At 42.7% G+C, this 121,896-nt stretch overlaps 4 protein-coding genes and 3 long non-coding RNA genes across 16 annotated transcripts; 1 reads left to right on the forward strand and 6 right to left on the reverse strand.

The window, feature by feature from the left end:
• Positions 1-3,601: 3,601 nt before the first annotated feature.
• ywhag1 (3-monooxygenase/tryptophan 5-monooxygenase activation protein, gamma polypeptide 1) lies at positions 3,602-19,142 on the reverse strand. The gene is made up of 2 exons (XM_015961778.3): positions 18,881-19,142; positions 3,602-5,594 (listed from the first exon to the last, which is right to left on the reverse strand). The coding sequence occupies exons 1-2, from the start codon at positions 18,965-18,967 to the stop codon at positions 4,938-4,940; spliced, it is 744 nt and encodes a 247-aa protein (XP_015817264.1). The 5' UTR covers positions 18,968-19,142; the 3' UTR covers positions 3,602-4,937.
• A 4,852-nt stretch (positions 19,143-23,994) lies between these two features.
• Positions 23,995-43,061, reverse strand: LOC107387035 (scavenger receptor cysteine-rich domain-containing group B protein). Its single transcript, XM_070555414.1, has 13 exons — positions 42,658-43,061; positions 40,807-40,946; positions 39,399-39,431; positions 38,626-38,673; positions 37,923-38,225; positions 37,762-37,830; positions 36,537-36,851; positions 36,302-36,370; positions 35,509-35,637; positions 33,598-33,912; positions 28,287-28,455; positions 25,439-25,570; positions 23,995-24,992 (listed from the first exon to the last, which is right to left on the reverse strand). The coding sequence occupies exons 2-13, from the start codon at positions 40,922-40,924 to the stop codon at positions 24,647-24,649; spliced, it is 2,046 nt and encodes a 681-aa protein (XP_070411515.1). The 5' UTR covers positions 40,925-40,946; positions 42,658-43,061; the 3' UTR covers positions 23,995-24,646.
• LOC139072126 (uncharacterized) lies at positions 31,803-32,885 on the reverse strand. Its single transcript, XR_011521735.1, has 3 exons — positions 32,604-32,885; positions 32,168-32,250; positions 31,803-32,083 (listed from the first exon to the last, which is right to left on the reverse strand). It is a non-coding gene; the product is annotated as an uncharacterized lncRNA (long non-coding RNA).
• A 5,307-nt stretch (positions 43,062-48,368) lies between the features above and the next one.
• Positions 48,369-51,647, reverse strand: LOC139072145 (keratin, type I cytoskeletal 9-like). The gene is made up of 5 exons (XM_070555415.1): positions 51,598-51,647; positions 48,919-50,037; positions 48,647-48,721; positions 48,507-48,514; positions 48,369-48,427 (listed from the first exon to the last, which is right to left on the reverse strand). The coding sequence occupies exons 1-5, from the start codon at positions 51,645-51,647 to the stop codon at positions 48,369-48,371; spliced, it is 1,311 nt and encodes a 436-aa protein (XP_070411516.1).
• Positions 51,648-54,039: 2,392 nt separating this feature from the next.
• LOC107387037 (RIMS-binding protein 2) lies at positions 54,040-117,415 on the forward strand. 10 transcript variants are annotated; one of them, XM_015961782.3, is made up of 33 exons: positions 54,040-54,469; positions 55,394-56,351; positions 75,754-75,861; positions 76,148-76,276; positions 78,643-78,819; positions 79,349-79,531; positions 86,467-86,634; positions 92,547-92,630; positions 92,738-92,827; positions 92,913-93,035; positions 93,113-93,217; positions 93,411-93,461; positions 94,340-94,372; positions 95,745-95,925; positions 97,541-97,630; positions 98,073-98,275; positions 99,843-99,949; positions 100,027-100,136; positions 100,208-101,065; positions 103,049-103,200; positions 103,300-103,776; positions 104,451-104,807; positions 105,432-105,590; positions 105,782-106,573; positions 106,737-106,836; positions 107,925-108,061; positions 109,404-109,572; positions 110,212-110,280; positions 111,006-111,053; positions 112,845-112,948; positions 113,023-113,094; positions 113,223-113,342; positions 114,261-117,415. In XM_015961782.3, the coding sequence occupies exons 2-33, from the start codon at positions 55,512-55,514 to the stop codon at positions 114,540-114,542; spliced, it is 6,678 nt and encodes a 2,225-aa protein (XP_015817268.3). In that variant the 5' UTR covers positions 54,040-54,469; positions 55,394-55,511; the 3' UTR covers positions 114,543-117,415. The 10 variants fall into 10 exon arrangements, with proteins under 10 accessions (XP_015817268.3, XP_070411492.1, XP_054586884.2 ...); XM_070555391.1 differs by having other exon boundaries at positions 56,111-56,351; XM_054730909.2 differs by lacking the exon at positions 110,212-110,280.
• On the reverse strand, positions 57,388-95,564 carry LOC107387039 (uncharacterized). Its single transcript, XR_001573152.3, has 3 exons — positions 95,262-95,564; positions 58,466-58,602; positions 57,388-57,524 (listed from the first exon to the last, which is right to left on the reverse strand). It is a non-coding gene; the product is annotated as an uncharacterized lncRNA (long non-coding RNA).
• On the reverse strand, positions 117,005-119,063 carry LOC129152462 (uncharacterized). The gene is made up of 2 exons (XR_008559080.2): positions 118,485-119,063; positions 117,005-118,197 (listed from the first exon to the last, which is right to left on the reverse strand). It is a non-coding gene; the product is annotated as an uncharacterized lncRNA (long non-coding RNA).
• Positions 119,064-121,896: the final 2,833 nt, after the last annotated feature.

Raw genomic sequence — 121,896 nt, forward strand, 5'->3', positions numbered from 1 at the left:
AGGTAGTAATAGCACCTGTTGGAGTTTTGTGGATGAATCTGGGAATCTAAAAAGCAGCAGAAGATCCATTTCCCACCAGTGTCACGCACAAAAATTGTGGATTAGGAAATGTTTAAAACACACCTTTGTGCATGTTTTACAGACCTACTGGTAACTAAACTGGTTTCAGTCCTTCCTGGAGACCTCACATGCAGCAGCTGAGGGCCCCAGTGCATTCTGGGACATGTGGTTTCAGTGTCACTGCTAAATGAGTTCTCAACTATTATGTATTTATCCAGATCAGGGCTATCCAATTTGGGGCTTGAGGGCCGGTTTCCAGCACGTTTTGGTTTTAATTCTGCTTTAACACACCTGATTTTAATAAGTGATTAACAGGCTTCTGCAGAGCCTGATGAGCGGCTGCACAGGTGATTCAACCACTGAATCAAGTCTGTTGGACCAGAGAAACCACTCAAACATGCTGGATACCAGCCCTCGAAGCTCGGAATTGAATAGGCCTTGTCTAGATTGATCAGATGTAAAGGCACACTTGTCAGTTTTGGCTTGCCTTTAGCACCCCCTAGTGTCCATTATTCATTATCTGTGGTCAAATCGAAAGCAAAACCTCTCCTCGTTGTAGTTGTCTTTTTAACACCTTTATTTAACAGCTGAAACGTCTCACCTGCCTTTATTAGTGTCTACAGGAGCGGTTCATCACTAAATTAAACAAATCAGCTGTGCTCATGATCTAAAACATGCTGTTAGCAGACCGCAGCACCAGGCGTGTCAGCTAAATTTTTCTGCCAGTCTGAAGTTGCAAGTGCGATATTCTTGGGGGTCTGAGTGACATTTCATTAACTCTGTGAAGGGTCATTTTAGCAGTTGTCATTTACAAATATGAAAATGTATCCCTTTAATGTTTAATAATCTGCTTAGAAAAAAAAGTAGACCAAAGGGTCTCTGATTGTTTCAAGATGTCAGAAATCCTTTACAAATGAGCTGAAATCAGTTTTTATCCAAAAGGACCCACATGTCAGATTTTACCCTTGGATGCACTACAAGTGCAACCTTTTTACATCTAGGTCCTCAGAGATGTAGAAAGCGTTCGTCTCCTCCGCTGCAGCTCATTGCAAATTGCCCTTTCCCTGATTAGTGCTCACTTGCTGCTCCCAATTAGTGCCTCCCTTCTCTGGGGGCGGGGTTATTTACTGATATGTCTGATGTCCCCAGCAGCATTATTAGATTAATGTGGTAGGGTTCAGAGGGATAAACTGTTCCACATAAACCTTGATTAAACAGATATATTAAAGACTCAAAAGTCTTTTTTAATGTGATTTTTTGTTTAACTGAAGAAAAAGCTGCACACTGTTAATGTTTCACACACTGTCGGCCTTCGTTTTCAGCCTGTTTGCCACAAACCTTCGCTGAATTCCTCAGAGGGTTTTCCTCCACAGGCTCCATGATCTTCCAGCCTGCTGCTGTGTTCTCCGTCTCCATGGCAACAGCAGTTCCCTCCTCTTCACCAAGTCCTTCCATTAAGATGCAGTAAAACCACATCTCTACCAGTGTGCTAACGCTGGAATGAAACGCTACAATTTGCTTACCAGGTTGATCAAGTTGTTGCATTTTTATTTCAAACTCATATCCTGATACTTTATTTTATAAACCGGAGGATTGTTTTATTCCTAAATTCTACAAATCGTGTAACCGTTCTCTTTCATCTGCTGGTTTTATGGTCCGTCTGAAGGAAACGACACCTGAGATTAGAGCAGTAGAGGGATTTGGGTTTTCCTTCCTTGGAGGAAAGGGAGAGCAGCAAAAACCGCCAACCAGGAACCTGAAGCTAAAAATTCCCACAGGATCACCAGAGTGGGACTAATGAGTCTGGATTTCAGCAGGTTGGGTCAGAATTTAGTGTCTTTAACATTAAGCATATCCTGCCTGTGTGGTGACTTATGGTGGGAAGATGTTCTTGTCCCTTTTTGGACCCATTAGTCCCACCTGAGCCTGGTTTTAACTCTACAGCCTGCCTGAGTATTGTTGCTGACCAAGTCCATCCCTTTATGACCACATGGACCCATCTTCTGATAGTTACTTCCAGCAGGATAACACAGCATGTCACAAAGCTCAGATCATCTCTAAAGGGTTTGTAGAAGATGACCGTGAGTTCACTGGACTCTAGCGGCCTCCATGTATCTCAGTCCAGTCCAGAACCTTTAGGATGTGGTGGGACAGGAGGTTCTGATCTGGTGCTGTCATGTCAGTTTGTACCAGAACCTCTGAGAGATGTTTCCAACACCTTGATTTAATGTGGTTCTGAAGACAAAAGAAGTCTAGTAAGGTGTAGAAGCTGGTGAGTGTTTTTGGATGTACAATTTGTTGATTTGTAGTAAATAAACGAGGACTGCCTGGCTGCAAATCCATTTACTTCTGGGATAAATTAAGCTAAACTATTTTTTTAACGTGTGCCTAAAAAAATCTTGGCAACAAAGATTAGAGACTAGAAACAACCGTTTTCTGGTCGAGAATAAGTGATTCCCTTCTCTTGAACAGAATCATGCATGTTCGACGTTAACATTTAATTCTGCTGAAATTGAAATCTGACTAAATCCAATTAGTTGTAATAATCTGCCAGTCAGGTATTCATTGCAAAGTAATTTTCCAAACCTAAGTGAGATTTAGTCTGTGGTAAAAAGCTTTTTGTGACCAGCAGTCACTCTCCTAATCTGGCAGTATTCCATTTGCTTTAGCTTAGCATAAACAATGTAAGTGAATGGTAACAGTTAGCATTTTGTGAGAAAAAGGCTTTAAAATTACTCAATAATCCCAATTCTTCTTTGTGACACCATTAATCATATTTAAATAATATCGAAAGAAAATAAGCAACGCAAAGGAATTACAGCCGATTTAGAGTAGGGACTACATTAGAACGAAGTACCGGTGTAAGCCACCACTTCAAGGCACAACACGATGCAGCGACCCCAAAATACACCTCGGCTACTTTTAGTGCAATTTGCTATGCTGTTCCTTCAAAACACTGTACCTAGAAGCCTAGTAGCTAAAGATTAGGGACAGCAGTAGCTCAGGAGGTAGAGCGGGTTGTCCAGTTATCGGAAGGTTGCAGGTTCGATCCTGGCACTGGCCAAAGAATGCTGCTGTTGTGTCCTTGGGCACTAAACCCACCTTGCCTGCTGGTGGTGATCAGAGGGACAACGCCAGTGCTCGGCAGCCTCGCCTCCATCAGTGCGCCCCAGGGCAGCTGTGGCTACATCGTAGCTCATCACCACCAGCGTGAGAATGTGTGAAGGCGTTATACAAATACAGGCCGTTTACCAGTATAGTGTTTAAAAAGTAGGTGCCATTTTGAATTTGAATGATTGAAATGCTAGTAGTTACCACTCACTTACACTGTTTATGCTAAGCTAACGCTAATGGAATACTGCCAGATTAGAAGGATGACTGGGCGGGTTACAGGATGTTTTCAGCCACTGATCTAACTCTGGGGAATACGGCAACAGAGCAGACTATTTTTCACTTATTAAATAATCCCAAGTAAAATCATTAAAAGCCAGATCTCACGTTTAGTCCCCCTCACCAAGAAATGCATGTCACCATAGCGATGTCCATAACAGATCGATTTATTGTTGACAATCACTGTTTTGGTATAGCGTACTTTAGCCAATGAGTAAAGAAAACACAGATTAAAAGAAGAGCTAGCTAACAATAGCAACAAAATAAATAGAAATAATCTGATTAAGGTCATGTTCATATGAATACATAACATCTACTGTATAAGTTAATAAATCGAAGCTACGGTATAAATACATCACCAGCATGCACAATATTGTATTTCTGGAGAATATTGGAGCATCATCGGACACCGAGAAGAGACGGTTTAGTAGGCGAGTGCGTTCCAAACAAATCCACAAACCTTAGATCTGCTCGTACAGCTCCTGCTTTAACACTGCATGTGCTCACTTCACAAACTGGGTTCGTTCTTCTGGTTTGTGGTGGTTTCACACCTGTCGGCTGGAGCTGCGTGACCTGGACCTCGACCGGGTTCCCCTCCAACACAAGAGGAGCCAATAGAAGGTGTCACAGTGAAGACAACATCGACAATAGGAATTAGGCGTCCAAAAACAGTTAATTTATTCAAGAAAGCACATCAGCACATGAGAGGGACAAGCTGCACTAAGTTTACTGTGTGTTTGCATTTTTAGTTACAGTATGACTGACCGTGTGACGAACACACACCTGACACAGAGCAAACAAAAACCTGTTCGCCTTCTCCTCGACCACAGATGGAACCTGCTCTCCGCTCAACGACCGTACAGGCTGCCGCGCAACTAAAGATGTCGGTACGTTTAGTTAACTCGACGAGTCTGGCACCTACGAAACCCGCCGCCGTCGTCTCTGGGACCAGTCTGCACTCCCTCTAAGCAAGGCCGTGACATTCAGCGTTAGGCTAATTTTCTCGCTGCTCAAGCACCAAAACGGACTTTCCGAACGCTCCTCCACCTTAAGTGGGTAAAGACAGCTCTGCTTCATTTGCGCTGCGAGGCCAGTCTCGCTGTAAAGGAGTCACGACCCTAAAATCCAGACTGGAACCAACAACGTTCGCCTTGCTGCTAAAGCTGTGGCAAATGCCGCAGAGGCCATCAAAGAGAGGGTTTCATTCTTGAATGCTGTTTTTTTTTAAATCGTAGCTTGTTTCTCAAACTAAACGCGTCTTCCCTCTTAGGTTTCTCACTTTTTTTTTTACTTTTAATTTGTGGAAAAATAAAGAACAGCAGCTGCATCGGAATCGTCGGCTAAACTTAAGAGCCAACGTTCCATCGCCCCCACCCAACCCCTCCCCATTTAATTTGTTTTTAAATTAAGAATTTTAAACAATTATTGTTTTCGTCATCGTTTGTGAGCGCGCGTGTTGCGTTTTGGCAGAATGAGGTGTCAGACTCTTAGTTGTTGCCCTCGCCTCCCTCATCGTCCTGCTGGTCGCTCGTCCACAGCGTCAAGTTGTCTCGTAGCAGCTGCATGATGAGAGTGGAGTCTTTGTAGGAGTCCTCGTTGAGGGTGTCCAGCTCAGCGATGGCGTCATCGAAGGCGGTCTTTGCCAGGTGGCACGCCTGCTCGGGGGCGTTCTGGATTTCATAGTAGAAGACGGAGTAGTTGAGGGCCAGGCCCAGGCGGATGGGGTGGGTGGGCTGCATGTGCTCCTTGCTGATCTCGTGGGCCTCACTGTACGACTTCTCGGAGGACTCCACCACAGAGGCCCTCTTCTCCCCTGTGGCCACCTCAGCCAGGTAGCGGTAGTAGTCGCCCTTCATCTTCAGGTAGAACACCTTGCTCTCGTGCTGCGTCTCGTTGCAGTTCTTGATCAGGAAGTTGTCCAGGAGGTTGAGCACGTCCTGGCACACAGACTCCAGCTCCTTCTCGATCTTTTCCCGGTAGGCCCGTACCATCTCGATCTTCTTCTCGTTGCCATCGGCCGATGTCTTCTGCTCAATGCTGGAGATCACCCGCCAGGAGGAACGCCTCGCCCCGACCACATTCTTATAGGCCACAGAGAGGAGGTTCCTCTCCTCGTTGGAGAGCGCTTCATTCAGCTCTGTGACCTGAAAAGGGGAAGACGAGGAGATGGGCATTAAACTTTGTCTCGCTTACGAGAAAACTAGTCTCAAGTCACATTTCAAAACATTGGCAATTCTGAAGTGTGAAAATGGGTCTTCAGGTCTCCCCAATTACCCATCAGTCCCATTTGTCTGAACTTAGGTCCATCAGGAAGCTGGCTACAGCAGATAAAATTGTAGTTTTTTATTATATTTTCACCAGAACATGATTCAGTACAGTTTCACTTTGCAATATCCGCTTTTTAAAATATCAAAACTTAGGTTAAAATATCAAATTATTGCTAATAAAGTTCTGGAAAACTTCAGTAAGACGGATCAAATAGGACTCTGCACCCAAGACAACAGCTCCTACATTTAGAGAAGAAACTCCTGCCTCGGGCACGATGACATCATCCTCTGAGGCAAATTCTGATTGGCTGTCAGCAGCTCTAAAAGCTGGTTTTGTTTTGTCTGGCTTTTGTCTGGCTGGAGGACCTAACCCCCTATCCCCCAATGGGGCAATGCAGCAGAGGTATCTTCACAGACCATTTCTGAGTCTAAAGCCTAGTGTCATCCTTTTTAGCTCGCAATTTAGCTTTACACACAGCAGAGCGGGCGGCTCCAGCTGGTCACGTGAAATGGTGCAGAATTAACCAAAGTTACGAAGCTTTTTTTCTTCAATTATCTGTGTTTGACAGAGAAAACTGAAGCATTTATTCTTTTAACATAAACATTTGAGAAAACATCTGAAATCTGACTTATTTTGGAGAAAGAGAACCAGTTAGGGCTCATTAGGCTCAGTTCTGTGTGAACAGTTTTAAAGTTACAGGAAAAACTTCCCTCAGTCATTAGAGGAAACATTTAGAGAATTGATCAAGCTAATCGAATAATTTACCGAAAACAGCAGCTGCTGTTACCATTGGTCGCACAGACTGTTGCTGCAAACGTGCGACTAAGCACGCTGTCACCAGACGAACACGTACGTCTACAACCATCCGTGATTCTGTGCACTTTGTGATACATAAAGCAGCAGCAGTAGCGCTGAATACTGAAGCTGTAAAAGGAAGGGAGCGGGAGGGCAAAGAGCATGCTGTGATGCAATCTCCAGTTTCCATAGCAACAGTATAATCTGCTTTTGTCTATCTCCGTTGGACACGCTGGCAGAAAGCTGCCCATGGAACATGGCTGATGATGAGCGGTTTGAAGACGAAACCATCGTCAGCATTTTCCCTCCTCCTTGCTGCCTCCTAGTGGCATGGAGGATGTGTGAAGATGGTCACCCAAAAGTCCAGATGATGGTGTCAAAAAGTGGGTTAAAAATTATCTAATAGCAGGATAAATGTTCATTTTCTCAGAATAAAAGTATTCCTTGCAACTCTAAACTTAAACGTAAAAATTTAGGCAGGAAAAAAATATAAATGTACAGAAACAGGACCAGAAGAAAAGTGCTAGTTGCTGCCAAAAAAACAAATAAATGTGGAAATTAATGAGGACTAAAATGTAACAAATAAATGTGCAAATATGTGAGGAAATAAAGAAAATTAAAAGGCTTATATTTTTGGAAATGAATATATGACATTGTGTATTTGTCTTTAATGAAATATACAATTTTCCAGCGTAAATAAAGTAGAAGGAAAAAGCCATTTTTTCTTCATTTCCACATTTATTCTCAACATTTTGGTTTATTATTTATTCTTTTTTTATTCATCGATTTTGGCAGAAAGAGTACTCCATAACTGTGCAACTGCAAAATTATTATAAATGTTTTGCTTTTAAATACATGTTCATGCCACAAAGGTAAGAGGAAACCTTCCAAACATTAGCTTTGGATACTAACGTGCCAATCAGAAACTGTGCTCCATCGTGTGTTTAGGTTACCCATAAATTATCCAGGTGCCTGATTGATGCTTTTCCTGGTTGTAGTTCATAAACATGACATCACCAGTTACCAGGTTGTGGTTTAATTATAACTGTATAATCATTTAGACCCACTCACAAAACTCAAGGGCCCAGAATTACTTGTAAGGTTATAAAAAGGTGAAAATTAAACATTTTCTTTCATGCCATGGTTTAACAATTAGGAAGAAAAATCTGCATTTGTTTTAGCCATTTAAAAAAATATATATACATACAGTGAGGCAAAAAAGTATTTAGTCAGCCACCGATTGTGCAAGTTCTCCCACTTAAAATGATGACAGAGGTCAGTAATTTACATCATAGGTACACTTCAACTGTGAGAGACAGAATGTGAAAAAAAATCCATGAATTCACATGGCAGGATTTTTAAAGAATTTATTTGTAAATCAGGGTGGAAAATAAGTATTTGGGCAATAACAAAAATTCAACTCAATACTTTGTAACATAACCTTTGTTGGCAATTACAGAGGTCAAACGATTACTATAGGTCTTCACCAGGTTTGCACACACAGTAGCTGGTATTTTGGCCCATTCCTCCATGCAGATCTTCTCGAGAGCAGTGATGTTTTGGGGCTGTCGCCGAGCAACACGGACTTTCAACTCCCTCCACAGATTTTCTATGGGGTTGAGGTCTGGAGACTGGCTAGGCCACTCCAGGACTTTCAAATGCTTCTTACGGAGTCACTCCTTTGTTGCCCGGGCGGTGTGTTTGGGATCATTGTCGTGTTGGAAGACCCAGCCACGTTTCATCTTCAAAGCTCTCACTGACGGAAGGAGGTTTTGGCTCAGAATCTCACGATACATGGCCCCATTCATTCTTTCCTTAACACGGATCAGTCGTCCTGTCCCCTTAGCAGAAAAACAGCCCCAAAGCATGATGTTCCCACCCCCATGCTTCACAGTAGGTATGGCGTTCTTGGGATGCACCTCGGTATTCTTCTTCCTCCAAACACGACGAGTTGAGTTTATACCAAAAAGTTCTACTTTGGTTTCATCTGACCAAATGACATTCTCCCAATCCTCTGCTGTATCATCCATGTGCTCTCTGGCAAACTTCAGACGGGCCTGGACATGCACTGGCTTCAGCAGCGGAACACGTCTGGCACTGCAGGATTTGATTCCCTGCCGTTGTAGTGTGTTACTGATGGTGACCTTTGTTACTGTGGTCCCAGCTCTCTGCAGGTCATTCACCAGGTCCCCCCGTGTGGTTCTGGGATTCTTGCTCACCGTTCTCATGATCATTTTGACCCCACGGGATGAGATCTTGCGTGGAGCCCCAGATCGAGGGAGATTATCAGTGGTCTTGTATGTCTTCCATTTTCTGATAATTGCTCCCACAGTTGATTTTTTCACAACAAGCTACTTGCCTATTGTAGATTCCCTCTTCCCAGTCTGGTGCAGGTCTACAATTCTTTTCCTGGTGTCCTTCGAAAGCTCTTTGGTCTTGGCCATGGTGGAGTTTGGAGTCTGACTGTTTGAGGCTGTGGACAGGTGTCTTTTATACAGATAATGAGTTCAAACAGGTGCTATTAATACAGGTAACGAGTGGAGGACAGAAAAGCTTCTTAAAGAAGACGTTACAGGTCTGTGAGAACCAGAGATTTTCCTTGTCTGAAGTGACCAAATACTTATTTTCCACCCTGATTTACAAATAAATTCTTTAAAAATCCTGCCATGTGAATTCATGGACTTTTTTTCACATTCTGTCTCTCACAGTTGAAGTGTACCTATGATGTAAATTACTGACCTCTGTCATCATTTTAAGTGGGAGAACTTGCACAATCGGTGGCTGACTAAATACTTTTTTGCCCCACTGTATTAAAAATACTCTTGATTCTTATATTTTCCTGAAGGCTACAAATATTTACATTGGTCATCCTGATTTATTCCACCAGCTAAACAATTTCTACTTTCCTCAAGTAGAATAAACAATCCAGACATGACATGATAGAGATCTGGAGGTTTGTGCTCGTTCAGCTAAGGCGGCTTCTTTTCAGGACGTTGTAATAAAATAAAAAAAGTCATAAATGAGATGACCTCTGAACTGTGAGTATGGAGTAATAAAGAGACACTAGTCGTACAACAATCCCTCTAAGGAGAGAGGCCTGTCCACCCCTTCCTATTAGATACTCCTGTAGCTCAGCCTCGACACTCTCCACCTCTGACCATTAGAGTAAATTAAGATGTGACCAACAGCGAATGCAGCCAGCTAGAGACGGTCAGAGCCAGAGGAACAGAGGTAAAAAAACAAGATCCAAACAAATCCTCTGAACAAACATGGCTGTCTTTGTTTCAGGATACTGAGCAGAGGGCCCCGACGGAAGCTGGGGGGGGGGGGGGGGGGGGGGAACGGACAATAGAGCTCTGTCTGCTTGTGAAACTCATCAATCGTGCCTGCTCTGTGGTGACTCATCCTTGCACTAGGCGGTCAAACTTCCAAACATCTCCATGATAAAACAAGAACAGGACTACCAGGGTGATCAATAACAAATCTCATCATGGGGGTTCCCATCAGAGTCCTGTAGGGTCAAAAAAGGGAGACCGCCTAATATTTCACCTAAATACTTCAGTATCTACATACTAAAAGGTTTGCCACAGTCCCACACCTCCTTGTTCTCTCTCCCTCTCCTTGTTCATTTGCTCTGGCACCCTCTTCTTTACTAACCTGATGTGACAACACCCCCTTTCAACTATGAGCACAAAGGCGCCATGGACGATCTGACGTCACTCGTGGCGTGAATAGGGTTAGCCAGATCAGCCACAAAGAGCTTGGCGGTGAGAAGAGGGTCTCCCAGCTCTTTGTTGCTATGATACCACCATGCAGCAGCAACTTCTCCTATGATTAGGTTGGTGTCAAACTGTAGGATTGTTACTGGATTAGTGTGGAGGAAGGTCGGCCATTTTGTTTTTACATTAAGCTGTGAGATGCCATCAAGCTAGAGAGCAGGAGGCTGCAATGAAATTAAAGGTGAATTAACTGTCACTATTTTATTAAGAGGAAAACCATCGAACATTAGTAGAAAGGGCCGTTCCAATCTGCTGAAATGTTTAACGCCCAAAGGCTAATGCGTAAACGTGGACTGTGCTGCTTCTGCACAAGTAAAAGTCAACATGGAGGGGAAAAGCCACTGTTGAACTGCTGTGGATCTGAATACGGTCAACAGACGCTATGAAATGAACTTGATGATGCTGCATGTAGGTGGGAATAGTGGGTGGTTTTTGTAGTACTTTTGTGACTCACCACCGAGTCAAAACTCATTTCAAGCAGTCGTGAAAAATTCCTGGGATGAAGCTGGTCGTTTGAAGTTTAGGACTCTTCTATTTCTCAATAAGAGAAAGAAGTCTGGCACGTTTCATGCCTTCATAAATGTTTAGTTTATGAAGGCATGAAAAATGTTTATTTTGTTTATTAAATCAGTAAAAACTAGGGCTGCAGCTATAGAATATATTAGTATTTGAATATTCTACAAATACTCTGTCAATTAATAGAATATTCTGTTTGAAGTGAAACAACATAGTGGTCTGCTTCAAAACCATAAAAATAAAACAATTATAAAAGGTGCAATACCTCTTTCTTATCTGATAATTCTAGTTAATAAATATTACAGGCGGACTGGTGCTGCGTCTGCAGCGCTGCAGGCGTTGTGAAGAGAAAGCTGAGCTGGAAGTCGAAGCTCTCCATTTACCGGTCAATCTGCTATCCAACCCTCATCTATGGTCACGAGCTGTGGGTAGTCTAAATTATATTCAGTGTTTGTGAATTATATGCTACAATGGCTTGCCACATACCTGCTGCAGTGTGAGGAACAGACTCGAAACAACAACCAGACTCCAAGTAGCTTCTACAGTTCTGCTCCATTTTGCTGCAGGCTGCAGACATCCACAAACGAATGGGATGGTGGGGAATTTCTGGGATTTTTTGTAGAGTTTAGTCATTCATGGCCACCGTGTTTTTTGCTGAATCCAGCTTGATCGTGAGCGTGCTAGCATTAGTCAATCTGCCCAGAGTTCCACCTTGATCTCAAACTTTGGAACATTTCTGCCTTTTACAATAGTTTGTGTCTATGCTGGTTTCTCCATTTTCCTCCACGGCACCTAGAGTACCACGTTGTGTGCCAATAAGATGTGTTCAGACTGTCGCGTACACATTTAACTAAACTTCAAATCCGTAAAAAGTCATTCAAAGAATTTAATTGATTGAACCATTCGAAGATTCATTTCATCCCTTATTAAAACACTTGCAAAAAAAGGTGAAACCAAATTGTGAAAAACTGCAAACACAAAAAAGTTTTAAACTAAAAAAAAATTAAATAAAATAGTGTCCATTAAAGGCTGAATTACAAATCAATTTTTGTTTGTTACAAATAGTTTTGCCTTCTAACCAAATATTTTGTTTGCACATCTACATTTGTTGCTCTGAAAAGACTTTTTGTTTGAAATTAAATGAAAAAACAAAAAGATGTAGACAAACCGCTGCAATGCAAGTAAAAACGAACAAGTACATTTACGGCGTTACATCTTCCATCTTTGTCTTCTGTCCTGCGCTGCCTGGCTCTGTTGCTACTGGGCTTGTAATTAATTATATTTGTCTAACGGTGCGGACCATAGAACTTTCTGGTTTATTTGAATATCAGTTAGCTTGTGTTAGCATTAGTATGTTGTTAGCACAAGCTACAGCAGACAGTGGCAGGGTTGTTCATGACAGTTTTAATCTCACTTAACCAGTACGAAGCAGTAGCCGAAAACTTTAGTGTGGTGACTGGAATCGGCTTGGGGCTTGTGAACACATCATTAGCAAGCTGCAATAACACTGAAAGCATAAAACAACAGATCTTCGTGCATAAGTCTTTTTTAAAGATGAATTGGAAATGGCAAGAAATTATGTTCAGGAAATCAGTAGAATGTGTGTATTTCTAATTCATATTGTGGAAATACAAATATTAGTCATCTAATAATGATGCATCTAATAATTTCATCTTTCTTTCTCAAAACATCAACAAATCCTGATTTTTTACAGGATTTTACCTCATCCGTCAGGGGCGGCGTTAGGCCCGGCTACTTGGGCTGAAGCCCCAGATGTTTCATAGAAAGCCCCGGATCTAAATCGCGGAAGTAACATGCAGTACCAAAGTCCAACAGAGAGGGAGCAGCTGGCAGTAGTTTGTATACAGCCTGCCTGAGCCTCCACCACTGAAGAAGCCCTTCAGCAGCCGGCTTCTTCTACACTCTCTGCCTAATACGCAAATGTAAAGATGGACATAAGGGCGTTTTTTAGACCAAAAGTACTGTGACAGAACCCCAGCTTTGATGAGACTGGTGTTGACTCAGGTTTGTGAGTCTTATTTGAAAATATTTGTTGTGCTGCTGGTTTGCCTAAAGTTAGCTTATTATCAGGTAAAGTTGTTGGAGAAAGAAAGGGAATATTTACTATCATCTCACACTAAACACTAACAGGAACAATACTCTGCCCTGAAAATGCTTCATATGTAGCTTCAGATTCAAAATTTTGTGGTACAAGACAAATATATATGTTGACTAGTGCGTGTCACGTGTGTGTGTGTGTGTGTGTGTGCGTGTGTGTGTGTGTGTGCGTGTGTTAAGCCCCGGATGTTCTTCAGTCATTAATCCGCCTCTGTCCTCCATCATCTAAACCTTGGTGGAACATATTTTAGCCAAAAACAGACACAACAATATCTATACTGGGCAGAAAAAATACGTATAACTAATTAAACAATGATTTACATGATAAACGCAAAAAAAAAAAAAAAAAAAAAAAAAAAAACCTCCAGATAGATAATGTCTGTAATTTCATTGGAGTATCTGACTCGGTCTCGGTGTAGACAGTGGAAGCTGTGAATGTTGCTTCCATCATAAATGCACTAGTCTACTGTTGGCAGTAGGGATGTAAGAAAAAATATATATGGCAATAAATTGTGATATATATCCTGTGATATTATGTCAATATTCTAACGCCGTGCATCAAATTTTTGAAAGAATTTACATGCAAACATTCGTGTATTTTATTTTAGTGCAATTCAAACGCTGACCGCTAATTGGCATCAGGGTGCAGAGCAGGGTTTTGTTTCCACCATAGAACATATCCTCTGTTATGGTTCAGATACCTCATGTTAAACATATCACGTATCAGTTTGGACTGCTAATTGAATTTTCCTATAATAAATTCAGTCTGAAAAAAAAAATTGCCAATATCGACTGACTGAATGTATCACAATAGATTGTGATACATTGTATTGTCTCCCCCATATCGTGATATGTATCGTATCACCAGAATTTCACCAATGCACATCCTTAGTTGGCAGCATGCTAATCTGGTGAGCTAAGTGCTACAGATGCATCGTGGAGTATTTTGACTTGTACCAAATACAAACCTCTGGTCATTTATCCTCACAGATACCAATTTACAAATCCTTGATCAGCTCCGATCTGCTGAACGATAACTGAAGAAATCAAAAGTTTTCCCCCTTTCATGAATTATTATTTTAGATATCTGTAAAAGAGATAGTCTGACCCTGTTCTTTTGAGATAATGTGAACAATCGGTCCGTTTTCATGTCTAAGCTCACACTTTGTCCCATAGATCCCCATGCAATTTTACTTTAGCACTGCTCAGCATTAGCTTATAGTGTTAGACATCCATTCACACACACACAAGTCAAACAGAGTGCATGCACAATTCAGGAAGAACCAGGACTGAGTGGCGTTTTCATTTCCCCCCACTGCCTGCTTCTACTTGAAGACAGATAAGTTAGGAAAAGCAGACGGGACTAAACTTGCCGAAAAGTTCCTCAAAGACCGGCAAACAATTTACCTCGGACTTGCCACGTGTGTGAGCCATCGTGGGTTCAAGGACCAAGAAATGTTGGGTCCTATTCTTTTCCACGCAGTTTGTGTTACTGAACAAAAGTGAGACTTTGAGAAAGACTAATTCTCACATCAGAGCTGCTGCACGGAGTGTATGATATATATCTTCATTAGATATGAGAACAGCGAGAGCTTTCCACATGAACGTGCACCATTCAGAGACAGAAGGTACTGCAGAGATGATTTTGTTGAACTGAGGTGGAGCAGGGGAGGATTACCAGTTAGTCAATTCAATTCAAGTTTATTTATACAGCGCCAAATCACGACAAGAGTCGTCTCAAGGCACCTCACATAACATTCCAATACAGGTCAGTTCATTAAGCCAATCAGAAAAAAGTTTCCTGTATAAGGAACCCAGCAAGTTGCATCGAGTCACTGACTAGTGTCAGTGACTTTACAGCAATCCTCATTCTAAGCAAGCATTTAGCGACTGTGGAGAGGAAAACTCCCTTCTAACAGGAAGAAACCTCCAGAAGATCCTGCCTCAGTATTTATCCTTTGCACGTGACGTCACACCACTCATGTGACCGCCCCCTTCGCCATGATGGATGGCAAAAAGACCATTTACACCCGTAGAAACTCTAGTGAAGCTAGTCAAAACAAGCCAGTTTGTAGCCTTTTATGGCTTTTATTTAGTTGATTTGACAGTAAAATGGTTTTAGCTTGCTGCGTGGTCGGCTGCACTAACAGACAAGGATGTAAACTCAACTAGTTTTTTTTTTTAATAACTGATGGAGACTGAGGACGGAGATGAACTGCAGCAATCAAGCGGACTAGCAGGCCTCAGATTTGCAGCGAACATGTTTTTAACGGGTACGATTAACGTTAATTTATTTCACGAGGAAGACAGAGACAGGGATAAATGTGATGTGTTTATACAAGTTATTGATAATCCTGATGGATGGGTATTTCACCACGGAGGCTGTGCTCCGTCCACTGTAGTGTAAAGCAAGACAATTATTAACAATATTAAAGCTCCGATGTATGATTACGTGTGTTAAAATTACGTTATTTATTTATGTGAGCGTCGGCGTTCAGAGATCTTCTCATTCTGGTGTGAGAGCAGCAGCTGAACCCGGTAACACCACCAGCAACAGAAGCTGGTAGAGATCCAGACTTTTTAACAATCAGCTTTGGTGTGAAGTGAAACGCTGTTTACAACATAAAGTTATAAATCCAGAGGGGTGAATTTAGGCAAAGTCAGCAACATGTTTACATCGGTGAACAGCTGCAGAGAGAACGTAAGCTAATGTTGGTAAGCTAGTTAGCATACCGCTCTCTATGAGCCCCCGCTAAATGCGCTACTTCTACTGATAACTGAACTGGGCATGAGCTAGTTGAAGGAATGCTGGAGGAGTTTTGTTTTTGTTTTGATCGCAAAAACAATTTCAGGCTCTACTTTTCCCTTTGTTTAGTACTCGTGTTGCTCACTGTTTACATGCTTTTGCCGTCCACCATGGTGGACCCACGTGATCAGGTGACGTCGTTGCAAAGGGTCAATAAGCAGCCATCCGCCACGACTCACTGGGGATCAAGAAGACAGAGCGTGCGCGCGCACGCACACACCCCAATTAATATTTCTATGGTTACATTGTGATTTCTTAGTAAATATTCTATGTGGTGAGAGATAAACTTTATTGTATTTATCCTAGTGAATCTATAATTAAACGGGTAAACTAGTAGTAGCACATTCAATGTCAAGGAAAGTAAAGTGTTATTGTCAGGAGAGGGCTAATGATTAAATAGTTAGCAACAGTGTTCAAGACGATGGCCCCCACCACGAGGCTACCACAGCTCAGCAGAACATTATTGTGGCTTCTTCTGGGGAGAAAAACACTTAGAGAAAAAATAAAGTTAACAGCTGAGTTGCAAATGAAGCGCTCCTCCCACAGTGTTGCCAACTTGGCGACTTTGACGCCATTTCCAACAGCTTTTCAGACCCCCTTCTTGACGTTTTAAATTTTAAAGTACCTAGCGAACACCTCAGAAACATCTCTGGTAACCCTTAGCTACTTTCTGGATAACGGTCGTTGACATTTCCTGCAGGTTAGCTAAACACTCCGCCTGCGCTCCGGACCGTTCTTCAGGACACTAGGAAAGGGAATGATGTAGTGATGTGTTGGTCGCTAAAGAAACGGCTCTCAGAGTCGGCTCCTTGTTGGACTAACCAGAGTGAGTGACACACACACACCACACCTGCGGACTCCTGAGCCAATAAAAATGGCTAAATGTGTGCGTGCGGCGTGCTAAACACACGTGCAGCTTGCCCCCGATTGCTGTGAGAGCAGGTTGGGGGGTGCAGCTGTGGTTGGGACAATTATTACATTAATTGATGGACTTGTAAATAAATAGTTTATAAATAAGGTAGAAATAAGTTCCTCACGCTGATAACTAATAACTAATCTCTCTGAGGACACGGTGCTAGTGCACGCTCCTACAGCACCTTGACACGACTCAATAAATGTTATGCAACATTTTGTGAACATCAATTTATTTGCATTTATTTGTTATAAATGCCACTGTATAATTCTTGCTGTCAGTATTTGCAAGATATTGGTATTTGGGTCTGTACTGGTTAGACTTAAATGAGTTAAACCAAGGTCTATAGCCCTAGGGTCGTAAACTATGAGCTATAAGTATATTGGTCTTTTTATACTGGGAATCAGGAGTTATTTTAGTGATCATCTTGTTTCTTTATTTTTGTCCTGATTGTGCCCTGAGCAATTTTATGACTGAATAAAAACAAATAAAATCAACATAAATTGAAAAATCGTCTTAAATAATCGAGATCTCAATTTCAGTCATAATAATCTTGATTATTGTTTTTTGCCATAATCGAGCAGCCCTACCCTCAGCTAAATCCCATGCACCTAACACTCTGAGTAACCGGGACCCGGTTCTCTCCGAAGGATGTGTGCTGTTTGGTTCCTTTGCCAACAGGGCGACTGCCATGTCTGCAGTGGCAAGGGATTCGCCTGGGATGATGGGCGAGGCAGCAGACACACCCCGCTGCCCGGTGCTGCAGAGACGCTGGCTGGGTGAGGGGCAGCTCTGTCTCTCTGACTCGGCATAAATGGGAAGAGGGAGGCGCTGGGCCCTTCTGGCATTACTGCCACAGCCATTATGGACTTGAAACCCTCTGACAGCTCGACTCCCAGGAGCTAGTGCCAGTAGCTCCAGTTAATTGTGTTGCATCTGTTGTCACACAACCAGGTATGAGGCTAAAATCTGGTACAAATATACAGAAAAAGACTAAAACCCATCTGATCAATCTTCTTATGAGAGAAGAAGTCTGTTTTAAAACAAAGAAGCAGCAGAATTTGTCCACTGCTGCATGAACCGACTGCCTTGTGAAGGCTTTGTGGAGCTGTGATGTGAAATGGTGCACTACAGGCGGGCCTATGCTGCATCCTGGCAAATGCTGCGGCACGCCTCTGTGTGGGAACTTGCTGTAGAAGAGGTCGAGGACGCAGGGAGGGATGCGGCTGCGCGCAGCATCCCTCCACCCTCACGGAGGGAGAACTGATGCTGCTGCAGCAGGGCTTCACAAAGAGGGTTTTTAAATCTACAACACAAAAACGTCAGCGAGGTTTGCATATTGTGCGCTGCTTCTGCGTAAATCGATTGCGATCAACCTTCAGCCAACGTTGCTCCTTTCCTATGCGCCAAATGCGCATTGGGCAGCTGCTCCCTCCCTCCTTCTTGCTCATCCCTGCAAAAGGAGAAGTGGCGTTTCTCCCTAAATGATGGCTCATTATGTCGCGTAAAACCGGAACACGACCTGGATCAGCACATCCTGCCATGTCACACCACCATAGAGCCACCCATCCACTCAGTTTGCGCATCTTTCAACTTGACTATGTATCCCCTAAATACTAAATTTACATTTCACATCTTTTCTAATTAGCGTTTTTTATTCTCGGTTCTGTTAAATCGAAGCTGGCTGTGAGCGTGTGGAGGATTCTGGTGAAAGGCACCGCCCCAAGATCAAACAGCCCGCATTCAGACAGCCACTAACTCGCAGCGGCACCGGTTCCCCTGTAAATCACCGGTTCCGACCCAGACTCGTGGAATCAGCGATTTCTCGTGAGTGGTTCTCGTGTGAATCAGAAACTGGGCTGCACGTGAGCAGCGACGGGCCTTTCGCACTGGTTCCGTTCTGGAGATGCAGCCCAAACGTTAATAGCGCAGCGCTCCACCAGAATCGCTGTCGGAGCTTTCTCACACACGTCGTCTTTAATCCTAACTTTCATACACCACTTTTCTGTGGTTTGACCGATTTGGTCGGAACGAGTCCGAAAGCCAGGGCGCAGCCCCAAGCGCCCCCCCCCCCCCCCCCCCCCCTTCTCAGACGCTCCAAAGCTGCCTTTAAAAATAAAATAAAAGACACGTCATGCTAGCAAACCGCACACAGGCCGGTTATTCACCGCAGACAAATAAAAAAATTATAAAAACGAAACAGGAGAAAGGTCATTTCTGAGGGAGGCTACTTACCGACTTCATGGCAGCGGCCATGTCATCGTACCTCTCCGCCTGCTCGGCCAGCCTGGCTTTCTGCACCAGTTGCTCGCGGTCTACCATCTTTAGGTGGCGGGGTGTGTGTTGCTGTTTCGGGTGTTTTCGGGGCTGAGAGCCGTAATGTGAAGATTTTTATTTCTAATGTGGAGTAACGGTGCCGGGTCCTGCCTCCGCAGCTGCTGTCTGCCTGTCTGCCGTGCCGACGGGACACCCCTCCCCCTCTACAAGCACTTTCCCCGGGTTGTGTCGCCGCCCCAAAAGGCGTGTCCTTCCGCAGTGATGTAACAGCCAGGCAGCGGAAAGTGGGCTGCAGTGGCGGACCTAGACCACTTTTTTAGGTGCCCTGAGAATAAAATAAAATAAAATAAAATAAAATAAAATAAAATAAATAAAATATATTCTGCTCTGCATGTGTGGGTATACATGTTCTTATGTGTTTTTAGGCATTTTTATTCTCATTTATTATGGTTGTTGTATGTTTTAGAGAGCGAACATCTACCGAAGACAAATTCCTTGTAAATGTAATTTTACTTGGCCAATAAATCTGAAATCTGAATCTGAAATCTGAATCTCTTTTTACCAATTCCACCTTTGTCGGGATCCACTGATTTCCCTCTTCCTTATTCATTTTCTCTCTCCCTTTCCTTTCCTTTTTAATCACATATTTTTCTCATTTTTACATTTTTTATCCTTTTTTGTTCTTGTGAAGCACTTTGTAATTTTACCTTGAGAGGTGCTATAGAAAGATTGTTTTCTTTCTTTCCTACCAGTGGTGTTCTGTTGCTAAATACGAGAGTGCATTATGAGTGGAGTATGCAGGAAAGCGTAGAAGTGCTGAGTTCAGCCAGACCAACTACCGGATGGTCCAATAACTTTCAGTCGGAAACATATCATTGGCAAAGGTTTGTAAACAAACATGAGAGCCTTTTTATTAATTTGTGTTTATCTCAACAGTATATTTATAGTTATGTTAGAACAAAGTTAAGAGGCATGAAAAATGTTTTTAGCAATTATTTTCCAAATTTTCCATTGTAACTTAAACCAACTCGACTTACACATGTTACAAACTCGTTCTCCTTGAAGCCAACGATAAATTACATGGTGCAAAGAATGGGGTGACTGTATAGAAATATAGTACACAGAGTAGGGTGACTTAACGATCCTCAGACATGTCCTTTTTTCATGCTCTGCACTGGAGCATCCAGGGTCCAGGGTGAATTCTTAGATTGATGAAAATGTTTGAGTTTTCATTGTATTTCAGGGTACCACATGTTTAAACAGACTGATGCGATTGGCTATGTAAGGTATGTTGGCACATTGCTGTTGAAGATTTAATTGGTTAGGACAAATTGGTGAAAGAGCTACAGTACATGCAGGTGGAAGCGAATCTGCGGCGGTGGCATCGGTCCCTCCAACCACCACTACCAGGCAGTGTGGGTTAAGTATCTTTCCCAAGGACTGCAACAGACGTAGCAGGGCTCAAACCTGCAACCCTCCAGTTAAAGGGCGGGCACTTAACTCTGCCATCATTATCCCTAAGTACCTCCATCTTCTCGTGTCTGAAAGAAAAGCCCAATTTGAAGTAATTCAAATATGACTTCAAAGCCATTTCAAATGAGCGCCGTTCCTGAGTCTAAGCCATCTTATTGTTTTTCTTCATCGCAGCTTTGGTGTTAAGTCCTCCCAATATCTCACTACAACACAAATGAAATGGAAAATTAAAAACAGACTGACGGGGGCAAAACTGTTTTCTTGTGATTGTTTTTGTAAGATAAAGCTATCTAAATTCTATAAACGTACCATGCTGTAAACATATTTTGATGCAAGGTAAAGTTCTGCAGTGAAAGTAATATCACATAAATGTGTTGAAGATGTTAAAAGTTATAGTAAGTTATTAAAAACAGCCTTTTATGACAATGACTAATATTATAGACCAGGAGTTTGTTTTTAAGTGGTTTATGAAGCTTTGAGCTACTTTATAGGACTGTTTTCTCCGTAGAGAAGACTTCTGAGTACCTTCTCCAAAAATTCAACTCTTACTCAGCCTCCTGTTCTCTTATTTTGCTGTACTCACCAACTCTGCTGCTTTTGTCATCTCTGTGGCTTTTTTTAGCCTGTCGTTCAATATTTAGAAGCTCCAAGAGATTCAACTCTTTACAAGCATCATTGTGTCAATGAAAGTAATTAACATACATGCATGGGTATATTTCTGATAAATACAAGTTAGCCTGTGTAACTGAAAACACACCAGCTGATGTGCATGAATGCTTACAATTTTGGATGTCACTTGTGTAGGCAGTTGTGTTGGCTTTGCTGGGATTCAGTAGAAAAGAAGCATTTTAGAAGCACTTACACTCCTGTGTGTATTTCATATTACATGGGCTGTTGTTTGTATATTTATATAATCACTGGCCATTTTATCAGGTATACCAATTCAATTGCTTGTTGACAGAAATCAGCCAATCACGTGGATTTAAGTCATCTAGACATGGTGAAGATGACACATCCAAGTCCAAACCGAGCGTCAGAAGAAAAAAATGAAATGACCAAAAATAACATTTATTTTGTTACATATAAAGTGATTGATAAATACGTATGTGGGTTAATGGAAAACAAACCACATTATGCATATTTCATTTATTCATGGATGTTTGCATTTCCTTGCACTTGCAGAACTTTTAGAATACATGAGCATTTGTCCCCCAACTGGAGTCATTTTAGATTAAAATTTTGTATTTTGTTGAAACTTCTGGGCCACCGTATAACACTGATATACAAAAAATATCTCAATCTGGACCTTGATCTGGAACTTTGAATTGGGACTGTAAACCACTAGCCTGGCCTGCCAGACTCGTCCTCTGTTTAATTCTGCACAGAGAAAGAGTTTGGTAACTCACAGGCAGAGAGGCACATGAGGGGCTGGACTAGCCAGCTCAATAACAACCAATCAGAAAAAATACGGAAATGCCAACTGTACCGCGCGACGCTTTCGTTTTTTAGTTGTAGTAAAAAAAAGGCATCTGGCAATAGCGCGAACATCTTTTAATTTTTTAGAAGAAAGGCTTTTAGCGCTTCTACTTGTGGTTTTAAAGACATTCAAGTCATTTAGAACAGAGGAGAGAGCCACAGAGCGAACTCCACTGCTGTCTTCGTTGTTTACGAGAAACTGAGCGTCGCTGTGTGTGACGTCCACAACGCTGTAGATTTTTAGCTGTAGTCAAAAATGGGTCTGGCGAGAGCGCAAACATCTGTCTTTAGAAGAAAGGCTTAGCACTTCTACTTGTTGTGGTTTTAAAGACTTGTCCAAGTCATTTAGAACAAAGGAAAGAGCCGCAGCGAACTCCGCTTCAGTCGCCATGTTTATGACAAACTCGGCGTTGTGGTGTGTGACGTATGCTACTCAGCGCTGATTGGCTCAGTTAGAATTCTCGGGGGGTGGGGTTATTTGAATAGGAGAGTTCCCAGACCATTTTTCTGTGCAGAATTAAACAGAAGAGGAGTCTGGCAGGCCAGGCTAGTAAACCATATGCTTTCAAAATTATTCATACAAATGACAAGAACATCAGACTGCACTTAATCACAGGCAATGAGGGAAGAGGTAAATATGTAAAACAACAACTTTTATGAATATCAAAAGTTTTGTAAACGCTTGTCACAAATCAGCAAATGCATTTTGTCATCACAGCGTCACGTAGAAGGAAATATGACATTTAATATGGCGTCACCCAGACACTTAAGCCAGGGGCACATCGGAGACAGACGCGGTTTTGAGAAGTAAAGTGATCACACAGGAAGCGGCCCGCCATTGAGCGCTTCTTGGAAAGTCGCGCAATAGTCACAACATCACGCGGGACTTGAGAACAGGAAGCAGGAAGTGACTCTATTGTTTATACGTGAACAGACTTGCCGTCGGGTTTTGTGAGACTCTAATTCATTAAAAATGGGTAAGTATGCTATTTATTAGAATATTTTAGGATCAATAGTACTTTAAAGAGTGACTGCACACCATCAGAAAATGTAACTCCACCCCTAGTCAAGATTTGAAAAATGCTATGAAAGTGGCCGTTGCCAGAAGGCACAGAGTGGCATGGCCAAGTGAGGGGAATTTCCATCCTGGGAGGGGGAGTGGGAGGAGACTGTACCGATGACCCAGCCCCAGTCAATCACAAGCTTAAAATGCAGTAGCCGCTGTTCTGCCACAGGGGGCAGCACTGAGACATTTTTAGACCTAGATTCTAGATTTAATCAAGTTTACACAAACATGTCAAAAAATGCACGGAAACAGAAATATTGCATTTGTAAAGACCCAATTATATAATTATTTAGCAAAAAAAGTTTTGTTACTCTTTAAAGTTATCAAAACTGTGGCTGGGTTTGTGCCGTAAAGCCGTTCCACGTCGTAATGTCGTAATACTCCACAATGTTGTAAACAGCCGCAGCGCTTGAGATAGAACTGAGATAAATAGCCTTGGCGCTGCGCTCCTCGTGTAGCCACTCTCATTAACTATAATTGCTGCTGTTTTAAAGGACGGTGTGGTGTGGCGTGGTGCGGCGCAGTGTGGCGTGGTGTGGTGCGGCGCAGCACGTCTGTCTCCGTTGTGCCCTAGGCTTTAGGGTGTTTCTCGATGTCAAGGAACCTCGCCTTGATGTCTTGGTCCCACCCCGGTTTCCTAGGAGATACGTCATCAGGAAGCGCCAAGACGTGTGCCAGTGTTTAAGTGCTGCAGAGGCGTCTGTTCTCCATTTATTGGCCTATAGGCCAGGCACCTTGACATTGAGAAACACCCTCAGACCCGCTCCCGTGTAATTTAGATCAAACTTTTTACGGTTACATGTTACAAAGTCACCAATATTTTTCAAACACTGGGCATTGTTTAATGAATTTTCAACAACATTTCGATGGATATTTTTAGAGATTAAAGGTGAAAACTACACTTAGTCACTTTAAAGCTGTAATCTGGAGTTTTTCCCCTTTTCAGGGATTATATATGATTTTTTTTGGGGGGGGGGGGGGGGGGGGGGATGGGTAAAACTGATAGTTTAACCCTGTACTGTGACAAGCAGTCAACGCATCATTTTTTTTTGCTAAGTCACTCTGTTCCATAAAGCCCCATGCAATTTGGATTGAGCGCCACTCAGCATTAGCCAATGACATTAGACATCCGCTTACATACAGATGTCAATCACAGAGCATTTTACGCACCCAGACAGATGCAGAGTTGATGACATTTCTCAATGTAACGTGAGACTAATACCTGTAAAACTGTGTGTTTTAGCTCTAGTGTGTTTTGTCTAAAGGTGCACATTCACATATGAGAGGTTTTGTTACAGTGATAATGACTGAAGCAGCGAGAGGGGCTTAAGGTGCAATACAATTTTCAGCCTCTATATGGTGCCGTCAGATAAAAAAAGTCCAGATGTCTACTTTAAATTCACGGACCTCTTTGGAAACATCTTTACTTGATGATGAAATTATGGCATACAGTAAATACTAAAAAGAAAAACTTTTTTTTCTCAATTAACAAAAAATGCATACTTAAAATTTTATCTTAAAATAATGTATAAAGTGCTTAATAGACAGATGGTTATTATATGAGTTATATCAAGTTGCATTAGTTGTTTTGTATTATGTCAACAGTGGGGTATTCCTGCGGCAATATAAAAAGCAATAATTTACATGATGTACACAATTCCTATGTTGTACTTAACCCAGTGTGGAGATGGAAGTGTGCTGCACTGAAATCACGACAGTGAGCACGTAACACCAGCGTCCTCAGAGTGGTTACAGTTGTGTACATTCCAAGATATATGGGAGCAACTCAGCAGGGACGTCTCAGAACCAGTGCACTTGAGATTGTCCATCTGGATTGTTCCTGTTCCAGGTCCGAAGTGAGCTTCTCCCCAAGCCTTTGTGGCCTCTCCACAGCCCACTAGGCGACACGCGACCTGGGCATCAGGAAGGTCCCAGGCATCGTCACACACTGTGCCCCATCCAGAGTTTAGGTACAGCTCCACACGTCCCTCACATCGGTGCTCACCACCCACCAGTCTCAGCCTCTCTGCATTAAAACAAAGATCAAAATTATAAAGTCAGAGTCATGAGTTATAAAGTCTTTTGTTACTGAGGTGGCTGAAGAGGTAGTTCTACCTTCAGAGGGCTGAAGGGTGGACAGAATTCCCTCTGTGAAATTCAAGTCACGTGCACTTGCAAGAAGGAATAACTCGGGGTCAAAAACTACAGGAATGAGAGGAAAGCAGAGATAACAGTATAATACTCGTTCCCAATGGACACGCACAGGAAATATCAGGTCACAAAGGCATTAACATGGCACTCTACTCTAATTACTCCACTGATCAATATATGGTCTCTTGGGTTCCTTGAAGCCTAAGTGCTAAGGCACATTTCTACAAAGTAATTCTTAGTAATTATAGATATGTGCTTTCTTAAAGAATTTTCTACACGTTCACATTTTCTTTTAAAGGTTTTGGTAACACTATAGTGGGGCGACGGTGACACAGGAGTTAAGTGCTCGCCTCGTAATCGGAAGGTTGCAGGTTCGAACCCCGCTCAGTCTGTTGCGGTGTCCTTGGACAGGACACCTGAACCACCTTGCCTGCTGGTGGTGTTCGGAGGGGCCAATGGCGCCTCTGTACGCAGGCTCGCCTCTGTCAGTGCACCCCAGGGCAGCTGTGGCTACAACGTAGCTCATTACCACCAGGGTGTGAATGTGTGTGTGAATGTGTGAATGACTGATTGTGATGTAGAGTGCCTTGGGGGTTCCAGGACTCTAGAAGGTGCTATATCAAACTCAGGCCATTTACCACTTTTACCATTTACTTTACAGTAAGGATCCCTTTATTAATGCTCCTGATGTTGTTAATTATTAAGTGTCCTTGAGGTTAGGACAAAGGGCCGACAGGGTTGGGGGGAGGGGGGCTTAGTAATGCTCCTTCACAGGAATCTCTTACCATCTTTATGCAGATGACATCCAACTGTACATCTCCTTTAAGCCCCATGAGATGTCTAAGCTGCAGCTGTTACACACCTGCTTAGACTCTATCAAAACCTGGATGTCTGGGAGCTTTCTTCAGCTGAATGAAGATAAGACTGAGATCCTCATCTGTGCCCCAGACAAGCTGGTTCCCAAAGTCAGAGACTCTCTTGGGCCCTGTCCACACGTAGCCGGGGATCTGCCAAAACGTAGGTATTTTTCTACGTTTTGGCCTGTCATCCACACGAACACGGAGTTTTTTAAAAACTCCGGCCAAAGTGAAGATCTGCGTTTTCTCCGTTTTGGGTGTCTGCGTGTGGACAGACAAAACCGGAGTTTTAAGGTCCGCAACGTCACTTTCCGCGACAAAAAATGCTGACATCACGTGTGCGACCTGTGTTTACACTAGCCAAGAGCATGGATGCCCTCAGAGCTGCGCTCGCTTTATCACTTGTCCAAGCGCTTTTTGCTTGTTTGATTTTGCAAGCGGAATTACTGCTCCTTGCGGAAGACCACAGACGAAAGACGAGGTTAAGAACGGGGGAAGTACTGCCGCCTACAGGTCTGGCATGTCCTTAACAACGTATTTATCCGGGTACGTGTGGACAGAGTTTGTTTTTAAAATGAGGTGGTGTGGATGCAAGTTTTTGGAGGGGCAGATATTCGTTTTTTTAAAAAAAAAACGGCTACGTGTGGACTAGGCCTTGATCAGCTTGCTTCTCACACCTAACCCTCTGTCAGGAATCTTGGTGTGACCTTTGACCCAGCTCTCACCCTGGATTCTCATGTCAGTTCTCTTGTTGGCTCTTCCTTCTTCCATCTCAGGAACATTGCAAAGCTGAGTCCCATTCTGTCCCGCTCTGAACTTGAGACAGTTCTCCACACCTTCATCTCCTCACGCGTAGACTACTGTAACTCTCTTTTCACGTGTCTGAGCAGAACCTCCCTGAACCGTCTACAGGTGGTTCAGAATGCCTGTGCTCGGCTTCTGACCAAGTCCTCCAAACACATCCACATCACCCTGCTTCTCCTCCAGCTTCACTGGCTGCCAGTCAACTTCAGGGTTCATTTCAAGATCCTGGTTCTGGTCTATAGGGCCTTACATGGACACGCACCATCTTACATTGGTGATCTTCTTAGTCCCTACACCCCCAGCAGGTCCCGGAGGTCCAGTGATCAAAGCCTACTGGTTGTAAAGCTCACCAGGCTAAAGACCAAAGGTGACAGATCATCTGCTGCTGTGGCCCCCAGACTCTGGAACTCTCTCCCCCTGAGCCTGAGATCAGTGGACTCAGTGGTCTCCTTTAAAAATCAACTGAAACCTGTTCAAGCTGGCTTTGGTGTGATCTTCGTCACCACCCTCTTCTTATTCTGCTCTTGTTCCTCCTTTCCCAGAATCCACTGATTTCCCTCTTTCCTGTTCATTTTCTCTCTCCCTTTCTTTACATTTTTTTCCTTTTCTTCTTTTAAACATATTTTCAATCATTTTTGAAATCTTTTTATACTTACTTTTTTTTGTGAAGCGCCTCATGATTTTTATCTTGACAGGCGCTATGTTAAAGATTGTCTTCTTCTTCTTCTAATGCCTTACTTAACATTTAAATTAATATTAAGCAGATGTTAACAATTTAATAGTAAATTAATGCTTAATGATGCTCTAAATTACGTTAACAAAGGGACTCTTTTGTAAAGTGTTACCAAGGTTTTCATTTTATATGCAAATTATTGACAAAAAGTTTAATTACTCAAGAAAATAGATGACAATTAAACCTCAAAAATGATGATAATTAACTTAAATCTAACATCTCTGTCTGTGTTTCTGGTTTAGCCCAAAATAATGGAGATATGCTGTGAAGTTGATTTGCCTTGAATCATCTCCTGTATTTTTTATGCTCTCTGGGCCTCCTGTATGGAGTGATAAAACTGCCAAAATTAGAATACATACGGGGAAAAAAAGAAATGGCTCAGTAAAAAATGTATGTGCCAAGAAATGCAACAATAATAATAAAACTAAGAGTTTTAAATGATTATCACTTAATATAACCAGGCATTTATTGTTAGTTTGGTTAACCGTAATAATTTGTTCACTTTAAAAAAAACATTTGGTCAGACATTTCAAGCTCCAATTTATGATAACATTTTACATGCAATTTTACCAGCCCAATGGACACACTTCACACAACCCAGTTACATATCCCAGAGTGCACTGGGGCAGACTTCACTCTCTCTTCACCTAATCCTCCCGTGCAGTTGCTGTTCCTGCTTTAGTTTCTGTGGAATTCTGTTTGATGCGAAACTGAAGGTTATGTAAAGGTATATATATTAAACCCCATTTATGTGAACTTCTTTTAAATTTTGAACATTTGAATTTTTGTCGCGGTAGAAAGCACAATGCCAAGTGTGAAGTGGCTGTGATGAGTATCAGCTTCTCAAAATCCGAGACCACGGTCTTGAGTTGGAAAAGATCGATAGGCGGATTAATGCTGCGTCTGCAGTGGCGTGGGCGTTGTACTGATCTGTCGTGGTGAAGGCCCAGGAAATTCCACCAAACTGATGAAGCTGCAGCCAAAAAAGAAAGGTGCTAAAATGGTCACTTTTAAATGGCCTGTGTTTGTATAGCACCTTCTTAGGGTCCTACAACCCCCCAAGGTGCTTCACAACACATCCAGTCATCCACCCATTCACACAATGATGGGGATGAGCTACGATGTAGCCCCAGCTGCCCTGGGGCGCACTGACGGAGGTGAGGCCTGACAAATACTGGCGCCACCGGTCTCTCCGTCCACCACCAGCAAGCAAGGTGGGCAAATTTCTTGCCCAAGGACACAACAGCAGCATTCGCTGGTCGGAGCCAGAATCGAACCGATTCGATTATCAACGTTCCAATTACTGGAAACCTGCTCTACTTCCCGAGCTACTGCTGTCCCAAGATGTTTGCTTCAATTTACTTTTGGTTGTTTTTTGTTTTGTTTTGTTTTCTCTGAAGCTGAAAGTAAAATCTTCAGTCATGTTTTAATAGCTGTTTTGATGTCTTGATGTAAAATGTTTTCATTAGAAATAACTGGGAAAAACTGCTAATAGATAAAGAAGATGTAAGAAATTTCCAATTTAAGCTTTTAAAATGCAGCTTTGACATCCTTACCAAAATGTTTTAAAGGAATCATAATTTAACTAAATAATGGTTGAAAGCTACAGCTTGTCTGCTTTTTGTCAGATAAATAATGGACTCATGCTGTACTTCTTCTGAATCTGTGTATATAAATGTCTTATTTTTGTCAAGATGACAACAATCAACATAAAAAAAACGTTCAAAGACACAAATTAGTGTTTTAATTTACAGTTGATGCAGATTAACTGTAATCCATCACACAGAGCAGACTGCATTTTTTGTTCATTCTAAACATCTGTTATTTATAACCTTTCACCTTGGCATCTTTACTCATACTTTATTGATTTACTTCACTTGGTGCATCAGATTATTTAAATATAGAGTTTTAATCTAGACATCCAAACAGAACTCGAGATAAAAATTAATCTATTGGCTGGTTAAAAAAGAACTTTGGTTTCAGGGCTCCATGTGGTTCTTGATCTATCTGCAGCCTTTGACACAATCGATCATAACACCCTGATCTCCAGACACCACACATGGGCTGGCATCACAGGTTTGGCCCTTGACTGGTCTTGTTTTTCTAACAGGACCCTTAGGGTCATGCTGGATAACTACTCATCCCAGTTGCTCTCCCTCCCCGGGGGAGGTTCCTCAATGTTCCTTCCTCGGCCCGTCACGTTTCTCCCTCTGTATTTAGCCTTTAGGAGCCATTCTCAGACAGCATGCTGTTTCATATCATTTATAAACACATGACTGCCAAATCTATTTTTCTCTTAAGCCCACCAGTAGCGGCACCAGGGGGCCGCTAGGGTGCGCTATAGCTACCCCTGGATTAGTCATTGCACCCCCATAACACCCCCAAGTAAATATTAGTTGTTTTTTTTTTTACAATTTAATTTTAATTTAACGTGTGGATGTGATAATATTTAATATACAAAACAAAAATAATCAGCAAATTATCATATAGATAGTAAAAACTTAAACCAAAACAGGAAATTGATGTTAACCTTTGACCTGATTTTCCACCTGCGAACGAGCGAAAGGTAAAATGGATCGGTGTTTGTTGCCCAAATTTGCACGGGTTCAGTCAGAAACGAATGAATCTTTGGAAGTGATCTCAGATCCACAAAACCCTACGGATCTGGAAGAAGAGAGTCCACCCTCAACCGCCGCAGCAGTCGAGGGTTTTGCCGCTGGAAATGCTAGCACTAACGTTAGCTAACCTTGCAACACTATAGATGGTTTTCTGTGTGGCTGTATGTGTTTATGATTTCATGGAAAAGTCAGTGATTGTTCATATGTTTATGATGTTTATTAATGATTGTTTCAGGTGTTGTTGAGGTGTTGTGCACACATGTGTATCTGCTAGTGTTGAAGGTGTTTTAGAGAACAGTAGGTACGCACGACCACTTCCTTCATAGCACCCTCAATAAAAAGACTAGCAGCTTCATAGCACCTGCAGAAAAATATTTCTGGAGCCGCCACTGAAGCCCACTGACTCCACTACACCTCTGTAGGATGGCTTCCATAATATCAAGGAGTGGCTGGCTGAAAATGTCCTCCATCTGAATAACTCTAAAACAGAGGTGATTGTTTTTAGTCCTGACGATGTTAGAGTGACCCAGTCACCTGACCTCCACTCTCTTTCTCCTCATCTAACCTCTACTGTTTCCATTATTGAAGTAAAAATAGAAGATGGACACTCAGGTCAGCACATTCAAGTAATACTTCTACAACCTTAGGCAAATTTGCAAATTAAAGCTTTTCCCGATTGTCTTCTAGAATCTGTGATTCATGCCTTTATTTCATCCCGGCTAGACTATTTCAACTCCTGCATTTATGGCATCAGAAAAGCTGCTCTGTCCAGACTTCAGCTTGTTCAGAATTCAGCAGCTAGGTTGCTGGCTGGAGCGAACAGGAGACAGCACATTACACCCATTCTTAAAACTCTCCACTGGTTGCCAAATCAGTCCAGTTACAGTATCAATTTCAAAATTCAGCTTCATGCATTCATGTCTTTGATCAGTCAGTCCCCCCGAACCAACATAATGTGGTTCCACCCAGTTTGGTTGGTTTTTACTTCCTGGTTCTTTTTATTGTTATGACATATGTGACTATTTCTGCCTGTTTTGTTTCATTAATGTGTGGCGCTTTGGTCAATCGTAATGCTGTGGTAGAAGTGCTCCACAAAATTGGTATGGTATGGTATGGTATGAAATAAATCCTGATCATTTTTCCAGGTGTCAAATTCTGTTGATTCATGTAGTTCTTACCTTGCTGCAGCATTTTATAATTCTAACATTCCTCATAGGTTTGGCTGTAATTAGTCATTTGATGCTCATAAAAACACCACAAGGGGGAAGATAGCTGGAATTCATTCTGACAGAGCTCTGATGAACCACGAGAGTCTGATAAAATCTGTGATACAAAATTATATAAAAGCACCTTGGTGATAATTTTAGGAATAAATATTCATTTTATTTAAATGCCAAAAAGATCTGAGCTTTTTTATTTGAAAGTTTATAAAAGAAAAAAATCAATCAACATGCTGGCTTGGGTGTTTCTTCCTTTCAATGTTTGACTTTTGGCAATAAAGAAAACTTTCCATCTATTAAAATCTGCTGTGTTATGGCAAAAACATCAGTATTATATTTATATTTAATGTCTTTCTATTTGTCTTTTTGTGCAGTTTCAGTATCTGAGCTACTGCAGCTCCTATTTATAAAGTTATGTGTTCAGCTCTTTTTTCACCAGCATGCAAACATAATAATACCTCATTAAAATAAGACACGGTCACAAAAGTTGAACATTTATTGAAACAATATATTGTGCGTTTGAAGATATGAAAGTACCAAAAACAATTTTATTCAAAGACATTTTCCCAACTTTCAATAAAAAACAAAAATACAGTCTTTCATTTCCATCTGTCCTCTTGCTGTAGATTCAGGGCAGAGGACGTCCATTCATGTTTAAAAGTTGTCCTCAGTTTAGGTGGGACAAAAATGAAACTGGTCACCAAAAAGTGGAGTAAGGACGACATCAGAGTTTCTTCTAGTTCTTCTGGCAACAAAGGGAAACCTGGAATTCAGGATAACTTTAGTTTCCTTAGCTTTCGTCAAAATATAACATTAGTTCTGAGAGAGTAACAGCTTTTACTTTTACCACTTTAACTTGGCGACAGCTAAGACAGAGGAATACTCTTCTTGAAGCTGGTTGAAGTCCAGCATCTTCCTTCATTAAGCGCCCTGTCCCAGAAGAAGAAGGATTATGGTCAGATGGTGAGTGAAACGTGAAAATGTGCATTTTACAAGCACACTAGCAGTACTCTGGACTAAGTTGTATGGACTCAAGAAAGAAACAGATCTGGTCAGCATGCAGGACTCAGCGTAAACCTCGACACCCAGAGAAACTGAAATTATTCAAATAATATTTAATAAATATTTAAAAATTTAAAGGTGAAAAGTAAGCAAAAGTATTTTGCTCCCCAAATTCTAAACACCCCTGATGGAAATACAAAACCACAGCCAGTCGAAAACACCACTCATCACCAAATCTAAGCTAATTAAAACCTAAAGAAATGAAATAAAACAGGACTCACCAAACAGCCAGAAGAGACACGAGGAGATGACTCTCCAGCGTAGTAGCGGTGGACACTCCGTGGGACTAGACTGGAGTTCACTTCAGCAGAAGTCTTATTTTCAGGTGAGATAGCAACATGCCCTGTTCGCTGTCTCATGTTGATCAGTCAGCAATCTGCTGGAGACGGCTGAAAACCGCTTGTTTTCAAATGGCACTAATACTTGGGCAGCAAGACATGCATAATCAATCTCAGAACAGTAACTTCATGATGACCAGTAGGAAAAGTTGTGAAAGACCTCCCCTCCCCTTTAGCATCATCCCCTATTTTACAATGATGTGGGTGCAAACACCTTGTAAATAAAAATAAAATAAAATAATAAAATAAAATAAAATAGAGAATTTTTAAAAAGGTACATGAAAAAATAGAACCAAGGTGTTAATATTAGAGAAGAAAATACATCTTAGTTTGAAAAAAATTAAAGAAAAAAAAATTAAGTAAAAAATACAGAACCAAATCATGTTAGAATTAAATAAATTAAAAACTAAAGGATTACAATACAGAAATAAAAATCTCTAACAATTCAAAAGATTAAAAATATTTTAAAAAGAAAATCAAAGAAAAAAGATGATTAAATTACTGGGGTGAATGAAAGATACTTTTTGCAATAAAAATTTAAATATTACATAAAAATATTACATTTAATATAGTAACAATTGTCTAACACCCTTATTTTTCTTGGGTTAATTACTTTGATTCATTGATTTTATGGCTGTATTAATTTTATTTTGGCAGTTTCTGTCCTCCATAGCATCCTTCTTGATGAACACAGTCACATAGTGAAAAATCACAGCTCAGCGGGGTGGGATTTGTGTGCTTCCTATTGAACTGCGTATTCTTGATAGATCATAATTTGACAATAAATACAAATATTTTCCATTTTAACTACAATGTATACACAATATAAATGGAGGTCTAATGTTGAGGTGCCAAATGATGCCCGATCAGGTCTTACTTGCACAGATTACTCCAGAATCCTCATTGTGGCCACAGTTGTGCTGACCCCAGCCTAGGTTGAAGCACTGGGCAAGCTCTGCTTCAGAGCCCTGACAGTCCACATTGTCCAGCAGGATGGGACCCGTTCCATAGCCGAAGTAGGCCTGGTTCTTGGCTGCAATAGCTGGGCCACAACCAACCTGGCTGCACACCACTCTGGCATTAATGATGTCCCAGGCGTCGTCACACACTGTCCCCCACACGTTGTTGAAGAGGATCTCCACACGACCCTCACAGTCGTTATTCCCATTCACCAAACGGAGGGGATACTGAGCTAAACGTGAACAAATAGACAATTGCAACTTACAGAGTTTTTGTGCCACACAATAAATTTCAGATCAGCAACAAGATTTAAAATTTCAAAGATGAACTGATTAAATACAAAATGGTTGTTTTCAAGTTATGATTTCCTTTGTTAGTGGGTTAATGTTACACAAACCAACCGGGTTCCACTTGTCCTTGTTAATTCAGGGAAAAAAACTGCAATTAACAACTAATAATTTGTGAAGTTCAGTTTCACCGCCTACACCCAGATCTGGAAATTGCCATATTTCAACAGAAATAGGTTAACAGATCTCAAAAAGCCCTGCAGGCCTCATTTAGTTGTTGAGATCAGAAGATCCGAAGTCATGATTAATAACGAGATGAGAAAAAAAATTCCTCCATGGTAAAGTTCCAAGATTTCTTACAGCTGTTATATTTCAGAATTTTTTTTAACTGTGATCTCCAGCTTTCGCTGGAGCAGTTCGCAGCAGAGTGTGAGGCAGCTGGGATGAGAATCAGCTCCTCTAAATCTGAGACCATGGTCTCGAGTCGAGAAAAGGGTAGAATGCCTTCTCCGGGTCAGGGAAGAGGTCCTGCCCCAAGTGGAGGAGTTTAAGCATCTCGCGGTCTTGTTCACAAGCAAGGGAACAATTGTGTGCAAGCTCGATAGACAGATTGGCACTACATATACAGGTGATGCAGGCGTTGTAATGGTCTGTCGTGGTGAAGAGAAAGCTGAGCTGGAAGGCGAAGCTCTTGATTTCCCAGTCGATCTGCATCTACATCTACAGCTTTGGTAGTGACCAAAATAATAAAATTGGGGATACAAGCGGTCAAAATGGGTTTTCTCTGCAGGGTGGCTGGGCTCTCCCTTATAGGGTGAGAAGCTCGGTCCTCCAGGAGGGGCTCGGAGTAGATCCGCTGCTCCTTCACATTGAGAGGAGCCTGTTGAGGTGGCTCGGGCATCTGATTCGGATGACGCCTCCCTGGTGAGGTTTCCCGTGCACATCCAACCAGGAGGAGACCCAGTCCCAGGACACACAGGAGGGAACCATGTTTCTCGGAGTGCCAGGGGACACCTTAGATTCCTCCTAAGGCGCTGGCCCAAGTGGCTGGGGAGAGGGGCGCCTGGACCCCCCTGCTTAGGCTGCTGCCCCCGTGACCCGAGTCCAGATAAGCAAATTAAAATGGATGCAAAAATTACGCTCCGCCATAATGGTGCTAAGTCTGTACAACATCTAAATAAAGAGCGCTGTGACTGGTTTTGTCTAAACTTAGCCAAGCCAGTGGTAGACCTACTGAGGCTACAGTGGAGCTTCACTGGACCAACCTGAAGAGCTAAATCTTTTGCTACTGCTACGGTTTGTTTAGATTTCTAGGCTGTGAAATCATCACTTCAATGCTGAATTTTCTACTTATTCATCTTATTTTCGTCAGAAACTGAAACTTATTTGCTGTTCATAACACACTTGAGTGTGACCAAAATAATACAAAAGACATTTATGACGGGGGAAAATTCTCTGTATCTGATTAGCTTACACAGAAATGATGAGCAAAAACTGTGGGTGTGGCTTTTTTAACACTGAGATCTGAACAAATGTATTACCTGTTTTCTTGTTAGTTGTGGCAACAGTCGTGGTTGTTGTTGCTTTTGTTGTTGTGGTGGTAGTGGTGGTGACCGTTGTTGTGGTCGTTGACGTAGATGTTGATGTAGAGACAGGATTGGCTTCTGTTCCTGGAAGAGAACATACAAAAAAAATGACTACATTATCTTGACATAGAATATCTTTGTCACAGAGATCTAATCACAGTTCAAAGTCACCAGTCAAGCTGAACATGTGTGTTTTTGGTCTGTGGGAGGAAACTGGAGCCCCCAGAGAAAATCCCCACATGCATCCTAACTCCACACAACCAACAGTGCTACTACATAGCCTGTTTAATAAATCATTACTGTTATAGGTTGAGTCCTGTCAGGTTGTTTAGCAGTTTTTTTAATTTTATTTTCTTCACTAAACATTCCACTCAATTTTTTAGGACGACAATGATAAAACTTCCAAATTTAGGCATTTTGAGTTAATTTCTATGATTTTGGGTGGCATTCATGAAAGTAAAGATTTGACAGTAACATGCATCACTTCTACTTTTCCTATTTTTAATGTTAAAAAAAAAACTATGTGAAAAAGTGAAACACATGAGAACCCAGCTACTGGCTTTGTGCTTTGGCTGTTATAACAACAAAATGGCTCTCTCTGCTGGTCATTTAGCAAATGTGTAAGCTTCAGTCACAGCGTGGGAGTCCAGCAGATTAGGTAAGCCGTTTAAAAACAAAGGCATTTGTCCACAGACACGTTGGCTCGGATTTAAACTCAGAATGGAGCTTTTGAGCTTTTTTTTGTTACCGTTGATGTTCAGTGATCTCCACAATACTGTTTGAGTGGCCGTGGATGGGGCTGCTGTGGTGGTGGTTCCTAAAAGAGGCGCACAACAGGAAAATATGCATTTTTTTACTTTTTGGCCATATCCAGTAGAAGCACCTCTTGTTAAAGGCGATCATAGGTGGAGATGGTTTTGACATTATTAATAGATAAAAGGAAACTGCCGTTGTTGCGTAACTCAGAACTAAGAGCAGCATACCGGCGCAGGTGACTCCAGCGTCCTCATGGTGTCCACAGTTGTGTTTGCCCCAGCCCAGGCTCTTACAGGACGCCAGGTTGAACTCAGTGCTGGTGCAGTTGACATTGTCCAGAAAGATGGGGCCGGTACCGTGGCCAAAGAAGGAGTTGGTGTGTGCAGCAATGGCGTTACCACAGCCTGTCTGAAGGCACACCACGGAGGCGTCGTTGAGGTCCCAGTCATCGTCACACACCGTCCCCCACTGTCCCTGGAAGTGAATCTCGACCCGTCCTTGGCAAGAGTGCTGCCCATTTACCAAACGGATCAGGCCATCTCCTAAACCAAGAATGATTGAGATATTTTCAGGGGTTCAGTACTAATGTGAGTTGGGGAAATGAGGGGATAGAGAGAAAAGTAGAAAACCCCTTAGAGTGATACAGAGAAGAATGGCAGCCTCTACTGTTGCATCGAGTGTTAATGTTGACACCTTATGCCCGGACTCAGACAAAACACAGAGACAAAAGATACTCTCATGTGTCCGTCAGGCAGGAGAATCATAAATCTGGAGGACCTCCTTCCTCGTACTATGGTGACCACCAGGGAGTTAGCTAAACACGTCACTTGGCTGCTTGTGCACTAAGCTTGATTCAGCCCGTTTTCATTATCTTCCTGAGAATCTATGTTAAAAAACAACACAGCTGCTGTGACAAAGGCAAACCCCAGGAGCAAAAAGGGTGGTCAGGAACTCTAGAGGCCTTCGGGACATTTGGTACGGTTGCTCAAAGGGATTTGTCCAGCTTATTTGATGTAGTCTGGACCTTTTAAAACAGAGACAACAAAATATTTCTAGAATTTCTGCCTCGGTTTTCAGAAGAATTTCCCTCTGGGATTAAAAAAGTATTGATTGATTGATTGATTGATTGATTGGTTGGTTTCATGGAGATTTCTACATTCTGAATACCAAACAGACATTAAATAAGTAATTGTTCACTAATAGACGAAACCTGATTTCATTAAAACATCTGGTGCACTCGTCTGCTAGATTTGTGAGGATTGGGGTTAGAGTTGTGGTGTTTGAGCGGAATGGACACGTTTCAGCCCAACATACAATGGACATTTTAGGAAATCCTCAGGTCTCACAAAAACATTGTCAGACATCAGATCAAACAGGCTCTGACAATGTTTTCATGAGACCTGATGATGTCCTAAAATGTCCACCGTACCAATGAAAGCAGAGGGCTCTCACCTAAACCAGAGTCTAGCAGGGTCGGTGTGGTGGGAACCTCCAAATCCCTTGCCCCAAACAAGAATGGCTCTGGAAGACAAACGAGAGAAAAGAAGAAGCAGTTTTAGTTTTTTCACCCTTTTTTCCATCTTTGTTACTGTCAAAGCACATCAATACCTCACCTCTGCAGACAATGCCCACATCCTCATAGTGGTAACAGTTGTTGACGCCCCAGCCCAGATTGAGACACTGGCTTAGGCCGGCTTCATTGCCCCCACAGTCTACGTTGTCCAAAGCGATCAACCCTTTCCCCCGTCCGAAGTGAGAGCTGCTGACTACGGCTGCAGCCACGCCACATCCCAACTGCCTGCACACCACGTTGGCATCCACCATGTCCCAGTCATCGTCACACACTGTGCCCCAGGTGTTGTTGAAGCCTACCTCCACTCTGCCCTCACACCCGGTGCGTCCGTTCACCAGCCTGACTTTAGAGAGACAAGCAGACCAGATCTGCTCTTTGTCAAAAGGGACACACGTGTTTCCACAGTTCTTAAACACTCTAAAAATTGTTTGTTTGTTGTGTAGCTTCTATAAGATAAACAAGAAGACGAGAAAACTCCAGATTCAGCCTCGTTTTACAGTTAAGAAACATAATAAGCTGCGTCACACTGAGGTGACTTTAGGAGGGTGGGAGGTAGTAAATAAGTAGGGATGAGGTAAACGGAGACATGGGAAAGAGATCCTGTTTGGGAAGCCCAAGGCTATTCTCTGCTTCCTGCTGTCTCTCTTTGGCACACAGTCCAACTCATCCAGAGTTCTCAAGGCACAACATGGATGAACAGCGTGTTCCAACTCCGGTGCATTTGAAAATGATCTCACGCTTACCTTGGTATAGCAATCCTGGTAGGCTTTGCATCGCACCGGCTGAAACAACTGGGAAGAGAGTGGAGAAAAGGCAATAAATGGCGAGTCTATTATATTTCGACAATCACCTTTTGGCCTCACATTGACAGACGTAATTACTCTCAGCTCGGAGCACTGACTTGCACACCCAAAGAGATGTGCTAACAGAAACTACACATGTGCATTCTCAACATGTGAGGATCTGATACAACACGAGCCTTAGAGTCATGATAAAGGACGAGGGACATGTTGATGCCTGAAGACTCGTGTCTCACATTTCGACAGACGTACAAAAGGGTGACCTTTTGTTAACAATTGCACCAAATGTAGGTCGACTCACTGTTCATGTTCATGTCACAGAAATATCAAATGATAAATGACCCCGCACTTGTAGCGCCTTTTAGAGTCAGAGGACTACAAACTGCTTTACACCACAGCGTAACACATGCACACTCTAACACACTCATATTCACACACCGGTGGTGATGAGCTACGATGTAGCCACAGCTGCCCAGGGGTGCACTGACAGAGGGCGAGGCTTACAAGCACAGGCGCCACCGGTCCCTCCGACCACCTCCAGCAGGCAAGGCGGGTTAAGTGTCTTGCCCAAGGACACAACAGCAGAATTCTCTGCTGGAAATCCTCAACTATGACCAAAGAAATTCAGGAGCCCGTACATTTGCCTTCTTTGGTCTAGTAGGTGAGATTTTATTCTTCAGAGGACCACAAAATAATAAAATAGTGATGTTACTCACTTGATGCATCTCGTTTGTTTATCTTTAAGTCTCCTGAAATTAGAACACACAAAAAAGATTCATTAGTTTTCCTGTTTGTTGACTGAAATAAGAGATAAACCAATAAGCAGCACGTTTGAATGATTTTTATCCTGTTTGATGTTCCAGAGGCTAGAACTGATTCTGTGTGGTTTTAAAACAACCACAAGGTATCGCAGGGCAGACAGGGCTAGCAGCGGTCACAAAGGCACTCATCTGCAGGGAATTTTTCCTGCAGGTCCACCTGGTCTTAAACCATTATTTGTAGCAGCAACGATAAACATGATTAATTATCTCATGTGTCCTTTTATGGTTTTAAAGTTAAAGTTAAAGTCCCATCAGTTGTCACACACACAGGTGTGTGTGCGAAATTTGTTCTCCGCATTTGACCCATCCCCTGGGGGAGCGGTGAGCTGCAGACAAGCCGCGCTCGGGAACTATGTGGTGGTTTAACTCCCCAATCCAACCCCTTAATGCTGAGTGTCAAGCAGGGAGGCATTGGGTCCCATTTTTTTCAAAGTCTTTGGTATGACCCGACCAGAAGTCGAACCCCTGATCTCCCAGTCTCAGGGCGGACACTCTACCACTAGGCCACTGAGAAAGGTTATATCCTCTACACTTGTGGGCAATGCAGAATTTTATCAGACAAGTCAGGGAAAGCTTGTTGCACAAGATTTTGACCAATAAATGTTAGATTTTTTTTACACGAAACTTAACAATTAGGTGAGTTTTAAATAATTTAAAAATTCTGAAATCCTGATTTTTTTTTGACTGAAGTTTTGTTGGGGCTTGATTGATGAATTACTGCATATACTGTACATAGTACCAGGGTAAAACATTAAACACAGTTACTTCTCAAATGATACACTGGTATTACTGTAATGTGTGTAGCTCTGTGATCAATTGAAACCAATCGTAATGATAAAACCTAGTTTTGATTTAGATGATCTCAGCACTTTTGGGTGGAAAAAATGTCTAAAGGCAACGTATCTGAGGTTTTGGCCCAGACTGGCAGGTGAATAAGTTTAAATAAAAGCAAAAACATTTAAATTAAATATTCAGGATTTCACTTTATACACTTAGATTAACAACACTGTATGACTGATATTGTTAATGTTACTAAAGATTGAAAAAAGTGCATTAGATTGTGTATAGATATAAAAGAAACTCAGGATGGGATGTCAGTATCAGGTCAGTGACTTTGATTATTTCTTGTTAGACAGTCTCAGCTCAGACTCTCTCTCACACACACACACACACACACACACACACACACACACACACACACACACACACACACACGCACGCACGCACGCACGCACGCACGCACACACACACGCACACACACACACACACACACACACACACACACACACACACACACACCTACCGAGTCGTTGCAGAACGCTCATGGCCCCTAAGATGAGGGAACCCAGCAAGGATGCCAGGAGCCAGACCGCTGGGTTCCAGTACCTGCACTCGGTCTCCACCACACGCTGGCCTCGCATGGCTGCCTGACTGACCGTCCACCTGTAACACACACATTCACATGCCCTTGGTCTTTCTCTACCAGCCTCTCACAGCCGTGTGTGTGTGTGTGTGTAAACTGGGGCTTTTTTTACTCACTGAAAAGAGTCAGTTCTTCTGTCCTGGCTTATCAAAGCCTAATAAGTCATTTTCTCGAACACAGCCCATAGCAAGAGCATTGATCAGTCTAAATTCAGGCTTTGGAAAACATCCAGCTCAAAGGCAATTGATGCACATCATGCCCAGTGAACATACCAGTGCAGTGAGGCTGTTCTTATTGCAGCAGTGAGCACAAGATGGCCGCTGTGCACAAACACGACAGCAGAATGAGAAAGTTTGTCTTTTGGGCGCAGCATCAGCAGCTGGAGTCGGCTTGGGTTGCAAGCAAAGTCCAGCGCCTGTGCAGCTGTTTTCAAGGGGACTTTCCTTCAGATGGAGATCACTCAGTAATCAGAGGTAGATACTAAATCCCCCACATTCTTCTGGAAATGCACCGACAGAGGGTGTTACCTCAGGATGAAGCATATTATGCCCCACTTCCCATCTCTGTCATTTTAGTGCAAACTTGTGCAAATTCATTCCTATAATTTTTGTGGAATTCTGAATTTCACTGATGCTCTCCTCGGAGAGTTGTCTGCAGCATCAGGAAACCTCAGCGTGTGGCTCAGCCTTGTGTTACTTGTCTCTTCATCCATGTAGAATCCCCCTGACCTTACACAGGAATGTGTATCAGAGAATGATGAGGGGAGAATTTGATATTAGCCCCTTGAGATAGTGGGACATTCCGAGCCCAGGGGGCACAAAAAGACATTTCTGCTTTCTGCGGTCCCCAATCGTCGGGCATAAACGCTGCTTCCTGCAATCTGTCACTAGAACCCTCCAAAACGCTTAGGCAACCGATGACACGGCAGAGGCACCTCTCATCTCCTTGGAGAGGAGGAGGCAAAGGGAGGTGGAGGTATACGTGCGGAGATCTTCAGCTTGGGGTGCACAGAACTGGGAGGACACAGCACAAGACACACAGAGATAACTCCAACCAATTTGTCTCAGAAGGTGGGCTGCAGCCATAACCCTAACCCTCAGAAGATGGGGTGCAGAGGGCACACAAGGAAAGTTGTTGAGCATCCATTTGGGAGGTGGGGATTTTAACACCAGCACAGTGCTCAGGACCATGGCAGCCTCCTTTGCAGACTGTAGCAACAAACCATTGGAAACCCTGGTACAAATAGCTCAGTTATGAGGATGAAAAACAATCTTGTCCCCAATGTTATGTTTTTCAATACTCCATTCATAGTAGGATGTAGCGCAGATCCGCTGGGGAATAATGTTGCCTTTTGTGTCAGCTCTGCTTCCCCTCCCTTCTCACTTCCCCGGGCTGAGAAATAGCTGAAAGATCTCGGCCCCACGAAAATACCCCTTAATGTCTGAGATAAACGCCAGAATTGCACTTCCAGGCCTTTTAATGGCCAGAAATCTCTAAATATCAGCCTGCAACATGAACGAATTCCTAATAGTCATCATAATTTCTTTTAGGACACAAAATGATAAAATAACAAGATTTTCACAGCACATGTTTGACAAACTAACCCAAAAGCTTTGTCACATTTTTAAAAATAAACACAAAATTTACCAGTTTGTCAAGAAATGATTTTGTTATTCACATTTTAAAAAGAAACAAAACTGAATCACATATTTCACAAAGCATGATACATACCTTTTAAGTGTAGTTACCTTGACCCTCAGCTCTAAATAAGTAAATAAAAATGAAAGAAATAAGCTTCCTTCCTCTGGAAAAAAAACAACCAAATCACAAAATAGAATAAATAGCAGGCAGCCTGAGTCCACGTCACTCAGAAAACACAGAATCTGTTTGCAGAAGCAGAGCCAGGGCTGCAGAGTATCCAGTGCTACGTCGTTTTAAGTCTTTCATCTCCTCAAACCTGCGTAACTATAAGTACCCGGCTTCCGGGGCAGATTACGTAAAACGGTAAATACACAGCATTGTATGGTAATATCCTGACACCTTGTACCGGTCTGAGCCTAAAAGAAGCAGGAGGGGCGTCAAAAACAAAGACAATGACAACTGAACCTTTACTGGTTCCCCTGCATCTCCAGTTTCAGGTGGCGCTCTCAGAAGGTGTGGTTCTACTCATCCCTGCACACACTCATGGAGGCTGTGGCTTAAGCTTTGTGTGTGTGTGTGTGTGTGTGTGTGTGTGTGTGTGTGTGTGTGTGTGTGTGTGTGTGTGTGTGTGCACAGGACTCTTCCACAGTAAGGTGTTAGAAATTAGATGATCAAAGGCACAAAGTCCCACAGAAATCTGGAGTCTGATATTTAAAAAGTAAAAGCTGCTGCTTGTTTACCAGCAATGCACGATGTGGAGCATGCAGGAGTTTCTGCAGAACTCCCGGAGTCTTCATGAGGCTGAATAAAGTTCACCAAGTTGGATGGAAAATGAGCAAAATCCCACAAAGAGGTATTTGACTCATTCCCCCTCTGAGCTGACTCTTGACATGGAAACATCCGTGTCCATCTGACTCCTGCAGCTGACTCTTTTGCTTCTAAAGACTAATCCTTCCTGAGCTGAGGAGAAACGTGCGGGCTGTCCGCAGCCTTTGCCGGGCTGAGTCCAAAAATAGTTTCTCTTACACGAAAGTCATTTGGTAAGTCTCCAGGACGGGAGTGAGCTGTGTGTTGAAAACACATTTAGTTTCATATGTTTGTTCTTGTTTCTCTGACAAAGAATGAGTTCACAATGTTAAACTTTAGTATTAAGAGATGAAAAAATAAGTACTCCCACTGTTATGAGCAGTAGTGGCATCATTTTCACGTAAAACGTGCCTTTAATAACCGTTTTTAGTCAAGTTTATTGATAAAAAATGCAAAATGAAAAGTTCACGTCATGTTGTTTTTCTGTGTGGCTTTTTATGCTTCTACACTTTATAGGTCTATATTTTTATTGCTTCTATGGTTGTGTCACGTTTCGGGGATGTTTAGGATCCAAATATGCAGAAACCCAGGATGGCACGAGGCAGGAGATGATGTAAAGTAAAATCCTTTATTTTCGAAGGATGAAACGAAGAATAAATCCAGGGCAGGGAGCCAAAGTGCAAAAACGTCCAAAATCCAAAATAAACTAGAGATCCAACTGAGACACGAGAGACACTAGAGACTAGGAACAAGAGACTGACAGAATTAACACAAACAGCAACAATGGACCGACAAGAGAGACAAGACAGGGCTTAAATACACTGGGGCATAATGGGAGGCAGATGAGCTGCAGGTGTGTGGAGTGTGGGGGGAGGACCAGGTGAAAGCAATGACTAATCAGGGAAGAAACTAACATGACCTAAGAGTGAACCTAAAAACAGAAAAGCAACCATATAACTAAAATTCTAAGGGGAAGGAACTACAAAGACCGGTGGGAAAAAACATACTAAAGAGACTAATAGAATGAACGGCCGAAACTATAAAAACTGCAGAGGGGTGACTGGGGAAGACTAAAGGGACACAGGACCTGAGAGAGATATCTAGAGAGCTGCAAAAAATGGAGACACATGAGGTTAGATGCGGACATGACACATGAGGGCGCTATGAGACACAAAAGGGGATCTAGAGAGGGATGGAGAACACCAGGAGGCACATGAAGGAAGACCATGCAGACCATGACAGGTTGGGTTTAGTGATATTACATCTATGAAGCTTTTTTTATGCTTTAACGCCTCTTAGGTTTGTGCTTATTTTATTTTACGGCAGCAACTCTCTATGGCATCGTTGGGATTGTTTTACCTCTTTGGTGTTGTGAAGCACTTTGGAATTCTTTCTGCAAACGGTGCGACAGAAATGAACTTTCTGTAACAAGAGTCCCTTTATTAACGTTACTTGCATTATTAAGCATTAATTCAATTCAATTCAATTCAAAAATACTTTATTAATCCCAGAGGGAAATTGATTGCTGTAGTAGCTCAGGATAATAATAATAATCAAGCCGTCAAAGAGTTATTGTATATTACAATGGCTGTTGGCAGGAAGGATCTCCAGTAGCGGTCAGTGTTGCAGCGAAACTGAAGAAGCCTCTGACTGAAGACACTGTTCCGTTGTCGGACAGTCTTGTGAAGAGAATGCTCAGGGTTGTCCATAATTTTCTTGATTCTCTGGAGAAGCAAAGGATCCTTTCATTAACATTATTGTTAATTATTAATTTTCCTTATGGTTAGGACAAAGGGCCGGGGGGAGGGGGGTTATGCTTAATAATGCACTACTTAATATTAGTAATGCATTACTTAATAATAACATTAATATTAAGCATTTGTTACTACTTTATTTAAAAGTTAAAAGTTTATTAATGCCTAGTAATGCACTAAGTAATGTTAATAAAGGGGCCTTTATTGTAGTATTTCCTTTGTTTCGTTCTTTCTTGTGCAACACTGGCAGCAGAATGAACATGAGTAAAACACAGCTGTCATTGTTTCCACACAGCTACTCAACATTCAACAGACATGACCCTAAAAGATGTGATCAGTCCAATTGTGGAGGATAAAAGTCAGTTGAGAGTTCTCAGGTGTCTCATGTGCGTCTGCATGGATGGAGAGCGCCAGATCACGATGACTCCATGTGAGATGTGGTGGAATGGAAGGAACAGGCATCACTGATACAGTTTTTCCCATTTTTTTACACACTTTTTCTGAAAGCATGCCCTACATTGTCAGATTTCTAAACACAAATTAAAAAAAACGCATGCACACAATGGGGCGAATCCCTTCAATTCTCCTGCACAATCAAACTCTACATTCAAAACAATATAATTTCTTCTCCAAATGTTGTTTTGTTTCCAAATGACTCACAAATTATCATGATAAGAACCAGCTGAACACGGATGTGTTTAATGTAAAACGCTATGAGCACTTCTTCTCCAGTCATCGTAATGACTTACTGCCTTGTTCAGTGTTAAACTTACTGTACTGCAGACCTACATGAGCCTACATACGTGCATTGTATGTAAAAGATTTCAAAATGTTTGTATACAAACACACAAATACAACCTAGCAAAAATATTTTACTGTATTTTCACACATACATAAAATATTTACACAGTGTTCATCCGAACCTATACAAGGTTGCAGTGGTCTACATATACAAACAGAGGAATGTATTGAATACAGTTTAGTCAAAATAAACAAACAAAAATAAACAACTATGCTGCATACTGTCACGCCCTGTCCTGTCTTCTCTTAGGTTTTCGTCAGTGTCTCCGTTAATTGCTCCCACCTGCCTCTTGTTTCCCAATCACCATAGCTCCCTCTCCTCGTGTATTTAAACCCCCTTCTGTTCTGTGTTCCATGTCGTGTCATTGTTTCAGTGTCCAGCATGTTTCTAATAAACCGATGTTAGAAGTCCTCACCTGTCTGCCTGGTTTCCTCCCCGCGTGTGGATCCTTGCCCCACCTGAGCTCACCTCGCCACACGCGCGTGACACATTCTCTCTTCTGTTTCTATCTGGCCACAGTGCCTCATCCACTTCACAAACAATGTCCTCCCTGGCCAAGCAGAATGGAATAGACAACTTTATTTATCTGACACCTAAACGGTTACAGAAATTCATCTTTCAACAGGGTTCAACATCATCATTCACACTAGCACAAAACAGTGGAAGAGTCGTAAATATACACAGTAAAAACACACCAACTGATGCTTACAGTAAAACACAATAAAATCAGTTATGGGTTGTTGAAGTCCCTGTACTTTTAAGAGCTGGGATTAATAGGGAAATATTGCTTAGCATGGCCAATCCAGCCATGACTAGCATCAACTGGTGTATCTCCACATGCTACTTCAGTAGCTTGGAGAAGGGGTAAATGTGTGCATGGATTTCGGCTTCCATCTCTACGCAGAAGAAAGTAGGAGAATATGGAGGAAGATAAACAACTAAAAAGTGTGGGGGGTCACAAACCAGAGCAGCTGGTGGAAACTGATGTTGCCCCAAACGACAACGATCCTGAGCTGATCTGGCCACCTATCTGATCTGGTGGAAGGAGTGTGTTCTGTAGGATGTCCAGGAATGTGATCAGATGGGCAGTGCTGTAGAGGCCAAGGGCAGCATGGTGACGGGTGACATCATGGTTGGAAGTTGCTGCTTTTCTTAATTGCAATTATGTGTGACAGGTGTTTACCCATTTAATGAGTTGGTATGCAAAGTTGGGCAACTGACTTTACAGTTTTGAATGACAGTGTGTTTGTTGTGAAAATACGAGATTTTCTTCAGGACATTTGTGACAAATGCAAAGGATCGTGTGTGTTTTGACAAAAGTGCATTTTAAAACTGCAAGTGTAAAGCAGAAATTCTGCTTGTAGTTTAGCAGAATTGGTTAAAGAGTTAGTCACCCCCAAATCAAAAATTTTTTTGCTGATAAACTAGACAAATGAGTTTCTAATCGTGCTGTAGACACGTGTAGTCTGTGGCTTTAGTGCACCTTAGTTAAAATTTAAATATTCTGCATAAAACTGTCAGTGCTGCGCCGTCGTCAGGTAAAAACTCTGCACTGCATTTGAATTTAAATATGCCATCGCTATTGGCTAAGAGGTACCTCATGAAATTAGCTGGTACCGTATGATGTCACAATGTCGTTGTGAGCCTGTGTGTGTGTATTTGTTAGTAGCTCCGCCCTCTTGGTCTGCCAGGCAACAGTATTTGTTGCATTTTTTAAACATGAAGTGGGAGTAAGGTACTATATCAAGTACAGGCCATTCACCCTTTTACCATATGGACTCATTCTGTTATGCCTCTCTGCATGTGACCATCCATGCAGTTGCCCTGTACTGTTGGTCTGATGATATCTTTACAAATGTGTTGAATTTTGAGTTGTTGTTTGTAAAAAATGGCAACTATGTTTTAATTGTGTTAACATTTTCTGCGGATGTGTGAGACGTATTTGGTGACTGACAATGTGTTTGAGGTTGTAAGGAAAAAAGTCAATGTGTTTTGCTAATTATGTCTAATTCATGTAACTGAACAGTGCTAAAGGTTTGGCCAAAACTGTGTTTGATCGGAAAATGAGTTTATGGTTCAGAGACTTTGGTTTCAGGAATGGAGTTCAGCGTTTTAGCAGTCCAGAAAAACCGTAATTCGAAATATTAGACATCTGCTCTTGATTATATAATTGCACACATTCGCAGTTGTACATCAGCAGGATTACACAAACTCTGAACCCAATTTGAATCAATTTTTTAATTAATCAATTTATTAAATCTTTATTTGCCGTCAAAGGAAGAATGCCCCACTAGTTTGTAGGGAAATCAAAACATGCAATATGATAGTAGTAAAAGGTTATATGCGTGAGTCCAGTTTAGAATAAAGAAAAAGAAGCCAGTTATTGTTGAAAACCCAAACAATGATAGAACTACATAATAAAGAGGAAGTGATTTTTTTTAGGCCAAAGGTTTTTCCACACCACGATGCCATCGTGTGAAGGTGCTTCCGATCTTCACTTTGTGAATATAAAGATGTTTTGACAGTAAAAACAGACACAATAGAACTTTCCCAGCACCCTTTCCCAGCTCATTTACCTGTCCAGCTGAAACACAAAGAAGCAAAATTGGTGGGCGGTAATAGAATGAGGAATGCTCCTGACCTGGTTGATCCACTAGTGACTGAGAAGTTAACAAGGACATAAAAGTCTCCTTTTTTCGTGTCTGAAAGAGTTTACCTTTGTGAGGTGACTGCTTCCTCCCAGGCTGTTGATGTGTCATTCTCAGTTAGGAATTTTGATTCCCAGATGATGCTTTGGAATTCAATTTTCAGTCTTGGTGTCAGTTTTAAATTATATTGTTGGTGCAAGATATGGTAATGACAATATTCCCAAAGTACTGTGCCAAAGGAGTATAGTCAATTGAAATGTCAAGATTCAAGTTACTTGTTTTTGTTTACGCTGTTTGCTCGGTTTCAACCAAACATTTAAATTATGACATTACTGTACACCTGCCACTGCCAGTGCAGCTGCTTCCACTGCTCCCACTGCTGCTGCCACTGCTACTGCTTTTGCTGCTACTGCTGCTGCTGCCACTGCTGCTGCCAGTGCCACTGCTACCACTGCTCCTTCCTCTGCAGCTCCTTCCACTTCTGCTGCCAGTGCCTCTGCCTCCACTGCTGCCACTGCTCCTTCCTCTGCTGCCGGTACTACTGCCGGTTCCACTGCTGCCACTGCTCCTTCCTCTGCTGCCGGTACTACTGCCGGTTCCACTGCTGCCACTGCTCCTTCCTCTGCTGCCAGTACTACTGCCGGTTCCACTGCTGCCACTGCTCCTTCCTCTGCTGCCAGTACTACTGCCGGTTCCACTGCTGCCACTAATCCTTCCTCTGCTGCCGGTACTACTGCCGTTTCTACTGCTGCCACTGCTCCTTCCTCTGCTGCCGGTACTACTGCCGGTTCCACTGCTGCCACTGCTCCTTCCTCTGCTGCCAGTACTACTGCCGGTTCCACTGCTGCCACTGCTCCTTCCTCTGCTGCCAGTACTACTGCCGGTTCCACTGCTGCCACTAATCCTTCCTCTGCTGCCGGTACTACTGCCGTTTCCACTGCTGCCACTGCTCCTTCCTCTGCTGCCGGTACTACTGCCGGTTCCACTGCTGCCACTGCTCCTTTCTCTGCTGCCGGTACTACTGCCGGTTCCACTGCTGCCACTGCTCCTTCCTCTGCTGCCGGTACTACTGCCGGTTCCACTGCTGCCACTGCTCCTTCCTCTGCTGCCGGTACTACTGCCGGTTCCACTGCTGCCACTGCTCCTTCCTCTGCTGCCGGTACTACTGCCGGTTCCACTGCTGCCACTGCTCCTTCCTCTGCTGCTCCTTCCACTTCTGCTGCCAGTGACTCTGCCTCCACTGCTGCCACTGCTCCTTCCTCTGCTGCCGGTACTACTGCCGGTTCCACTGCTGCCACTGCTCCTTCCTCTGCTGCCGATACTACTGCTGGTTCCACTGCTGCCACTGCTCCTGCCTCTGCTGCAGATGCGACTGCCAGTGCCACTGTTTCCAGTGCTCCTTCCTCTGCTCCTGCTGCTGCTACTGTTGTCACCCCTGCTGCCACCTCCGTTGCTGCTGCTAGATCACTCATCCAAAAGTTTAGGGGTTTGTAGAAATAGTTGTAACTGCGTTTGATTTATTTATTTCTTCTTCTTCTTTTTTTGCATGATTTGATTTATTTTTTGCATGATTTGTTTTGAATGCAAGACACCTTCCTTTTTATTTATTTTTCATTGCTGTGACACTATCATACCATCAGATAAAGTTTGAGTCATCGCTCACTTATTTATATTTTATTTCTAATGTTATTATTATTATTATTATTAGTAGTATTATTTTAAGTCCAAAGAAAACCTTGAAAGAGAAAGGAAAATAAGTACTTTTTCAATGCAAATTTTAAAAGAAACAGAATGGTCAAAATGTAGCCTATAGTACGTTTTCGAAAAACGGATTTGATCTAACAGCTTCCTTGATCCAGATGGGTTGAAGCTTGTAATTAAAACACACAACACCATTTTTACAGTTTAGTCTTGGATCTTTATTAGACTGTGGGTTATGCAATGTCCAACAGGTGAATAAAACTCAACAGATTTATGCAAAGAGTTGGATGTAGTTCAATGTCATGCCAAAGTAAATGAATGAGAACTGCACATGTTTAAAAGATTTTGGCAACAAAATTCTTCCGTCTTACATAACCACACGGATGCTATAACTATCGGAAAACACAACAAGGGGAATGCCAGCGGTTCCTTTGAAGACCTTTTACTGTAAATAATCCAGCACAATGACACAAACAGGAGAGGTCACAATAAAACTAAGAAGAATCAAGTGTCCCAGAAGTAAAAGGATGTGAGGCTGCTATATCCTCGCCCCTGGTCATTTGTGTGAATGATACTATTCAGAGACATGTACTCGATCTGTTGTTTCAGGACAAATCACCATGTTAACAAATGAGGCAGACTCTTAGACAAAGGGAGGAGAGTGATAGTGGTCAAAAAACCTAAAAAAAAACGTAAACCAGCTTTTATAGGCTTTCAAAGGATGTGTATCACCTGCTGCCTTTCATATTTTTAACTTTAATCATCCGATGTTGAGAAACAACAAAGTTATAGATGTTTTAGACAAATTTTGGCGATAACATTTTGAGCAATCTGTTTGCACTCCCAGCTACAAACATGTCAAATGTCTGCTCAGTATCTGCAAATCTAACTAGGTTAAAGCTATTTTTGTGTTTTAAGGTCAGTTGCCAACAGTAATTAGTTGTAAATGCACATTTTATAAGTATTTTCAAAGTGTTTCATTAAATTTTTTCCAGTTTTGCAGACAAATATGACTCAGGCACATACACTCAACAAAAATATAAACGCAACACCTTTGTTTCTGCTCCGATTTTTCATGAGATGGACTTAAAGATCTAAAATTCATTCCAGATACACAATATTACCATTTCTCTCAAACATTGTTCACAAATCAGTCTAAATGTGTGATAGTGAGCACTTCTGCTTTGCTGAGATAATCCATCTCACCTCACAGGTGTGCCACATCAAGATGCTGATCCAACATCATGAGTAGTGCACAGGTATACCTTATACTGCCCACAATAAAAGGCCACCCTGGAATGTGCAGTTTGTGTCTCACAGCAAAATGCCACAGATGCCACAAGCATTAAGGGAGTGTGCAATTGGCATGTTGACAGCAAGAATGTCAACCAGATCTGTTGCTCATGCATTGAATGTTCATTTCTCCACCATAAGCCATCTCCAAAGGCGTTTCAGAGAATATGGCAGTACATCCAACTGGCCTCACAACCGCAGACGATGTGTAACCACACCAGCCCAGGACCTCCACATCCAGCAGTTCACCTCCAAGATCATCTGAGACCAGCCACTCAGACAGCTGCTGAAACAATTGGTTTGCATAACCAAACAATTTCTGCAAAAACTGTCAGAAACCGTCTCAGGGAAGCTCAACTGCATGCTCGTCATCCTCATCGGGGTCTTGACCTGACTCCAGCTCGTCGCCGTAACAGACTTGAGTGGGCAAATGCTCACATTCGATGGCGTCTGGCATGTTGGAGAGGTGTTCTCTTGTGTGTGTGGCGTCTTGTGGGTGAGTGCTTTGCTGATGTCAATGTTGTGGATCGAGTGGCTCATGGTGGTGGTGGGGTTATGGTATGGGTAGGCATCTGTTGTGGACGAACACAGGTGCATTTTATTGATGGCATTTTGAATGCACAGAGATACCGTGATGAGATCCTGAGGCCCATTGTTGTGCCGTACATCCATGAACATCACCTCATGTTTCAGCAAGATAATGCACGGCCCCATGTTGCAAGGATCTGTACTCAATTCTTGGAAGCTGAAAATGTCCCAGTTCTTGCATGGCCAGCATACTCACCGGACATGTCACCCGTTGAGCATGTTTGGGATGTGCTTGACCGGCGTGTACGACAGCATGTACCAGTTCCCACTAATATCCAACAACTTCGCACAGCCATTGAAGAGGAGTGGACCAACATTCCACAGGCCACAATTGACAATCTGATCAACTTTATGCGAAGAAGATGTGTTGCACTGCATGAGGCAAATGGTGGTCACACCAGATACTGACCGGTTCTGAGGCCCCAGACCTCCAATAAAGCAAAAAACTGCACATTCCAGGGTGGCCTTTTATTGTGGGCAGTATAAGGTACACCTGTGCACTACTCATGATGTCAGATCAGCATCTTGACGTGGCACACCTGTGAGGTGGGATGGATTATCTCAGCAAAGCACAGGTGCTCACTATCACACATTTAGACTGATTTGTGAGCAATGTTTGAGAGGAATGGTAATATTGTGTATCTGGAATGAATTTTAGATCTTCAAGTCCATCTCATAAAAAATCGGAGCAGAAACAAAGGTGTTGCGTTTATATTTTGGTTGAATGTATATTACTGCTCTCAGTGAAGGGTGACGATAATATTTGCAAAACATTTAGAGCTGCAGTTTATTAATATTTAGTGTGCATGAAAAATGAACATGACAACTTCTTCTGGTTTTATGGATGTTTTGTTTTAGTCCAACACAGCAGATACGTTCCAAAAAGTGAGATCAGACTTGTGTGAATGTCTGTAGAACTATGAACTTAAAATGAATCTCTATAAAGAAAATTCCAGCAGGATGCTGCATTTGCTCAGTGGATTTGAAGTCAATCTATTATATGTGTCTCAATTACAGAGATAGAGGAAATGGTTTAATAATCCTGCATTGGCTGAATGATTTACTAACTGTCTACTCATTTTGTCGGGAGATTTTCTGCTTCAAATGCAAATGCTTATTATTTTATCCATGCATGCTCCCACTCAGTAATTTATTTTTAAATTAAGTTTGAAGAAGTTGCTATATGAAAACCAATGCAGACACGGTTTCGGGCAATAAGACAAGTCACAGGAAGACTGGATTCCACCCAATAGATAACTTTCACACAAGACAATGTGACTTTTTCCAATGTAAAAGACACAGGTGTTACTAAGAAAATGAACAATGGCTCCTGTCATCGGATACATGGATGCTGATGCTGAAAATGTGTAATTTGATGATGAATGATTGATATATTTACACTTGTCCTTACATATCATAATGCATTCTTTGTATTCATGTAACAATATATATGGGCATCTGATTGTAAAACCACATCCTTGGGCATCATTTAGAAATATTGTCATGTATCATATCAAAAACAATTCCTTACATTAATATCAAGTTTAATGATTAGAGGGTGTTGGATAATTGTTTTCTTTAAAACGTCTTTATTTATTTATTTATTTAGAATAATAATAAAAAAGATTATTTAACATTTGTAAATATCATAATTGCAGCGTTAGCATCATGCGACCACTAGGGGACAACCACGATCCACAATTTGAGCGGATTAGCTTAATCCGTGATTGTGTTAGTATCAGGGACTGTTGGAAACACTGTTTGTACTGTCAAACCTGAAGTACTCAAACACTTTATGCGGCCTAAAACAGTTTCATTCTTTGAAACCAATACATCAGAAAAATAACAGTAAAATCAATGCTTTAAAATGATATATAATGTATATATTACACTACTTATATGCAAATGAACAAAGACAGTTAGAAAAAAAGCATAATTTCTCATAGTTGCAATTATTCAAGACCGAATTTTGTTTTATCAGTCAATATTCATTTTTGAAATTCTTAATATACTTTCTTGTTTTCTAAAATAAGTTATTTAAACTGTTGTAAAATAGTTAAACAGGAGATGTGTCCAAAGGTCGAAGTATGCTTGAACGCAACACTGGTCCTGGCAGGGACAGCAGGATAACGCTGGACTCGACACTGACGTGTGTCGATAAACAAACCTGACTTTATGTCCCATCTTTAAGATATTGACAGTTTGACTTGTTCCACGCTTCCTATATTATTGTCCATATAAGTCCCATGGTTGGAATTAGATGTTCTCACCGTTGAAAAATGTAAAGTAACAGTAAAGTCCGCCAAGAGGTGAGTTTCATACAAGTTACAGCTATAAAACTTAACGGTAAACTAGCAATGGCTAGCATTAGCTGGCAGCCACAGCTTCTACCCGTTTTAATAAACAACATGTTTAAGGTTGTTTCATACCGCTACATTTTAGCTTAACCTATCTGACCATGCGGAACTGTTTGGTGTAGTTAAACTTCTTAATTAGCTCGTGTGTTAATACCATCATCTCTGGATTATATCTAATAAAGCATAGCTAAAATGAAACGTGTGTTTAACGTATTTAGCTGGACGCTTTGTTCTTCTGAATATAAATGCTGGGGAAGATTCCCAGTTAATCCTAATGGGGAAAACAAGATTTAAAATTTGTGAGATCATGTTGATACAAGCTAGTTTACATATCACCCTTCTGATTCTCCAGTCAGAATATCACAAAACTCTTTGTTGGTTTGGTCCACATTTCAAAATAAACTTCTTAAATATGTGGATTGGAGTAAAACTGTCTGGGAATTAAGTTCGGAGCTGCATTGTAGGTTCGTATGTTTCTTTTGATACAAAGCTGTCTAATTTATGGAAATTCAACCTTCAGATGTAAGTGAGCTGCAGAATCTTGACCTGAAGAAATTACTTACCTGTGCTGCACAGGTTGCTGTTTAGTTCCTCCTATTTAAAGGTCCCAATAATCCTCCCTGCACTTAACTGCACACGCATTCTTGTAGCACAGTTATCATTTATCAATGTTAAATAGATTAAATCTAAAAATATATTTTCTTGTAATCTTAAACTTTGATTTCTTACCAGAAGTAATTATTCTGAAGTTTACTAAACCATCTGTGCATTTATATTATTTCAGTATCAATGCATTAATACTATTTCATCTAATTCTTTTTTCCTGAAATAATTTAATTCCATAATCTCTCCCTTCCCCCTATTTAATCTTTCCAGATTAAAAACAGCATGCTGTCTTCTAGCCATCCAACCATCACACCTGTGGCTCCTGTCAGTCTTTGATGCATGCCCTCCTCTTTAACCACTTTGCATGTTGTGCTGTGAGTGATGCACTATGAGGGAAGACAGGTATAACCCTCTGGCACTGTCATACAAAAGTTCACACCAGGACCAGACGGACTACGGGAAAGAGCTAGGTTGGCTGCAGACCGATTTGGAAGCAAAGAAGATCCGAATGCTGTGGGGTTGTGGTCAGCTTGGCGTGGAGCTCAGGTGCCTACGAGAACAAGCAGAGCGGGAACATAGGAGGGCTTTGAGGGAGCTGGCAGCTAGACGAAGGTCCCACAAGGATCAAAATAAATGTCTCCCAGACAAAAAGGTGAAGATTAAAGACAGCAGGCAATACTGTAAGGTCGAGTCCACAGGGGAGGGCTTTTTGTCTCATAGTGGAACAACAAAACTAGAGCAGTTGCTGCTGACGCTTTATGAGAAGATAAATGGTGAGCAGGCGGCGTGTAAATTGCATCAAAGGCAGGAATTTGAGCTAGAAAAGGCCATCTTTCTCTGCAGACTCTTAGAGGCTCGTGGGAGATTGCTGCAGGGATCTCTAGACGCTGGATCCCCCAATGACAAAGCCAAACACTTACTAAAGAAACCAACTTTGGATAACAGCAGTATTCCCAGTCAGGCTAAATCTCTCCATAACCACTTCAGGGTACCACTGCTGAGATCCCAAAGTTATTCACCATCACTTAAAGGAACATCCAAACAGGATCACGGAAAGTGGCTTCCAGATGGGGGCTGGCAGACAGCCAACACATGCACCAACGCTGTGGGAAAGCATCATCCTCTGAACACCCTCCATGCACATCCAGACAACCAGTCGTCCTGCTGGACCGAAGCCTCTGGATCAGATGAGTCTTCATCCTCCAAATTCTTGGAAGGAAACATGGAGGTGAGCAACTTTTTATTTCCATGTAAACTCTTTATGTTTAATTCAGACATTTTGTTCTAAAGATCGCACTCAGATGCGTGTCCTAACTCTTAGAAATCAGCAAATGATTAGAATCAGGACAGCATTTTAAAGTATCTGTTAAAAACTTAAAAAAAATAAAAAGAAGACAATAATTTGCTCCGTTTGCAGGAGTGGTCTGACTCCCCAGACTAGTCGATTTAACTGTGAGACATCTGATGTGGTCGTTTCTATAATCTTCATCAGTGTGACCCGAGGAGGAAGAGTGGTGGATGTTTTATGCCCCCTGACTGAGTGGTAGATATGAGTCAGTCTGCTTGTTAAATTTGGGATCGAGTTTGGACAGATGAAACTGAATAATTTATCAATCCTGAACTGTACATAATCAGCAGAGCCCACATGCCTTCTGCTTTTTATAAACACACTAGCCCTGCTTCAGTGTCACTCCTGTTCGGTGACAGCGGAGGAGGGGGTAAACAGAACAACTCATGGTTGGAAACACTGAGGCACTTTTTAAAGGCTTTACACTTAAATTATTCATCAAAACCACTGATAGTCTTGATGTCTGTCCATTTTATTGATGGAAAAGCAACAGACCAACTTTGTAGGTCTTTTCTCCCTCCTGTGGTTCCCAAAATCGAGGTCGGGACCACTCTGTAGGTCACAAAGCACTAAGTTAAGTCGTAAAGGGTTCTAGAAATTATTTTTCCTTGTTGTTGTTGAATATGGGCAGACTGAGGTGTCAAATGTACCAAAAAGTCTGCACCATCTCTGTCCTACTTTCCTATTTAAATCAGTAATGTTGTGATGGCTGATGAGAAATGGTTCATTCTGAGAAAAGCTGGTTTAAGACATCATAAGTTTAGAAACACACCCTTTAATTATCATGTCCCAACCCACCTCAGCTCCAGCAATATTTAAATGCTGGTGCCAGTAATGCTAGCCCCAGAATGCTAGCCCTAGCTACTGCTAACATCCTTGTTGGATGAGAGGAAAAAAAACAAAGTAGAATGGTGGAGCATCATTCGAGTGTTATATAGGTCCAAAGCTTGTCCAGTGAGTAATGCGGATACTCAGTTGTTCACAGAGTTTCTAGCTTCAGGCAGCGTCACAGGGAGCCTAGGTCTCCTCCCTTTCCCGTCTGCTTATGGGTCCCTAGAAGAAGGAAAAAAATGAATGCAAGTCAATGAGGCTAAAAGAGCTACTTTCTAATCTGCGTTGCCTTACGCCCTGGATCGCACATATGTTGGACTGCAATTTAAATGAAAACTAATGATGGGTGGTTCAACCATCCCTGTCACATACTTTGAGATTCATCAGCTTGTAAAAGTTTGTAATTAGCATGACTACAAATTAGACATTGGCATGTTGCGTATATTCAAGTTTTTAATTCAATTCAACTTTATTTATATAGCGCCAAATCACGACAAGAGTCGTCTCTAGGCACTTCACGAAGTAAACATTCCAATACAGGTCAGTTCATTAAACCAAACAGAAAAAGTTTCCTATGTGAGGAACCCAGCAAATTGCATTTTACAGCAATCCTCATACTAAGCAAGCATTTAGCGACAGTGGAGAGGAAAACTCCCTTTTAACAGGAAGAAACCTCCAGAAGATCCTGCTTCAGTATAAGCAGCCATCCACCACGACTCACTGGAGATCAAGAAGACAGAACACACACACACACACACACACACACACACACACACACACACACACACACACACACACACACACACACACACACACACACACACACACACACACACACACACACACATATACCAATTAATGTTTCCATGGTTACATTGTGATGTCTTAGTAAATATTCTATTTGGTGAGAGATAAACGTTATTGTATTTATCCTAGTGAATCTATAAGTAAACGGATAAACTAGTAGTAGCACATTCAATGTCAAGTAAAGTGTTATTTTCAGGAGAGGGAGAATGTTTAAGTGGTTAGCAGCAGTGTGCTAGACGATGACCCCCTCCATGAGGCCACCACAGCTCAGCAGAGCATCAATGTAGCTTCTTCTGGGGAGAAAAACACTTGGAGAAAAAATAAAGTTAACAGCTGAAATAGGAAATAAGCCAGACCAGAGTTGAGCTTCAGACGGCAGGATTTGGAGTCTTGTTTCCTGATGTTTGGACGTCTCTCCTGTCAGCGGCCCTTTCACACATCAGGCAGTGGTTGTAAACAGTCAGAAACTCAGCAGCAGCGCATGAAGTACTTTCTGCTAACAGAATAGGTGCTTTCAGGATTTGAGCTAAAGCTGCCATCTTTGAAGTGAAATGTGATAAATAATGGAAAAGTCTGCTGCAGAAGAAGTGTTGGAGTGAAACAAAATGTGTGTCAGATGCATAAAGTTTTGGTTTGCTGCAGATGAGTTAAGAACTTGTCAGATAAGCAGCAGATAGTTGTGAAACTGTCCACAGACACTAGAAGTTAATACAGCTCCATCAACAAAGTTATGACTCAGTTAAACCTTTTAGTTATGGATGCGGTGTAAACATGCTCTCTTTGGCCTGCTCTGATAGCAGGAGGAGTTTAAAAGTTGTTTTTAACTTTAAGACAATATTATTTATGAGTTATTGTTGGGTTTATGGATAAAAAGTAAAAAATAGATGGGGTTCACTTGTTCTTTTGCCTGCCTCCTGAAACCTCCCACTGTTGCAGTGTCTGCAGCCTCTTAAACAATCAGTAGGCAGCCAACATCATTCCAGCGTCATCTCCATGGAAACGAGCTGTGGCTGCCCTAATGATTGGGTCCCGTCTCAAAGGCTGTCTTTTTGTAATAGGACGAGAGGAGCAGAACTCCCTGCCCCCTCCTCTCAGTGGCTCTTGTCGTCTTACGCTCACACATTTCCCCCTTCCACCTCGTTCTTTATCTTTATAGCGCTGCTATCAAGTCAGGATTAAGCCGTTCTGTCGAGTCTTGTTGAATCTGGATGAAGTGATCTCTAACACAGCTGCATCAGAGACGAGAGAAATGCAGCTGAGGAGTCATCGTGCCGCCCGTGTCCCTGCCTCGCGGAGGGAATGGAGACCAGTTAGTTAGACTGTTTTCCCTTTTTCACATTTCTTCCTTTTTGTGGTTTTAATTTCAGCCTACGTGATCTGTTCAGCATCATGTAGGGTACGAAGCGCAGCTGTGGATCATTTTCTGTTCATGACAGAAGCTTAAGATGACAAGGGAGCAGAAACGTGCTTTTAATGCCGTGAGCAGGACTCAAAATTCAACTTTTCTATAAAGATTGTGAACAAGATGTGAAAGAATTCCGCAACGCACTCACAACGTTTGAGTTCTTGTCGCAAAGCAAGGCCGAAAACATGGAACTGATTGTCCTGGTGTTGGGCAGCGTCAATGCGTAGGGAGACTGGTAGCTCCTGGCTGCATCTTTGCTATTTTGTTTTCCTGGTTCCTGACACATTGTTTGGTGATGCGACATGATGCACTTGCTTGGCTTTTGAACCATCACATCAGCTTTAAAGATAAACAGTTTATGAACTGTTGGAGAACAAGAAGCCAGTGAACAGCTGATCAATCTCTCTTCTTCATCTAAAGTGAAGATGTAACAGCTCAGTCTTGGCTGGTTGCCTTATCCGGTCATGTAGATCCCGTCTGCTCTGTGTGACTTCACCGGAGTGACATGTATGACCTGTGCACTCGGCCTGAGCAGCCCGAACCCGCACCGACGCACTCTGAGATGGAGAGCCGCGAAGAGGCGGAAGCTCTTGGGCAACAACAGCAGGAGACGAGGGGGTCTTCGGAGCACCGCGGGATTTCAGACAAGGACATCCCAACCATTGATAATTTGACAACGTCGTTGTTGGGAAAGAGGCACCACTCGCTTTACGCAAACCTCAGCGGCTTTGAAGTGGAAGGGGTTCGAAAGGTAAACAACAAGCATGTGTTAATAAAATAACTCACATCTCTATGCTTGAATTACCATAACATTGTTCATATTTACCATATTTACTACTACCCATATTGTTTATGGCTTTGCATGCTACAGTTTAAAATATCAATAAAAAGTGGCAAATCTAGAACAAACAAAAATAAACAAAATTAAACTCTTGTTATTTTTATGTGTAAAGGTAACCATGAGTACATGAATACATGTTCTGGTCTTTGTTTGACTCAAGACTGAACTGGAAACAATTCAGAAATTGGCTAATTTCTTCCATAATTGTGTTGTGTAATAAATTGTGTGCGTTATAATTATTAACGTAGTCAACATAAAGAAATTTGATTACAACATTAAGGTAGACTTTATGCCAGAGGGTCTAGCCCAGAGGTGTCAAACTCATTTTAGCTCAGGGGCCACATTGAGGGAAATCTAGTCCCACGTGGGCCGGACCGGTAAATTAAAAAAAAAACTTCAGATTGTTTTCTTTGTTTTAATACAATCAATATAAAACAAGGCTGGAGCCTGAGGACAGTGTAGTACAAGTACAACACCTGAAGTGTACTTGAAAATTTGAAAAAAATTTAAAAAATCAACAAATAAAAAAAAACATTCCTTAGTGATTCAAAGAGCTTACAGATCACATGGCTAGATCAGTTTCATGCAGCACTTAAAGTATATTTGACTCATTTTACTTTTAGCTTTCACCAGCGCATCAATATCAGAAGTCACATCCTGAGTGGCGGCCAACTTCAGGATGTGACTCAAGTTCTTGTGTGGGCCTTGAGCGCAGCTTTGTTTTATTTATACTCATTACAGAGAAAACTTGTTCACAACGATAAGTTTATTTTCACTCTACATTGTAAAGTATGAAAATAAAGTTTACACAACCATCTCGCGGGCCGGATTTAACCCGGTTGCGGGCCGGATCCGGCCCGTGGGCCGCATGTTTGACACCCCTGGTCTAGCCTATAGCCTGTCACTGTGGGACGATATTATCTAAAAGTTCCCCCTCACATAAGTTTACTGGACAGCCAGAAAAGCTGTCTAACTTTTTAGAGTACATTTAGCAGCTTTAGAAGAACGTGTCTTGTTTCCAGGTGCTAATGTTCTGCTGTGTTGAGCCAAGGAAAGCTTACAGAGCATCTAAATGATTGTTTGTTGTTTGCTAGCTTGAAGTAGTCCTCTAGGTTTGATTCCTCCCGTCTTTGAAAGCTTTCAAAGCTCAGCTCGTTTGGAGGCTGTAGCACAGGCTAGTGCGGCGTTCTCATCATAAAACGTTAGAGATGGAACAGAAACTAAAAATGATTTTAAACATTTTAGAGGTCACTAAAATTTTCTATAATATCTACGTCTACTGTGATGACTATTCATTGCATCCCTGATCTATTGATGTGACAAAATATTTCATCATTTGCACAATTTTGTAATCCAAGAGAAACATTTCCTGCTGTGTTTTTGGGTTACCCTAACCTCCACCACTTTATTATCACATCAACCCAGTCAAGGTTTAGCAAACGGCCCCTAATGAACTGTCAACACATAACCCGATGGTAGATCTGTGGCCACATCTGGTGACACGTAGCATTAGAAATCGTTATTAGACCATTTCACGCAGAGGGTCACCAGGAGGATGTCATGTAGACTCATCTTTGTGATTTGGCACGTTTTCTCAGTTTTTAAACCACCTATCCTCCCATAATTAACAACTTAGTTGTTCTTTTGATAACCATTGATATAAAAATGAGCATTTACTGCATGGGGGACCTTGAGGATGTTAAATGTTTGATATTGTTGCTGTAAAACAAAATTATGTTCATCTACGTGGCAGTTTGAGAGGACCCTTGTTGCCAGTTAAACAGTGCAACTAATCTGTTGTGTCCTATTAATACGAGCCAATACTTAGCAAGTTTTCCGATGTGCAAATAAGTAACTGGGAGCCAATTTAGAAAATGTTGACTAATGGAATACACAAATATAAAGTAGAATTCGTAGTCGGTCTGTTTTTGCCCAGTGAGGCAAAGACTCCACTGTTGCTGGTGTCTTGCACCATATAAACGCTTCGTCATAGGATGATCTCAGTCTAGTTTTTGGCAGGAAAGATGAGAATTTCTTTGACAAATCTTAGCTATTTCATCATTCATGCTAGTGGTATTTTAGTTTCACCTGCTGCTCAAACTGACAATGACATCCATCTTTTTACAGGGTATCCGCGGGTCCTTAAAAAGTCTTAAAAAGTCTTAAATTTGCTTTTCCAAATTTAAGGCCCTAAAAATCCTTCTAAATGACAAATAATCCTTAAATCCAGTTTCCAAAGGTCTTAAATTACCAAAGACCCAAATAAACAAGATTATTTTATTTCTACAAAATGTTCGTGACTTTCTAGTGTTCAGCATTTTTTGTGTACGATATTGGCGTAAGCGGAACCGTACACATTCAGTTGGTTGTGAAAGGGGGCTATTTTTAGATGAGCACATTAGCTGGTTAAGCTAGGAGTTTGCGCCATGGGAAAGTGCAAGTTTATTTGTAACTGGATGGCTAATCCCACGTTCACGACGCGGTTAGCACCAGTTTCAGGCAATAGCTGGAAATTATAGCTTAAATGTAATTTAAAAAATAGCTTAAATTTGGTCAAAGTGGTCTTAAAAAAGGTCTTAAAAAGTCTTAAATGTGGCTCCCTTAAACCTGCAGATACCCTGTTTTTAAACGCCTGTCTAGTAGAACAGAATTATATTGACAGCAAACGTGTTTTTTACTCAGACATGCTGCAGCAAAGGCTTTAGATTCAATGTTTTAATCCAATGACTGGGCGCACTTTCTGATGAAATGTAAATGTGCACGTCCCTGAGCTTGTGTTATGCTCCAAGGTCAGTAAATACACCCGTCATCTTGTCAGCTCTGTCAGGAGTAAAATGACATATCAAATGCTCAACAGAAAAAAAAAGTGCTCATCTGTCATGAGTCTGAGCAGTTCTGTAACCAGTTCAACAGAGAAAGGAGCTTAATGTTCTACTTCTTTGATTATTTCAGTTTAGTCAGTCAAAATGTCGTCTTGTTTTCATATTATTGTTTCCACACCAACTAAAAGTGCTTTGTTAGCATTTCTGAAAGTTTCACTCAGCATAGTGTGGACTGGATAACTTCTTTTTTTAATCAACTTTACTGTTAATTTAGAGTGGGAGCAACCACAATCTTTACAATAGAATGTATTTATTCAGTTTTAGATTACTTTGTGAGCTGCCTCTGTAGTAGAATTAAAAACAGCTAATTTATGAATATTTCCTAGTTCTGAAAGCAGCATCTTCTATATGTGGTCCCATTTGCATGTTTATAGCAACACAATGTGTCTTTTATTAGCCTCGTAAATAATTGAGTGTGTGTGTGTGTGTGGGTGTGGGTGGGTGGGTCTAGTGTTCTATAGCCCCTCTTCGTATTCCAGCTGAAACGTGTGTCCAATTCAATTCAAAAATACTTTATTAATCCCAGAAGGAAGGCCGTCTGGCAGCAACGAGGCGCTGAGTCTCTGATCCACACGGCTAATCGTTCTACCGAAGATCACTTCCACAATATTAACTTTTAGTAAAGTATTTACTTTTATTAACAGAATATCATCAGTGAATAAATTAGGGCTGCACGATATTAGGAAAACCTGCGATATTCGATAACGATGATTAATATTGCGATGACGATATTACTTGCGATAAATAAAAACTTAACTCAGAAACAAAAATAATCAAAACAAAAAAATTAAAAAATCATTAAAAAGAGAAAAGCAAAAGATGTGAGGAAAGAGAAAAAGAAAATGAGCCAGAAAAGGGAATCAGTGGATCCCGGGAAAAGCAGAATCAGCAGAAAGAGCAGAACAAAGCTAACTAAGGTGTTTGCTAAGTATCAAAATGAAGTGCCGTCCGCCTCAGGGGCGGGCATCTGACCTATGAGAACCCAACCAATTGGCCAAATGGGTGAAGAGTTCCATTTGATTTGTTAAAAAAAACATCATGCTTCCGTTTGATTGACAGAATATATTATGTGTAGCAAACATTTCAGCTGACAATTCATTGCGATATTTATCTGTTCTTTGCGATATGCATATTGTGCATGCTGGTATTGTGATAACGATATATTTACGATATATTGTGCAGCCCTAGAATAAATACAATATTGACAATTTCACTTGCTTATTTTTTAAGATACTTTCTAAAATATAAATGGTTTTGTTTAAAAGTGCTCTGTAACATGTTATTAGACTCTCTTGGAGATGTTTCTGGATTAGTGCCGATGGAGACCAGGCTTCAATATGTGCTGTCCAGAGTGTCTACCTTGAGAAACTGGCACCAGCAAATGAGTAACCTAACTGGTTGGCTATGGTGGTTATCTTTAGACCTTGGGTAATTCTCACATTAACCTTACAGACTATTGATTCTCTAATGCAAAACCAATCAAACAGACAGTAAGTGTGGTCTAGAAAAGCGCTAATGGGAAAAGATGGGACCAAATTAAGTGGGCAGCCAGTGAAAATCTGCTGTCGGAATTTGGTTTTCATGAAATTGCATGAAAACTTCAGATTTTAAAGTTCTAAAGTTCATTTCAAACTGTGGTTGTAGAACTCTGTAAAATACAATGAAACTTGTAGAAAAACTGCAGCTGTAGTAATAATAAATGATCTAATAAGTGATATTAATCATGTTTTCCTCTGAATCTAAATTCAAGCCATTTTAAATGGTTTCTTTTTACTTTGTTGCTGGCTTATTTCCTGATATGGGATACAGCAGGGTTGTTTTTATTTTTTCATCTGACATTTATACCATTTTGTCATCCTCTTGAGCTGCTGCCAAGATTAAACTGATGATTGTGGGTGCATTCTCTACTACTGCAAAGGCTGCCATATTTGGTGTGGGGAGAGTACTCTGGTCTGCTTAGAAGGATGTCGAGATTGCTCCAATCACAATCCTGCTGTTTGAACTAGTGTTGTCAAAAAAATCGATACCTAGATATAAATCGATGCTAAAGGTGGTATCTAAATTAGATATTCCATCCCTGTGGTATCGATAAATAAACAAAAATATAAACAGCAAATTTGGGAGGCGCTTCACAGCCCAACTTAATTAGCATACCAAGTCCGACACGTAGTTGTATATTCGCGCATATATGCTTAAAGGATAACTCCCATTTATTGCAACCCGGACTTAATTTCTAGCATGCAGTACGTTTGTTTACTCACGCTGACAACTTTGGTGCTACTTGGATTCCCCTGGGGTATTTACCGTAGATCCATCGGCGAATCGCCGTCAGTGTATATCCATATAACGGGTGCGGACGGGCACCCATGGTGCAGCCTCGAAATAAGACATTATCTGCACCAAAACATCTCAATGTCGAAAGGTTTTGCTAGGAATCATTAACATGATTCCCCTGTTCGTTTGGAGCGGGTCTGGGATTTCTAGGCGTGAACAGACTAGCCGCGGCTAATCTAACCGGCGCTTTTAATGACGTCACTGCCGTGCGCCAATCTGTTTTTATTAAGATTACCGGTAGATGTACCTTTGTCCTACTGTGGAGAAATTCGTTTTCTCCCTTTATTGACCAACAGAGTTGTTCAAAAGTTCAGAACAAAACATATGACATTACATCTTATGACAAAAATGCACCTTAAACAGAGTTTAAGCAGCAAAACATCACTCTGTAAATAGTGTATATATAGTGAGACAATTCATGATTTAAAGTGTTAACTTTGGCCAGTTTTTGTATGCACGTTTTAAAAAATACTGATACTTGAAAGGTTTAGCACTTTATATACTTAACTCATTCACTGCCAATGACGACTAAAGTCGTCATTTGCATTTTTTTACTGTTTGAGCATTGGAACGAGCCCCCGCGCTGAGAGAACAAACATCTCAGCCCTGAAGCCGATCTTCATCCGCATATGTCCCATGTCACGTGATCAGGAAGCAGACCATCCATGTGTTAGGAGATCGTTTTGGGCCGTTCCTGTAAAAAAAAGTGAGGCGCGAACCGGAGAAGCGTCTGCCGATCACAATTCGACAACGGATTATGAAAGAACGGATAACGCTCGAAACACACGGCTTCTTCCTGATGTAAGAGGTGAGTCTCCTCTTTGTTTAGGTTGTTTTGGCATCGACATCATGCTAGCGCGCAACGTTCTGTGACTCTTAAAAAAACAGTAAAAACGGTGAGAAACGCTGGCAGCGAAGGCCGTTAGTGATCAGGAAACAGCTGGCAGTGAATGAGTTAATTCTTAACATTTAATTTTTGCAATATAAATTGAGGAATGTTATTTTTTGAATAAACTTGTTCAATAAATTAGTGATTTTAAATAGCATCGAAATCGAGTATCGAGTTTTCCCCCCAGTATCGAATCGAGTTTGAAATTTTAGTATCGTGACAACCCTAGTTTGAACTAGGCCTAAGAGAGTCATACAAGGACAGGGCTAAGGAGGTAACCACTGAATTAGGTGTTGTGGCCCTGAGGACCAGTGGGTTAGGGTCCAAACTAGGGCCCGACCGATATATCGGCCGGCCGATATTATCAGCCGATATAGGGGTCATTAACACTATCGGCTATCGGGCAAAAAGACGGCCGATATGGCCGATATTGCGCTACCTATCCAGCAGATGGCGCCAGCATTATGAACTCATGTTGTGTGGCTCCACAACATGCATATCGCAAAGAACAGCGGATGAGGGTGGAACTGCAATTTATTTCACTTCCGCGTTGGCCTCAATTTCTGTCCCGCATTGTAGGGGCTTGGCCCAAACCCTGACCCTAAAATCACATTTCTCCTAGTTGCTGCTTTTAAAACACGCTGAGTAAAGATCTGTCAGCATGAGTGTGGAGGAGGGCAGGATCAATATTCTTTTACACTGCCAACAGACAACAAGTGCAAAGATTTAGTTTGGAGCTGATGACGTTTCAGGTGTGCTGATTGTAAGGAAACTCCCAACGGGGAATCTTGCTGGTCTGAAACACTGGTCTCACATCCAGCTACCCCTCCACACACACACACACACACGCACGCACGCACGCACACACACCACCAAAACAAGCACACATATAGAAAACGTGCTTTCACAACTCATTTATTTCATCCTTTGCTACAGCGCTAATTAATAAATCACCGAATCGTCAGACTGAACCCAAACGAGGCTGAATTGGCTTTTTAGCAGGTGCTTTAGAATTTGTGCTGTTGTTTTGTTTTTGTGCTTAAATCTGAATGATTAGTCACTACATCATGCCACTGAAGAAAGCCCTTTAAAAAGAAGTTTTTTGCCTTTGCTAATTCTGCCAATCAGAGACATTTACATCCTTTTACGTTCTCCTGTCGGATGGTTCGGTGTAGAGGCACGCTCGCATTTGGCAGCACATTTGTAGCTCACCCACAGACCTTTTTAATTCTTTCGGATGCATTATTTATTTATTAAAAGTATTTGTGCATTTGAACAAGTCTTCTAGTTTAAAAAGAATTCTCTGCCCATGTGGGTCTGGTTGTTGTATTTGTCTATCACAGTTGTGCTCTTTTAATTCTGCCGGATTTCAGTGACCCTGGGGCAGTTACTAGGTTGAAACTGGCCGAGTGACATGTTCAAATTAGTTTTTTCTTCTTTTAATTAGTAATATTGAAAAAGGCGCTGGTACACACTGTTTTTCATACACGTTACAAATTTACTAGTTGTTTGTTAGCAGGTGATGGTGTGGCCTGACGTACACACTTAAATGCACTAAAGGCTTTCTTTATGGTGATGGTCAGAGGGATTTTAAATATTGAACTAGGTCCAGTAGCTCGCTCCTCTAAATCTCCACAAATGAATTTGCTGCAGGGGGGTCGATGGGCTTTTATGCATTTGCAGATTTCTTTGACAAGATGAAAGGTTATTTTCTTCTAAAGCTTTCTGCTGACTTCAACAGAGATCATCTCCGCCTCCTTGAGTCTCCTATTTATCCATTTTCTGCTGAAACTGCAATGAAATAATTTGGTGACCCTTCCTCATGTTAGTTTTTTCTTTTATAAAACCAGAAATTCTCTGCAGGCCTGACTCTTTATTAATACCTTGCTTGGAGGCTCGGGGATTGTGGCTTTTATGTGCAGCCCTATGAGATGATGAGGCCTCCACGCCCATATGGATTTTGAGGGCTGTGTTAGTATCATTGTGTTGTAATTGTCAAAGCCCAGGGTAGTAGTATACACCCACCACTAACCTACTTACAACATGACTCCATATTGATTATTTTTCACCTGCACCTTTGACAAGAGACATAAAAAAATGAACCTCTTGACATAATTTAGATGATATTTCCCAAATCTAAACCAGGCTGCACTCATAAATTAAATCTTTAAAGTCTAAGTGCGTGCACATTGTCTTTCATCTAGAACTAATAAACAAGTGAAGCTTTTAATTTCAAACTTGCACAACCCCAACCAGAGGGGTGTTTGATGGGTGGCAGAGGGAGACTGAAGAATGCCTGGGGGGACTAACAGGATTGTTCTCCCCATACAGGAACCCCCCTGATCTGTCTCCGTCAGGTATCCCGAGGAGATGAGTTGTGATAAATACAAGAGGGGAATTGAGAGTGCACTTGAGAGTGAATCCTCATGACTTATAAATGAGGATGGGGAGGGATCTGCTGTTAATGAAATGAGCCACAAACAGCTGTGTGTGTGTGTGTGTGTGTGTGTGTGTGTGTGTGTGTGTGTGTGTGTGTGTGTGTGTGTGTGTGTGTGTGTGTGTGTGTGTGTGTGTGTGTGTGTGTGTGTGTGTGTGTGTGTGTGTGTGTGTGTGTGAGAGAGAGAGTGTGTGTGTGTGTGTGTGTGTGTGTGTGTGTGTTTTAAAGAGGTTTTCTGCTTCCAGCTTACAAAGTTTTGCAGTTGTTAGCATTTTGTTTGTTTTGGCTAACTTGGATCTTTCCATCATAAAAAATATCTTAGAAACAGCACATTTACACAAAGATGATCAGATTTGTGGTAAATTTCAAGAAACATAGATTTAAAGGCAAAGTAAGGAGAGAAAATGGCATCCATGTATTTTGCTGACATGCATAAAATCTTAACAAGAAGCTATACTGATCTGTGAAATATAGATGGTTTAATTGTGCTCGGCTTCTGACCAAGTCCTTCAAACACACCCACATCACCCCACTTCTCCTCCAGCTTCACTGGCTGCCAGTCAACTTCAGGGTTCATTTCAAGATCCTGGTTCTGGTCTTTAGGGCCTTACATGGACAAGCACCATCTTACATTGGTGATCTTCTTAGTCCCTACACCCCCAGCAGGTCCCTGAGGTCCAGTGATCAAAGCCTACTGGTTGTGCAATGCACCAGGCTAAAGACCAGAGGTGACAGATCATCTGCTGCTGTGGCCCCCAGACTCTGGAACTCTCTCCCCCTGAGCCTGAGATCAGTGGACTCAGTGGTCTCCTTCAAAAAGCAGCTGAAGACTCACTTGTTCAGGCTGGCTTTGGTGTGATCTTCATCACCACCCTCTCCTTATTCTGCTCTTGCTCCCCCTTTCCCAGGATCCACTGATTTCCCTCTTTCCTATTCACTCTCTCTCTTTCTTAACATTTTTTTAAATCACAATTGCCTATTTTTGCCCTTTTTAATATATTTTTAAACATTTTCTAAATACTTTTTATATTGTTACATTTTTTGTTTTTGTGAAGCGCCTCGTGATTTTTATCTTGAGAGGCGCTATAGAAATTATATTTTCTTGTTCTTCTTCTAATTGCATCAGTAGCTGGGCGGTGGAAATTCAGACGGTCTTTTCTGATTTGAAACAATAATCAGGATGTTATTTTTTAATCCGAGCTTTAAAGAAATAGATGTATAAATTCATGAGTGTGTATTTGCCTGTTTCTTTTGTCTTGTAGTCAGACTCCTCTGAGGTTTGGGGGCGGGTGGGGGTGTAGCTGTCAGCTAGAAGATGCTGATGTTGATGTTCCTGTGAAACCAGACATTTGCATACGGCGTACAAAAGCTTGCGCCGATCACAGACAAAAGAACGGTCTGATAGGGCAGCCTCATGAATATGTAAGAGCTAAATCTCTGAAATTTTAATAATCTGCTCCATGTTTTTGTTGATACTCACATCGCCAAACAGCTCATTTAGGTATGTTTCTAATGTTGCAGCCTTAGTTAGCAAACAGGAAGAAACGGGGGAAATGTTTAATTTTCCGGTTTTGTCATGGCAGGACAGAAAAATCTCATTAAATTAACGAAGAAGAGGTACAGAACAGAGCTTCTCCGTCTGCGTCAGTGCGGAGACACGCAACGTCCTTGCGGGCCTGCTGGAGAGCTCCGCAAGGACGGACGGAGTCGAGCTCTCTTTTCTAAACATCCGTCAGTCGAGACGGACAACGCAAGCTTGTGATTGGTCAGGACGCCGCTGTCGTCTACACCGCCGCCATTGCGCCCTCAAAAACATAAAGAGAGCCGAGTTTAACTAGCGGCAGACACGGAGCAGCTTGAAGAATACCTCGCGAAAAAACTCTAAAAACATGAACGTTTAATTTCCCGTGACTGGAGGAGTGAAAAGATGCGCAGCAAGCGTTTTATTTGTGGACGGAAATGACAGGAAACGTGGGTTTAGAGGTGGTGAGCGCATGAAGAGGTGGAGGAGGATGAGAGACAAATATGTCCGTGTTAAAAGTCTCTTATATACAAAAAACACAACATAAACACACGATCTTGGACCGATACATGACAGGATACCACAGAACAGCGCTACGCCCTCTGTTGTCCTGCCGGGCAATTGCTTTGCAACACTCTCCAGGAGACGGAGAAGTGTGAGAGCACAACGCTTCCGTCAGTCCGTGCGTGCCTGTCCCTTGCGGAGCTGACGGAGAAGCATAAACCAGGCTTGATTCATGCTTCTCCGTCTCCTGGAGAGTGTTGCAAAGCAATTGCCCGGCAGGACAACAGAAGGCGTAGCGCTGTTCTGTGGTATCCTGTCATGTATCAGTCCAAGATCGTGTGTTTATATTGTGTTTTTTGTGTATATAAGAGACTTTTAACACGGACATATTTGTCTCTCATTCTCCCACCTCTTCATGCGCTCCCCACCTCTAAACCCACGTTTCCTGTCATTTCCGTCCACAAATAAAACGCCTGCTGCGCATCTTTTCACTCCTCCAGTCACGGGAGGATTAAATGTTCATATTTTTAGAGTTTTTTCGCGAGGTATTCTTCAAGCTTCTCCATGTCTGCCGCTAGTTATCCTCGGCTCTCTTTGCAATGGCGGCGCTGTAAACAACAGCGGCATCCTGACCAATCACAAGCTTGCGTAATCCGTCTCGTTCGACGGATGTTTAAAAAAGTGGGCTCGACTCCGTACGTACTTGCGTGCCTGCCGGAGCCCTACACAAGGACGGATAATGGCGTTGCGTGTCTCCGCACTGACGTAGACGGAGAAGCATAAATCAGGCTTCAGGCTTAAGCGCCCCCCCACCCCACCCCCTGGACCTCTTGCCTTGGGTCATTTTTTGAAGTGGCCCTCAGACTATTGTAATTGAGGACCCCTGCATTATAGTATTTTTGATTGAAATTGGTGTGTGCCATTTAAAAATCCTGAGATTGACTTAAGTTAGTATTTATAATCTGTATTGTTACTTAATTTGTCCAAATGTCAGTAAATCTAATCCTTAAACTAAGATCTCACAGGACTGTTGGCCGAAGTCAGTTTCCTAAACATCTGTGATTAATTTTAGACTGAGCATACACTCTTTATTGAAATGAATCTGCTGTGGTCTCTGTTATGAATACATTTCTTGTGAGTTGTTCTCTGTGGAAATAAAAGCTCCGGCGCTCCTTTGTCATTGAGTAGAAGTTAGCTGGATGAGTGCGGCAAAAATCAACAGGATTTGGAGCCTTGGATCACGACTCTTTCGCTGCCTCCGTTCACTCTGCAACGCTGACGTTTTATCCACAAATAACACAGGCCTAAAGGAGTTCTGCCATGTTGTGGAGTTGCTAATGCTAACAGTTAGCTTCTACTAGCTGAGACGTTCGCTGTTCCTGGCTGCTAAAATAAATACAGCTGTCCCCAGGTGCGAGCCAAGATGGCAGCGTGACATAGATTTCTTTTACTTTTTCTGACTCGACCGTTTGCCTGTCTATTTTCTAATGCAGGAAATGGCGGTTAAAGACAATTTTCACATTCAGCCTGCATATAAAACTCAGATCGTATTACATAAAGTATATGTTTTTATCAGTGTCCTTGTGCGAGTTGCAGTTGTTTGATAACAAATAATAATACTCATTTAAAATAACATTTATGCACTTTTGAATAAATTGCAGTCGTGCATTTTTATTATCTGAGCATTCACATTTACCGCAGAGAGAGGAGAGTGGCATGGGAGCTTTGGGCTTGTCTGCCCAGCTCGTGATTCAACTCCGCCGACAGACGTTTGTGGAGGGACCCCTGCCCTCCTGCTACTGAGCTACATCTGCCCTGCTTCACTGAGCCAGGTCCATATGAGAACAGAGCTGCTGTGTGAGAGCAGAACCCACTGAATACTAATATGCTTGCAGGCCTGGGGAAGACTTCACCACCTGCGGCCCCTTTCCTGTGGTCGCCAAAGAAGAAAGAGCCAGCATTTGCCTCTATCCTTAGGAGATGCACCCGGTGAATTACAGTATGATTCCTGAGAAACAATCAGTCAACATGGATGGTCTCCAGAATCATTAGAATCAGGAGGGAGGCTGAGTTCTCCCTGACAGGATGGTGTTTTAGCATCATCATCCTGATCTGCAGCAAAATTCAGACTCCTCCAACTGATAGCTAATTAAGTCTCCACCGTGTAAATGATAAATGACCCGCACTTGTATAGCGCCTTTCAGAGTAAGGACTCCAAAGTGCTTTACACTACAGTGTACCATTCATCCATTCACACACACATTCACACACTGATGGTGATGAGCTAAGATGTAGCCACAGCTGCCCTGGGGCGCACTGACAGAGGCTAGGCTACCGAGCACAGGCGCCACCGGTCCCTCCGACCAGCAGCAGCAGCAGGCAAGGTGGGTTAAGTGTCTTGCCCAAGGACATTATCTCAGCTCAGTAAATGATTCAGTCAAAATATTGACTGATAGTGCTAGAGTTTCTCTCCTGTTTCACCAATAGAATGCAAGCGCTCACACTATACACACACACACACACACACACACACACACTATTGTGAAGGTAGTTCTCGGTATTGGCTGTGTAACAAGCGGAGCAGTAATAAAAACCCTCTAGGGAACCACCAGATTACCCATCATCACCGTTTCCAAGGCAACCTGATAAAAGGTCAGTCGGTTTGATAACTTTTATGGGCGAAAATCTCAACAGTATATGGTCCAGTGTTATTTGTCAGTGTAGCAGTGGGATGTTTTAGGTCAGTATGAAGTCTGAACCTGGAGCAACACACATCGCAGGAAGCGTTTAACGTCTTCCTCCAAGCAGAAACCGCAGCTCTTCTGTCATAATCTTTGCTCGGTGATAATTCAGGTTCTGCTGATGTCATCATCTGTTAGTGGGTTGTTGCAGGTGTTCATACGAACATCCAGATTGCTTCCTTATCATCTGAAAGCAGACAGAAAGTCACTGTTTTCATTCAGGAAAACCCCACCATCTCCTCTTTGTGCCCTGTCTCTCCACCTTCTGTTACTTCAGCATCTACATCGTGTGTGGCAGGTGTCCCCCCCCCCCCCCCCCCAGCCTCAGGGCTCATTACAGAACCTCTGACACTGAAGCAGACTGGCCTCACTTCCATTTAAACAGAACGCTGATGTGAGTTCTCATCATCCACGTGCTGTTAACCCCTTATTACCTTCTTCATTACCACACAGATGACCTGCCACATTGACTGCTGCTCCCGTTAGCTGTCTCTTCACTTAGAGCTCACAGGATAATCAGCTCATTAGTGAAGCACCTGTAACAGGGTGTTTCACAGGCACACTCCAACTACAGAAATCTGAATATGGATGGCTCAAAGCTTTTCTTGCTTTTGTTTTAATTTTGTGTCTTGCACGCTTCCGAAAATCAAAAATGAAATGTTGTGAGAGGGAGGTGCATGCATGTGCATGAACTACAAACCTCCCACAAATCTTCCAGTTCTCTGGGCTTCATTCAGCACACATAAAAACAGGTTTAACCTCAAAAGTCAGAACTTGTTGATCTTGGAGACAAATGACGGTGGCACAGGAGTTAAGTGCTCGCCCCGTAATCGGAAGGTTGCAGGTTCGAGCCCCGCTCAGTCTGTCGCTGTCGTTGTGTCCTTGGGCAAGACACTTAACCCACGTTGCCTGCTGGTGGTGGTTGGAGGGACCGGTAGCGCCAGTGCTCGGCAGCCTCGCCTCTGTCAGTGCGCCCCAGGGCAGCTGTGGCTACATCGTAGCTCATCCCCACCAGTGTGTGAATGTGTGTGTGAATGGGTGAACGACTGATTGTGTTGTAAAGCCCCTGGGAGGGTTCCAGGACTCTAGAAGGCGCTATATCAAATACAGGCCATTTACCATTTGGAGACAAATGAAGTCATTTAAGGTGATTTATGATGTCCTGAGTACTAGTGGTGGGTGGTACAGTCTCAAAATGATGATTGTGATTAGTATTGGGGGGGGGGGGGGGGTGAGGGGTGGGGGGGTCAAGCAATGGAATTTATTGAAGTTATGTTTGTTTGTGGTGTTAGAAAAGTACAGTACGGGCCAAAGGTTTGGACACACCTTCTCATTCAATGTGTTCTCTTTGTTTTCATGACCATTTACATTAGGAGATTCTTACTGAAGGCATCAAAACTATGAATGAACACATGTGGAGTTATGTACTTAACCAAATAAAGGTGAAATAACTGAAAACATGTTTTATATTCTATTTTCTTCAAAATAGCCACCCTTTGCTCTGATTACTGCTTTGCACACTCTTGGTATTCTCTTGATGAGCTCCTTCAAGCCTGCTGGAAACCCATCTCAGTTGACTACCTCTTGAAGTTCATCAATGTAATCAAATGTGTGATCATGAAACATAAAGACAACACTCAGAAAGAGAAGGTGTGTCCAAACTTTTGGCCTGTACTGTATCTCTTGAACCACCGGATGTTTGCTTCAAAACAAATTTGAGTACATTAGCTGTGTGATATTTAAAACTGTGTTTGAAATCTTAAATGTTCTTTTAGTTTGGTTCATCTCTCCCAAGGACACAGTGTGAATGTTCTTTCTTTCCTGCAGAGATGATGCATTTAAGCCATTTTCTAGTGGCAGTCGTAGACTGAATGAGTTTGTGTAATGAAAAGTCGAGTCAGGGAGCTTTTAACCAACAGCCGCTGACAGCAGAGAGCGTTTTCTGTAACTGAATAATCAATTCTGCAGCTGTAAAAAATAACCAATCACTCTAGAAACACATAGTGATACCATTGTGTTTTCTTGGTGTTTATGGAAACAAAAGGCCTCAGTTGGTAAAATGAGTGTTCCTCTTGTGCTTGTTTTTCAGAATGGTACAGATTACGGGTTCCTGGTGCGACAGAACTCCGAACTCCTGCGAGCACTCGACAAGCTGGAGAAGACTTGCAACACTCTGAGGGAGGAGAATAGCCTGCTGGTAGGACTAAAAATAACTGTGTGTGTGTGTGTGTGTGTGTGTGTGTACCCTTGATGAAAGGCTTTGTAGAAAGTAGGACAGGTCCACAGAACACTTAAAATGATTTTGCACTTCCTTTTTCTCTCTTTACAGGCATTTATTCATTTTATAAAACACCAGAAAAAATAACTTCACCGTCAATTTAATCTCCAGTTGTTGCAGATGGATGATTTCTACTTGACCTATCTTTAAACTAACCACACACAAGGAAGTATTAGCTCTATGATCAAGCATCTTGTGTCTTTAGAAAAAGAGCAGCGCCCCCGAGACTGAGGAGAAGGTCAGGCGGTTGAGGAGGAAGAACACTGAGCTGGCTGTTCTTGCTAAGAGACTGGAAGAAAGGGCTCGGAAACTCCAGGAGGCCAACCTCAGAGTGGTAAACCAGCCTCTTCAAATCATTCAGACAGATTATTACACACTACTGTCCAAATCAATATGCTGTCGGTGTTTTATCACAAGTTGGACTCGCCAAACATGAGATGACAAACACCAGGATCCTTACGTAAGGAAAGGGAGAGGGAAAATGAATAGGAAAGAGGGAAGTCAGTGGATCTTGGGAAAGGGGGAACAAGAGCAGAATAAGATCACACCAAAGCCAGCCTGAACAAGTGAGTTTTCAGCTGCTTTTTAAAGGAGACCACTGAGTCCACTGATCTCAGGCTCGGGGGAGAGAGTTCCAGAGTCTGGGGGCAACAGCAGCAAATGATCTGTCACCTTTGGTCTTTAGCCTGGTGCTGCACAACCAGTAGGCTTTGATCACTGGACCTCAGGGACCTGCTGGGGGTGTAGGGACTAAGAAGATCACCAATGTAAGATGGTGCGTGTCCATGTAAGGCCCTAAAGACCAGAACCAGGATCTTGAAATGAACCCTGATGTTGACTGGCAGCCAGTGAAGCTGGAGGAGAAGCGGGTGATGTGGGTGTGTTTGGAGGACTTGGTCAGAAGCCGAGCACAGGCGTTCTGAACCACCTGTAGACGGTTCAGGGAGGTTCTACTCAGACACGTGAAAAGAGAGTTACAGTAGTCTAAGCGTGAGGAGATGGAGTGGAGAACTGTCTCAAGTTCAGAGCGGGACAGAATGGGACTCAGCTTAGCAACGTTCCTGAGATGGAAGAAGGAAGAGCGAACAAGAGAACTGACATGAGAATCCATTCATATTCTTAACATAAGCACAATTCAGATGTTTGAAAAATCCTTTTAAATGGAGAAATACAGAATAAGTTCTTTCAGATAATCCCCGGTTATGTTTCTGTTTAACTGACTGAAGGAGACCCTTTGAACTTCCTCTTCATCTTGTGCTCCTCGCAAGGAAAAGAGACCAGCCATTAAAACGCTGTCCTCATTCTGAGGTGACCGATGAAACCTGTTATGGACTAAGGTGGTTTTTCTAAGACCACAGTTAGACTTTCTACACATGTGACTCATGATTATCTTATCTAGTAGAATATTTTTTCCTCCCATCTTCAAACCATTTGTGAAGTTTACCATCGTTGATCTCCTAAGACACACGTGTCAGACACGGTGCATTTTTATGTGGCCCGCATCCGCGAGATAAATATCAAAAATAAATTAAAACTGACCCGCTGGCCAATTTTACCGCAAAGATTACAACTCTCATGATGCTTTGGGGCGTTAGCGCGGAGCCGAAACGCCCCCTCCTTTGTGTTTTTTCCAGCGCCTGCTGCCGGTGTCTGCAGCTCCGCTGCCTCGGACAAACTAAACACTCCTCTCACTCAGCGCCGAGTTTACTCAGCTACTTGCCGACGTTGAAGCCCAGAAACTGAGATTTTAACCGCTCAGTAATGTGTTCACGACTGAAAGAGAAAGTTTTTCAACTAACTTCCAGACAGAGCTGATATAACTCCAGCGAGCAGCGACACGCTCAAATCAGCACGACTCTGTGGCTGCTGTGGTTGTGTTTCGTCCCCGACACACAACAACGTGCTCAAGCTGCTCAGACATGTTCATCAGCACAAACCTATGTGAGCACCTGTTGTCATCTAATGTTGTCATTATTATGATGAAGATGAACAAAACAACAGGAGTCTCCTCCTCAGCTCAGATCAACCCCATGATGCAGGTATCTGGCTGGAACAGGTGAGCATCACAGTAAACCAGTGCAGCAAACTGAGCTTTAAATATGCTGGTTTTATGCTCTTTTTCTGCTCCAAAACGTGAAAGTTAACAGGTGAGGTGTTGCATTTTCATTTAAGATAAAATTATATTTTTATTTTGTTGGTGGCCCGTGAGAAAAGATTTAACCTACAGTAAACAGGAAGTGGAAAGGCTGCAGATAGATGGATAGAATAGAAAATCCCTTTATTGTTCCTCAGTGGGGAAAGCTAGATGTCACAGCAGCGATGACACTTATTACAGGAGAAAAAAAGGAGAATAAAAAATAAGAAAAATGAATAATCAAGAAAACATAAATCCTGATTAGATTTTAAAAATGCTGAATATACCACAAGTAACGAATACTACTGATGCCTTTTATTTAAAACTGACTTGCTCGTGTGTAATTTGGTTATTCCACAGTGTTAATGCAAAAATATGTTTGTTTCCAAATTAAAAGGTTCAAAATTGCATATATGTTGATTAAGAAAATGTGCAAATTTTCCGTCACTTTTTCAAAAAATATTAAGTTTGGCCCGCAACTTCGTCCCAGAGTTTCATTTTGGCCCCGTTTGAGTTTGACACCCCTGTCCTAAGACATGCTTCTGAAATCTGTTCCTCCTGTCTAGGTGAATTCCCCGTCCCTGCTGAGACCTGGTTCAGTGGAACAGTATAAGAAAGCCTTCGCCCGTCAGCGAGCTCGTGACCTGGCCCAGCATGCTGATGCGTTGCTATCTAAGGACAAAGAGATTGCTGCCCTCCAGGACGACTGCAGGGAGCTGGAAGCTCACCTCCGCACAAATCAGGTCATTTAAGAGAAAAGGTTGAGCTCTCTCAACCTAAAGTCATTTTAATGGGTTCATTCTTAACTGAAGGACTAAAGTTTTAAATCTTGCACCTTTAACTCTTCTCATCAGATCCATTTCAGTTTATTCATGCCTCAACCTCGCCCTCTGCTGGCCAGCAGGTGTACTGCTCATCCCATTTCTCCTGTATTTCAAAGGCTGCGTCATTGCTGATGTCTGGATAGATGACAGTGCAGGAACAGGCTGCCCATCACACTGCCTGTTTGTAATCAGGAGCTGATTAATGTGAACCTCTGTTGGTTATAATAATAAAAGGTTCTAATAGGGATCAGCTGTGGGAATGTTGGTGTACAACCATAAAGATCAAATCACATTAATTTAAAGTTTTTGACATCTGCAAACCTCCTTTATGTTTTAGTAACCTTTATATTTACCACATGAGACACTTGAACTGTTTTCAGGTCAACAGTAAATGAATTTGTAAAAATATGATAATAAATGGTGATGTTCTGCTGCCATGCTGCATCAGGGCTCGACTGTTCAGTCCAGAGGGGTGGAATATGAAAACCTTCTCAGGGAGTCTCAGAAGGAGGTGCTGCGGCTCCAGAGGCAGCTGTCGGTCACTTCGTGCAGGCAGCAGCACAACCAGAGTTCCGACCACGGAGACACACAGAGGTGTGAAGAAAACGCCAAGGAGGCGGGGCAGGAGAAGGTAAGCTCTTCATCAGACTGACCAGTGGATTTACTTTCAACTTGTGATTTAAAATTTAAAATACACTTATGAATTATTCCTAAACCTATGTTTACATTAGAGCGGGTGCTGTTTGGCTGCGTTATATAATGGATTGTCGTTGTGCTCCATACTAATCGGCCGCCAGCCATAATGAGGCGATTCCCTGCTTTTACATTGGGCCTGATCAAAGCTACCAAAGTCATGCTCTCTGATCCTCTCGGGGTTTCACACTGATCTGTCCCTTTTCACTCAGTGTGATGTTACTTTTCAAAATCCCACATATCCAATGAATTTGTTTCTTACGTTTCCTTATGCATCAGAAACGCTGGACGTCTGACATAAAAGAGACGTTGTGATTTACTTTAAAGGTAAAATTGTTTTATGTAACACAACCTTCATATCTTTTATGTACAGATCTTCTTTAGCTGACCCTTTTTTTATTTTTTTAGTTTTTTGACCGTGAAGTAAATTTCTTCCTGTTGAGCTCAGCTGAGAATGCCGTTTGTGGTAATCTCTCATCTGTGGAACACACACACACACACACTCCTAGTGCCATGCTCACGCACACCCAGAAAGGGGCCATGTTGTGTGAACTCTAATCCCCTCTAACAACAGAATGGTACAGTCCAGTAATCCGCTCTCTGTTGCTGTAGCAGCAGTGAGAGGGTTTTGGGTGGTAGGTAAGACCAGAGCCGCTCTGAAGACTTTTCCATCTCATCCTGCTCTGGATAGCTAGCAGGCTAAGGGGGGCCCTGACGTTGTCACAGATCACACCAAAGGGGTAGGTTCTTTTCTCAGTTTTGGTGTCTTTGTGTGCAGGGATCCGCTGTTTGTTGTGGCTGTCTTTAGCTAAACTCACATGAGGCTGTTTGGTGTGGATATGAAGCTGTGCATGATTCTAAATGAAAAACTAATCAGTGTCCAGAGAAATCAGGAGTGAGAGGATATTTCCAAGATGGTAGGTAGTAAGGTGTTGGGATATTGAATGCACTCACATGTTTGGGAGATTATCAGTCTGATGTGCACACGCACCTTTTTGCAGCAGAAGACTTAATTTTTTAGATATTTATTCCAGTTAAACTGTGATAAAGTCTCTAATTTATCCTTAATGGCCACTTTAGTACAAATCAGGAAGACGGTGCAAGCACGAGGCCAGGTCAAGGGCAGCCTGTCAGGAACCCGGTTTTGTAACTGTCACATTTTGATCTTCCAGATGCATAATTGAGACAAGAGTGAATGGGTGACAACAGGGCAGAACGTTTGATATACTCCACATTAAAAAAAGAAAATCAACGGCCAGGCCAATCCATTAAGGTGCTTTTAAAAGAAGTGATCCAGTTACCCGTTTCAGTAGTCCGCGGGGATTACAACAATGTGCTTATGGCATTCAGGGCCTGCTGAATGGGATCTGACCCCGCTTTAGTACGCATAGGCCCAGGGTGTACTAGATCCTACAGAAAACCTGCAGCACACCTGTGCAACAGCAGACCTGCACAGTGTGAAGCAGTAAGCCTCGGCACTAGAACCTACCTTGTGGGACCTGCTGTGGGGTTCAGATCAGGAAGAACCCTCGGCATTCTGACCCAAAGTTCAACTTTTCTATTATAATGAAAATATTTCTGCTACTGCTCATCATCACACGACAGTAGACACACACCAGTTTCAAAGTTAATGTAGAAGATCCAGGAGAAATCTTATGTTCAACATGGATGCTCCAACAGCATGGAAGCAAGATTCCACAAAATCTTACTCCTAAAAATATTTCTACAAAAAAAAGACAAATAAGCTAAATTGTATTCATCACCATCAGAAAAAGTCTCTTGTAAGTGGAGACATTTAGTCCATATTTATTATTTGGACTGAGCTCTGGAGTCGAACTAGAAACTAATTACGTTATTATTATTAGACTTTTCAAAAGCACACTGTTTTGAATCAGCAAGATGATTTATAACATTTTTAATAGTTGTATTGAATTTTCCATGATTTGTTTAAACAGTAATTCTTCTAGCTATTTGTCCTTTAGACAAGCTAATAATTTGACTGTGTTTGTGGCAGCAACAATTTATTTAGTTATATTTTATCAACAACATTTTCTTTGCAAGCTGTATTTTTAATAAAATTAGTGACTGAACATCAACATTTTAGTTACATATGTTTGAAAATCCTTTGGCATCATTTTGTTGAGATTTATCCTACGTTGGATCCCAATATTAGTTAGTTTGATGCATTTTCACTTTAAAATCTGTGGTCTGTAACTGACTAGCTTTTAGAATCGGCCAACACAGCTAATCACACGCAAAACGGCTTTATCTGAGTCAGTTTGAATCTAACATGGAAATGTGATGTTCATTTCTTCAATGATTTCTAGGCCTTTATTTAAAAATGAAAGTTTACCCTGCCAGATGATTTCATCCAAACACCCTGACAGGGGCAGCGTTCCTTCCTTGTGTGTTTGAATTCAGGCCCTATAAAGCTGGTTAAGGAGATCCTCATACAAATGTAGCTCACAAGTTGTTCTTGATGCATAAACCCTCGCTGCTTTTTAGTGGAGTAAAGTTCTGCAACGTTTTAGCATTTAAACTGGGCTACAATTCACACAGGCTCACCAAAATTTGACAATAGAAGATTGGAAAAATGTTGCCTGGTCTGGTGAGTCTCGATTTCTGTTGCGATATTCGGATGGTAGGGTCGGAATTTGGTGACAACAACATGAAAGCACGGATCCATTCTGCCTTGTATAAAAGGTTCAGGCTCGTGGTGGTGGTGTAATGGTGTGGGAGACATTTTCTTGGCACACTTTGGGCCCCTTAGTACTAATTGGTTATCATTGCAACACCACAGTCTACCTGAGTATTGTTGCTGACCATGTCCATCCCTTTATGACCACAGTGTACCCATCTTCTGATGGCTTCTTCCAGCAGGATAATGCACCATGTCATAAAGCTCCAATCATCTCAGACTGATTTCTTGATCATGATAATGAGTTCACTGTACTCAGTGGCCTCCACAGTCACCAGATCTCAATCCAGTCGAGCACCTTTGAGATGTGATGGAGCGGGAAATTCACATCATGGATGTGCAGCTGACAAATCTGCAGCAACTGTGTGATGCCATCATGTCAAAATGGACCAAAATCTCTGAGAAAGGTTTCGAGTACTTTGTTGAATCTATGCCACAAAGGATGAAGGCAGTTATGAAGGCAAAAGGGGGGCCAACCCGGTACTAGCAAGGTGTAACCAATAAAAAGTGTATATTCATAGATATGAATATAAAACCTAGTAGAAATAAGGCTAGACATTAATAAATTCAGCTTTCATAGTTTTCAGTCTGTTCAAAGTCTGCTGATTTCAGAAGCATATATGTCAAGAGTGTGTGTTTGTGTGTGTGTATATATATATATATATATATATGTGTGTGTATATATATATGTATGTATATATATATATATATATATACACATACATATATATATATGTATGTATATATACATACATATATGTATGTGTATATATAGACATATACATACATATATGTATGTATATGTATATATATGTATGCATATGTCTATATATATATATATACATATATGTATGTGTATATATATAGACATATACATACATACATATATAGACATATACATACATATATGTATGTATATGTATGTATGTATAAGCAAATATTGGTTGGCTATTGGCCCTAACATCTATATTTATATAGGAAAATCGATATTGGCCCAAAATTTCATATCTATGCATATATTTAGGAAGAAATACAGACCACAGAAACATGCATGGAGGGTTCCATCCCAAATCCAGCACTCTGAGACTGTATACTAGCCGTAAGGAAGGAGGCCAAGGACTAGTGAGTGTGAGAGCCACTGTCCAGGATGAAACATCCAAGATCCATAAGTACATTAAGGACAAGGCCCCGACAGATGACGTGCTCAGTCAGAACAGAGGAGGAAACGCTGGAAATACCATTGTGGGAGGACAAACCCCTACATGGGATGTCCCACAGACAGATAACTGAAGTGGCTGATATCAAGAAATCCTACCAATCCTACCAAAGAGCTGGTCTGGAGGACAGCACAGAGGCATGCATCATGGCTGCACAGGAACAGGTCCTGAACACCAGAGCAACAAAGGCCAAGATCTACCACACCAGACAAGACCCAAGGTGTAGGCTATGCGAAGAGGTGCCTGGGACAATCCACCACGTAACTGCAGGGTGTAATGCTGGCAGGGAAAACATACATGGATTGCAACAACCAAGTAGCTGGTATAGTGTACAACAACATCTGTGCAGAGTATTGACTGGAAGCCCCAAGTTCAAAGTGGATAACACCCTCTTAGGTGGTTGAGAATGAGGGAGCCAAGCTCCTGTGGGACTTCCAGATCCAGACTGACAAAATGGTGATGGTGAACCTACTGGACATTGTGGTGGTGGACAAACAACAGAGGACAGCTGTTAGGGTTGATGTGGCAATACCAAGTGATGGCAACATCTGGAAAAAGAAACAGGAGAAACTAGGGAAGTACCAGGGCCTCAAAGAAGAACTTGAGGAAGCCTGAAAAGTGAAGACATGGGTGGTGCCTGTGGTCATCGATGCAGTAACCCCCAAACTGAAGGAGTGGCTAAAGCAGATCCCAGGAAAAACATCAAAATCAAACATCTCAGTTCAGAAAAGTACTGTTCTAGGAACAGCTAAGATACTGCACAGAACCCTCAAGCTCCCAGGCCTCTGGTAGAGGACCAGAGCTTGGAAGGATGAGACCACCCAGGGAGGGTGAGATGGAATATATATATATATGTGTATATATATACCGATATTAGCCCAAAATTTCATCCTTAGTTTTTAATTTTACTTTTTCATGGTAGTACATACAGCACGAGCAAAACACTAAATTGCAACCGGCCGGTCAAAACCAACATGAAAGTCAGTTTTATGAAGCTAGTGTGTTGGCAAATAAACCTAAAGTGTGTGTGTGTGTGTGTGTGTGTGTGCGTGCGTGCGTGCGTGCGTGTGCGTGTGTGTGTGTGTGTGTAAATATATTCATAAGTATACATACTTGCGTGTATGTGTGAGAGCATATATTCAAATATACATATGTATAAGTGTGATGTGTGTGTGTGTGTGTGTGTGTGTGTGTGTGTGTGTGTGTGTGTGTGTGTGTGTGTGTGTGTGTGTGTGTAATACCTTAAGCTTTGATCAGAGGCTCTCTGTGCCAGTTATTGTATAAATGCTGCATTATGTAATATTCCAGCCTCAGAGTTCATTCGTCAGAACCATGTCAGATTTATATCACATGTTGCCTGAACCCTGACTATATTTGCTCCTAACTCACCATTTTTAGATCTCACATTCCTGTTAGAAAACCAGTTGCTCTTTTAAGGGTTTCCAGCTTTAGCAATTTTGAATGAAATACTTCTGATGTTTTACAAATTCTCAAAATTACCCCCCCCCCCCCTCCCCCTCCCCCCAAAAAAATTTACTTTAATTTCTTAATTTAAAATGAAACTAATTTCTATAAAAGTGTTGAACGTTGTTGAATAACGTTCAGGATTGCTGATCACAAAGGAAGTACATTCTCCTGGTTTTGTGCACCAGTGCAAGATTGTAGCAGCTAAATACCACAAACCTAATCCAGACCACTCAGTGTGTACAGTAGGAAGTGCCACGAGCTAATTAGAAATCCCTTGAGGATTGGCTGGTTTATCTACGTCTGACCACATACAGGGTGGGAGTTTTGCCAGAGCGCAAGGATCACCTGATGTGCCGGCACCTGTGATGTGTCAAAATCTTAATGACCACTAAAACGACTCAAGGACAGAATTAATTAGCTGCACACTTGCTAAAAGCCATCATAGTTTTGCTGTCCAGGAGCCAACAGCATTACTGTGGTGCTGCCTGCTAGCCTTTTGTTGCACCGCTAACACCATCTGGTCTGGTTTCCGAAAGATAAACCTGAGAAGGCCTCACCTAACTTCTCTGACATATCATTGACCTGTTGGTTCTGCTGAGATGCCTGAGCAAGCGCACATATCGGAAACGGTTGATCTTCCTGACTGATAAATGTAGTTAGAAAATTATTATGCGAGTCTAAATATTTCTGTTAACAAAGTATCTGAAAAACGACTGATTTAATTAAATACAACTGGATAACTTTTCGATTCAGTCCATTTAAGACACTCAACCTAAGCACACACAAAAATCATTATAAATTTGACTGATATTGAGCTAAATGTTTAGCTAAGACTAGTTCACAACAAATTCAAGTGCTAACAGATCACATGAGATCTTATAATATTGTGTGACGCTCGTGGGGTTTTCATGATTTGACCAAAACTGCTTTAACTTAATCATTTCTCATCATCAGGAATGCCTCAATAGGCCTTTAATTATAAATAAAATTGTTATAAGTTTACCAAAGACAACCTGCAAGTCTTTACACAAAGATTTTATGAACTTTTTTTAATAGCAGCTGACATGAATGAGTTGGTTACACATGAATTAGCGAACTGATCCTGTTATTGGGTTATGGTCTGGCTGCACTAGCACAGTTTTGGGATTGCAGTAGCTCAGGAGGTAGAACGAGTTTTCAGTAATTGGAAGTTAGACTAAAACCTAGAGATTAACGTTGGAAACTCAGATATGGTCTTCAGTTTGGTTGGTAATAAGTTGGGTACAGGTGCAAAATTATTCAAACGTGCCAGTATTAGCTGTAAGAAGCACAAACTGCCAAAACTTAGCAATCTGTACTTTTTGAGGACATAGCAATGATGGCAGCGAATTGGTGTTTACTGCTGATCTTTCTAGAGTTATATAAATGTTAATGTTCACACCACTTCACCCATTTTCTCTGTTTTCAGGATTAAAGCAGGATGTTTTCCAACTGAATTATTGTCTTTCTCAGGTTTTAGGAGAGACCCTGTGTGGGGGATTAGATGAAGGTCTGTCCGGGTGTGAGAAGACTTGTTCAGAAAAGGAGCAGTCGTGGCTACAAGTGACGCCCCCACCGGGCCTTAGCCCGATCCCCTCCCATCAGGAGGGATCTGCTGAGGAGCAGCGCCTACTGTTTCTGGTAGGAACAGCCTGCATTAGCCACAATCAGAAATTATTCCTTTTACTGACCAGAGTTTTTATCATTTTCCAGACATTTTTTGTCTGAAAGCAAAATAGGAAAAACCACATAATAAACAACAGTAGCAGCCACTACTGTGTATGTTTGTTTTGTCTGAAATTATTGCAAAACTGAAGCAGAGCAAAGTTTGTCAGTTGAGAAAACAGTAAAGATTTTGTGAAACATTGCTTGATTGTAGAAATTATTATGTAAGAGTTCACAAACATGGTAAATTTCCGAATTATCAAGCTTTTATCTGGGTGAATCCTTGCTCCTAGACCACAAAGAGTGCTGCAGCTAACACCTGTAACCCATTAGCCCATTCTGCAAACCTGCTGGTTTCTGCCTGCTCAGGGTTGTGGGAAGCAGGTTCTGAGAGGTGGTGAAGAACCTGCACGGGTCCTCAGTCCATCTTAGAGACTAGCAGCCACGAACTCTCACATCTCAAGACAATTTAAAATCACCAATTAAAAACTTCAGAAGTGCAAAAACTATATTGCACCTTAAGCCCCTCTCCTCACTGATTATGCATTCATGAACCCACACCTCTAGCCGAACAACAGGTCGTCGTCGTTGTCTTCCTCCGCTTATCCGGGTCCGGGTCGTGGGGGCAGCATTCCAACTAGGGAGCCCCAGACCGTCCTCGCCCCAGCCACCTCCACCAGCTCCTCCGGCAGGACCCCAAGGTGTTCCCGGACCAGATTGGAGATGTAACCGCTCCAACGTGTCCTGGGTCGACCCGGGGGCCTCTTGCCGGCAGGACATGCCTGCAACACCTCCCCAGGGAGGCGTCCAGGAGGCATCCTGACCAGATGCCCAAACCACCTCAACTGACTCCTTTCGACCCAGAGGAGCAACGGTTCTACTCCGAGTCCCTCCCGAATGTCCGAACTCCTCACCCTATCGCTAAGGCTGAGCCCGGCCACCCTACGGAGGAAACTCATTTCGGCCGCTTGTATTCGCGATCTCGTTCTTTCGGTCATTACCCAAAGCTCATGACCATAGGTGAGGATTGGGACGTAGATCGACCGGTAAATCGAGAGCCTGGCTTTCTGGCTCAGCACACTCTTCACCACGACAGATCGGCTCAGCGTCCGCATCACTGCAGACGCCGAACCAATCCGCCTGTCGATCTCCCAATCCCTCCTACCCTCACTCGTGAACAAGACCCCGAGATACTTAAACTTCTCCACTTGAGGTAGGACCTCTCCCCCGACCCGTAGTTGGCAAGCCACCCTTTCCCGGTCGAGAACCATGGTCTCAGATTTGGAGGTGCTGATCCTCATCCCAGCCGCTTCACACTCGGCCGCGAACCTACCCAGCAAGAGCTGAAGATCAGAGCTGGATGAAGCTAGGAGGACCACATCATCTGCAAAAAGCAGAGACGAGATTCTCCTGCCACCACACTCGACACACTCCACACCACGGCTGTGCCTAGAAATTCTGTCCATAAAATTTATGAACAGAACCGGTGACAAAAGGCAGCCCTGGCGGAGTCCAACCTTCACCGGGAACAGGTCCGACTTCCTACCGGCTATGCGGACCAAACTCACGCTCCTCTGGTACAGGGACTGAATGGCCCTTAACAAAAAGCCACCCACCCCATACTCCTGGAGCGTCCCCCACAGAGCGCCCCTGGGGACACGGTCATAAGCCTTCTCCAAATCCACAAAACACATGTGGACTGGTTGGGCAAACTCCCATGCCCCCTCCATCACCCTTGCAAGGGTATAGAGCTGCTTCACAGTTCTACGGCCAGCACTCAAACTCCACCACGATAAGGTGACGGTTCAAGGAGGAGCAACAACAGGTATCAAAAGTATTGTTGTTATTATTCTCATGTTATGCTATTTATTCATGTATAAATTATAAAGATGTACTAGTCCATGAGAAGTGTTGCCAAATCTGCATCAGTCTAGGTACGTCCGCAATGTTGTGCGCCTGCTCTGTGATTGACATCTGTACGTAAGCGGATGTCTAACACTGGTGGCTGAGCGGGATTCAATTTAAATTGCAAGGGGCTCTACGGGGCAGGCTTAGCAAAAGAAATGCCTACATCATGTGACAGTGCAGGGTGAGACTTTTACAAACTTTTAGAAAAAAAATCAAACAGAATTGCTGAAGTGGGGAAAGCTCCGGATTGCTGCTTTATTGTAACATGCATGCTTTTAGTCTGTAGTCTGTACACATGGAACAATCGTGCAAAGTCCACACGAAAAGGTTCCAGTCAGGTGTTGACCCTGAACCTTTGCTGTTGGTTGCAGTCGTTGCAATCCAGTCTAACGTAAACAAAGGATTAAAGCTGTTTTGTTTTTTCTGGTTCTTGGCATCAGTGTGACCCCTAATTCACACTGGAAGCATCAGCGTCGTGGAACAGCAGCAGAACGTCACTGCTTCAAATAGAATCCATTATAGTCTATGGGTGTGATTCAAACCAGCCGCGTTGCGGAAATTTTCAGGCTCGTCCCAGAAGCGCCGTGCTGCTACAGAAAGGTTCGGGTTGTATTTTTGCCATGAGCCACTATGGACATGACAATTTCTTCAGTTAACATAGGCAGGCGCGTTGCAAGCTTTTCAAAAGTGTGGGGGATGTTTTCTGTGCCCAAAATAATTTCATGTTATTCATCTTGTTAGTTAAATTTCCATAATAGCGGAGCAGGTGCGAATTTTAGATGCATCACGCATGTCTCCGTTTTAAACATGTTTAAACTGTTCAGAATACAAATCCAGACACTGTCTCGTTAGATTGGTGCAACTAAAGTTTGTACTGAATGAAACTTTACATTAAACCATGTTGAAAAGAAAAGGATCCGATTAAATCGTTTCCCCCTCATTTACAGTCAGCGGTGCTCATGGCTCTGGGGTTAATCAAGTTTAATTGTTTCTCTTTGCAACAATCTTCACAAGAAGGTAAAACAGTTAAATGGCAGATTATAGATATTTCCATTCAACTGTTTATTTTGACGGATAAACTCAAGGATGCTGGCTGTTTTGAAAGAACAAGAAACCCGGTCTCTCTGAGGGATGTGTCACTTGGAAAAATGTTCTTTTTATGAAATTACGAAACTTTGGCTGAACAGCGCTTGTTCCCGTCTCTAATATGGAGACGCATGACGCATCCAGTCTGAGGCAGAATAGCCTCTTCAGCTCAGAAAGCACCTGTAGAGACATTTGATCACGCACAAAGTTTATGTGGAGCAGAAGCGGTCGGGCCACGGCAGGTGAAACGTTCCTAGCCTACATGAAGTGAAACTGTTTAATTGTAACATTAATATGTTACTGGACACGCTGGTCTGGTTGGTTAGACCAGTGTTTGAAGTGGAAAACACACACACACACACACACACACCAATTAAAATAATGCTGATAGCGTGGACTAGAAGACAGGTGATGGTTTACGTATTTAAATGATGATCAGGCTGCTGTAAAATGTAATCTCCATCCACATCCAGACAGAATTATCCTCTATTCTTTCTCTAGTTGCTCTGCTCTTGTCTGGGCTGACGTAGCTGACGGAGCGGGCGGCGCGCCTAACTAGCGGCACATTTTACGCATTTGGAGAGGTGGGCTGGATGCTTTGCTTTTACTGGAAGATGGTCCACTTAACGCACGGCTGTAGACTAAATATTAATGACAAATGAATTAAAATTAAATTGTGAGTTTTTACTTCATATTTTAGAAATAAAAATGACGGGGGAACACATTTATGACGTCTTTTTAAACAAAATTTTCTAGCACGACCTGCCTGCTTCACTGAAGTCACTGCTTATTAAGGTCCGTCTAGAATTACCGTGGCCCACCCAAAAATGAAAACCTGGCGCCGCGCCTGTTATAAACCTCTGCAAATTATTGTGCTTCACATTATCAAACTCAGACTTTGTACAGCTAATGTCAAGATGTAAAATTATGAATTCAGTCTAGCTCTACCGTCCCTCCCTCTCCTGCTCTCCTGCTCTCCTTGAAACCCGACATCGGCTGTCAGAAGAGGGAGGGGAAGAAGGAGATGAGGCAAACAGAGTGAGTGCGACGTAAAGAGACCAGACTGGTGTGGAGGTGAGCAAAACAGCTGGAAAAGTCAGGGTGTCAGTTGAACGATCTCAATAAGAAAAGTGTGGGTGTTGCATCCCCCACATCCCATACGGGTGCGACACCCCTGAACATAGGGCTAGACAGAAAATCACACACGATTTCAGTGTAAAAACCATCGACATGTACATAGGTAAAAACCTCAGTAGTTTTGAAATTCAATTCAATTCAAAAATACTTTGTTAATCCCAGAGGGAAATTAGCATTTCAGTACACACAATTCTGAGATCAGACATACATACATAGACACATGACAAGAGTTGGTGACTGTGGTCATTTGCAACCCGAGTCGCCCTACCGTAATAGATCAAAAGGGTTTATATGAGGATAGAGTTGGGAGAGGGAAAAAAGGCACTTCAGAGTTACCCTCAACAGAGAGGGTAGCTTTGCTATGGAAAAAAACACCTCAGACAGATATGTACACAGACTTCAAACATTACACAACATAAGTGTCCACTAGGTGGGGAGGTGGTGTTGAGACTCTCCTCACTTCAGTGCGTGCAGCCGCATGGAGCAGCGCCCATCACCTCCGTTTGGACAGGGGAGGGAGATAATGGGTTAGAGGGCACAGTGACTCCTAGATACGGTTCCACGGCCTTCACCGGTCACAGTCCCGCCCAGGCTGGGATAGGGAGAAAGAGTTTCCATAGCAACGGCAGTATTCCACATTTCTTCTGAGGGGAGTTTACACTTCAGCCTCACAGGCTCCAAGGGCACCAGATTCAGATAAGAATTGTTTTGAGGACAGACAGAAATTATTTCCTCTCTGCCTTAAGAGTTCTGTTGGTCTTCAACCCCTCTAGATCCAGTAATGGCGTAATTAATCTATCCCAGTCCGTGCTGATCCGTCGACTCGCACCTTGATGGAATCCACCTTCTGTGCCAATAAGACAACTGCAGTGATGCGATTTCATATCTATGTAGATTACATCATTACAAGTGACCTAACAGCTTATTTAGTCCCAGCATCGTTCCAGAAGTGCAGCGGTGTGTTTTTCATGGCTTTAATCCTGGCAGTGGAGCGAAACAACATCATATATGACATCAAACAGCAATATCAAACGTGATTTCCATTTTTTGGCTTTATGGCGGATGGCATAAACAAACCGTGACCTTTGAAATCTCGAGGGATTTTGTGATCTCGCGAGTCCAGTGTGTAGCGCGGCAGAGAAGCCGCTCCGCGGCTGACATTTTTCTGTTGCTTACTGGCACACAGCGAAAGTTGCGAGTAAACCGTTCTGCTTCCAGTGTGAAGTAGGGGTCAGTCTGACACATGAAACATCTCACTCATCATGGTTGGTTAGAGTCTTTATGTGAAAGACCTGATTTTTTTATTCTATATCATTCCTAGTCACACACACTTTGACCTTCAGAGGTGTACCTGAATCTCCTGAAATCGCGCCACAGATGACGGTTTAATTATCTTTATTGTCTGGCTCGTTTGTCACTGGTGGGAGTTCAGCATCTCCTCCAATCAGCTGTTGGTGGTCAGAAATTAGCCCGTCTGCTTCTCTCCACCCTGTCACCACGGTAACGCACCTGTGCCTGTGACCACGCTGAAATAAGCTGATTTCTCCCGTGCTTTTTGTGCATGTAAACGGCATTTAGAATAATTAGAGGATGCTAAGCTTTATAATACCTCAGCGGTGGTGTGTCACAGGTCATTATGGAAATGAAAACCAACTCTGTTTGGGAAAAGTGAAAACAAAATAGTTTCTCATCATATTACAGTTTGTTTTAAATGGTCGGTTTGGTTCAGTGTTACTTTTTGCCGTTTGATGGTTCAGGAGCGTGAGCTGAGCAAGAAGAGAAAAGAATGTGAAAACCATGAGCATGAAGTCAAGAAGCGACAGAAGAGATGTCTGGATTTAGTAAGCAACCGATCATGCCACACTTTCATCGTATTTTACTTTCTACTAACTGTCTTAGTAAAGCCAATGAAGGGAATCTGAAGTCTGGGTTTGTTGGTTTGTAACAGGAGAGCCAGCTTGAGGATGAGCAAAGCCAAAATGAGCAACTAAAGGAGGAGGTAGAACTCCTCAGGAGGAAGGCACAGCTGCTCGACCAGGTAAACGTCTCCCCGCCAGCTTCTGCAGTCAGCTGTTCTACCTTTAGAGACCCATGATGACCTTAAACCTCCATTCGTCTCTCAGACTCGTGCAGAGAATGAGGAGCTGAGGGAAGATCTCTCTGAAGTGACCGCTCAACACAATTCAGTTCTCGAGGAGAACCAGAAACTCCGTGCCAAACTGGAGAACCTAGAGCAGGTCCTAAAGGTACAGCACAAGTCCAGTATGTCTCGACGTAAGCCACACCGTCTCTGCTCACATCTTGTCCCTATTTTTCTGGACAGCATATGCGAGAGGTCGCCGAGCGAAGGCAGCAGCTGGAACTGGAGCATGAGCAGGCACTGGCTATCCTTAAGTTCAAACAGGATGAAATCAAACGATTACAGCGGGTAGGACACAGCTTCTTCAACTATGTGTGCACGGTTTAGTTATTTTTATCATCTAGATGTTTAATTAAGGCAAATAAGGCAGTTTGTCCAGCAGGAGGCAACCTTAGGGCACCAGTGATGTGGAAGCGCGGCTTGATCCATTGTTCTAAAGGTTTTTTTTTTTATTATTATTTTTTTATGTTTTTTAATCTAGGCTCAGTTATTTGCCAAGAGGGAACACGAAGGCGTGGTTCAGATGCTGGAGGTGAGTTTGCTCCTCTATCATGACTCCTCCTCACAGTAGAACTACAAACAAATGCTTATTTTTCACCATGCAGAACTTAAATCATCATATTGTGAATTCCTGAGGTTTCTGCTCATTTTAAAGCTGATTTATAAGGTTAAATAAATGCTACCAGTACGGGCTGCTGCTATTAGAGAAGAGAGATATCTCCATTACCAAACAACAATAGCAAGAATTTTCACCCAGTTGTGTATGAGGAAAAGACATTTTATTACTTCACTTTTTATTTAAAGTTAAAGTGAAAAGTCCCATTAGTTGTCACACACACTGATGTGTGTGCGAAATTTATTCTCCGCATTTGACCATCCCCTGGGGGAGCGGTGAGTTGCAGACACAGCCGCGCTCGGGAACTGTGTGGTGGTTTAACCCCCCAATCCAACCCCTTTATGCTGAGTGTCAAGCAGGGAGGCATTGGGTCCCATTTTTTCAAAGTCTTTGGTATGACCCGACCAGGAATCGAACCCTGATCTCCCAGTCTCAGGGCGGACACTCTACCACTAGGCCACTGAGAAAGGTCATTTGAGACCTTTAGTGTTATAACAGTCCCATCTGGGGTCGCTGCAGCAGAAAGCTCGTGTGTGTGAAGCAGCGGTGTGTCTGTATAGCCGTTTGAACAGATGGTGTCTCTGTTGTTCTGCACTTTGTAAGAAAATAAATCCAGGTGACAGTTGAACGCCCCCTACCCTTCCCCTTCTGTCTGATTGGCTAATGATTTTGACAAAAAAGCGCTTTCGTAAATTCCTCCAAAAATCTCATCCTGCTTAAACATTGTAGTTATGAGTGTTGTTATTTCTTTGTTTTCCGAGTTTGGTGCTTAAGAAGTGTGTGTTTTATTTTAGGAGTTGACTCAGCTTGTGCTGCGGAGGGAGCTGGTAGAGTATAGCTGCTGGTGTTTTTTAAAAACGGCTCACTTCCTTCCTTTTCATTTCTCTCACTTTCTGTCTCCGTTTAAACTCAAAGCATCACAGGAGAAAGTCTCTTTTCCTCCGAGTCTGGTCAGCAAACAGCCTTTATCACACTTAAAAACACGTTTTCCAAAGCTGATCAGGCCAAAGTTGATTGAAATTGAAGAGACATTCTAGTGATTCTGCCTCTGACTTCTGTTTTTCTAATGTATTAAAAAACCAAAGTTGCAATTCCTGCTAGCATGTGTTTGTTTTTTATAACTCTGTGTGTCCTGTGTGCTGTGTTCTTGCTAACCAGAGTACGCTGGATTGCATGCAGGTACTTCATGTCCTCCTTGAGTCAATAATCTACCCCCAGACACCTAACCTCCCCAGACCCACTGAGATAGAAAACCAACCCCCACTGCTTTAATTTAATCCCACTTTTGCACATGGAGTTACACTGCATGTAGGAATTACAAGCCGTGCGGTATTTAGTGTGAAACAGTGTTTAGTTACCAAAGTATTTTTATATCAGGCCATTGACCCGAGGCCAGAAAGCAGATCTGTGACACCCTTAACTCTTCCAGCTGCGCTGAGAACACCCGCCACATTCATCGCATTTGTTGATCTTGTTTCATGCACACAACACATCAGATCGCTGTTTTTCACCGTCTTCATTCCAGGTTTAAAAGATTATTCAGTAAATGTTATAGAGAACCGCCTTCTGCTTGGTGTTTTGTTAGGTGAGAGCTAACAGGAAACATTTTTTCAGGCAGTTTCATGCTTTGTTCAAACCAGCCTGCTAGAAAACTCCCACCACAGCCGAAAGTGAAATCCTCCACATGTAGAAACTGAAGTATAGCTGTGCACCTACCTGATACAGAGTTCTGACAAACAACCTTGCTTTGTCTCAGTGGGTGTGATACGAAGCACACGTAGCGTCACACAAGCCGTAAAAGGTTGTCTGACAAATATTATTCCATCAAAACCGTCCCACTGCTTGTCCTTATTTACCCCTCCTCTTCCCACTGGTTCTGGAGTAGTTTGCAGTGTGAAACTTGTACCAACTTTAATGAAGCAGTGTGTGGTTACTGCATTGTCTATCTATTGTGTTAAAAGTGAAGTTAAAGGTTCACAAAGCAAATTCTAATCATCAAAATTGGGGACATGAAAAGGTTTCCGCAGGACACGTGCCTAATTTTGCTGCAGTTTATCCTTATTATGACTGATTAAAAGGAACATTTCACTTTCCCATTATCACATCAGGATCAGTTCTCTCCAGTAGTTTTGGAAAGGGACTTTTTCCAGCCTTTTTTTTTCTATTATGTTTCCTGATTGTTCTGCGTGTTGCGTGCAGTCGAAGGTACGAGACCTGGAGGAGAAATGCCGCAGCCAAAGCGAACAGTTCGGCTTGTTGTCCCAGGAGTTGGAGAAGTTTCGCCTTCAGGCTTCGAAAGTGGACCTGGCCAGCTCCAGCCTCCTCAACAATCCCAGCCTGTCTGTTCTGGCCAACGGGGTGGGGCTGACAACAGAGCGAGGTGAGGATCAGGCCCTGTGTCTCAACAAGGTCACGTGTTCTAATAAAGGTAAAACAAAAGGAAAAAGAAAGGAAAAATATTGATTTCTTACTACAACTTCTATTTGTTTTATCCTCTATAGGTGACATTGGCAAAATTGTCATTTTGTATCTGTTTATGCCGCCATGTGGCTCTTTACTGCCTCTACAAGCACTCCAAACATAAAAAAACACATTCATCTGTTTTCTGCCAGTGTTTAGTTTTAGGAATCTGTTCCTAAAACAAGCAGTTTCAACGAGTCCTTGTTGGAAATCAGAATAGAACCACCTCTCCATGCTAGAGGAGCAGAGGCTCTACCCAGCTCCTCCCGAATATCGGAGCTTCTCAGCTTATAGCAGCCCGAGCAGGGGAAGGGTGGGCGTGGCCATTTCCAGCTGGTTTTCTTAAAGTGACACAGCTCTGAAACGACTCATTCTGGAAGGTACTGAAATCTAAGAATAAAACAGCTGAAATCTTTTCATGTGAGAGGGATTTAGTGAAAAGACCTCATAAACATGTTTTTGTATCGACCATAGAACTGTTATAACTTAAGAAATGTCATCATTTAATATTAAACAAGTGAAAAAAGGACTGTTTTGCAAACAAAAATATTAATGAGCACACACACTTTAAGGAAACAAAATCAAACTAATCTGTTCAGTTACAATTTCCTTGTGTTCTGAAATTATTTCTAATAAAACTCCTGCTAGCGTTGGAATACATGGCAAATGCAAAAAATTATTTTTCATTTTGAAGCGTGTTTCTGTTTAAAAATTCATATCCTGCTCATAGATAGCTTTCTGAGTGACATCTAGTCCACATACAGCCAAAGTTGCCGTTATTTAAATCCAACTCCAGTCTTTGTTTGGTGGAAATTCCTGCTGGAGTTGACCTCATTTTACTGCTGCTGGTGAAACACCTTTTGTAAACAATAGACAGAATATTAATCATTATCTACGTTTAAAGCTTAGTTAAATTACCTAAACTCTGTTTCTCAGAACAGAGGCCCTTCAGAAAGCTGTCAAAGGGTACGATAGCAATAATCTATATTTATCTGTCTGTCTATATCTATCTATCTATCATCTATCTATCTATCTATCTATCTATCATCTATCTATCTATCTATCTATCTATCTATCTATTATCTATCTATCTATCTATCTATCTATCTATCTATCTATCTATCTATCTATCTATCTATCTATCTATCTATCTATCTATCTATCTATCTATCTATCTATCTATCATCTATCTATCTATCTATCTATCTATCTATCTATCTATCTATCTATCTATCTATCTATCTATCTATCTATCTATCTATCTATCATCTATCTATCTATCTATCTATCTATCTATCATCTATCTATCTATCTATCTATCTATCTATCTATCTATCTTATTTTGAAACCAGTTTATATTTTTCAAATATCAATAATACTCTCACAGTAATCTCTCTTTTTATCCCTATACTGATATTTATAGAACACCCATTTAAATTAATCCCAGCCTTTGATGTAACAAGAGTCCAGAGCTGCTCTCCTGCTGTGTCCCACAGATGTACCCACCTTCTTTCTCCTACGCTCATGTGTTGTAGACTGTGCTGGTGGCACTTTGGATTTGGTGTCCCTGGGTGAGATAGCCTTCTGGAGTCTCGAGGGGGGGGACACTCTCTCCTGCCCTGAGGGTAATGATCGGCTCGGCCCGCTCTCTGTCTCTGTCACTCGTGCTTTGTGTTGGGCATGTTCCGACCCGTCATCTCACTCCACTATCATTGTAAGAGTCAAACACCAAGTCTGTGCTTCTCATCACGAGGATGATGATGAGACTTGGAGCTCACAGGATGAAGTGCGACACGCCTGAGAACCAGTTAAGCCCCTTAACGGTTGTGGTGTGACACACACCCGCACAAGGTAGTGTAACCTCTGACCTCAAACAGATGGAGACGGGATTCTTTTTTTCCTCTCTCCACCATTTTAATCAGCCATGTTCAACCTTGAGCCTCCTGCATGTCAGCTAGTGGTCCCACCCCCCTGACAGGTCTTGGACATCCCAGTTAACCCGCTGCAGGGCTCAGCCACCACCCAGGGCACCTGTTGACCTCTTCTTCTTCTTCCTCTTCCTGCTAGATGTGGCCGCTGCCCTGCGCCTAGGCTCCACCCCCCATGCTGCAGGATTCTCCAGAGTGGAGCGCTCGCCTGTCACCAAACACAGAGAGCTGCCCACCATCAGCGTCAGCAAGTCTTCCTCCACCAAGTCGGAGAGCAGCGCTCACCTCACCCCCAAGTCAGACACACACCTCAGTCCACACAAATCAAGCCCAACGCACGAGGTACCTGTTATTTACTACTGCTGAGCTGTCAAACCTGTCCTTTTCATTAAAATACTCACAGCTGCCATGATCTCAAAAACAGTAACTTAAGACTGTTTCTCAACATGCGTACTTGTCTGAACTTGCTCACTCACGTCCTTGTGAAACATCATCAACGATGACCCACGTACTGTTCCAAATACGTATCGTGTCAAGTTCACTCAACGTTCCCGGGTGTGTTCTTGCTCCGCCCATTGCATCGAGGATGCATAAAAGCATTCTTCGGTGGACTTGAGAAAGCAAGTATCCCACAATGCATTGCATCGCAAACCGCTATACTCCTGACGTCAGGAGAGAGAGCTCATAACTGTAATGTTTTATATTAAAAGTATAGATAGATAGAAAGTTGTAAGTTGTTGTAAAAAAAAGTGTGTGACCTGTAAAATGTGCTGTGTGTGTTTGGGATTTACTCTTCACGATCCCTCAAAATGCTAATTAGCTAACCCGCAACCAAAATAAAATCAGCATAGTTCAGTTTTGATGAAAAATATCTTTTTTATTCATTTAACAGTGGGAAATGCTGGTATTTTATCAGTTTAGATTAAAAGTGGACCAAATATTATACAAGTAATACTTTTCTGTTGTTATTTTGATATTTTGGGAACAAATTAGACTTTTATTTTTATGTCGGGTTATTTTTTTTAACCGTCTTGTTGCCATGATGCAGCGGAATATAGTTCGTTCCAAATGCTGTCCTCGTCCTCCCGTACTCAGTAGAATGGACTTTCTGGTGTACTTGTCAAGCACAGAAGAACATACCAGCGTGAAAAGTTTTTCTTGTAACAGGAATCATTGGATGTGAAATGTAAAAACCGTGCCGACACTGAATAGATTGTTAGTTCAAAGCTCTGATTGGAGGGTAATAGAAATGCTTGTTTTGATGTTTTTAAATGTGCAGGATTCCCGACTGTGTGCCTCTTCCTCGTTTGGACAGACACGCAGTTAGCTTACCAAGATTTCCAAGACATCCATGCACAGTCACATTGTTTGTGTGGATTTAATGGATTAAAACCCTCCTTAACCTGCTTGTCATGTGATGCAAGTACAGAATGCAGCTGATTATGCAAGTGCTGCCTTTGCACCTGTACTCACGATAAATATTTAGGGTTTGCTGCCTGGGCTTCCGCCGCTCCGTGCGGACAGAGTCAGGTGCTACGGATCGGAAGCGCTGGTGGTCTTTTCATCTGGCCACTCAACACACAAAGCTCATATTTAGTGAGATAATCCACTCGGCACTTTGGATTATAAAGGTTATACAGCAATAGCTGTAGGTGATTACCTTTGAAAAGTTTTTCCCAGACACTGGTATAAATAGTATACATTCATAGTTTCTTCTTGTGTTTTTCTCATATTTATGTGACATTTGTGATAAATAAACAAAATGACAGATGGCATCCTGCCCCTTTTTTTAATTACTTGGGATCAGAGAGGGTGGAGGTAAAGGCAGATGTGTTGGGTGTCTTTGTGTCAGTTTGCTTGGTTTCAAAAAAGAACACGAGCTGTTCAAAGTCCCGTTCTTTGTTCTCAGGTGGACACCGCCAGCGAGGTGGAGGAGTTGGACATCGACGTGGCTCCAGCACCTTACATGGCCACCCGAGCTGCACCAAAGCTTCACGTTTTCATTGCCAGATACAGGTAGGACTCTGACTCATGACAGCGCAGGTTTGCTAATGTGTGATGAAGATAATTTGATGTCACACATCCATCAACAGTTATAATCCTTACGACGGTCCGAATGACAATCCGGAGGTGGAGCTGCCGCTCACTGCTGGAGAGTATATTTATGTCTATGGAGACATGGATGATGATGGTTTCTATGAAGGTACCTCTGGGCTCATGACCTGTGTCTGCAGCTTTACGTCGCGTTAAAGATGTCGTTGTGATTCCTTTAAGGTGAGCTGATGGACGGGCGGAGAGGGCTGGTTCCCTCTAACTTTGTGGAGCGCGTGTCTGACGACGATGTGATGGGCGCTCACCATCCAGAGACGGGAGACGCATCCCACAACTCCCTGCTAGACAGCAGCCTGCACAGTGCCAGCCACCAGCATCACCTCCACGTGGGAGTCAGCGCCTCAGCCACCTCTGGCCCCCCCTCGACCCTGTCAGATTCAGCATCAGCCTTGGCTGTCCCAGCCCCCCTCACCAACGGCCTGGACTTGGACTTGGAGGAGGTGGGAGTGGATGTTGTGCCTTACCCACGTAAACTCACTCTCATCAAGCAGCTTGCCAAGAGCATCATCATTGGCTGGGACCCTCCGCTGGTGCCGGCTGGGTGGGGCAATGTGTGGAGCTATAATGTGTACGTGGACCAGGAGCTGCGGATCAACGTGCCCTTTGGTGCCCAGACCAAAGCGGTGCTGGAGCGGCTGGACATAAACCTCAAAGCCTACCGTGTGTCGGTTCAGAGCCTGACAGAGAAAGGCCTCTCGGACCAGCTCCGCTGCAGCATGCTGGTCGGTCGGGACGTTAGCGTGGCGCCCACGCAGCTGCACGTGGACGGAATCACCGCCACTTCTGCCAACCTGACCTGGCTGCCCAGCAACAGCAACTATGTGCACATTGTGTCTTTGAACGAGGAAGAGTGTGAGCTGGTGAAGGCTGGCTGCTACTCACTGTGCCTAAATAACCTCTCGCCCAGCCTGCAGTACACTGTCAAAGTGGAGGCGCGGCCACACAGAACACCGTGGGAGTTGCCTGCGGAGCGGCGGGAGCACAGAAGTGCTATAATCACCTTCAACACGCTGATGGCAGGTCAGGATCTGGAATGTTTTTTGAATTTTACATGAGATATCGGTGTAACATCTACCCATGATCACGCGCGACTGCTGTTGTCACAGATATTTAGCTGTTATGTGGTTCTAGACCCAGTCATGTAGGACTTTGTGATTTTAGGAGTTTTTTTATGAAGCTTTCTCAGTTTGAACTGAGGATTGAAAAAGCTTCTTGGATGAGAAGGAAAATCCGTTTAGAAAGCAAGAAAAGAAGTTCAGATGCTTTAAAAAAATATCAAAACAAAAGTTAGCTTTTAGTTGCCGTACTTGGTCTTTGTTAAAACAACATTTAGCGTCCATCTGTCTGTATCCTCGATGTGCACACCTTGTTTAGATGATAGTGACTGAAACCGTTACTTGAGCGGAGCATTTTGTGAGTCATAATGTTGTGATGACAGAACACAGAGAGAATTTGATTTATTCAGGACAGTACATGTTATTGAACATACAAAAAAAAAAGCCAAATACACCAAATTTAGCAAGACGCTAATTTCCATTTGTAGTCTTGAAACAAAAAAAAATGCAAGAACTACATTAAAAAATACTTAAACTACTTAAAAAATCTGAATAGGACCACCACTAGAATGTTAGGCTTAAAAGTATAATGGAAGTTAATAAGTACAGTAGGGATGTAAGAAAATATCGATATGGCAATATATCGGGATATTTTTTCCTGCAATATTATATCGGTATTCATAAGCCATATATCGAATTTTTGGATGAATTTACATGCAAAAATTTGTGTATTTTCTTTTCTTTTGGTGCAATTCAAACGCCGACCGCTAATTAGCAGACGTGTGGAATGGGTTTTGTTTCCACCACTAAAATTTAAGCCCCTCTATTATGGTTCAGATACAATTATTTCAGTCTAAAAAAAATCACTAATATCGTCTGGCTGAATGTATCACAATGTATCGTGATACATATCGTATCGCCAGAATTTCACCAATACACACCCCTAGTGTACAGTGTTGATCACAGACCAGCCATGCTTTAGCTGCCTCTTAAGAAGCTAGACTATGGTTTTAAACCAGACTCAGCTGGTTCTCAGGGGCCTACAGTGGGACAAAAACATCCCTCATACCATTATGTCAATACCGGCCTGCAGTGCTGCTACAAGGCAGGATGGATCCGTGCTTTCATGCTGGTAACACAAAATTCTGAGCCAAGCATTTGAGTGCTGCAGCTGAAATCCAGACTCATCCGACCAGGAGAGGGTTTTCCAGTCTCCTCTGGTCCAGTTCTGGTGATCCTGTGTGAATTTTAGCCTGTTCTTAGCTGACAGGAGGTTTTCTGCTGCTGTGGTCCATCTGCTTCAAGATCCATGTTCTGATCCATAGACGGTGTTCTGCATACCTTGGTTACTTGAAGATGTTCCCCGCCCAGAGAATTGTCTTCATAGGAACAGTTTGTAAAAAGAGTCTTTTATGTTCTGCTGTTGGTTCCGTTCGGCGTTCCACCTGTTGTCTCTGAACTCATCAAAATACTACAGTAACATCTAAAATGAGCTGGTCTTGGATAGTAAACTGCTGTTTCTGCTGCACATCCCAGCTGCTGTTTAGTTTCTCTAGACCGAATGAGTTTTATTAAAGTTAAATAGAAAGGTGCTACGTGACTGACTACTCCCTTTACTGATATTAAACCAGTTGTTTGTACCGAAGAATGAAAATGTTCCTGAAAGTTTGTATGTTGCTTTAATCTTGAATTATATTTGACGTCAGTTTGTTTTTGACATTTTCATCCTACACGTTTTATCGTTATTTCTCTCTAAATAATTGAACTGTTCTTAAGTTCCATGCCCACAGACTGGGAACTCAGGTATCGGGATTCCAAATGTCCTTTTAGATGAGTAGTTGGCAGCTTCCGTCATAGACCCACAAGCCTAGCTGATCACCCAGTCCAGTGTTAGTCAGGAACACGTGTTGTTTCTGCTGATGTAGCTTAATGACTTGAATCCTTGCAGGCCCACCTGACGCTCCGCTGGATGTGCAGCTGGAGCCTGGTCCATCTGCTGGGATTGCTCTCATCAGCTGGCTGCCAGTCACCATCGACGCAGCCGGAACGTCCAACGGAGTCCGTGTCGTCGGGTACACCATATATGCTGACAAGAAAAAGGCAAGGGTGTTTTAAAGGAGTGACGTTTTTATTCAGTCAGTACATCTGCACTATATGTTCATCTGATGATGTTTTAATGTTGTCGCTCTACTATCTAAGGTGCTGGAGGTGGCGTCTCCCACAGCAGGAAGTGCCCTGCTGGGCCCCTCCCAGATCCAGTCCCTGCAGGCAGCTCAGGAGCTCTCTGTCCGCACCATGTCTGCCCACGGGGAGTCTTGTGACTCTTTACCCGTAAACGTGCCCTCCAAGTTGGCTGCTATCATGGCAGGCCCAGCTGTATCTGCCCCAGTTGTGCCACCCCTGCCCTGCAGCCTAATGGTTCCCAGTAACTTGCCCCCGCCACCGTCCTACATAAACTCTGCTGCCAAAGTCTCGGTGCTGCCCAGTGCTTTTCCATCAGAAACACCAACGCCAGGCCTCGCAGTAGGAGGAGCTGCCAAGACGCCTCATGCGCTCCACTCAGAAGATCTCCTCTCATCTGCCTCCTACGTGAAAGCCTGGGCTAACCCATCATCTGCTGCTGCCTTGGCTGTGTGTGAGCCCTCATTACTGGCAGCCTCCTCCATCTCTCCACTGGTAAAACACGCTGCCATCCCTGTAAAAAAGCCTTTACTAATGTAATCATTTAGATCAGAGAATTGTTTTACTTTATTTGTGTGAAAGAAATGATCTAAACCTGAAATTTGATGAACTTTGGATGAGTTTTCTCTCCAGCGGTTCCGTTCAGGGCGAACTAACGAGCTGTAAAAGTAGTAGTTAAAATAAAATATCTGTATTTAAACCACTGACGGGAAAAATATAACAGATATTTATATTTTGTTACTTTTTCAAGTAGTAGGATGTAAGAAAACAGAAGAAGCGTTGGATAAAAACTTCTTAAATATCCTGACAAATATGTGAGGTAAAACAAAAGTCAGTTAATGCTCAGGATGTGATGTAACTATGAATATTATTGTACACACATATCTGTCTATGTTAGAATAAAACAACCCAGTTTTAATCCTGTCAGATTAAATGTCAAACCTCAGATTCTTATTTCATTCTTTTGTTGCTAATCACATTTTTACTGACTATAAATTGATCAAACTCACCATGCCAGGTGGAATCATACCTTTGTTTTGGGAGTTTTCATTAATCAGCTAGATTTGTGTTTTATCACCTCACAAAGACCCAGGGTGTACCAGATTACTGCACACCAGGACTGCATTTGTAAAACTTCTACTGAAAAACAAAGTTTCTCTCATCTTCAGGTAAACGTGGCCTCTTCCATCAACACGATACCTCAGCTATCTACAGCAGCTTCGCCACCTGCACCAGCATTGGACCGGCGCAGAGACACCGACAGCCCCGGGACCATACGTCCTTTCCCATCCATCACAGAGTTCATCGAGGACCCCGTTGCCAAGCTTGAGACCCCCGAGCGCATCCCGACACCGCCCAAAGCTCCGATCACTGACCTCCTTAACCCCCAGAGCACCAACGTCCTCCGACCTCCCGCTTCACCACTGGAGTCGGAGGTGGAGGAGGAGCAGGAGAACACCCGCCTGGTGTCCATCGAGGAGTTCTTGAGACAGGACCAGGAGCCGGCTTACTGTAGGACGCAGCAGGTCAGCCACGTGCATCAAGACCTTTGGAGTCTAGGTGTTTGAGTGGGTCGGGTCGACGATACACACATTTATTTATAAAGCAACAATACAGGAAGTGAGTTTTAGTCTATTTAGCAAAGTCCTCCTATAGTTTAAACCTGGGAATAAAAGTGACGGGAGGTGGGAACATGAACTAGAATGAATTGTTTCTGTGAAAAGGGTTTAAACTACTAATATCTGTTACAGAAACAAAGATTAGTTCTGACTGCACAAATGAGCTCCTTCCTACTCAGACGGGTCTAGACCGGTTCTGCTGTTCTAAAACAACTCCGATAATTCAAAGCATTTTGTGAAAATACTATTTTGTATCATTTTACTTGATCAGTTTTCTTTTGTTTAGTTATTTTGATTGATTATTTATACAGAATTGTGGTTATTTGCATCCGAAATGGTTTTAGGGAAATTCCACGGTTTCTTTAACATTTACAGGAATTAAAAGGTCTTAAAAATAGCATTAGCTGTTAGCTTGTCAGATTAGAGCTAATGTCTTCAACGGTTCGCCTTTGAATTAAAATAGAAGTAAATATAGATAATGATAGCGTAGATCTGTATCAAGGTTGGTGATGTGCTGTCGTATCATCTCAGAGTTATGCCAGAGGACCGGTGGAGCCTCCCAGTGACTACCACGCAGACAACAGCCGCTCAGACCTGTCCGACATCCTAGAGGAGGAGGAGGAGGAGGACCTTTACTCTGACCACCTCGGAGAAGCTCAGGCTAGAGGATACACAGCTGGAGCCAGCAGGGTAAAGAAATGCATGCATGAGTATATTTGTACGGGCTCTGCCGCTTCAGCTCTGTTTGTTCTCATTTTAGATTGATTGTGATTCTTTTTTCCTTTTTTTCTTCTTTCTGCATGAATGAACATCTTTCTTTTTTCACTGAATCTTAAAACAATTCTTACTCTTCTTGCTTGGTCTGAACGCTGGCCTTTAAGTTGTGCAAGTTGGAGACACCAGACAGTGATGAGGACCTTCATGAAAGGATACTCAAGTTGCCTCCTCAGGCTGTCCACAACAAGCAGCTGTTCAGCATCGCTGAGGTAACGGAGGATGAAGACAGCAGCCTAGAGGACCCTTCCTTCCACCACGGCAAACCTTGGCCTGGGCCTGGCCACCTTCACTCTAGAAATTCTGCTCCCCTTCATCGAGCTCCTCGGCACCACACTCATCACACACACATCCCCTCTCAGCATCATCACTCTAGACCTCCAGCCAAAGAGCCCTATGTCAGACACGAGCTCCTGCAGGTCAAGCCGAAGCCGCAGCCCAGGGTGCGCTATGCTGACACGGTGGACACAGTCAGTTATGCTGAAGACCAGAACACCAGTTTGTACGAGGGTCCCTCCAGCAGACGCGTCTCAGCCCACCCCCCTCCCAAGCTGACTTCCACCAGTAAAGAAAGATCCCTGCTCAAAGGGCTTGGGGACCGCCTTAGGAGGGAGGCCATGCTCAGGAGTCAGATGGCTGTCGCCGCAAGTGCTAACCCCAACCAGGACCTCACTGCGCAGAGAACATACCCAGACAGCAACGCGGTGAGAACTTTGAAGTCCCCCGTCAGCAGAGGAATGGAGATCGATGTGGAGTATGGAACTGACAACGAGGAGCCTGTGGAGTGCAGCGGTGGGGAGGTGGTGGTGGAGCAGATGAGCTCTGAGTGGTGGGAGGAGGGGGCTCAGGTGGAACACTGCAGAACTGCGCACGGCCGAGTAGCAAAAGCTGAACCGATGGTAAACATGACCTCAGGCCAGCTGTAGTGGACGTGTTACCCCAGTCTCGCCCACTCCCCATCCCACCATTTAACACCTTCACTGTGCTTTTTCCACCTTTTGAGTAGCAAACAGTTTAGTTTGATCGTTACACACTTTAATAATGTTCCTGTGTTTCCAAAAGGAGTCCAACCAGGTCCCTCCAGCTGTGCCGGGCCCATCGAGGGGAGCTCAGCCGGAACGGTCCTGTAAAGCTTCTTGCTCACAGACCCGAGTGTTTAAAGGTCAGAGGCTTTCTCCTCGTTTGGGGAGAAGCGTGTGGTTTCTGTCAGCAGGCCTCCTCCCCCCGGCTCTCACATGAAGATTGTCAGATTAGCACCTAGGAGGGGGGAGGGGGGTGGGGGAGGTCAGTGCTAGAGTAGGAGGTGCTATAGCCGCAGTGGAGAGCCCGCTAAGCTGAGAACCGGCTTAACCCAAAGTGGCTTGTCATGACAGGAGGAAGTGACAGACATTAAAATAGTAACCTCGATTAGCCAGCAAAGAAACAGCCGCTATTACCGGCATGCATGTTCCTATTCTTCTCTTCCTCTCTCCACGTTCCCTTCACCCACTCCTCTTCTTATTGGGTTTAAGATCACAGACACATGCACAAGAGCACACGCCGTTAACATGCAAATAGAGGAAGGGAGCAGAGAGAAGTTCTGTCCTTTTTGCTCTGAACTCTGTGAGGATGTGAAAGCATGCGAGTTGTCTGCCCGTGACTCTTGTCACAGATGGATTGATTCTCCTTAACAAGATGAGTCCAGCTTAAAGCCTCACTACAGATCTTCAAATGTGTCTCTCGCTGTCATTTAGGCGTCAGCTACAGAGCCTGTAGCGACGCTCCGCTCGCACCTCTGCTGAACTTACATAACCTGCTCTTAAACTTGCTTCTTTATGCAACATGGAACCCATGTTGTAAATAATCGTCCTCTCGTTTAAATGTTTGAGACAAACACCCTTTTTCTTGGTCGCTCTTTCTCGGATCATGAACTAGTGCACATTTGTCACACTGCTCACACAGCTTAGGATCAGTGGTTTAGCTTGATTACCTCTTTTAAGGACAGGTTCTGGGCCAACTCTGCTCATGGCAGCAGTGCAGCTGGTGGGGGAGGTGCAACCAGTCAAAGCTATCTGCAAACTAAGCTACTCTTTCTGTTGTGCTGGTATAATCTGGCTTTTATCAGCAAATAATCTAAAATTAAATGTTTTGGTTATTTCACATGAGGTATTGCAGAAAAGCTGATTTAGCTTGTTGCTCATAATCTTAGCTGTGTCTAATGTAAGGGTGTGTGTGTGTGTGTGCGCGTGCGTGCATGCGTGTGTGTTTTAGGTGAATCACCAAAGACCAAAGGAGACGGTGGCGTTCGCGTCTTTGTGGCCCTTTTTCCATATGATCCTGTCACAATGTCGCCCAATCCTGATGCTGCTGAGGAGGAGCTGCCCTTTTCTGAAGGACAGATTATCAAAGTATGTTCTAGTTGAATTGGACGCATTTTCTAGAACTGCGCGATATATCACTATTTTATCACCACTTTATCAGTAACAACAGTTGGAAGCTGTGCCATTTAATTTTATATTTGACCATTTGAGATATTAATGAGGATGTGTGGAGAGAAAAGTCAAATGCTTCAGGAATAACCTGAGGAGGAGAACCCCAAATTTCTGGGTGAATTATCACTTAATAAACTTTAAAGGAGCCAAATTGTGTTTAGGCACAATATAATAAAATATTACACTAAGATGTCATTTATCTTAAATATGAGTTATTTTCATCAACCTGAATTTATACTAGCTATGGCGGTCCAGTGGTTAAAACATCTGCCTTTTGATCTTGTTTTTCCATGTGCTGATGCCGGTTTGACTTGCTCGGCCGAAACACTTTTCATTTCTTTATATTTTAGTTTTATTGATTATTTTCTGCAAAATAGTTTGTGTCTCTAAACATTCGTCTAGTCCCACTCCTGCAGCAGCGTCCACAAACTCCAAAACTTCATGTACTCTTTCAAAATAAGAGTCTCAAACATAAATGCATACCTCAAAACATATAAAGCTCCTAAAGCAGGGGTGTCAAACTCATTTTAGCTCAGGGGCCACATTGAGGGAAATCTAGTCCCAAGTGGGCCGGACCGGTAAATTAAAATAAAAAACTTCAGATTGTTTTCTTTGTTTTAATACAATCAATATAAAACGAGGCTGGAGCCTGAGGACAGTGTAGTACAAGTACAACACCTGAAGTGTACTTGAAAATTTGAAAAAATAGAAAATAAAAAAAATCAACAAATGAAAAAAACATTCCTTAGTGATTCAAAGAGCTTACAGATCACATGGCTAGATCAGTTTCATGCAGCACTTAAAGTATATTTGACTCATTTTACTTTACAGCTTTTAGCTTTCACCAGCACATCAACATCAGAAGTCACATCCTGAGTGGCGGCCAACTTCAGGATGTGATTCAAGTTCTTGTGTGAGCCTTGAGCACAGCTTTGTTTTATTTATACTCATTACAGAGAAAACTTGCTCACAAAGATACGTTTATTTTTACTCTACATTGTAAAGTATGAAAATAAAGTTTACATAACCATCTCGCGGGCCAGATCCGGCCCGCGGGCCGCATATTTGACACCCCTGTCCTAAAGAAACTGACAATCCCTGCAGCCAGCTGGATATGAAATACGTTTCAGTATAACCTTCCTTCCAAAATGACTGAAACGTTAGACTTTTGGGGGGGAATTATCATTCTGTAAAATTCTCACTATATTCTTACATACTGCACCTTTAAGTAGATAAAAGCCCCCTTTCTTATTCCCAGGTTTACGGAGATAAGGATGCAGATGGGTTCTACCGAGGGGAGTCCGGTGGCCGTCTGGGCTTCGTGCCATGCAACATGGTGTCTGAGATCCAAGTGGAGGACGAGGAGACCCAGCAGCAGCTCCTGCAGCAGGGCTTCCTGTCCACCACGGCCTCCATGGACAAGATCGGTAGGTGGAAGTGAAGCGTATCCAAGTCTTTGCCAGCCTTCTGTTGTAGGTTAAATATTTCACATTGGAATGTGTGAACTGTAATGCTTTACCCATGAAGTCACCGCTTTTCATGTTTGAAGCGGTGAGTGAAAGTGGCAGCACATGAGAGCGTTGGAGCCCAAACAGAACAACGAAGCTGTTCTTTATGGTGTGAAGCTCCTCGTTTGTGACCGTCGGGATCAGATTAAGTCAAAGTTAACCTACAGCAACACTTTTTAAATCCTTATAGTTTGGCATGAAGAAAAGCCATGGTTATGGTTTGTATTTGAGGTTTTCATGCAGGTGTGTTTGTCTGTGGTGACGGGTTAAAGGCCATCCTGCAGCATTAAGCTAACACTCTGCTTCTGTTTCCTGCTTTCTACCCAGAGCGGTACTCGCAGATGGTTTAACCTTTTCACTTCCACTTGTCCTCACTGCTGTCTGCTGCTCACTGGTTTTAGCATTTTCCATAATGCTCTTAGCTCACTCTTCATTGTCAACTTGTCTGCTTCTTTTAAAAATTGCACCTGTGTTTCTTGTTTGTTTGTTGTTTTTTATTTATTTTTTGTTTCATTCCTTTGATGTTTTTATTTTTTTGGCCTCTAAAACTTCGTTAAGGCACTCGCACACATGCACAGCTTCCTCGTCGCCCTGTCCCGCCGCTGAAACCGAGACGGTCCAAGAAAGGTGTGTCTCGCTGCAGAATGCGGCTTCTCACCTCTCCTTTCTTCTGCTTTCTGGTTTGCTCCTCTCTCTGTCTCTTTCACATTAGATTTATCTTTTTCGGTTGCTGCTCGTCACTCGGCAACTGCGGGGGGGATGTTGAAGCCAGATAATCTAGCATCACACAGCTTCCAGTCACTGCTGACAAAAATTAGCATTCTGAGTAGATTCATTTTACTTTTAAGGCCGTGAGTCACATTTACATTCTTAGATCTTAGCAGATCTTTCCACGGGTTGATTGCTTCAGATTATAATCTCTGTAGCTTCTTTGCGACAGTTTAATGGATGTACCGACTCAGGCCTGCCATCGTACACGCATGTAAGACATTCAGCAGAACCAGGAGCAGGATGCTGCTGATCAGTCGATAAGCATCCTGCTCCTGTGTCACAAATGAACTGCATTCTGAGTGTCAGGTCACTAGTTAGGCGTTTGTCCTCTCTAATCTTCACCCGTAACTTTAAACTCAGCACCGTGTTTGATAAAGGTCAGCTTTACACAGGAAGTAAGACCAGCCGAGTTTTTAGTCTTTAACAAAGTCACTGTTTAGTTAAAAGCCTCACGAGGAGGACGCGAGAGGCCTTGCTGCCTGTGTGAAGCTGGCCTGTCTAGACCACAGTGTTTTCAGACGAGCTCTCGTATGATTTTCTGCCGTTGCTGATGTTGTTTCCCCTCAACTCATCTTTTCCAGTGGAGTCTGCAGCACTCTGGGAGGAGAGCATAGTTTCCTCCAGTCAAGGTTTGTGGTTGGCTTGTTTTCATCTGCATGATCAGATGGCTCATTTCTGTTCTCTTCAACTCCGGTTGGAAACGTTTTCCTCCTCCTTGAGTCTGAGGCATTGCTTGATTATTTAGGAGTATCACAAATAAAAGGTACCGTTGAGCTATCGTAGAAACTCATCGGATAAAAACATGTTGAAGGAAGAAATTCACCCCCCACTAATCATGAAGAGGTATGCACCAGGTTTTGTTTTTAGAGCCAATACCGATTTCCAGTTTTTGTCTGACTTTGACCTGCTGATATCAGTTTTTATTCAGCTAAAATTAAAACTCCATCCATCCATTCACTTCCGCTCATCTGGGGTTGGGCCACGGGGGCAGCAGCCTAAGCAGAGAGGCCCAGACTTCCCTGTTCCCAGCCACTTGGACCAGCTCCTCTGGGGGGGGTTCCAAGGCGTTCCCTGGCCAGCTGAGAGGCATAGTCCCTCCAACGTGTCCTGGGTCTCCCTTTAGGTCTCCTCCCGGTTGGATGTGCTCAGAAAACCTCAACAGGGAGGTGTCCATCATCATCATCATCTTCATCTATTTATAAAGCACCTCTCTACATTAATTATGCCCAAAGTGCTGAACACAATACAGTAAAATGCACAATTAGGTATAGAAATAAAGGCGTCAAGGAGGCATCCTAACCAGATGCCCGAGCCACCTGGCTCCTTTCGATGTACAGGAGCAGCAGATCTACTCCAAGCCCCTCCCAGGTGACCGAGCTTCTCCCCTCTGAAGGAGAGCCCAGCCACCCTGTGGAGAAAGTGACTTTTGGCCGCTTGTGTCCGTGATCTCGTTCTTTTGGTCACAACCCAACGCTTGTGACCATAGGTGAGGGTAAGAATGTCCGGCTCAGCTCTCTCTTCACCACGACAGACCGGTACAACACCCACATCACTGCAGACGCAGCATCGATCCGCCTGTCGATCTCCTGATCCATATTGCCCTCAGTCGTGAACAAGACCCAGAGATACTTCAACTCCTTCACTTGGAGCAGGACCTCGTCCCTGACCTGGAGAAGCCATTCTACCCTTTTCTGACTCAAGACTTCAACCTTTTTTATAACAAACTATTTAATTTACTCAAGAAGTAAAACAAGAAGTCCTGTCTTTATATGCATGAACTAGTGCTTGGCAGTGAACATCTTATGTGGAGAAATGATGAAGTTACAGTTGTTACACAAGATCTAATGGGATCTATTAGCGGTGGCGGCCATCTTGGAAGGGGTTTTCCCAAAAGTTAACCGATTAATTTAATGGTTCCTTTCTGAGAGTCCTATTAAAATCTGTCATGTCAGATATGTAGCTAGCATGCTATCAAACACGTGATTAATGGTGGGTGATGCTAAAGGAAAAACAGACTCCTGTATTACTGATATCAAGCAACCATTCTCCCTGACTTGTTTTTATTTCCTAGTTGAAGTAAAAGTTGAGTCATTTAATAATTTTTCTTTGCTTCCATGTTCGTTCACTTGCTCTCGCTCGCTCTCGCTCTCTCTCTCTCTCTCTCTCTCTCTCTCTCGCTCTCGCTGGTTCTAAATCCATAACAGCTGCCAGCCTCCTTTCATGGAAATAACAGCACAAACTCTAACCTTTAATCTTTTGTTTTATTTAGATGTCTGCCTTATTCAACTGCCTTGACTCTCTCTCAGCTTAGCATGACGTTAGGTGCTCAGAACTCAAGAGCTGCATGCTGATGAGCTCAGAGACGTCTTCGCTGATTCTGGGAACGTGTTTGATATTTAGACGCTCCGTTTGTCCCCCAGATCCCACCCAGACTGTTTCAGGAAAACCTACATCTGGAGTGAACAGGATGGTCGCCATTTTTGATTACGATCCAAGAGAGAGCTCCCCCAACACCGATATAGAGGTCTGACCTACATGTTTACTTTTATTTCTAAAGACATGTCAGATACTAACCTTTATTTTTATTGCTCTGTCGAGGCGGAGCTGACTTTCAGCGCCGGAGACATCATTCATGTGTTTGGTGATATGGACGAAGACGGTTTCTTCTACGTGAGTTGTGATTGGCTTTGAGTTCTTCTTTAAAATCCAGGTTCTCTTAAAAGAGCTGAAGCTGACAAAGTTCTATTGGTTGATATAAAACATCTTTAAATAAATCAGAGCCTTGTTGTGTCTTTCAGGGAGACTTGAACGGACACCGAGGCTTAGTGCCGTCCAATTTCCTGCAGCCCGTCCCAGACAACGCTCCAGCAGAACCAGTTTACGCTCAGCCAGCACCAGAACCCAGGAAGGAATCACTGGTTAGTTGACCTCTTTTATTAACTCTCTATACCAGCTTATTTGTTCTCATCTTTCTTACAAATGGCTTCCATCTAAATGTCTCTTTGGATGTTAACGTTTTTCTGCATGGCTGCTGTGTTGTTTCTCTGTTTTGTTTTTTTCTAACTGCCACGCGTTGCATCTCTTCCGTTTCCTGCATGGTGCTTTGCAGAGGCAAAAACGATCTGTTCACTTTGAGACTTGATAGTAAGTGTTTCGGGTGGTCAACGTTAGTTTTAGATCCTTGTCCATCTTCACTTAGCTGTGTTCTGGTTCAGGATCCTCAAGGTGCCCCAGATTTAGGCCTATTCCACACGTAGCCGTTTTTTTTTTTAAACGAATATCCGCCCCTCCAAAAACTTGCATCCACACCACCGCGTTAAAAAACAAACTCTGTCCACACGTACCCGGATAAATACGTTGTTAAGGACATGCCAGACCTGTACCTCGTCCTTCGTCTGTGGTCTTCCGCAAGGAGTAGCAGTTCCGCTTGCAAAACCAAACAAGCAAAAAGCGCTTGGACAATTGATAAAGCGAGCGCAGCTCTGAGGGCATCCATGCTGTCGGCTAGTGTAAACACAGGTCACACACGTGATGTCAGCATTTTTTTGTCGCGGAAAGTGACGTTGCGGACCTTAAAACTCCGGTTTTGTCTGTCCACACGCAGACACCCAAAACGGAGAAAACGCAGATCTTCACTTTGGCCGGAGTTTTTAAAAAGATCCGTTTTCGTGTGAATGACGGGCCAAAATATAGAAAAATATCTACGTTTTGGCAGATCCCCGGCTACGTGTGGACAGGGCCTTAGTTTGTTAAAGAAATCCCGTTAGCGTCTCCTGGAGACAAGTATACAATCTAAACAGCTGATCTGTTCTAAAACTTGCATTTTCCTTTTTTAGGACACTCGGTCTTCAACAGAGCCACAAGATCCAGGTCCCTCTACTCTAGAAGAGGCTTCGCTCCCCCCAGCGGAGCCTCTTTACCCCAATAAAACTGAGCGTGGAGTCCTGCAAGCACAGCTGGAAGTCACAGCGTCAGGCCCGGGCCCCGTTCCAGGTCCATCGGTGGTAGAGGCCAGCCCCGCTCCAGCCGACTCCTCTGTGCAAGCAAAGAAGAGGAAAAGCTTTTTTTCCAAAGGCAAGAAGCTGTTTAAGAAACTGGGATCCAGCAAGAAAGAGTGAGAGCCCTGAGGACTTCCTGTTTGGGTATCTTCCATCAGACCTGAATCCTCTTGAGTAACGATACCGTTGTCTTCGAGAGTTCCTAAACCAGCAGTTCAATACAGAATCCTTCAGAACATGAACGACCTGCTTCCAGCACCACAGCATGTAGACATGCACGTGGAAGAGAGCAGCCCAACAAATCTAAACTTCATCAGATAATTAAAACAGCAATAATCTTCAGATGACGGCAGACCGCTTATTAAGTATTAGCTTTAACGATCTGTGCCACGTTATTTATCAGAGGCTGTTCCGTCCTGAGTGGGCGGATTTAGAAAATACCTGCTTTTCCTGCAAACGTCTTGTCTTTAGGAGTATTTTGTACAATAAGAGTTTTTTATGTGTTAGATTTTTGTCCTGTTGGATAACTTACTGCATGAAGTGACAAACGCCGGGGCTGGCCTGTGGTGAGCGGCGTTTACGGTGCATTCGTTTTACAAGAACAGGAAGCTGATGTATACTGTTGGCCCAGCTTCTGTGTGAGGGCTAAAAGTCCCACAATGCAACAGTTTGTGATGTTTTAGAGTTGGTTTGAGAGCAAAAGGCAAGAAAAGTTTTAAGTGTGTGTGTGTGTGTGTGTGTGTGTGTGTGTGTGTGTGTGTGTGTGTGTGTGTGTGTGTGTGTGTGTGTGTGCGTGTGTGTGTGTGTCCACAGTGTATGGTTAAACTCAAAACTGATGCCTTTGTTGGAGAATTTGTTGTTCTTTACGGCCTAAGTGTGCGTGTGTGTGTGCACGCGTGTGTGTGTGAGAAAGCTGAGCAGGCAAACAGAAGAGCACCTGACCAGATAAGAATAGGGAATACACATGAAGTTTATTTCCTTTCTAAAACCCAAAAAGGTGGTGTCAGTGTTCCTGGATAATGTGAATTATTCATCAGGAGGGCTGGATTTGGCATCAGCCAGTTCAAAAACTCTTCGACGTTGTTTTTTAGAAAGTTTCTGACTTTGGCGAGAGATGTTCTCAAAGTTTCTTGAATAGCTGTTGTTTGTTGGTTCAAATGTATGTTTGAGTCTCAAAAATGCAGCCCAGGATGAGTTACTTGAATCGGTTGATCATCGAGCCCCAGCTTCACCGAGTTTTCCAGACGGCCTCCGTTTATTATCTTGAAAATGAGCTCATATTCCAGCGAGGAGGAGGATGTGGTTGCTGCGTGGACCATAGTGTCAATGGGGCACTCCCTCGGCCTATGAAGGGCACATGGGAGCTCCTGGTAGTGAAGTCACGTTAGACAAAACACAAAAATGATATTTTTCAGACTTGATTACAAATTTGATCCCCGCAACGACTCCTAAAAATATAAAACGGGAAATCTCGAACGCTGAAGCAAGAGAATGTACATGAAAATTGGTCGAGCTGACCTTAAATCCTCATGTTTAGATTTCTAAAATTGTGTCTGCTCTGTAAGGATAAGGGTAACATCTGAGGCTTCTGGTCAACAGCCTGTCAGCTGTTAGGATAGAATTAGATCTGAATGAAACTCGTTGAATGTTTATTTTGTTTGTCTCGTCTTCAAATGTTCATCAGCTAACAGGAACATCACTTCCTGGAACTGCATTTAATCTGAGTATATGCACTGAAGGCTTGTGGCACTTACTTACTTACTGTACTGTGATAGACTGCAATAATTTATTCATGTTCCCTCTCTCTCTCCTCTGTGTGAGGACAATAATGACATTCTTCTTGCAGTGCGTTCATATTTAAGCGAAACCGCGTACAGCAGACATCTCTTAGCATATGCAGTGTAGTGATTAGTCCTTCTCTCTTTTGCACCATAAAGCATGACAATAGTTTGTTAAACAGAATCGTTTGACGTTGGCACCAGATGATTAGAGTATTAGACTAATTTTGTGTTGTTTAGAGGAGATTTTGACTCTCGTGTATAAACGTTAGCAGGCGGATGTGAAGAGCGAGTCGCTCCTCTGGTTGTTTTTTAGCCGCCAGTCCACGCCGTCTCTCCAAAAGCAGCAGAATCTGCCAAAAATGTCGGTGCTTTGCTCGTTACCACAGCTGTGAGAGGCCAGAGTCGTGTCCTTGTTTTTGTTCGTCTTTCGTTGAATTTTATGATTGAAGTTGGACTCTGATGTATTTATTTATTTATCGTTGTGAATGTTGTCAGTGATGCATAAAAGGGAGCCAAGAATCAAAGGGAACAGACACTTTAGGTGTGAAACAGCCAGGATGGCAGCACTGTATGTTTGGTTTATTTATTTTTATTCTGTTCACTCTCACAAACGGGGCCTGGGTAGAGCAAGTGTTTGTGTCCGCCGGCCTTCGATGCACAAGTAGTCCTCATCCTGTGTGGTGTTCTAACCCAGGTCGTCATGTTCTGCCTTAAAGACCTGGATGAGTTTCAGACGTGTTTGTTTACAGGATGCTTATCGACCACATGCATGTTTCCATGTTCTGCCTTATTCATGCTGCCGTGTGTGTGTGTGTGTGTGTGTGTGTGTGTGTGTGTGTGTGTGTGTGTGTGTGTGTGTGTGTGTGTGTGTGTGTGTGTGTGTGTGTGTGTGTGTGTGTGTGTGTGGGACTTTTGTTTCTTTCCTTATCTGCATTCATTGTCTGAAACCCACGTAAGCTTTTATATATAAATATTTAAATATAAATTGTTTTTATGACCTTTTTTGGAATCTCATCTGTACATATTTTTTGTCAGGTTTTTATTTTGTTTTTATTTATTTTATTGTTTTGCATGTCCGAGCAGTGTTGTTGATGGAGGACTGTTACCCACTGATGTAGAGGACTTCTTGACTTGAAATCGTGGTGAATTCTTTCAAAATGGAACTTTTTACTGGAATAAAGTACATTTATTTTCACAGAAAAAAATACAGAACGTGTTTGTGTCTTTTTTGCTGGTGAGAAACCGGAGGTGAAACAAGCTGCTGGTTTTATTTTTGTCTTTATTCGTGTTTACGTCACTCCCAGTGCACAGACTGGATTCTGTTCTTATTCTGAACAGGTGAAACAGACGAGTAAGGAGATGGAGAAAGAGTAGCGAGCTCTGCTCAGCGCCACACGCTGCCCATGTGAACCGTCTGCTGCAACACTCTGGGTAACGCGTGGCCTTCTGAGACAAAGCTACTTCCTCTTTTCTGTTTCTTTGTGACTTCCTGCGTGGGCGCTATGGCGGGCCTCTGCTCTCCCTGACGCCAACAGTACACTCATCCATAAAGTAGGAAACACTACACTGTGGTGATGAGTTTAGTAGTGCTTTCTACTTTATGGATGACTGCACTGTACATCCACCGCTCCTCCGGTCTTCTCTTCCTCTTCTTATTCTTCTGCAGCTGTAGCTGCAGCTGCACCATCACCCGACACTCACCAGAACTCAAACCTCACAGCTCAACGTGCACTTCCTGATTTCTCTTGACACGTTTGCATATCTAGTTTTACAGATTCATATAGAAACTGGGTCTGGTGAAGATAAAACAAGTGATAAAAAAATGATAAAACACACAGCAAAAAGGCCCCACCTGTCCTTCAGCTCTGGTTCAGTTTCCGAGGCGAAGATCGGAGACAAGCAAGAGGAAGCGCTGTCTTGAGGAGGCCATTTTGTCAGGAATGAGTAAGCTTTTTTGTTTCAGCTTCTTCGTTCACCCAAAAGTCTAAAAACACCTTCAGACGTTTAACAGATCAGAAACTGAGCCAAAGGCAGAAATCAGGATGGAATATGCAGCGTTAAATGGTATTTAAGTCAAAATGGAAAGAATGTACTTCTTATTACATATTCATCTTCCTAAATTCACATTAACTTCTCAAATTTGATCAAAAGTAAAATAAAAAATTAAGGAAATTCAGGAGAAATGAAGTGAAAACTGTAAAAACAGCAAATCTGACACATATAAAACATTTCTGCTTAAATAATCCAGCAATCAATAGATTGATAGCTCCTTATACCTTACCTCGGCCTTGTCTTGTATTATTTTAAAGTTTTCTGTGTTTGATTGTCCGCCAGCCCTCTCAGGTGTCTTCTGTCTGTCCAAGCAGTGGAAGAAGAAGAAGAAGCTGTCTCCTTTTGAAGCCTTCAGAGCCACGTGACGCAACCACAGGAAGAGGGTTTAACAGTCACAGCCGCTCGATTTCTGCTCTTCCGGCCGCCCATTGCCTTCTGCAGACACCTTTTTTCTTTTTTAAGCTAGCAAAAAGTTGAGCGATGACACAAATCTACAAACTCTAACCTAACCATCTTAAAATGAAAACCTAGACTAGTTTACTTGTGTCCATTTAGATTTGTCTCTTTGCTGCAGAAACATGATGACGTCCATTTTTAATGTCTTCATTGCATAGCAGCGTTTAAGAAGTAGGAAAATATTACAACACAAGTCACTTTCCTGTTTTAGATCACAGCTAAAGGGTAACTGTGTGTGGTTGTCAGCATAAAGTGTGCTGAGATATGACTTGAGAATTTTGCAGAGAGCAGATAACAGAGGTGCAGTTAGGGTTGCAGATCACTTCCTGTGAGGAGATGCTAACTGATAACGCTGCACTCCCTCACTAGAAGATGCTGCCTTCACTCGAATACGTGAAACATTTTAGGTTTTTTCATGTGAACTTTAGTCCTTAGCCTGTCATTATTTCATCTTAAATGAATGGAACTGAGGAGTCAGACAAAAGCCACGGTTTTTACTTTATGGCATGTTAGACCCAAGATGGAGGTTGCTGCTCTTACGGAGGGGGCGGCTGAATGCGCTCGTCCAGAGAGGGGCTCGTTTTCATGCTCTAATATTTTAACTGTCATCCGTATGCTGCTGAATTTTAATAGTGAACGGCTCTGGGTTTCAATTCCTCCAGAAATGTAAATTTCCAACTGTTGTTTTTCCTACCGAAGACCTCCAGTGGGGAGTCCAATGCGTCCCTCTAACTGTGACCAGAGACGTGACCTAAATTCTCGTTGTTTTACACTTAAATGTTTCAAATCAGCAAGTTTCAGCATCAGACATGACCAGAGCAAACACGAGATGTAGTTTTCAAATGAGGGTTTCATTTCTTACAGGGAAAATGATCCAAACCAACCAGTTCTGTGTGAGTAATATGACCTGTAGAATCACAAAATCATTTCAGTAGATGGGCTTAAGGATCTCGAAAAGCAGCACATCATACCTTATTCTGAAGAAATAAAAAAAAGAACCCAGAACATCATCTAAAGTCCTGCAGGTCTCAGCTGGTTACAGTTACGGTCAAAGGTCATGATTCAGCAATAAGAAAGAGACAAAAAAGGCCGCCATGGGACATTTCCAAGGCAGAACTGATTCAACCATGAAGTTGATCTCCAGCAGAACATCCTGTAGGAGAACTTCTGACCTTTGACCTTAAACTACCCGTTGATGCTGGGAAACCCTAGCCTGGCAAGCCATCCTATATATGTGAATAGACACACCTTCCCATTCAATGTGTTTTCTTTATTTTATGACCATGACCATTTACAAATGGGGCCAACAAGTGCTACACACCTCTGGGAACTCCTTCAAGACTGTTGGGAAACCATTTCAGGTGACTTGAAGCTCTTGAAACTCATCAAAAGTGTGCAAAGCAGAAATTAGAGCAAAGGGTGGCTATTATGGAGAAAATAGAGTATAAGACATGTTTTCAGTTATTTCACCTTTTTTGGTTAATTACATAACTCCACATGTGTTCATTCATAGTTTTGATGCCTTCAGTGAGAATCTACCAATGGTCATGAAGAGAAAGAAAACACATTGAATAAGAAGGTGTGTCCAAACTTTTGGCCTGTGCTATTTTGGATATTGTCAAGTCCAGCTTCTCCTCTGGTGTGTTTCCAGCTGCTTTTAAAAATGCAGTTGTTCAGCCGCTATTAAAGATACCAGGCCTTGACCAGTCTGACTGTGCCAGTTATCGCCCAATCTCAAAACTTCCATTCATTTCAAAAGTAATTGAGAAACTGGCTCTCACGCAGCTTACTTCTCACCTAGATGACAATGGGCTTCTTGACCCATTCCAATCAGGTTTTAGATGTAATTACAGCACAGAATCTGCACACATTAGGGTACTCAATGACATCCTGATTCTAAGTGACTCTGGCTCCCATGTGCTGTTACTGTTACTCGACCTGACTGCAGCATTCGACACTGTAGACCACACCATCCTACTTCGCAGACTGGAATTTTGGGTGGGTGTGACTGGTACTGCCCTCGAATGGTTTAAGTCATACCCTAATGGTCGGTGTTTTAGTGTTCATGTTGGAGACTGCTCTTCTCCCGATGTCCCACTTCCATGGGGTGTACCACAGGGCTCCATTCGGGTCCTCTCCTCTTTTCAATTTACATGCTACCACTTGGTAAGATTTTAGCAAGTCTCGGGGTTAACTACCACTTTTATGCAGATGATTGCCAGATCTACCTTCAAATCAACAAACAGCACTCATTTTCTCTAATGTCAGAATGCCTCTCCCAGGTCAGATCCTGGCTTTCTCAAAACTGCCTACGGTTAAATGACAGCAAATCAGATGCCATACTTTTTAGCCCCACTAACATGAATGGTGCTTTAGATGTCTCAACTCTCCCACTCAATCTCAAATCATGTGCCACTAGCCTAGGTGTGAAACTGGACTCTGACCTTTCAGTGTCTTCACAAGTCAACGCCACTGTCAAGTCCTGCTTTTTCCAACTCCGCCGCATCACTCGTCTTAGTCAATCCTCAAACGCCTGGATCTTGAGTCAGTCATTCATGCTTTCATTACTTCACATCTGGATTATGCAAATTCAGTCCTGATTGGGATTAATGCTTCAGCCCTAAGCAAACTGCAGAAGGTTCAAAATGCCGCAGCCAGATTTTTAACCAACACCGACAGACGCATGCACATCACACCCATCCTCACAGATTTACACTGGCTCCCAGTCAAATTTAGGATTAATTTCAAGGTCTTGTTATATGTTTACAAGGCTTTGTACTGCCCATCCCCATCCTATCTGACGGACCTGCTGACCCCGTATGTTCCCACCCGTGCCCTGCGGTCAGCAGATCATCTGCTGCCTGTTGTTCCGAAGGTTCGGTACAAATCATGGGGGGAGCGTGCCTTCTCTTATGCAGCCCCAAAACTCTGGAACTCTCTGCCCCTCCGTGTGCGTCTGGCTCCCTCTGTTAGCAGTTTCAAGTCGGCCCTGAAAACGCACTTCTTTAGTATTGCCTTCCCTCCGTGACACTTTTCATGAAAATCTAGCACCGGATTTGAGTTTTAATTCCATTTTTATGATTCAGTTGCACACTTTTGGCACCTCGCACCATCTGGTATTTTATTTCGTTTTGTTTGTGCCATTTCAAATGTTTTTATCATTCGTCGCATTATTTTATTTTTTA

The sequence above is a fragment of the Nothobranchius furzeri genome, chromosome 10 (genome assembly GCF_043380555.1).
Source record: "Nothobranchius furzeri strain GRZ-AD chromosome 10, NfurGRZ-RIMD1, whole genome shotgun sequence".
Taxonomy (NCBI): Eukaryota; Metazoa; Chordata; class Actinopteri; order Cyprinodontiformes; family Nothobranchiidae; genus Nothobranchius; species Nothobranchius furzeri.

Bases quoted from the DNA above. Each gene is read 5' to 3' on its own strand.
- ywhag1 (XM_015961778.3), bottom strand. From the start codon at position 18,967: ATGGTAGACCGCGAGCAACTGGTGCAGAAAGCCAGGCTGGCCGAGCAG. The intron at 5,595-18,880 runs GTAAGTAGCCTC...TCCCCTTTTCAG, and splicing joins TGGCCGCTGCCATGAAGTCG to GTCACAGAGCTGAATGAAGC.
- LOC107387037 (XM_015961782.3), top strand. From the start codon at position 55,512: ATGAGGGAAGACAGGTATAACCCTCTGGCACTGTCATACAAAAGTTCA. The intron at 93,462-94,339 runs GTGAGTTTGCTC...GTTTTATTTTAG, and splicing joins GCGTGGTTCAGATGCTGGAG to GAGTTGACTCAGCTTGTGCT. The intron at 104,808-105,431 runs GTCAGCCACGTG...GTATCATCTCAG, and splicing joins CTTACTGTAGGACGCAGCAG to AGTTATGCCAGAGGACCGGT.
- LOC107387035 (XM_070555414.1), bottom strand. From the start codon at position 40,924: ATGCGAGGCCAGCGTGTGGTGGAGACCGAGTGCAGGTACTGGAACCCA. The intron at 38,226-38,625 runs GTAAGCGTGAGA...GTCTCTCTAAAG, and splicing joins ACCAGGATTGCTATACCAAG to TCAGGCTGGTGAACGGACGC. The intron at 25,571-28,286 runs GTGCTTTCTACC...GTGCACTGACAG, and splicing joins GCCACTTCACACTTGGCATT to AGGCGAGCCTGCGTACAGAG.
- LOC139072145 (XM_070555415.1), bottom strand. From the start codon at position 51,647: ATGCCAATTGCACACTCCCTTAATGCTTGTGGCATCTGTGGCATTTTG. The intron at 50,038-51,597 runs GTGAGACACAAA...TGAGTGATCTAG, and splicing joins GGCATCTGTGGCATTTTGCT to CAGCAGCAACGGAGGTGGCA. The intron at 48,722-48,918 runs GTGTACAGTAAT...TGAATTCCAAAG, and splicing joins AGCTGCACTGGCAGTGGCAG to CATCATCTGGGAATCAAAAT.